The sequence below is a fragment of the Periplaneta americana genome, chromosome 16 (assembly GCF_040183065.1).
Source record: "Periplaneta americana isolate PAMFEO1 chromosome 16, P.americana_PAMFEO1_priV1, whole genome shotgun sequence".
NCBI classification, from domain to species: Eukaryota; Metazoa; Arthropoda; class Insecta; order Blattodea; family Blattidae; genus Periplaneta; species Periplaneta americana.
Window position 1 is genome coordinate 16373549 of NC_091132.1, and position 144179 is coordinate 16517727.

General features: G+C 33.4%; 1 protein-coding gene across 1 annotated transcript; it reads right to left on the reverse strand.

Moving 5' to 3' along the window:
• Positions 1-22932: 22932 nt before the first annotated feature.
• LOC138691576 (transcriptional repressor scratch 1-like) lies at positions 22933-73761 on the reverse strand. Its single transcript, XM_069813677.1, has 2 exons — positions 73627-73761; positions 22933-24552 (listed from the first exon to the last, which is right to left on the reverse strand). Exon 2 carries the CDS (start codon positions 24278-24280, stop codon positions 23321-23323), a length of 960 nt encoding a protein of 319 aa, XP_069669778.1. The 5' UTR covers positions 24281-24552; positions 73627-73761; the 3' UTR covers positions 22933-23320.
• Between the last annotated feature and the right edge of the window lie 70418 nt (positions 73762-144179).

Genomic DNA, 144179 nt, shown 5'->3' on the forward strand with positions numbered 1-144179 from the left:
TAGAGCTGATTGATGAAATCAAGTTCTAGTGAAAGTGCACATGTGGTTTAATTATAAATATTTCTGTCTCGAAAATTTTAATGCACTAGTTTCCGAAATAAATGACTCATGGGTGGTCTGAATCACCCTGTACATTTCTACTTGATCTTTAGTCTACTGGACGGGCGAGACTAAATAGTTATTGTTAGATTTATGAAATATCCGTGTATATGAGAAATGCTTTTGTTAGTATTTGTTAACATGAAAATATTTAAAATAAATTAAATTGAAAACATTGCAAGATTGATACTACTTGACACCTAATTTCTGTTAAAAAATCTATGGTGTATTGTAAATTTATCATTAGTTACCAAAAGATATTTCTCTTACTTTTGTACGTGATAGTTTGAAGCTAAATTACAGCTCTATTTTCTGTCACTTATTTTCTCAAGACATTTTCATGTGATTCATTTGTAACAAGAGATAAAATTAGAAGCATAAAATCAAATTATACATTTCCTAACTTATTCGGTGTTCATGTTTGTTTATAGCTGTAGTAACATAACCATTGATTAATGCAATACATTCATGAACTTTAAAGAGATATCGAAACCACATAATAGAAAAGTGGAATTATGTGTATTTTTAATATGTCAAAGTAAATACTTAAGTTATACTACTGTTTCGATAAAAAATGAATATTTCGATACTAATTTGTTGATTTGCAACACACAAATGATTCACTTTTTTTATTTATACATACCGTGTGTTCCAGAAATACTTTGACAAACCTTGGGGAATATTCCTCACAAAAAAAAAAAACAAGAAAAAAAGTTCATACAAACATATGTCAGAAAATCCTTATTTTTTAAGTTATTAATGAAAGATCATAATGAAACATCTGCTAGTTATTGTCAGCTTGGTAGAAAATCCTGCAAATTTAATCAATTCAGAAACTCGTAACAATGAAAGTTTACGTTCAACGCGTTTCGAGGTACAATCCAACAACTTAACTTAAGTTTGTAACAGATAATAATATTCATTTTGTTAGATAACCGAAGGATGTTATTGGTACAAATCTGCTGAAGCACCCATTGTATCTTAGATGGCTATATGACACTTGTTTAATACAGAAGAACATTTTGAACATTTGTTATGAGTTTCTGAATTGATTAAAGTTACAACACTTGCTATCAAACTGACAATATCTAACAGATGTTTCATTATGTTCTTTCATTAATAACTAAAAAAACTAAGGATTTTCGGACATATGTCTATATGAACTGTTTTTCTTGTTTTGGTGTGAGGAACATGCCACCAAGGTTTGTCAAAGTATTTCTGAAGCACCCTGTATAAAACGATTGAAAACATTGCTTAATAAAATAGTATTTTCTTTTCTAATTAACAAAACAAATGAAGCAATTTTAACTCTGTTTAGTAGTACGTAATGAAGAAACTAAAACTTTTAATAAGTAAACATTTTTTCATACAATTATTTTTCATTATTCCTATGAGACGTTTTCAGATGATAATATTTTGTGACATAGAACTTCATTAGAAATACAAGGCGTTTATTTAATTGTATTTAGTACTTAATTAAGGCTCTAAATTGTTTAGCAACTCCATCGTCACAGTAAGAATTGCATTGTTTCGGATTTCTATATGTACACTACTATTTGGTGCTATACAGATTAGGCGTTTTGATAAAAATTCTACAGACATTAGCGCCCGTATTACGTTTGGCTCTATATAATGTTGCTAGCGAAGGAAAATGTAGTACCGATCAGAAAACTGCTTGCTTGTAAGACACCACGCAGAAAATCTTGACAAGGTCCGGAGCATACAGTAAAAAGAATATTGTAATCGTATACGAGGCACTGCCAGACCAAAGGTCCCACGTTCCAAACCCGAGCAGCTTCTACCAAAGCGAAGCTTGCTACAAACGGAATACTTTGCCACTATCTATAATATTTCTTCCTTTGTTCTTCGACCATCGATGCTGTTGAAACTCTGTGAGGTAATATGAAAAGAAAATGGAGATAAACTGATGTGATCTGAGGGAACTTTCTGACAGATGTTACAGAACTGATTACTGTCTCGTTTTGGCAGCTGACAGTTTGATTGAACATTGATAATTTTGTTGACAGGAACAAATTCATTTATAGTTCTGGTAGATTTTGTGAAATATATATTTTTTTAAATGTCGTATATGTAAATTAAAGAAGATATTTCTATTTTCATGACGAAATAAGTTCATACAACGATATTTTATTATTGACGTTGTGCTTAATTTATGAATAAAGTTATTTTAAAAATTAATTTCTTTCAATTCGTAATTGATGAAACTTTATCAGTGTTTTAATTTGAGTCAATTGCTGAATGAATAAATGAGAATTTTGAATATTAGCAATTCTATTTTGAAATATATTTACGTGACGTTGTGCTTAATTTGTGAATAAATTTATTTTAAAAATTAATTTCTTTCAATTCGCAATTGATGAAACTTTATCAGTGTTTTAATTTGAGTCAATTGCTGAATGAATAAATGAGAATTTTGAATATTAACAATGATATTTTGAAATATATTTACGTAAATGAAATGAATTTTGAAGAATGATCTTACAGTTTCCGTGAACTTAAAATTTTTACACAAGAAATATTTAGTTCTGCCGAACGTTGATGAGAGAAATCTGAAATCTGTAATAATGTATGAGAATGGAGTTTGTGAAAATCTTTATATTATAAAATACAACATCTGAGGTGACATTTCATACTCCTTTCCACGGATGTTAAAAAACAATAAATCCAATCGTAATTTTTTTCTGCATTATTTTCATTTTCTGCTCGCATTGTCTTCTTCTTTTGTTTCTCCATGACTATCATTTTGATGATGTGTGTTATTAATTAGATAAATGAATATCGGACAATATAATAATATTATATTAAACATTAAGGAAGAGAAACGCATGATTTTCCGCGATATAGACACAATATTCTATGTTAAGATCTTGTTCAATGGTAAATGATAACATTGATATTAGTAAGTATGGAAAACTTATTGCATTGCTAAAGAGGAATTCAGTTGGATGTCGTGCAAAGAAATGTAAAGTATTGCCCAGGGATTATGTTCAAACTTTCTTGTCGAAAGCGGATGATACTGTATATTATAAATTGAAGTTAGATCGCTGTAAAACATATATAGAACGTATATTGGGGAGAGAAGTACTACATTATCTCCCTAGGAAGAAAATGTTACAGTTATCTCCCGCATTTGGTAACCTAGAAATCGACATTTAGTCACGGCCTTGGAAAAAATTATGAACCAACTCGTTATAAACACTATTTTCCCTCAGACTTCACGCTAGTCACATGTATTTCTGCGATCTTAGATCAGCACTAAACCATTGTCACATGAATTAAGATCACTCTTATACAACATAAATAGAGAAAGATCTTCAATCAAAAGTGAACTCCAGTTAGTGCATTAGGGTCTTAAAGAACTGTGCTGAATATTGAAGCATATTCCGAAGTAAAGTAATCAATTTTATCAGAGATAAAAGTGGAAATACTGCATTGTTGAATTCAAGCGAAATATATAAATGTATGCTTTTTTTGTGTTGATTTTAAATATACTTCGAAGGTCAACAAAGCATCAAATAATGGTAAAGTATTCCGTTCAAAGTTTCCTTAATGAAACTTCTCGTGATGTTATATTTCAGTAAGCAATTTTCATACCGGTAACATTATCTATGTATATTGCTTTAAAGTATATTGCTGAACTTTCTAACACGTCATTATCAAAGCTTCCTTATAGATTCCTTCTCATGATTTTTTTTATACTTTATATTATTTTCCTGCTTTTTCTATTGTTTATATAAGTTAGAATAATAATAATATATATCTTCTATATTGCTCTATGTTACTGGGCCGTTGCATCGAGGCATTTCGTTTTGTAGAATAACTATGTATAACCCTTGTAAAGGCCCGACTACTTGATTATTGCTTATGAATACCCGGCATTTTCCTGGGATCGTGTTACTCAGGACCGTTCACAGTTAAAACAAAATATTATAACGCAACGCGACGGCGTCCTGTGCAAAAGATAACGAGATCTCAGGACTGGCTTCATAAAAAAGAAATAACCATTATTTTGGCTTAGCTTTCGAAAAAATCTCGTCTCTTTGGAAAAATCAGTACTCTCGAATTCTTACATAATATTAATTACAGCATATCCCATCATTATGACCAGTTTCTATCACAGAAAGTGTTCACGAAGCTTTCAATTCAAATATAGTTAATATAGTAATAGATTTGAAAGCTTCGTACAACAATAATAAATATATTAATAAATACAAAATTTTAAAATTATACATGTAGGTTTGTTGACGTCTGAAAATATACACAGAGAACCTTAGAAATATACTGAAAAGTTTCAATACAATATTTGTTTTCTCACATTAAAAAATAGATACCTACGTTGTAATATATTTCTATTACACAGGGTGATTCAAAATAGTAGTTACAAATTTACATATAATTTTCATAACAATAAATGTCCATGAAATTAACACAATAAATATAATTTCATCTGATGTGAAAACTACTGAAACGGCATTAGTTTTGAAAATTAGAGGTATAAGAATGTGCACATATTTTATATGCTGACTAGAACCTCATTATTTTATGACATCATGAATACAGTTCAGATTTAAAATTTTTCTATTTAATATTTCCATAGATATTTGTGCCTGACATTGTATTTAAATTTTGAATTTTACTAAATTTGTCCCACTTATAATGTAAAAATAAAGAAATGTTATAAATATAAGTGCATCTTCTTTTGTACTTAGAATATGTACCGAATTCAGTAACGTCATATAGACATTTAAATTACAATTTTATTAAACTTACAAAGCTTTGAAAATGCTAATTTTAATAGCTGTCCACTTAATGATTATCGGTTGCGCCTGAAACTAGTAGATCTCTCTTCTACGCTTTGCCACATAACTCGTGATGGCACGTCGGAATAGGCATAATTTTAATAAAAAAATACGCAACAATACGTGACGTTCATACGGCAATACGGCTTATATATATTTTATTGTGTGGAAAGAATCATGCATCCCAGACACAACAATAATGTTTCAGTGACGTTATGCTTCCCCAACTAAATTCACTTTTTTTATTAACAATATTTTATAAATGTGTAACGGTAATTTTGAATCACACTGTATAGTTAGAGAAACTATGTTACAAGAACAATTATTTTCAATTTATTGTTATATAAAATTGCATTTTAGTTGTTTTATTCGTACAAGTACCTATTGCTTTCATAGTACTTAACGTACAGTGTATCAATTTTTTTATTGGTTCCATATTCACGGATATGGTAACTACAGAGCGTCTTAGTATTGTAATGATTATTTTATTACTAAGGAGCTTAGTCTAGTATGATTCCGATTAAATTGTCAGAGCTATCTTAATACTGCAGAATCATAACGTGGACTGACCTTCTTAGTGACCAAATAGAAAATTTAATTCATATAGATATTTGTCCCTGAATATGGAAACAATGACAAGTTAAGATAATTAATTTTTACCTTAATTTTACCTTAAGTTTTCCAAATCTATGACACAACTAAATCGCTGTAAATCTTAACATCACATCAGAATCTTTGTCAAGAGTTAATAGTAATATTGTCGAGAAATTAAAAACAGGCGTTCCTTGAAAGAACTATTGAATATGGGATGTTGAAACGAAGATTGCGTGAATTGTAATTGAGTCTCATAGCTAACAAGAGTGAGTTATGTTTACAAAATTTCTTGTGCATGTTTCAAGATAAAACACAGAAAAGAATATTCCTACGAACGTGGAATCACAAAATATATTTGTTTAAACACATTAGAAGGGGAATCAAAAAGTAACCTTAATAATTGTTTTATTATTGAATATGTACAATAAGACTACGAACACTTCATGACTTTTCAACATAGACTTCACTACGTTCAATGCAAGTGTTTCTGTTATACTATGTTGAAAAGTGATGAAGTGTTAGTAGTCTTATTGTACATATTCAATTAATAAAACAGCTATTAAGGTTACTTTTTGACTCTCCGTCGTAATATTTATTCTGAAAAATAAATACTTGTGACCTCATGTTAATAGGAACATTTATTCTCATTCTTTATCCAGGAACACGCACATGGCATTTTAAAATATATTTATCACTTCATTTTCCATATCAAGAAGGTTTACTTATGATACTGTAGTATCAAAACTATCGCAACTGGATATCTTTTTTTAATAGGAGACATACTACTTGAAACTGTTCATGTCTTTGTGAAACTCTTATGAAAGTTATATCGGAGTCTATTCTAGAGGGAAATGGACGTAATCGATGTTAATTTTCGATACACAACAAACATAAAGAAATAATAATAATAATAATAATAATAATAATAATAATAATAATAGTGGTTTGGAATGACTGCGAAAATATTATTATAATACTAATTCCATTTGGTAAAATTATGAATCTGTGTCATATTTTGTAAACGGAATATTTTCTGCAACATTTTCGACACTAAAATTCTTTTTTACTTGGTCTTCGAGATCCCGTGTACCTTTTATTTAAACAAGTGTCCGACCCAGTTATTGCCAGTGGAATGTTATAAAACAGATTTTGTAAACAATGCTCTAGCTACAGTGCTTTCATTAACGTACACACACACACAATACAATGCTCACTCATTCAAACGGACTGCAGCCTACATCAATTAATTAGCAGATTGACAGAATTCAACAAGAGTTTTATTGTTGTTATTGCAAATATTATTGCTCAAATATTTAGAATCAAACCAGTTACAAAACAACAGCACACAATTGAATTACAGCACAGTTTCTAAACATAAATGAGGACGTACTGTACCTCACTGTTGTTTGCTCAGGCCTGTTTCGATTTGTAAATTCGTTGCTTCATTATTAGTCACACAAAAGTCGTAATTTTCGTTGACTGAAATATGAATAATCGATACAAAATTAAACGTCATGAATGCAAAGTCTTTCATGGAAACGACGTTTGTATAATGCATTCAATAACGAGTCGTAAATGTTTCATATTTAAAATGCAACATATCAGTTAATATTTTCTGACATTTATAACGACATACATTTTGACGTTTTAGAGGTTTTAGAGTTCTTTATTTTGCACATTACAAATTCCAATCTTTTCTGAAAAGATAGTGTAATAGGTTTATAATGAAATTTCATAGATTATTAACAGCTACATTTAATTTAGTTCGCTTATTTTTCACAAATAATTTCTTTAAAACATTATTGAAATTTCTCTCAAGTATTTTAAACTTTTCGTTGTCACATTATGAAGCAAATATTGTTGACTTCAAATTTGAAATTAGGTAATTGAATTCTGCAGAAAGGAAATAACTCAGTAAGTTCTAGAAACTGATCCAGTCATAATGAAGTATTTGTACACAATTCTATAATTGAGGACCGTTTTTGCAAAACTTGCTAACTGCAAAATTTGCAAAATTGAGATTTTGATGGATTCGTTAACATAAGGCAGGCCTCTACATGATGTTCAAGACGTCTTAGTAAAATTGGATTATTTCTCTTCATTGTAGTGTGTCAAAGTGTGATCGTTTTTTCAAAACTTGCTTCCTGCTATAAGTCAGAGTTACAGCAAAACTTGCTTACTATAGTGTTTTGTCTCTCCTGTAAAATTTCGTTTTTTCAGTTAGCAATTTTTGCAAGAACGGTCCTCAATTATTTCATAATTTTAACACAGTTTTCTTCGTATATTTGATTCTTTTCGTAAGGGTACTTTTTATCTGTGAGAAAGTGTTTATTTCTCAAGTTTCAAATTAACTGCTGCCTTTCCGAGTGCACTGTTCTAATAAAAATTTGGTGGTCGTATAGTTTAATCGATATAATTAATTTTAATACATGTTATATATTATATGCTACATGTTGACTATATTTCTTATATCTTTTTGAATATGTCGATTATATTTCTTATATCTTTTTGAATATTTATCTACATAATTTTGCTACATTCATGGTGTTAAATCTTGTTTACTTCCAAATGTTAAAAATTAAGTAAAATTATTTCAGAAGATATAACAAGAACACGAAACAAATTATTATGCTTTAATATAAATTTCATGTCTACATTAGACACTTTGATTTCAGCATCCGTCACAAATCATTTAGCATTTTTTTTTTCTTGAAAATTGTTGTTTAATATTTTGTTTTTCAGTCACAAATAAAGCAGTTTTTATCGCTTGAAATAGATTACTTTTGAATTCAAATACTATAATAGTCACAATCATGCCATGGTATGAAAGAAAAATTTCACAACCTCGAGCGGGAATCGAACCTGCGACTTCTTGTTCTCCGGTCAGGCGCTCTACCAAAGGCTTGGAATTATCCTTTCACACTGGCGACTCTGTTATAGAGTACTGTCCATAGCGTCTGATCTAGTCAGCACTGCTTATGGCTTGAAAGAAACTTTACAAATGTAATCTTCATCTTACGATGTTTGGTGACGTATACACGTCCTTTGATGTGACATATTAATGAATTCATTAATATGTCACATCAACGGACGTGTATACGTCACCAAACATCGTAAGATGAAGATTAGATTACTTTTGTCAAAAAAAGCAAAACCTTTGATTTTCTGCATTCGGTTGGAACTCACTTTCTTTGCAGATTTTGGTTAAATTATGAAGATGTTTGTTATGAAAAGCATGAAGAATATTCTCAATTCAGTAATGTACAACAATTGTTATGAAAGGCATGAAGAATATTCTGAGTTAAGTAATGTACAACAATTGTTATGAAAAACATGAAGAATATTCTGAGTTCAGTAATGTACAACAAGCTTTGTTTCTGTTTGTAAACTGACATGAAAATAAATTTAGCTTCTTGTTTCATAATGTGTAATTATTAAAGAGAAAAATGTGAGTTCTTTTCGCAATGTATTAAAGAATAGTAAAATTATCTTTAATATGAAATGTCGAAGATATCATTAAATTGATTTTCTCACTGTAGGAAAACGGTTTATTATACGAGACGTAATTTGTTTAAATACTCATGAATAACGCAAAGATCAATGTTTCCAATTATAGGGGGAAAATTGAGAATTTTTATGCTTGAAACTTTAAGATAATTTTAATTCAAGTGAAATGTTTAGCATTAAAGAAATGAAATGTAAATTTTCAATCCATTACTTTACAATCCACTATGATTGTTAAATATTGACAACAATTGATATTTATGAAAGAGCAAAAATATAATATGAGTTCTTATATTGTGTATTAAGAATTTTAAGACATTGAAAAAAATCAGAATATATTATTGTTTTGAAGTATAGAATTATTACAGAAAATAGTTTTTTAGCATAGAATTATTACATCGACAGGCTTCCTATGACTTCAGAAAGTTACAGATACGGAGAAATAAGTTAGTTTCTTTCTGCAGAATGATATCAAAATACGTTTAGCAATTTTTATAATGATCATTATCCGCAGGAAGAATAATGTAAGTTACATTATTCGTGGTTGAATGCACAAAAAGGACTTATTTCATGTAAGAAATGTTAAGTCATTTTTATTAATTTATTTCCTTGAGAAAGGAAAACTATTCGCAGGTAAAATCAATACATATTATTTTTATGTATCATTAAATAATATAACAATAAATATTGTTTTGTAAAAGTTTCAATTTTCTAGAAAGAACGACAGTCTAGTTTAGCATAAAATTTCAGAAATACTTCTACGAAGTAAAATGTTTATTGCTGAATGAATAAAATGTAAATGTTTGCTAAAAAGTATTTCAGATTAATATATCCATTACATGTTGACAACAATCAACATTCAGAAAAGTTAAGAAAGAATAAATGTGTTTGTAAATATATCAAGAATTTAAATGGGTTATGAAAGATGTTTCAGAATTTACAGTATATTATTGCTTTATAGTTTTATTGCTACGCGAAATTATATTGCATCATCTTTGTAAGATGGAATTATTGCTTTGACAGATTTTGTAAATTTCAAAACGTTATAAACACATAGAAAACTACGAAATTTTAGCTTTACAAAGACACTTATAAGCAAATCCAACATCAAATTTCTTATTATATAAAATTTATTGCTGAAGATCAGAGTTGTAAAATATTGCATACATTTAATAAAACGTTGCTTTAAAGTTAATCGTTGTAATATATTGCTACTTTTGTTGAATTAAGTACTTACAAATTCAATTTGAAACTCTTGTTGAATGTCACACACACATGTACACATATGTTACACAACCAACAAATAATCTCAGCATCTTATATCTACAAATGGTGCACTTAGAGACTAGATATAATACTTTATACTGCAATGTCTTGTAGCATAAGTAACTACCTGAAAGTCCACAATTTCATTTACAAAAGCATATCTGAATCTAGACTCATATCACTGGAAGCATAGCTCACGTCGTTAGACACACAGTGAGTACACTTGTGTCAGGGTTACTCGTACATTGATGGACTTTGTAAGCAGCGTTTGCTGCAGGAATGTCAGTTTGACTAGATGTACACTCGAACTTCGCTAGTTCCTACAACAGTATTGAATTCTAACTCTTGAATTGTTTTCACTTTAGACAACATTTGAACTGAACTCAGTTAAGGAATATCCGATTAAAATAAGTACATTTTATCGTAGTAGAGAAATAAGTTCTCTTATGTACATTTTAATTTTAATTTAGCATTTACAGTACTTTAAATATCTGGTCATTTTCGTTTCTTGACTTAGTTACAGAAAAATCCAGTGATTCCATGTTACTATTTTCATAAGAGACATCAGTTTCCATTAATATTGGAAAACCGTTGGCATGTTTTAAAGAAATGAGGTTCCCGAATAAAAATTGGATTATGGTTTTATGTCGCATTTTTGTCAAATGTCATTGAAGGTTTCAAATAAATTTCCATCACATATTTCAAATTTAAGCAGAGCTGCTCTCATATTTTACACCTCTAGTTGGTTAATTTTAAATCCTTTTCATAACCTTGACAAATTTTTTGATTGTACAATCTCCTTATAATTGTTCCATATTAACTGACTTTGTCCTATACATATTGTTCTTAGACATGTAATTTAAACTATTAAACTATTATTTTTTGTATAAGTTTTAAAAGCAAGATAATATTTTCATTCCTTCTTGGCTGATTTTCTTGTCATGGTGTCAGTTCTAAAGAATGTAAAAATTCCAATACTACTTCATGAAACACAACGATTTTCATTTTGTGAATCTTGAACTAATATTGGCAGCCTGTTGACGTGATCGGAAAAATGAAAGTTCTCTACAGAGAACATTTTTAAATATGGTTTTATCTTTTATGAATTCCATTTCATTTTACTGAAGTCCAAAGTTGCCATTCCTCATTTTGGCAAGATTAATTAATTTAATTTTCCCCTGCTTATCAAAATTAAAAATATATTTCAAACGCTTCTTCAGATGGCAGTCATAATTCCAACGATTTCAGAAAACCTTTGCTGTTATTTTAACACGAAATTAAAAAAAAAAAATCATTTGAACTTTAATCAGTAACGTAAAACTGTTTTCATAGCTGGAAAATGACAAATTTTCAAAGAAATCATTACTGAACACTGATCTATCCATTACAAATTCCACCATATATTATTCGAGATAAAATTCTGGTTCCTTATTATGTTAAACATATTGGAATGGATCTTCTTATAAATTTATTATAGTTAAAATTTATTTTGCGTTTCTTTGGTGATTCCCCAACATTGATATCCCATGTTATTACTATTTTTTGTAGGAGTCTATTAATCTCTGTTGCTTAGGAATTGCTAATAGGATTGTATTAGAATGACTGTTCGGAGACCAGGAGTTCAACAGAAGCTTCCTCAACACAACTTTGTCTATAGAGGAGAAAGACAATATTTCATTAGCTATATAATGTCGCTCTTTACATGTCTCGAATTTTTTTTTCGGATTATGTAATAAAGTTTACATGCCTAGGAACTTAATAATCTAATTCTAAAAGTGTATTTTTATCAGGATGAAAATTTAGTAATAACGAATTAGAACTTTGGATGTGGTATTGAAACCTATCTAGAGGAAGGAGTACAAAATATAGAAAATATACAGAGTGTCCTAAATTAGTGTTACAAATTCTGAAGAATTTTATAGGAGACAAAGGACACATCTTCCTTACATATATATATATATATATATTTTTTAAAACGTTATCTTTAGAAAGCAGTACTTTCCGCATATACACTGATCGAAATAATGAGTGCACAATAACGTAACTCAAATTAACATAGAGCTGTTAGATTTTTTTATTTTAGTAGGTTATTTTACGACGTTTTATCAACATCTTAGTAGAGCTGTTAAATAAGTATAACTCTGCCTGAGGATGCCTGAATAGGCGAAAACGTTCGCAATTTTGTAATTCATGTATATAAACTTAATGACTATAAAATAAGTCATTATTTTACATTGATTTGTCATTGACTGAGTAATAAAATATTATATTGTATTCATTTATAGAAATTGACAATCTGAATATTCCATCATGCTTTCTAAGTTATTTTTATATCGCCTAATTTTATTAACATAGGAAAAAAATTTCTTGGAGTGACTGCTACAGATACTAACGCCAATAGTGTATTGCTGTGGCCACCATTTCCAACAGCCTTAATGTAACAAAATTGTAAGATGTAAGAAATAATGCACGATAGTTACAACGCTAAAAGTATTTAACTTTAACTGATATACAGTAGGACCAAAATTTGATATTGTGATTATACTGTAATTTAATTAAACGGTGTTTTTATTCGAAAAAAATTGTTTCACACCATATACAGTATAATGAAAGTGTTATTTTTTGTCTCTCTTACAATACTATAGGCTGTAAATGTTGTTTAGTTGCACCTGTACATGCGTGGAATCAATTCCAAAATTACATAGTTGAATTATAAATTCAGATATGTACGCTACATTCGGGTTATTTATTTGAACCCAATTGTAGCTCACTATAAAGGAGATGTCTCGAAGGAAAGTAGTTGGTTTATCTACCAGAGCATAAGAGATACAAAACTGTAGACGAATCTTTAACAAATAGATGAAGGAACCTGCAAGTATTTTGAAACGTTAGACATGTTAAGTCTCGAGAAATGGCTGAAATCCCAAAATAATTGTTCTGAACACACCATGAAAGTCTGAAACATTGTATTGTTGTACAGAAGTATCAGCAAAGCAATACTAGCAGGAAAACTCGTTTATATTGATAAGTTTCAAAGTAAAATTGGAAGAAGAAGAACAAGAAAGGAAGTTTAGGTTAAAATATCTTTGATTAAAATCCATTTTGTCCTCCGTTACATTAAAAATGATGCTAACCATGTTTGTTTATACTTTACGAACGTTATACCAATTCACTAATTAGATAGGCTACATCTGCGACTTCATACTGAGTTGTACAAATATTTATCGATAATATTTATGTAGGACTGAAATTGAATAATTACGAAGGCCACTATATCTGCATAGGGCAGAGCGAACTTTCCGCAGTGATACCTCGGCAGTGGTGTATGTGTGTATTCCACTAAACTGATTAATTACACACGGATGATGAATAATTAACTAATTTCGAATTAATTGGTGCAGAATTTTAAACAAACATTTTACACGCCGTATATCTCCGGTGAAATTAAATAAATGACCACGCTGTTTTCTGTCACATATGAATATTGCTCTGTCTGTGTCGTCACTTGTTTCAGTCCAGCAAGACATGAATATCGCTCATCATATTATTCCAGCTATATAACCAAAAATTTCTCAATTAGGAAATTTCATAATAATGTTTTTCTTTTATAACCTTTTCGTGGCAGACACACGAATTCTATACTTTCGATATGAAGTGAAATATATACAGTCATGCGATTGGAAAGAAAGGAAGACAAAGAATGCGACAATAGTAATACGCGTTACAAGAGCGGTATGTTGACGTTTTCATGTTCGAGGAAAATATTGAAAAAGCGAAACGTAGTTGAGCCTTTTTAATTTCCGAGAACATGAAAACAAACATACCGCTCGTGTATCGTACATTATTTTGTGCGAAGATCGTTTATTACATACCCTGAAAGACGAATTTCTAATTAGTTGCAATGAAATCTCCATGTTGGTTCTGTTTAATGACGGCAACTTCGAAAAACCAAAATATCTTTCTTCAACATTGTTGCTATAAAATGTTTTCTGTGTTTAATATACTCCAGCAGGCCGTGATATACGTCTGTCTTTTTTTTTCCCCCAGTCTATAAATGCTAACTTAAAAAAAACGTTAAGGTTATGTATTGATTTATTTTTCATTTTAATATTTTAACAATATTATTTATATAACATATTGCAGTAATAACATCGGCATCTGGAATCTTGTTAATTTTTTCACGGCTTCCTTAATGTTACTTGTATCAGGAATGCAATAAGTTTCGTGGAGTAGTAGACTTTACTTAATTTTTGCAAATATTTAAAAACAATAATTAACATTGCAATTTAGGTGAAATTGCAGTGGTAAGTTTCCAATTTATAATTATTACTATGTTAAACGTCTCTAAAAATAATATGTTAAAAGCCTAAAGCAGTAAAATGAATGTCGCGCTTAAGCGGTAAGAAGAGGGAAACTGTTGTGTGTGTTACGTTGGGAATACTAAATGTGGTATTTCACATTTACCGCGTATTGGTTCTGTGCGGAAAACAAGCAAATACGCACGATCTCGCACAAAAGCTATTTTCTTATCTGCAGCAAAGAGTTTTCTTTCCACTTCAAGATATATCTGCGTTCTTTAGCTCGTATTGCCTTCATGAGATGAGCTGCAGGAAGATGTTAGATATTTATCGGTTTAACAGATTTGAAGTCGTAGACATACAAATTGATGTGAAATATTAAATGTGAAAGAAGGCGAAAGACAAATTACAAAATCAATAAGACAAAGCGAGGAAAGATATAAGCCGATAGCCGGCTTATAAACCGTACAAAGCATTTCAGAAAAGCTTCCTTCTTTTTAGAACACTGAGGAGAACTTTGCAGAAAACTCTGCTAAATTGCTGCGTTTCATACTCTTATAGCATTTTGGAGGGAAGATTTTCAGTATCTTAACACAATATGCATGTTGAGTTTCACTTTTGATGTAATTTAGTAGACTTTGTTACAATTATTATAAATTGAAGCAGAGGAAAAACTATCTATTATACGAATTCCTATGGATTTTTCACAGCGTCATAGCGTAGACATAACTTTTCAGAGGTATTTATTCCTCTATCTTCAGTGGAAACAAGGGAGGGACCAGACATCGGCAAAGCGGACAATACTCACGCCCGTAACTGTCTGCCGTCAGGCTTGGGTTCCGGTGCAGCTAGAGAGCAGGTTAAAATTTAGGACTGGCCCATTCAGCCCGGGTTTTATAAGCCCAGTCCAGGCGGGACCCGAGAAAGCCTGCCTGTGTGCTTGTATTGTAGAGAAACTTGCATTCAGATATCATGGTTTTCATGAAACAGTACTAGTTTGAAATTTAAGTTCGTTGGCTATTTAGTCACTTCAAAAAATCTGTATTTTCTGGTAAAATACGGCAGAAAATTCTTGATTAAAGTACCGTAACATAGTTTTAAAATTTATTGCACTACAGAATTTAATAAAATAATAAGATAAATATTATAGATTTCAATTTCCTGCAAAATCTGACTCCACAAAATAGTAACATTTTTTACCTTGTGACTAGTTAAAAAAAGGAAAGAAAAGGAGAAGAGAGTAGGATAGGTGACGGGACAGGAAGGGAAGGGAAAGGGAAAAGGAAGGGAAAGGGGAAAGAAAAGAAAAGGGGAAAGAAAAGAAAAGGGGAAAGTAAAGGTAAGGGGAGAGAAAAGTAAAGGAAAGGGGAAAGGAAAGAGGAAGAGAAGGGAAAGGAAAGGAAAGGACAGAAAAGGAAAGAAAAGGAAAGAGGAAGAGAAGGGAAAGGAAAGAAAAGGAAAGAGGAAGAGAAGGGAAAGGAAAGAAAAGAAAAGGAAAGAGGAAGAGAAGGAAAAGGAAAGGAAAGAGGAAGAGAAGGAAAAGGAAAGGAAAGAGGAAGAGAAGAGAAAGGAAAGGAAAGAGGAAGAGAAGGGAAATGAAAGGAAAGAGGAAGAGAAGAGAAAGGAAAGGAAAGAGGAAGAGAAGGGAAAGGAAAGAAAAGAAAAGGAAAGAGGAAGAGAAGGGAAAGGAAAGGAAAGAGGAAGAGAAGAGAAAGGAAAGGAAAGAGAAAGAGAAGGGAAAGGAAAGGAAAGAGGAAGAGAAGGGAAAGGAAAGAAAAGAAAAGGAAAGAGGAAGAGAAGGGAAAGAAAAAAAAGGATAGGAAAGAGGAAGAGAAGGTAAAGGAAAGGAAAGAGGAAGAGAAGGGAAAGGAAAGAGGAAGAAGGAAAAGGAAAGGAAAGGGGAAAGGAACGGAAAGGAAAGGGGAATGGAAAGGAAAGAAAAGGAAAGATACATTGGTAACAATTATTATGAATATCAAGAACTATTACAGGGAAAAATTCCATTTTAACGTTTTCCTTATCAACAATTAAAAGCCTCATGAAGGCTTGTAAAATGTAAAAAAGTTTTTCGTTCTTCGGAATATTGATTTGCTATTTAACGTCTGACGGATAGATTTTTTTTTCATTTATGAAGTTTAAAGTTTGAAAAGTATGCACTACATTTATATTACTATGATGAAAACGAAAGTGTAACTAATTTATAATAACTGTTGGTATTTAATGGATATTATGCTGACGAGAAATAGTTTTCTTTGTATTTATTACATTTCAGAAGACGGTAAATTAAGTTTTCAGTAGTTTGTCTATATCTGTATGCTTCCTGTCGGGTTTGGATGAGACTTGGTTGATATTTATCATACACCTGAAAGCAGCACAGTCTGGCGCAGGTCGGCGGAACAAAACAGTCCTTTCTGGTCACTATTAGGACTGTTTGGTAGTCACGTGCAACCACACTGCTGCCTGCTTGTGAGGAAAGATTGACGCCAGACGAGCGATACCGTGCGTTAGCCCACTCACGAAGGTAAACAGTTATGGACAGGCCTGAATGAGGTTTTGCCTGTCTCTGGGAAGAACCTATCTACAGTTCTATGTTTTTTTACCACATTATTACTCATCATGGACATCTATTCTCATTCCATTCCAAGATAACCAAGCAAAGAGAATCTATCTTATGGTTTCGCTATCAAGATCCATTTTTCAGACACATAGATAGACGAAATGATCAATTTCCGATGCCTAAATAAGCTGTAACATCTAATCCCTGTGGTAGATGTTGATGATGATAATGATCATGAATATGAACATTTTTTTGGCATTGCCCAAAAGTGCCACGTAATTTTCCCACAGAAAGTGCTACAGTATCTCATGAACTGGTAGAAGTTCAGCTCAGAACTGTGTAAGTGAACTGAGTCCTTTAATTTTCTTCACAGTTTTACTTATTGTTGAATCACCGGCACTTGCTAAAGCATTCCCCCTTTTTTTTTGTGGTCTTCCGAAGTGAAAACAATTCAGATGCTGCCTGAAGTCACAGTTCACTTTCTCAAATATCATTACGTTGGGAACTAGCTTGAAGATTACAATAGTTCATAAACATAACCAAAATACACATAAATCAAATCAGCTGTACATTAAAAATATTGCACTATCTCCCTAGCTACTACATTCACTTGCTGCATTAGACCTGCGTCATTTCGACGGTCACATACGAATAGATATCACTATCTATCGTATAACCAAGAAAAAAAAAACTCTATTTCATCTACATATATACAAATTTCTTGACAAAATAATGCATAACCTATACCAAGTTAATGCATGATAATATCCAGTGCTCTGACTTCTATAATTTCTTAAAGTCATGTACACCATGAAACATATTCCAGTGTTAAAACTTACTTCATCATTAATTTACAACTTGTCACATAACCCTAAGAAAACTGGCTCTTGTCCCTTTGCCGGCGGTATATGTCATACTCTGAAGCAGCGGTTTTCAAACTGTGGGTTGCTGCTTCCTCGGACATCTGGAATTTTGTCAGGAACGACATCGAAGATTTATTTTTTGGCAGTATTACAAGCTACGCTCTAGTTAATGTGTTTTATAATTTCAGATTGTTTTTCCAACATACTTTAAGCTTTCAGTGGTTCGTGGATAGCATACGAGGTTCCCAATCAAACGGTCTATGGTTAGATTCTCTCCTGTCTTATACTTGTGTTCTTACGTCACCATGCTGACAACACAGTCAAGGAGACACCTACTGCTAGTGTAAATATATAAAGTGAACCTTAAGTAATGTCTTTAATTTCAGCGGGTTATTCTTTGAGATATTTCAAATAAAAATGTAATGAAATTTTGCTCGTTTTTGCTTCCTTTTCGAGATAAAAATTGTTTTCTTATGAAACATTTCATAGATTTTATAGCGTGTTTTGGGAAAGGCATTTATTTATTTCCGAATATGCTCGGTCAATTTAAGAGAGCAGTGTATTATGATAATAATCAATGATTGAAAGAATTTTAGGTTTGTTCTTTAAATGTACAGAAATTTGATCTGAACAAATGTAACAAATGTTACATTGTATGTGTATCTAATGCCTACCCACTTCACTTGCGTGATTCGGTTTCCGCATACTGCGGATAGATGGCAGGACTGTGACCCATTTTCAAGTTGCACACAATTTCGGCGGGGCACGTTATGCATGATGTTTATCTGTGAAGAGTTATGTCGTGTACTAAGATGGGTGTATGTTAAGTGTTCGTGTAGTGTAGGGAATGGGTGAGGATGATTATGATGGCGAGAAAGGGAGAAGGGAAAACCTGGTGCCGGCACGTAGCCTACTCCTGTAGAATACCACCAAGGAAGCCGCCAAGCTTTACGTTCCCATCCGACGGATGAATCACTATAAAAAGTGACTTATGCTTTCTCTTCAGATGCATTGCGGAGAGATTTAGGATTTAACCCAGCCATATTTGTGCACAATTTAGTGATTAGAAGTTGTGTACCACCATCTCTCCTAGTCCCGAAGTAGAAATTTTACATGAACATTTCTGACCCCGCCGGGAATCGAACCCGGGTCGACTAGTCTGGAGGCAGACACGCTACCATACAGCTAACTCAGCGGACAATGTTACATTTGTTGGGATCAAATTTCTGTACATTTAAAGGATAAAACTAAAATTCTTTCATTCATTATCATTATCATAATACACTGTCATCTTAAATTAAATTGGGAATTAAATCAGTGGCTTTCCCAAAACACGCTGTGAAATGTTTCATACAAAACAACGGTTTTTTTCTCGAAGAGAAAGAAAAAACAAGGAAAATTGTAGTAAACTTTTTTATTTGAAATATTTCAAAGAATAACCTTCTGAAATTAATGACATTAATTTCGGTTCACCCTATATAGCGTATTGATTTGTAACTCGATGTAAAAGTAAGAGGTGATTCGGAAAATGACAGAGTCCTTATGAATTTAAATATGAAGACAAAATATTATCGTACTTTTTTTTTTGTAAAAAACACATAAGTAAATATGAAACATTACGTTTTATTGTAGAACTCTTCTGTAAACAGGAGTTACGGAAATTTGTGTTAGAGATCAAGGAAGCCAAAGACCCAAAAAAGTTTGAAAATCACTGCTTTAAAATGTATTATTACATCAAGTAACGCCGTATGTTTCTGATCTACTAAATGGCACATTAATACTACATTGAAGTTCAGTATGACAAAATATATGGTGTACACACTTCAGAGCTTAAATATATACATTACATATGACAAAAAAAAACTTTTATATTACTCCTAATTCTGACGAGAGTGGAATGTTTTGAGTATGGAGATGATGTAATCGTTTTATTTGAAACATCCTGAACTCTAACATGGATTTAAATTATAAATTAAATGTCCTTATATAAAGAGTATATTAATATACAAACTCGATTTTTTTTAACATTCTGTAAAATAGTTTTTATATATTACAAACCACTGTGGTCAGGAATCAATGTGCCGAATAACAATGCATGTTAGTCTTGTATTCGGTTAGAAATACTCCTATCATAAATAGCATTATGTTATAAAGTAGTGAATGGTCGGACTTGTCTCAGTATATGCAATTTTACTAAAGATTTTTATATTAATTTTCTTTCATATAAACTTATGTCACTGCTTCAACTTGAGTTATTGACAAAGGTATACATTTCACTACTCATTCTACGATCAGTGTTGCCTACTTTCTTATATATTAGGATGTAATATACCTGTAATCAGCTAACCATTAAAATGACTAGAATCTCTCACTGACTAAATCAAGTAATGCAAAATTGCTACACTAGAAACTATGCCCAATACCTTTACAGATTCGTTGTTTATGAAACTCTTCGCTTTTTCGATAAAAGAAAGGTCAAATAAATACACAAATAACGACAGATATATGAGTGCTAGCTTAAAGCGTGTTTAAGTTATTTATTCTAAGGACTAGAATAGAGCATTTGCTGCTTTGGGTAACTACATTCAAGTAGGTTTCTGTAAAAAACTATGTGGTGTAGATTATATACGCTTTTATGGCTATTTTTTAATTTAAAATTTATAGGAAAATTAATGTAAAAAGTTTGTCTTTTTTTTTTAATTGTTTGCTCATTCTGTAAATTTCCCCGCCTCAAGAATGAAAACTTCCAATATAAAATATATCTACAAATGGTATCTTACGGAAAATGCGTACTTGTTTGAAAAATATCGAATTTTCACTTCTTTTAAAAAATGTGTACGTATTTTTGTTTACAACCATTTATCGTATTCAAATCGTAAGAATCACAAAGGTCCGAACTGCTTGAGCTAAAAAATGTATTTGAAGTGGGTGGATGAGTCCAATGAATTAACACACAGTTCGCCTCGAAGAGGAGACGCTCAGGTAGGAGCAGGTACATTTCGATACCATTTCGTAATGCCACGTTATGTATTTTCAAAACAAAGGATCGAATTGATGTGTGGAAAATGTTAACATGCCAGTTGTCCACTTCTAATATGCACGTCTCTCAGAATGATTGCAAGTTCTGTGTTGTTGCTATAGTAACGGTAATTTCTCTGCGCAAATGTTTCATTTGACTTTATTGTCTTTAGTTTAGTATGAAATATAATTTAGTAAGTATTGGATCAATTGAATAAAAATAAGTGAACTCTTTTACTTGCAGAAATTTCAGTGATTGCTTGGTGACAGTTGAATAAGACTTAACTAACAATTTGCAGTTTAGAATTTATGCTACTAAATACTGATGTTATTTCTTTTTTAATTCGGTGAATACTTATTCTTCCAGTGAACACTTCAAATGTATTGAATGCAGTTCAGGAGTAATTTGTCTATTCCAGTAATCGCTTACACACTTTTAAGTTTCCTAAAAAGTTGACTTCAATGTTTGTTGTTAGGTTGTAAAGAAAATGACAACTTTTCTACCTATAGGTAAGGGGGGGGGGAGTGCAAAAAACAGAAGAGATATCAGTCTCAGTAATTCAGATAAATTTCTAAGATCTGAAAGAGAAGTATATTTTACCTGATACCGATGAAAAAAGAGCTCGAGAATTAAGCAAAAATATTTTTGTTGACTATTTCACTTCTTTAAGCTGTAGCCTATATTTTCATACCCCAAATGAATTTAGTTGAATTCTGATTACAAGTATGTTTAAGAAAATTAATTAAGGAAGAAGAGCTGGCAAAATTATTTTTTCATTAAAGAATTATTTTTTACAAATTTCTGTTTACAAATCTAGTAACTTTTGTTCTAAAGTTGGCTCCCTGAAGTTACTAGATGAATGTAGCGGAGAAGAATTTTAATAGGTATGTGTTACATAAATATTCATTTTACTTTCAAATTCATTTTTCCGTAAGTTTATTTTTCTTCATTCATCACCAACATTTTAATGCCAAATATTATTAAATCTTGATGAAAATTTTACTGCAAGTATTTATGAGATAGCTGCATGTTTCTATGCATTAATTTGGACGAAATGCTGCTTGTTTATTTTATTAATATTTCTTTCGTGAGTTACAGGAAAAAAAAATTCAAAATATTGAGTTTTTTAAAAAATGAATAAATGAGATATTTCATGAAATGAATGCATAGAAATGCTTCCCTATGTCTTCTGAATGTAACCAAAAAATGGAACCTTAAAAATTCAGATCTTCTACTCGAAAGTTGAATTTGAAAATATTTCTAAAAGAAAAATAAAAAAAAAAGCAAAACCCAAAATGTAGATTATGTTAGTCCTTTAAATAGTAAACATGCTCTCGAAAATTTGGTGGAAAAAAGGGTTAGGAAAAAAGTTGTCATTTTTAGTGGAGTGTCTGTTTAATTTCTAAATCTTTTTTTACTTTCTAGAGCAAGGCCATCTGTAAGATATCAGGTCTAAATATGTGTTCATTTGTTTATTCAGTAAACACTTAAAATTTTCGAGATATTACATTTTGTTAAGAGTCAACTTCTATTGGATTGAAAATCAGTGATTGCTTTTACTGATCAATAATAACTTCCACAAGATTTTACTGATATTTATTCAACTGATCCATTGTCTACCTGATACCAAAACGTTAATTTCACTTTAACTTCCAACGAGTGACGCACACTTTGCGAAAATGAGACACTGCCATGTTCAATAATTTATTCAATATTTGTTGTCTTTATTTTTAAGTCCATAAAAAATTTGACTTGCATTCCAAATGTGCATAATAATTTTATTTTAATGTTAATTCCACAGCGTATGTTAACTTTAGAGTTGTGCCTTTAATTTCCAGAAATAAAATCGAAAGCTTTGTGCAGTCTGACTTTTTAAAAGCAGCAAACTTGCAAGGAATGTGTAGCTGTACTTTGGTGCATTAAATGATAGCATTCACACGTGTACATTGGTGTGCTCGTGTACGTATGTATAAATATGAACATAGGGTATCGACTATATATGTATTCCTAATATATTTAACATTAGATAAATATCTTCTCTGTTGTTTTCATATCTAGGCTTTGTTTTTTTTTTGTTATAAAACGTGAAATCTAGAAAGATCAGACGTGTGTAAGGGATCAGACCCCTGCGTCACATGAATTCTCCCAGGGCTTTGGGATTCACGTCACTCATAAATATATGATAAAGTACCTGTACAAAAGACCAGCCGTTGTAAAATCCTTGTGGATAAACCGGCTTTTAGAAACAGAATTTTTAAACAGTGCGTGGACGTAGTATTTATACTATATATATTCTTTTTTTAACATGAATATCCGATGCTTAGAGGCGCGGGTGAGGGCGTCATGAGATGCGTCGTAGGGGAAGATGGGGACATGGATGGGCACGCCGCCATGACGGGCGACGACGCCTCGTCAGGTCCGGGGATGCCGGTGGCGCCATCCTTGAAGCACGCGGACTCGAGGTGCTTGTTGAGGTAGGACTTGAGAGCGAAGGACTTGTGGCAGCGCGTGCACGTGAAGTTCTTGTCCGCGGAGTGCGTCTGCATGTGCGCGCGCAGGTTGGAGCGGTCCGCGAACGCCTTGCCGCAGTGTGCGCAGCCGAAGGGCTTCTCGCCGGTGTGGGAGCGGAGGTGTCCCTGCAGCAGCCAGGGCCGCGAGAACAGCTTCCCGCACACGCCGCACGCGTGCGACAGCTTGTGAGTCAGCAGATGCATCGCGAGCGCCGGCATGCTGACGTAGGCCTTCCCGCACGTGATACACTTCTTGGCGGACTGCGAGTCTAGACTCCGGTGCGTCTGCTTGTGCCGCGATAGGTTCGAGGATGTGGCGTACTGCTTCCCGCACTCGGTGCACGTGTAGCGCGGACGGTTCTCCGTCTGCGGCGCCGTAGAGATCCCCGGCAACGCTGTCACTCCGGGAGAGCTCAGAGACTTCCTCTTAGAGCGTCCGTCACTCACAAAGAATGCCTCGTATGTGTACGCCACCGTCTTGCCGGCGGGCTGGCCGCCCAGCCTGAACACCGCGTGCTTGTGCTCCTCCTGGCTCGGCTCCTGCAGCGCGGGCTGGACGGGGTTACTGGCAGTCGTCGACGCGCTCAGGTCCAGGATGGCGTGCGCCGCGGTGAGGTCCTCCTCCGCCGGTCGTCGAACTTGCGCGGGCTCCAGCGCCTTGGCGGGTCTGTCGTCCAGCGAGTAGGGTCGATAGATATCCTTCTTCTTGGGCGGCAGCGATAAGGCGGCTCCAGTGCTGGTGAAGCACATCGCTAGGGACTTCTTGCTCCTCGGAGGCGGCGGCGGAGGCGGACTCGGGATGTGGGAGACTGGGGAGGAGGGAGGCAGAGGCAGTGGCAGTGGCTCGCCCCACGCCCGGCCCACCTCCACGTGGTGGTGGTGCTGCTGCGCCTCTGCTGCGGTCTGCAGCGTCGCGTACGAGGGCTGCGGAGAATGAGGGTAGGCCAGGCGCTCATCGTGTTCTCTCTCCACTCTGGGCAGGTAGGCTGTGAAGTGCAGGGAGGACAGGTCCTGGACGTAACCTGCAACGAGAGACCAGTCACGGGCTTCACAAAATTTACATTTTATGGTATGAGTAGTCAAGTACACATTGCAACACTTTTTCATAGAAGTTCATAGCTTTGAAAAATGTTAACGTGGAATGTTTTTCTGCGCACCATTCGGCAAAAGTTACAACATTGCCCCATAACCTCCTGAGTCCTGAGAGTATAGTAGACTATACCATACTTCATACTTCTTGCTGTCCACGCCTGTGGAGTAACGGTCAGTGCGTCTGGCCGCGAAACCCGGTGGCCCCGGTTCGAATCCCGGTCGGGGCAAGTTACCTGTTTGAGAATTTTTCTGGAGTTTTCCTTCAACCCAATACGAGCAAATGCTGGGTAACTTTCGGTGCTGGACCCTGGACTCATTTCACCGGTATTATCACTTTCATTTCATTCAGACCCTAAATAACCTGAGATGTTGATACAGCGTCGTAAAATAACCCAATAAAATACTTCTTGCTTAAAAAAGTCCCTTGTGCAAACGCTTGCATTGCCCTTTTTTTACAATGCCGACATTTTACTGACTGACCAACAACGCCAACAAAACGAAACTTGAACGTGCTCATAATTTGTGTGTGCGATTTGTGAGCAATGTTCGCAAATGTGATCATATTACCCCATCCCTAGAAGCAATAGGTTGGCTTAAACTAGATAAAAAAAAAACAAATTTACATTCAATTCTCCTTCTCTTCGAAATATTGAACTCTCCTATTCTTTCGTACCTGTCGTCTCGCTTCACTTACGTTTCTTCCCACCATAATCTGAACACACGCTCTCGCCATGAAACAATACTAACAATAACATCCCATCGCACTTCCTCATACTCATCCTCTTTCACAATAGCCCTGCCAAGACTCTAGAATTCACTACCTGCTAGCATCAGAGACTGCCGAAATAAAATTGAATTCAAACGCAAACTTACTAGGCACTTGGTCAGTAATTGAGACTCGTTCAGACATGGCTTATAATTTAAATTTGCAACATCTCCCATTAGGGCATGCTATAAGCATAGAAAAAGGGAATGATGATGTGGAGCTCCTTGGGAAGCAATTTGACGAGGAATGGCTGCAGGATGATTTCTTTTCATGGTACATGGAATGTCTTTTCAATAAGTATGAATGCATTATTGGTATAGAAAGACTATGTGACTGTAGAGAACTTGATACAGATTTGTGTGTGTATAAATTATGAAGATAAAGTATGAGATTAAATCATATATTGTTACATTAATGACTAATGACTATTTATCTGTACTGCCTATTGTAAAATTTATATTTTTAATTATTTACAATAATGTAACGAATTTCACTTTTATTGTGTATCTTGTAAAAGATAATGAAGACCGGAAAGCCCTAGATACATGTTGAATGAATAGTTCAATAAAATTATGAATAGTTGAGACAAACTTGTATTCCATAAATTAGAAATGTTTATTTTTAACCAAAAATGAACATATCCAAACTATTTCTAATCAATGCTGAACAAGTCCACCTCTGTCAACCAAAACTGAACAAGTCCTACAGATTTTTCAAACAGAATATGATTTACAATATTAATTTGTAGGTGAATCCTCAGTGTCTTCGCAAAATATTACATTCATAGTGTCAATGTCAAGGTCGATTTCAGTTTTTTTCACTTCTTGAAAAATTAGCATTAATGGACTTGTCTAGTTTGGACCCAAGCTACACCAAGTAAAGAAGCTTTTCTCTGAAACCTCTGCAACTTTTTAATACTAATTTGATTTTGCATAATGTCCACATCTGTGGAATAACGGTCAGCGCGTCTGGCCGCGAAACCAGGTGGCCCGGGTTCGATTCCCGGTCGGGGCGAGTTACCTGGTTGAGGTTTTCCCTCAACCCAATACGAGCAAATGCTGGGTAACTTTCGGTGCTGGACCCCGGACTCATTTCACCGGCATTATCACCTTTATCTCATTCAGACGCTAAATAACCTAAGATGTTGATAAAGCGTCGTAAAATAACCTACTAAAAAAAAGATTTTGCATAATAACTTTAATTTTGATGTATCTTCCAGATTTCTTACTGACATGATTATTGTTTTCGCTGCATAGTTTGAAATGCGAAAGCAACAAATTAGATAATATGTTAATAATAATTTTCTTTTACATTGAAATTTCCAATTTCTTAATATCCTATACGTATATTTAACTGTAGGATAGTATTTCTGCCTTTTTTTTTTCCCCCCATTTCAAATTTCACTTTATATTCTTACGGCTGTCTATATCTTGCACATATGAATTGGTTTCAAACATAGACACATTTTTTAATGTCTCTGGGGTCTACTTATTTTTATAAAATGTTTCCATTATCAATTTTTAAATCATTGAATTGTGTCAGTAATGTAGAATTTATTATGAATGTAAAGCTAAATTTAAATAAAATTAATGTCACAAACATATTTTATTTTATTTGTAAGAAAAGTTACCTTTAACATGTACTCCTGATATCTGAGCTTCTTTGGAAACACCCTGTAACTCATAAAACGCAGTGTGCGTGCATTCCTCCAAGTTCATATATTTCTTCCTTAGGTATACTCACTGCCGTCAATATGATTTCGCTTCCTGTGTGGAGATGGGCTTCCCATCTTGTGTCTTCGCTTGTTTGCCGAGAGCTTTCACTCCCCCCCCCCCGAACTCCCGTTCATAACAGGAGGTTGCAGTAGATTTCTATAGTTCCAGTAATACTCCTACATAACGCTGTATTCTCCTGAAGTCCACAGAAAATCAATTCTTTTCATAAGAAGTGCCTATTGGGATATGAGTTTCTTCTGCAAAAAAAGGCGGAAATTGTCGTCTGGTGCAAAATAGCCAGCGCAATACTTCTATTAATATAATATTATACTGTCTGATAAAAATAAGGAATATATAGGCCTTTATTTATTTCATAATTTACTTTATTCTATGCGCAGTATGTAGATATTTATAAAGTTGTTAGAATTTTTATCATCATCATTAGGGGCCATACTTTGCTCCAGAAGGCTACAAGATTAAGTATTAGCTAATGGAGTATTTAAGTGGACGACGCACCTGCACCTAGCAAGCGAAGTTCATGACTGACAGCTCACGCGACTCTTGTTTCGTAAAGTAGGACAGAACAAAACTTGAACCACTTTAACATTCACACTAATAATTTCTAATTTCATGAAACTGATTTCACGAAAGTAATTACGTAGGAAGTTTTTACATGGAGACCCTTGTGTATACTGTAGTTTCATGACAGCTTTTGTCTTTTCTTCAGTGCTATTCATTTAAATATTTTAAATGCTAGAGTAGTAGCATACATGTTACTACTGATCTTAAAAATGAGGATAGAAAGAAAAAAGTCTGAACTATGGCACGAATAAAGAAAAAATCACATTTAGGATGTTCTGCAGCCTTATTGAAAAAGACACTTGTAGAAGATCCCAAAAGTTATCATAATCATTTAAGAATGACTTTGTAGCAGTTCAATTTTTTTTTGTAAAGTTTGAGTCATTTAAATCCCACAAACTTGTATGCACTTCATATAAATAAAAAAACTTAAAGGCAAGGGCGTAGCTCAACCGGCTAAAGGCTAATTCACAATAAACCGGGAACGGAAACGAGAACGAGAACGGAAATAATGTTAAAATATGTATATTTAAATGTGAGTATTCACAATTAACTATTGTGAATGCTCACATTTAAATACATTTATTTTAACATTATTTCCGTTCTCGTTCTTGTTGTCGTTTCCGTTCCGGTTTATTGTGAACCAGCCTTAAGGCGTTTGTCTTCCGATCTGGAGTTGCACTCGGGCGCTATTCGATCCCCGCTTGGGCCGATTACCTGGTTGGGTTTTTCCCGAGGTTTTCCCCAACCATAAGGCGAATGTTAGGTAATCAATGGCGAATCCTCGGTCTCATCTCGCCAAATACCATCTATTACCAATCCCATCGACGCTAAATAACCTCGTAGTTGATACAGCGTCTTTAAATAACCAAGTAAAAAAAAAAAGAAAAAGAAACTTAATAATTTCTTTACTTCCGTACTTTATATTGTAAAGCAATGCACAGATCAGAACGTATTTAACCTCTAAATGTCTCGAAACTACAAGTTTCGTGTCACGAAAAGTTGAAAACAGCTAAAACTTTTTAGTGTCGTAACTCTGTGTCACAAGTCACAACTACATTTCACTCACGCGCATTCAAATAACCAGTTCCGAAACTTAGTTGCGAAACCTAGTGTCGTCGTGAAAACTAGCCTTAAGAATTATGCAAGTGTAGTTTTTCAGGTAAGGCTTCCTGTGAACCAGACTTGAATAATTTACTGTAGGTACAGTAGTGGCAAAAAACCGGACCGACCCTTGTAGCTGATTTCAGAGCCTTGTTCACTCCAGAGCACGATAGACAGGAACTAAGACTGCCTGGGAAGGAATTTTTTTTTCTTTTTTTCCCCAATACTTTTCGATAGCTGGTAAAATTCATGCTCTGGGAATAATAAGTTAATTAAGTCGTAAAATATCGCTGCAATCGAAAAGTATTGGGAATAAATTTGAATAAGGAACAAAAAAAAGTTTCCTTCCCAGGCAGGATTCGAACCACGAAAGTCTTAGTTACCAGTCTATCGTCCTCTGGAATGAACAAGGATCCGAAATCAGCTACAAGAGTCGGTCCGGTTTTTTTTTGTCACTACTGTACATTGACAGAAAACCACAATTCTAAGTCACACAGAGTTTGTGTGCACTCGATGTGGGTCTCTGGCGTCTCGTCAGCCCACTCGAGTTGTCTGGATATAAAGGGAAAAATTGGGACGGTGTCGGATGGAGTTCCAGGGTAACTCAGTTGGTGGAGAGCTGGTACGTTCAACTAGAGGTCCCGGGCTCGATACTCAGCCCCGGAATAATTTTTCCCTTGAAATTATACTAGCATTAAGACGTCGGAGAAAATGAAACAAAGTAATCGGTGGAAACGAGACTACAACCCACATCCGAGAGTATCATAGGATCATGAATTCAGCTAGATATCCCTCAGTTAAGGGGAGAGGATGGCATTTTTTTTTTAACTTTTTTCCTATTTGGTGTAAAATATTAATTTTTTGTATGTAGAGAGCTCATGGCTGTGGCACCTCAACCAAATAAAAATATTTTGAAAAAAAAAAAAAAATTATTTGGGGGCCCAAATTTGAAAAAAAATATACCCAATGCAGGATTGTACTAAAACCGATATATCTAAACCGTTTTTAAAGATAGATTCAAACAGTTTTTTGCAATGTATTTGCAAAAGCATGTTCCATAAACTGTTTGTAACAGAATTTTGATATTGGTCCCTACGTTTGTAAAATAAACAATTAAAATTTAATGACAATTTTCTGATTTCCTTTCTTGCAAACCGACGTATTTTTAAAATGAAATCAATTAACAAAATTTTGTTACAGAGAAAAGTTTCCTAATAGTCTAAGGAATGTGTGTTCTAAATTTCATGCATGTATCTTTAATAGTTCAGAAATTATATCCATTTTTGTCTGGCAATGTAGCAAAAAAAAAAAAAATGAAGTTACTGGAAACCGATAAAAGCGGGAGTGTGATTTAAAAATCCATAGCGCAGGAAATTTAAAAATGACGTCTCAACATCCGATAAGGGCACAAATACCCACAAAATGTTATGCAATGCATTCCACACATATCAAAGGGTATTTTAAAGGCAAAAAAATGTTTTGAAAATTTAATTTACCGGAAACAACAATAAAAGTGGGCAAGTGATTTAAAAATCCATAACGCAGGAAGTTTAAAAATGGCGACTCAACATCCGATAAGGGCACAAATACCCACAAAATGTTATGCTATGCATTCCACACATCTCAAAGGGTATTTTAAAGGCAAAAAAATGTTTTGAAAATTTAATATACCGGAAACAACAATAAAAGTGGGCAAGTGATTTAAAAATCCATAACGCAGGAAGTTTAAAAATGGCGACTCAGCATCCGATAAGGGCACAAATACCCACAAAATGTTATGCTATGCATTCCACACATATTACAGAGTGTTTTAAAGATTTTTTTTTTTTAAATTTACTCATTTTTTACCAAAAATTACCATCCTCTCCCCTCAAACAAGGGGTAAACCTACCGTGAAATATGCGCAGTGTTGCCAATTAGTGACTTGAGTGTACGGGGGCAAACTTTGAATGTCCTGCATAAAATAAGAGAACCGGATTTTGTACTTGAAACTTTTAACGTAAAATACGATAAATCAAGTCATTGTTAATGCAGAGTCTGAATTAGAACTCACTTGAAATCCGGCGAGAGGCTGCAGGGAGCATGCGAGTGCTGTTTGCAGAATGTGTAGGAACTTGAGAACAAAGTTGTAATTATAAAGAAGCGCGGCGGGGGATGACTTCATTTGAGAAGTCCGCGAGATTAAGCAGGGAGCCGTGCTTCTTGTAAGTGAGCTAATTCAGGCGTAAGATATTAAAACTTTATCCATTGCACTGCGAGAATATGCTCACTTTAAAATGAAATACAGTTCTCTCTCTCTCAAGGAATGTTAAATCTCCTGAATTCGTATTTTAATTCTTAAACCTGTTTTAGAATTCTAGAAGGAAATGCATTACAATTTCTTTCTCTTTTAAGCAACTTTCTGCAGAAGTACACAGCCTGAAATTATGTCTCTCTTATATAGTGTGGAATACAGAGCGGAAACCCTTTCAAAAATAGTAAACATAGATTTCCTAGAAATAATTATTTTACATAATAGTATATTATGAAACAAGTTCATAATGTACGAGTCAATTTTTAGAGAACAAGTAATAAAGAAATAACATCAGATTTGTAATGATAAGTAGTTTGATATCATGATCTGTGAAGAAAGAGGTTGCTATGACAACAAAGATATCTATACCAATAATAAATCTGTAGCCGAAATTTTTCTGGTAATTTTCGATCTTCCAAAAATAATTGGTCCTAACATATATAATTAATCACCCTGAAACCGAAAATCGCTTTTTTCAAATTTTTGTTTGTATGTCTGTCTGTCTGTCTGTATGTTTGTTACCTTTTCACGCGATAATGGCTGAACGGATTTCGATGAAAATTGGAATAAAAAATTAAGTTCGTTGTAACTTAGATTTTAGGCTATATGGCATTCAAAATACATTATTTAAAAGGGGGGTTATAAGGGGGCCTGAATTAAATAAATCGAAATATCTCGCTTATTATTGATTTTTTGAAAAATGTTACATAACAAAAGTTTCTTTAAAAATAATTTCCGATAAGTTGTATTCCTTGAAAAATTTTGATAGGACTGATATTTAATGAGATAAATGAGTTTTAAAATTAAAATAACTGCCATCTAAGGCCGTGTAATGAATTAAAAAACAAATGACTTCGTCTATAAGGGGCCTTGGACAGCAACAATCGGAAGCTATGAAAGATAGCCTACAGAGAATGTTTCTGTGTTTGTATGAAGTAATATCGGAAGCTAAATTAACCGATTTGTATAATTAATTATTATTTCACCATTGGAAAGTGTAGTTTCTTTAGATGGACATAATGCTATAATGTTATTACAGTAACTTCTGATATAATATAATATAATATAATATAATATAATATAATATAATATAATATAATATAATATAATATAATATAATATAATATAATATAATTTAAGTTATTTGAAGGGTTCAGAACCATAGTGGGCCAAGCGCCATTTACTGAATACGTAGAAAACAAGGTTTAAAATTAAGTTATTACCATAATTCAATGGAAACCTATAACAAGTAAAATGAAATATACACATTAAATGTAAATGATGTCAATCTTCATAAAACTATGGTTGCATGTAATAAAAATTAAGAAACATGTTAAAGGAATTGTCATTACACCAAATGAGTGTCTCTGGACCAAAATGATCGCATTTTAATTATTTGGATGCAATTTAAATTAAGTAACATATTAAACGATTTATCCTTCTATCAAACACGAATGTTCCCTAGATCAAATGTCCTATTTTAATTATGTAATTACTTTATATTTGTTTCTAACGGGTGCAGCGGAGCGCACGGGTACGGCTAGTATTAAATAATATTATATCATGACAAATCGCTTCATAATGTTAACTTTGCGGCACAAGTTATGTCATTATAATAGAATTCTTGAGGTTTTAGTTGGCATGGTAATATTTTACGTCTCTGGTAAAGTAATGTGGGATTTAATGAACGATTTTCACTAACGATAAAGCCTGTTTATAATGCTGGAGTGCATAAATACATGTTTCTTTTGAATGTATTTCGAAATTCACATTTTATAAACGCCTTTGCATTGGAGTTGTAAGTTCCAACAAATAATTTTGCATAATGTTTCTCCAACGTTTACGGTTTAAGAGTATTTTAATAATTAAATAATTGACGGGCTCAATGGAAAAGGGACCATAAAAACTAAATTTTATATCAGCATTTATTTCACTGAGATTCTCTCTCTTCAAGTGAAGAAGAACCATTTATAAATTCTTACCATGTCCGGTAGACATATGGCACAAGACTAGAAGTTCAATAAAAGATTTGGCAAGATCTGTCGGATTATCGAAGAAATTAAAAATCAACAGGAATGTAACATGGACCACTTTTCCACTGGGCCCTTCCATTATTAATAATTCCGAGCCGTGGCATTGTTGTCCAAGGGATCCTGCCTAGGACTCGCGTTACGTAATGCGCTCTGGTTCGAGTCCTCATGGCGGAAGAAATTTTCTCATGAAATTTCGACCAGTACATGGGACCGGTACCCACCCAGCATCGTGATTCACTATGGGGAGCTACGATAGGTAGCGAAATCCGATTACGAAAGCCAGCTGTAACGGCTGGGGGATTATCGTGCTAATCAAACGATATATTCATTCTGGTTGGATGATCGTACACCTCTGCTCCGACATGTGGACATGAGGCCAGTAACCGGCTGGTCGGTCTGGGCCCTTAAAAGGCTGTAGCGCCACGAATTAAAAGTATGCGATAGCTTTTGATTTGAAGCATACTGAAAGTAGTCGAAAATTCTTAATTGGTTAATTAATTGTTAAACTTATCATTATATCTGACACACTATTACAACAAAGAAGTGTTTTTTTTACATAAAAAAGAACTGTTTAATGAAGAACGTTAAAATGTATTCAGAACTGTTTCAGTCAAGAATTTAAAAATGTAATCAGAACTGTTTCAGTCAAGAATTTTAAAATGTAATCAAAACTGTTTCAATCAGGAATGTTAAAATGTAACCAGAATTGTTTCAATCAAGAATTTTGAAATGTAATCAGAATTGTTTCAATCAGGAGTGTTAAAATGTAATCAGAACTGTTTCAATCAAGAATTTAAAAATGTAATCAGAACTGTTTCAGTCAATAAATTTAAAATGTAATCAGAACTGTTTCAATCAAAGATTTTGAAATGTAATCAGAACTGTTTCAATCAAGAATGTTAAAATGTAATCAGAACTGTTTAAATGAAGAATGTTAAAATATAATCGGAACTGTTTTAATCAGGATTTTTCAAATGTAATCAAAACTTGTTTCAATCAGGAATGTTAAAATGTAATTAGAACTGTTTCAATCAGGAGTGTTAAAATGTAATCAGAACTGCTTCAAACAAGAATTTTTAAATGTAATCAGAACTGTTTCAATCAAGAATATTAAAATGCAATCAGAACTGTTTCAATCAAAAATATTAAAATGTAATCAGAACTGTTTCAATCAAAAATATTAAAATGTAATCAGAACTGTTTCAGTCAATAATTTTGAAATGTAATCAGAACTGTTTTAATCAACAATGTTAAAATGTACTCAGTTCTATTTCAATCAAGAATGTTAAAATGTAATCAGAACTGTTTTAATCAACAATGTTAAAATGTACTCAGTTCTATTTCAATCAAGAATGTTAAAATGTAATCAGAACTGTTCAATCAAGAATATTAAAATGTAATCAGAACTGCTTCAAACAAGAATTTTTAAATGTAATCAGAACTGTTTGAATCAAGAATATTAAAATGTAATCAGAACTGTTTCAATCAAAAATATTAAAATGTAATCAGAACTGTTTCAATCAAAAATATTAAAATGTAATCAGAACTGTTTCAGTCAATAATTTTGAAATGTAATCAGAACTGTTTTAATCAACAATGTTAAAATGTACTCAGTTCTGTTTCAATCAAGAATGTTAAAATGTAATCAGAACTGTTTTTTTAAGTAGCTATTGAAGTCGGTGAACTTTTTTCGTACAAGGGCATTGAAAATCGTCTATGTACATACATCTGAGTAAACAAAAGGCATATAAATATAACTTCACGTTACATTTTAATGCGTGGTTTAACGACATTTATAAAGTTAGCTATTATTTGGAGAAGTTATTCTATTTCGTTGCAGTTCTCGTTTGTTACGACCGCATGAACTTTGTCTGTGTGTTAAAGTAATTTAATAACAAAAGAACCAAACACACGTAGCCTACATATAACTGAAAGTTACGACAATGTTGCACCTGGTTATGCGATTAAAGTTGCACTGAATTCTTTTAGTGTAGATAAAAGTTGGGGCGACACACCTAGAAGAAGTAAGACGGTCACACTTCGACGGGCCATGAACAATGCATAATGACTAATTTTTTAATATTGAAAAGACGCCTGTGGGTATTTCCTTATAACAATTTTATAGGCAAGTTTGCTTTTAATAACAGGTCCAAGTTTCATATCCTGGAACTTTTAATTCATTCTATAATTCAGATCCGTCTGTAGAGAGTTATCTCTGGCAATAAAAAATTAAATTCCTCGTCACATGAATTACCAACGACGAAGTAACAGCCCCCAACAATTTATATAATTAGTATCCGGAAACTGAAGGATTAATAATTTGCAATTCGTATCAATCATTCAGGAGATGATTGATTGTTAGTTAGATTCCCAACTTAATTGTACAGACTGCTTGATACAGTTAGCATATTGTAAATTTTATGCTGATTACGTAACACGGTGTTCATTCTAAACTATAATTCATGTGGTGGACTTCTTTCCACGTGTATGGTAATGGCTAAAATTCCGAACAAAATGAGATACGTTTCACAAATATTTTAAATTATGTATCTAATTACTTTATTTTTTCTGTATATTAATGTTAATGCGTAGATCAGTGTTGCTTAACAGGCCACTATTATTTGAAATACTTACTTACTTACTGGCTTTTAAGGAACCCGGAGGTTCATTGCCGCCCTCACATAAGCCCGCCATCGGTCCCTACCCTGTGCAAGATTAATCCAGTCTATCATCATATCCCACCTCCCTCAAATCCATTTTAATATTATCTTCCCATCTACGTCTCGGCCTCCCCAAAGGTATTTTTCCCCTCCGGCCTCCCAACTAACACTCTATATGCATTTCTGGATTCGCCCATACGTGCTACATGTCCTTCTCATCTCAAACGTCTGGATTTAATGTTCCTAATTACGTCAAGTGAAGAATACAATGCGTGCAGTTCTGTGTTGTGTAACTTACTCCATTCTCCTGTAACTTCATCCCTCTTAGCCTCAAATAATTTCCTAAGAACCTTATTCTCAAACACCCTTATTGTCTGTTCCTCTCTCAAAGTGAGAGTCCAAGTTTCACAACCTTGCAGAACAACTGGTAAAATAACTGTTTTATAAATTCTGACTTTCAGATTTTTTGACAGCAGACTAGATGACAAAAGCTTCTCAACTGAATAATAACAGGCATTTCCCATATTTATTCTGCGTTTAATTTCCTCCCGAGTGTCATTTATATTTGTTACTGTTGCTCCAAGATATTCTATTTCTCCACCTCTTCGAAAGATAAATCTCCAGTTTTTATATTTCAATTTCGTACAATATTCTCGTCACAAGACGTAATCATATAGACCTACTTTGTCTTTTCGGGATTTACTTCCAAACCTATCGCTTTACTTGCATCAAGTAAAATTTCTGTGTTTTCCCTAATCGTTTGTGGATTTTCTCCTAACATATTCATGTCATCCGCATAGACAGTGTTACTGGTTTTAACAGGAGTATTATCTCCATGCACAGCCATAGGTTCACTCACACACTTCACTCACTTGTAGGAAGAATTACCTCCCTCCATGAAAATCTCGTATTCCACATCACCTAGATTTAAACAATCAAGATGGTATCTAAGGCCACAAGGCCCTGCGCACTATAAAATCAATGCACTCCTGCGCTATTTCTAACAACAAAGAGGCATATTTATCTTTCTCATTAAAACTTCTGTTCCTGATTTCTCTCTGGTTCGTACTAGTCTAAATTTATTGCAAATTTTGACAACAATAAAAGCAATGTTTCACATCAGTCTAGCAGCCAATGTTCATTTTTTATTCATTCACGTACTATTGCATAACTTGTGAAATCCAAAAATGCTTGGTTAACGATCCAATAACTAACTAGTTGACCGTTAAATTTCTTTTATGCTCGACCATGCCGAAATGTAGTAATTATACACCTGGTAGCAGTCCTTTAATGCATGTCATTAAAATACACCTATTCGTTAAAGTTCAGGTTTTCGATTATTCTCGGATATGCAATCGAAAGACAACTAGCGAAACGTCACGCAGGCTGGAAATCCAATACTGTCGCAGAAGGTTATGTTCTGTTACTATAATAATTAGCGTTAATTGTAAGTAATATTCAAATAAATTCAATTTGTCATCTCGTTTTTCAATGTCGATTTCAATTTCAAGGTTATATCAAGTTTAACGTTTATCTTACTCTCGAATTTATATCAAGGTCGTCGACATTCGTTGCCCGGAAAAAATCAATACATTCGCGTCTGCGCACATCTCACAATTTACGAGATTGCACAAGGTAAGTTCGCTCCCCAGTCACATAAGAGTAACATGAATACTTATGAATAATTTCAAGTTAGAAATATGGTCGAGCATAAAAAGTCGTATGAAACTTGCCTATAATGATAATGAAGACGCTCGTATGAAAATTATGAAACTCGCTCGCGCTCGCTTCATAAACATCCTCGCGTCTTAATTACTATCATTATAGGCTCGCTGCATAATGTACTATTCTGCAATCCGAAAATCCACTAAATTTAAAGGTCCACTAACTAATGGAGGAATACATTATTTTATAGGTCTGTTTTCTTGCAACCCAGCATAAATCTGTAATATTCTTTTACCTTTAAAACTAAAAAATAATTGTATTTTACAAACGACTTCAAATTAGTGTAATTCTGAAAATATTGAGATGATGACATATGTTTATATGACCTTCTTTTTTGCTTAGAACGTCTTCGGAAATAAGCTCCATAAGGGACGGTAAATCCTCGTGAAACGCCCTGCATATGTTGAATATAACACGCTCTTTCATATTCCGGTATATCACTTTAACCGTTTTTCGATTTTAAGACAAAATGAGTTGCAGCCACAGAGAAACATAAGACATGTGAAGTGTAGGACTAATTCTAGAGGCCCTTATTCCACTTGGATACACTTCCACATTGTGCAGCAAGACAAGTTGGATTGTGGGAGTTCCTTGGTTGCCTTTGATTTGCCTTCACTCCCCAGAGTCCAGTCTGCAAACATTCTAGATCCGCCAAGAAGGAGCCAAGAATAGAACTATCTCGCTTTCTGCCAGAAAGGCGCGGAGAGCGGGGGAGAAGGGCGAGTATTTACTCAGAAAACTCACCCTCTCTTTCATCTAACCCCATCCCAAAACTCCTATAACTTAGCTTGAGTTGCCTGTTCCTTTATTCTGGAGTCCCTTTTTATCCACGTTTCTTATTCTATACTCCAGACAAATAGTTGGGGAGTGGGAGGGGAAGTCCCGCGTGGGAAATTCTTTTCGTCTAGCTTTCTTGCATACACGTGCGTTCGCGTTCTAAATATTTCCTAGAAGTCTTAAGTTTAGTGTTCTCGTCTGTATTTCAATATGGTATAATAATAATAATAATAATAATAATAATAATAATAATAATAATATAATAATAATAATATATTTTATTTTACCTGGCAGAGTTAACGTCTTAAAGCCTTCTCTTCCACTAAACCAGATCTATAATTAATACAAATGCATAAGTAATAATAATAAATAATAGTCTAATAATAATAATAATAATAATAATAATAATAATTTATTTTATTTTACCTGGCAGAGTTAAGGTCTTACAGCCTTCTCTTCCACTCATCCAGATCTACAATTAATACAAATGTGTAAATATAATAATAAATAATACTTACTTACTGGCTTTTAAGGAACCCGGAGGTTCATTTTGTTGTAATATTTTGAGTCGTTTCGTTGAGTCAAATTTTATATCAAGGAGAACATTTTATAGAAAATAAAGTGTAATACTTTGAGTTATTTCGTTGAGTCAAATTTTATATGAGGAAGGACATTTTGTAGAAAATAAAGTGTAATATTTTGAGTAGTTTCGTTGAGTCAAATTTTATGTCAGGGAGGACATTTTGTAGAGAATGAAGTGTACTATTTTGAGTCGTTTCGTTAAGTCAAATTTTATATCATGGAGGACATTTTGTAGAGAATAAAGTGTAATATTTTGAGTAGTTTCGTTGAGTCAAATTTTACATCAGGGAGGACATTTTGTAGAGAATGAAGTGTACTATTTTGAGTCGTTTCGTTGAGTCAGATTTTATATGAGGAAGGATATTTTGTAGAGAATAAAGTGTAATATTTTGAGTAGTTTCGTTGAGTCAAATTTTACATCAGGGAGGACATTTTGTAGAGAATGAAGTGTACTATTTTGAGTCGTTTCGTTGAGTCAGATTTTATATGAGGAAGGATATTTTGTAGAAAATAAAGTGTAATATTTTGAGTCGTTTCGTTGAGTCAAATTTTATATCAGAGAGGACATTTTGTAGAGAATAAAGTGTACTATTTTGAGTCGTTTCGTTAAGTCAAATTTTATATCATGGAGGACATTTTGTAGAGAATAAAGTGTAATATTTTGAGTCGTTTCGTTGAATCAAATTTTACATCAGGGAGGGCATTTTGTAGAGAATAAAGTGTAATATTTTGAGTCGTTTCGTTAAGTCAAATTTTATATCAGAGAGGACATTTTGTAGAGAATAAAGTGTAATATTTTGAGTAGTTTCGTTGAGTCAAATTTTACATCAGGGAGGACATTTTGTAGAGAATGAAGTGTACTATTTTGAGTCGTTTCGTTGAGTCAGATTTTATATGAGGAAGGACATTTTGTAGAAAATAAAGTGTAATATTTTGAGTTGTTTCGTTGAGTCAGATTTTATATGAGGAAGGACATTTTGTAGAAAATAAAGTGTAATATTTTGAGTCGTTTCGTTGAGTCAGATTTTATATGAAGAAGGACATTTTGTAGAAAATAAAGTGTAATATTTTGAGTCGTTTCGTTGAGTCAAATTTTATATCAGAGAGGACATTTTGTAGAGAATGAAGTGTAATATTTTGAGTAGTTTCGTTGAGTCAAATTTTACATCAGGGAGGACATTTTGTAGAGAATGAAGTGTACTATTTTGAGTTGTTTCGTTGAGTAAGATTTTATATGAGGAAGGACATTTTGTAGAAAATAAAGTGTAATATTTTGAGTCGTTTCGTTGAGTCAGATTTTATATGAGGAAGGACATTTTGTAGAAAATAAAGTGTAATATTTTGAGTCGTTTCGTTGAGTCAAATTTTATATCAGAGAGGACATTTTGTAGAGAATAAAGTGTAATATTTTGAGTCGTTCCCTATGTTGATTAATTGAATATGAAACCATGGATTTAAAACATATAAAGGCGACGATTTCTTATTTTCAACTTAAGACTCTGACGCTGAATGTATCCTGTTTGTTTACTTATATTCATGAAGGTCAGACATACAACACTGCATAGTACAAGACAACGCTCTACTACTGCACTTCGTTGCGAAAGTCTGATGTAGCCTAGTGTGATCAAACACCCTTTTAAAATCAGCCAGCAGCCCAACGAAGGTTTATATATGAACATATTTCATGCTGGTAGTAATGGATTTCGTATTAGCTTTAGATCGATAAGGAATTATCCTAATCTACAGAAGTGAGATTTCTCTTATAACATGAGCTTGTTATGCAGCACGCTTAACAAGACGTGAGCGCTGGCTTACATCCATTCTATGTTTTCAATTCATTTAACGCAACATCACATTAGAGCTCCCCGAATGTCTCTCTAAAAAGTAGTTCTCTAGCTCTCTGGTCTTGAATGTAATCAGCACATCTGGAGCTAGTTGCAGAATATAGGAGGGCCCAGAACCTCCGGGTGGGCGGCCCGTCTAATGAAAACCCCTGCCGTTTAATTAGTCCAAGGCAACCCAAACAATCGAGATTAAGTCTAGCAGGCTGGAGAGGTTGTAAATTAGAGGGGACGAGTAAAATGTAAATGACTGGCATAACTAGACTCACTCCCCTTCGGAGGGGGGAATACATTCGGTATTGTAAGAGGTCTGCACCACGCGCCAACCAAACGAGTTTCCAACTTCAGTTATAGATCTGGGCGTGTTATTGTCACTAATTAAAATTATCTTCACCAAATAAGGGATGTACAGCGAATACAGTGGCGCCGATATTGCGCCCGTCTTGACGAATTCCGTTCGTTATCAGCTATGTGTTGGTTTTATTCCACAGCAAGATTGTAAGCTTCTATTGATTTTTCATTTCTACATCACAAAGTGAAAAGATATCTATCTTTACAAGCTGTCCGGTATTTCATATTTCTATGAATATCTAAATAACTTTTAAATCAAAACTAAAAATACTGATATTGTTGTGAAATTTGCACCAGATATTTGTTATCTAAATAACATGTTGATACGGTTGCGTAAATTCCATCATTGTTTATTGTTAAAATATTTATAATATTGCGAAACTTTCGTCTTTGATTATTATCCAAAATAAAATGTTGGTACTATTTTGAAACTTCTGTTATTGATTATTATTGAAAGTAAAATGCTGGTACTGTTGTAAAACTTCTGTCATCAATTATTGTTAGTTAACAGAAATAAAATTTTGATACGATTGGAAATCATTTGTAACTGATTATTATACAAAATAAAATGTTGATACTATTTTAAAACTTCTGTTATTGATTATTATTGAAACTGAAATGCTGGTACTGCTGTAAAACTTCTTCCATCAATAATTATTTATTACCAAAAATAAGATTTTGGTACGATTGGGAATCATTTTCATTGATTATTACCCAAAATAAAATGTTGGTACTATTTTGAAACTTCTGTTATTTATTATTGAAACTGAAATGCTGGTACTGTTGTAAAACGTCTTCCATAAATTATTATTAGTTACCAAAAATAAAATTTTCGTACGATTGGGAATCATTTGTCATTTATTGTCGAAAATAAAATGTTGGTACTATTTTGAAACTTCTGTTATTAATCATTATTCAAACAAAAATACTGGTATTGTTGTAAAACATCTGCCATCACTTATTATTTGTTACTAAAAATAAAATTTTTTGGTACGATTTGGAATCATTTTTCTTTGATTATTATCCAAAATAAATGTTGGTAATATTTTGAAACTTATGTTATAGATTATTATTCAAACTAAAATGCTGATACTGTTGTAAAACTTCTATCATCAATTACTATTAGTTACTAAAAATAAAATTTTGGGACGATTGGGCATCATTTGTCATTCGTTATTATCCAAAGTAAAATGTTGGTAGGCCTACTACTGTGAAATTTCTATTCATAATTCTCCAAAATTAAATGTTGTTTCGATTGTAAAGTTTTTGTCGTTGGTTATTATCCCAAATAAAATATCGGTACGATTGTGAAACTTCCGCTATCGATTATTATCTCAGAATGTTGGTACGATTGTGAAAATTCCATCAATGATTATTTTCCAAAATAAAATTTTATACGATGTCGTCACTGATTATAATCAAAATGATATGTTAATATTATTGTGAAATTTCTGTTATTGGTACAACTGTAAAACTTCCATTTCTTATTCAGAATAGAATGTTCGTATAATTGTGACACTTCCGTCATTGATTATTATGCAAAATGGAATACTGTGTTAATATTATGACAGTAAAACTCACGATATTTATTATCCAAAATAGAATGTAGATAAGATTGTAAAACTTCCACAATTGGTTATTAACTTATTTCCAAGTATAAACTACTGTTTAGTGATTATACTTACGTTAGTTGTTTATTTATTATTCGAAATAAAATATTAGTACGACCGAGGAACTTCCATCATTGATTATTGTCCGAAATAAAGTATTGGTGCGATAGGGAAAATTCCGTTATTTTTTTGTCTCTTAAAACAAAATTAAAATACGCCTACTGGATTTAATTTTGAAGTTTTTCGTTATTTATGCCTTTGATTTGTTGTCCAGATTTGAAATATTTGTACGATCGCCAAGGTTCAGTCAGCTATTTAATTATTATTGCAAAGAAATGTATTGTTGGGGTTGTAAAACTTCTGTCGTTTATTATTATTTTTGTAACTTAGTAAATTATTATAATTATGAAGATTTTTGGTAATTTATTTGTTCTAAAAAAGGAAAAATAATAATTATTTTTGTTATGGTAAATTATTATAATTGTGAAGATTTTTGGTAATTCATTTGTTCTAAAAAAGTAAAAATAACTTACTATTTTTGTTACAGTAAATTATTGTTATAATTATGCAGATTTTTTGGTAATTTATTTGTTTATTTTTTTTATTGGGTTATTTTACGACGCTGTATCAACATCTAGGTTATTTAGCGTCTGAATGAAATGAAGGTGATAATGCCGGTGAAATGAGTCCGGGGTCCAGCACCGAAAGTTACCCAGCATTTGCTCGTATTGGGTTGAGGGAAAACCCCGGAAAAAACCTCAACCAGGTAACTTGCCCCGACCGGGAATCGAACCCGGGCCATCTGGTAATTTATTTGTTCTAAAAATGAAAAGTAACTATTATTATTTTTTTTGTTATAGTAAATTATTGTTATAATTATGAATTTTTTGGGAATTTATTTGTTCTAAAAAGGGAAAAATAACTATTATTATTGTTTGTTATAGTAAATTATTGTTATAATTATGAAGATTTTTGGTAATTTATTTGTTCTAAAAAAGGAAAAATAATAATTATTTTTGTTATGGTAAATTAATATAATTGTGAAGATTTTGGTAATTCATTTGTTCTAAAAAAGTAAAAATAACTTACTATTTTTGTTACAGTAAATTATTGTTATAATTATGAAGATTTTTTGGTAATTTATGTGTTTATTTTTTTATTGGGTTATTTTACGACGCTGTATCAACATCTAGGTTATTTAGCGTCTGAATGAAATGAAGGTGATAATGCCGGTGAAATGAGTCCGGGGTCCAGCACCGAAAGTTACCCAGCATTTGCTCGTATTGGGTTGAGGGAAAACCCCGGAAAAAACCTCAACCAGGTAACTTGCCCCGACCGGGAATCGAACCCGGGCCATCTGGTAATTTATTTGTTCTAAAAATGAAAAGTAACTATTATTATTTTTTTTTGTTATAGTAAATTATTGTTATAATTATGAATTTTTTGGGGAATTTATTTGTTCTAAAAAGGGAAAAATAACTATTATTATTTTTTGTTATAGTAAATTATTGTTATAATTATGAAGATTTTTGGTAATTTATTTGTTCTAAAAAAAATGAAAAATAACATCTGATATTTATACAGGAGTGAAATATTGGTACAGTTCAGAATATTTCATTTATATCTTCGTTATCTAAACTAAAACCTTCATACGATAATTATATTAGTTGTTTCAAAAAGTACATGCCCTTTGACATGCTTTAAATGAACCCGTTTGCCAGTACCTACGAACGAGGAACACGCGCTTTTCGATTGTGTGCGTTGTTAATCCCTAGACATTCGAGCCAACACTATCGAGATGCAGTGTAGCGGAACAAATATCAATCAAGGTCACTGGAAGGGTCCAAACCTATTGCGAGGGGTTAGATCCTGTTTCACATTGTTGAAGGGATTTACATACAAAATTTAAAGACAAACTTAAAATAAACTGCAGTTTTATACACAAAAGTTTAGGGCCATTAGCACACTGTGGAATGTAATATTCATTTTCTTAAATTATAATTTCTTAATGCAAGTGTTTCAGGAACTATATTTCAATCTACTTATTTATGTACCAATTTATGTTCAGAAATTCGCTTGTATTTGTGGGTAATACTCTTTAGTGTTTATTTTGACTCACTCCAGACTGCTAAAACTCCATTGTTTCCAAAAATAATTCAATTCTCCCAAGGAAGAAGCCCCGCCTGACAAACACTCCCTGTTTTCTCACACTCGGTTCGCAAGGCTGGGAGGTTGCTCTTAATTGCATTGCCACTGTACGTATTTATTCTGCGGTGCAGTTCCATTATAAAGGAGAGCTTAGTGAACTAGAATACTTCACAACGAGAAGTTAACGAGATGCTTTATTCATAGAAAACTTTCCTAGTTTTCAATGTCTGTGTACAAAAATTGAGATCTTGATTCTAATATTGGTTTATGAAATACGAAGGAGTTCGATATTTACCGAACAAATGTATGGTGAGACCTGGTAACGTTGATGGAATTGATGATAGCGAGGTGAAGCCGAGGATCCCCCATGGATTACCTGACTTTTACTTTACAGTTGGGAAAAACCTTAGAAAAAACCCAACCAGATAATCAGACCAAACGGGAATCGAACCCACCCGCGAGCCTAACTTAGGAAAATATTGTTCGCGTAGGCTTCCGCGGCTGGTGTACAGGGTGTGTGGATAAGCTTCAGGGCTTCTACCGCGTTGTCTCGGTGTTATTGGCTGACGTTTCGACCGCTGTGTTGTGGCCATCTTCAGAGCAGTTGTTGGATAAGGAAATAGTCTGCCAGCTCTTATATATATACTGTATATAACGCGGTAGAAGCCCTGAAGCTTATCCACACACCACTTAGGAAAATATTGTTTATAATGACTTATTTTCTTCGTACTTCATGTATTTGCTATGTAAAAAAATTGTTACACTGGTATAAGGAGAGATTTTGTGGTTAGTGTTATTTGTATTATGTTGCAGATCAATCTAGGGGTCTGAGGAATTGAGGTAGCGAAGGTTTTCTTACAGATTGTAATGAGAACCGGATAAGCGTTGACAAGTCTCGTTTAATTAGTCCTTCTAGAGCATTCTGATGGTAATGGGAAGTTCTAAAACCTTTATCTATAAATCTGGGACTTAAACGTGACATTTGATCTCATGCTGTCAGTCTCTCGATTGTATGATAAGTTCGTAATTTCCAGTCCGGATATAGCATTATAGTTTTATTTCTGTATAATGAATATTTTATTCATTGCACTGCCCTGGATGGAATGATAAATGAATTCCGTCCTTATCTAGACTATGTACAAAATACACGCTGACATATTTAATAATTGTTGATGAATTGTCGTATTGTCTGAGACGTGGTTCCTGGTTTTTGAAAGACAGAATAAAAGTGGTGCCTAAATTCTCACGTAACATAATGTGGCATGTAAATGAGGGTCGGATGTAATTCTCTAGCGGATCGGTTATCATAGGATGTGCCGCAAGATTTTGGTCTTTGTTTTATTGAAAGTAAATATAAGTTATTAATAACGTCAATGGGGTAGGTCTAAAGAAACACGGAAACAAATTCTGTAGCCGGGAGGAAAAAGGTCTTAAGCAAAATTTTATACTTTTCAGGATAACAGTAGAAAGATTGAAGTTGGTGTCAGTTATAGAGTTATTTTAATTAAGAGGTTTTTCTTGGATATTATTTGTTTATATTTTTTCTAAAATAGGTAATGTTGCTCACTTAACAATTTTCTTGATTATTTCCAAAAATAGCTGCACTTAAACTCTCTTAAGACTACAACCCAAACTGAGAAAAAGGGACATGTCAAAATAAATAGGAAATGTAAATGATTACAAATGCAAAATAAGTCTTAAACAATATACGACTTTTACCTGGTGCTTAAAGTTTTAAAAGGAAAGGGCATCAGTATGTTATAAAATAGCTAAAATACAAGTTAGGCCTTTTTAAAAGGGAAGCATGGAAAGTAAACATGTGATGTTTGTATGGAATAAAGTATTAAATATTCTTAAGTTCTTTATTCTGTGTGCGCTCGATTCAAAAAGTACTTAGGACATTTGGTAACGCTCTATAAATCCAGTCAGGAGTCTTATTTGACTTTAGCCGTTTTACCAGATTGTAGAGAATTGTTTCCGCTTTCAGAATAGCTATATAAAAATCTTACTTTTACAAAAAATTGACTGAAGACTTAATATAAAAACTTATAACAAAATAAATAAATAAATAAATAAATAAATAAATTGATTAATAGAAGAAAATTTAGGAACGTGATATTGATATTATGCCAGAAAATAAATTTCGATAATTGGAGAAACAAGTGATTAATAACAACAGATATAAAACTTGCATTTGTCTTCTTATCTACTGAATAGTCTAGAATAATAATTACACTTGAATGGAAGGAGTGCAACTGTCTTTACCGGTGTATTTTATTGCATTTGAAAATAATGAAATCGTGGCATAAGTAAACGAAGAATTGTGGGTTACCTCCTGTTAAATGACAAACTCAAAAAACACCAACACACGAAAGTACATCAATATGTTGCATCTATACGTCAAATTCCCAATCTTATTAGAGATGTGAAATGCCGCAATATCTTTTTAAAATTTGCTTTCATAATTCAATGATTCTATATCGGTAATAACATTCATATTTGAGCTCCCATTACTTCTGAAACATTACTATTTTGTATTGATATAAGAGCTTTAAAAATGACGAAAATAGATAAAAATGTAAACAAATGACTTGTGTGTTTTGGTTGTTGCGACTCCACGCTTTGATGCTATCGGTCAGTTTTATTTGACCACTTTTATGAGCGTCACGTGACAATTTAAAAGGCCGTGTTTGCGTGCTTCATGAGGGCGTGTCGGTATTTCCAGATATTCTGCATTTTTAACATTTTCCAGGGTTCTAAACGCTTCACGCACCAAAGTTTTATCTGAACCCTTTGACACTCTGCGTACCTTTTGGAAAATACATGGAAAATAAAACTGGTACATGATTTTTGTAAAATCGTATCGTTGCTACTGTAATATTTATAGGGCTTTGTATTGAATGTTTCATAGGCCTACATGCTTATTAACAACACTTTCAAAGTATTGTTTATAAATTTGTATGTGTCTTTAAAGCGAACTTGATAACTTTATTTGATTTGTAATAAAACTTTAGTTCAGAAAAAAAATTCGTGATCCGTTATTCTTAATCTTTACATTTTTATATTTCTTTAAATTAAATAGAGAACGAGTCAATGAAACGGACGTTTTTAAAACATTAATAATTATGAAACTGATCGATTTTAGGAAGAAACATTTATTCGAAGTTTAATACCGACCTAACAGTCCTTAACTGTACATACATCATAACACCCATGAATTTGCTCAGTCAAAATTAAATATTCAATGTGTAGTACCTCAGAATTGTATTTTGGGACCACTGTTTTACGTTCTAAATATCTGATTTTCAATTTAAAAATTACCTAAGTGGAATTATTTCAGGTTTCTCCGTAATTTATTGAGACAAAATTTTCACAGTAAAGGGGAAGAAGTTGTGGAAAATTATTAAAGAAGAATTTGCCTTACCGACAAATTTACTAAAAGCAATAAAATAAATACATCAAAATACAAAAATAGCTATTTGGAATAACAAATATAAGGCATTAACTGAAATATCGGAAGTAAACATGGGCCTGAGACAGGACGTGTAACTTATTATCTCCCGTACTCTTCGATCTCTACATTAATAAGCCTACATAGAAAATTGGAGGATTGGAAAATATTAAGAAGCAAAGTGATACTGAAATGGGACATGTTAAGTAATAACATACAGTTCGCTAATGATCAGGTCATTATTGCAACAACGGAAGATAGCCTAAGTTAAAAAAAAATTACAATTTTAAACAACATAGGCTGCTACAAGATTATATTTAAAAAGGTGGAAAAATCCAAATTATACCATTGAATGTTTTGTACGCATTTATTAACAGTTCGGACATACTCAATAAATTAAAAAAAAATGTTAAATGAATATTTTCCCTTGCTATACAAAGCCACCTTATATAATCGCATAGTCATTTGTTTTCATTTTATTATTTCATTCTGATTGAGACGGCACGGATATAAAGCGCATTGCTATTTTAAAACTCGTGTATCTCGTTAAATTTGACTACCTCCGTGGTCTGTTGGTCAGCATGCTGGCTTGCAGATCCGGAGGTCCCGGGTTCGATTCCCGGGCTCGGCTCCCGGTGAATTTTTCTTGAAGAAGAAAAATTACCTGGGTGTCTAGAGTCTGGAAATTTGTATGAATGTGAGTGTGATTGTGAGTGTGCCGGGTTAATATTAATTAACCAATCATCAAAATATAAAATACATCAGGACTGTCGCTGTTCAGTAACCTGAACATACGTTTCAGCGTCACATTGTTGACAAGTGACTCAATCTGTTAGCACAACCATAAAGCATTATAGAGTTACCAACAACGAAAAAAAAAATGTTGTTAAATATCGTCTTATAAAAATTTTCCTCAGAATGAAACTTGTCGGAAACGTATTAAAACAACCAATGTAATGTAATATCCTAAAAATCAATAATAAGAGAGATTTCGATTTATTTAGTTCAGTCCGCTTAATAATAATAATAATAATAATAATAATAATAATAATAATAATAATAATAATAATAATGATAATAATAATAATAATAATAATAATAATAATAATAATTCTTTATTTGTACTGGCAGAGTTAAGGCCATAGGGCCTTCTCTTACACTGTACCAGGTCACAAAGTATACAAGTCTTTTAAAGAAAGTAGCCTATTTTGAATGCCACATTGTCTAAAATCTAAATGGGACTTATTTTACATAGTAGGCCTACTGATTTTCGTGGAAATCGGTTCAGCCATTATCGAGTAGAAAGGCAACAAACATATAGATAAACAAACAAAAATTTAATGAGTGCGATTATCGTTCTCAGGACAGTTTATTATACATGATAACATCAATTATTTTGTGAAAGAGAAAATTACGAGAAACATTTAGGTTACAGTTTTATTATTAGTATTGATAAGTTCCTACTCACAATGTGGAGTTCTGAAAGATGAATTTCATTTTAAATCACACACTAAATTGAGAAGTTAGCCTACTACCTGCTCTTTCATTTCAGTAACTTAAGTTGGTTTCATTCTAAAAAGTATTATAGCCTAGTTTTCTTTTTCCAGGAGAGAAAGAAGTTCTACAGGACAGCAACCCGAAGCACGACGAGGGGATGTGGTGATATTTGGTGTTGGTGAGTGAATTTTTTCTTGTACATCAGCTTGAGTTTGTTGTCTGATAATGCACGTTTTACAGAATATTATTATACTGTTATGAATGTGTGAAATAACATGCGAGGAAACGTAATAACATAGGCGTAATGTTGGTACGCCTTAACTGAGTAATGTGACGAAGAAAACTGGGGAACGAACATCGTGATATTTGCTGCTCGTGGGTAAATTGAAATGATATTTTAACTTTTGTAGTATTTTGAAAATTTTGTCATCAGCCTGCATTCTTTATGTTGAAATTCACATTACATTATGGAATTTTATTATTACGAATATTGTGCAGAATAATATCCAAGAAAACTACAGAAGAAAGCTATCGGCTGGTTCGTATTTTCTTAGCTCTGGCATATGAAGCGGGATGTTATACTTAATATGACTACAGCCCGTGGTGATAGTGTATATACTCATATCCCCATTAATCTCCCTAATTACTTAAATTAATCAACTAATTACATCTCTCCCCCACTTCGTAATTGAGCCATCATTTAGCCAAATGGCTTGTCTCAAAATTGAGACGATTCAACAAGGCTCATGACAACAATCACCTCCTACATAATAGCCAAATTGGCTAGTCTCTTATACATGAGACAACTCATCTCGCCTAAGGTATTCCGTGGTTTTCCTCAGGCGTAAGACAAATGTCGGGATGAGCCCTATAAGAAATGGGCCACGGACCTATATGCCCTTCCCCATACATATTCCACCCTTATTATAAACGATGTATGTCCTAGTTCAGATAATATAAATAGTCTATTAAATATACGAGGTCACTTAATAAGTCGCAAATTGAAAGGACAGGGACATCTCAAATTGCAGATTAGATTTCACGGCGCTTCTTCCGACGGCCTTCACATGCTTTGTTATCGAACAACAGATGACGGCGTCTTGCCATTCTAACGGCAAACACCAGCCAACTCCTCCTCGCCCCGTTCCGTGATCAATTGATCAATGTCAGCCCCCTCGCGTATGTGGTACCTAAGAGGTTACGTCCAATTTCGGCTTCCCCTTCAAAATTTTCTAGAGCTCCTTCAGGGGAGCAGCGTAACCCGGAGTGAGACTAGTGGCCAACAGGCTTGGAGCTCACATATTTAGTTTTGTACAGCCCCCAACCCACTTGCAAGGACGCGTTTTGCGTACCTTTTAAATTTTCCTCCCAATTCTCCTTCGATTTTTCGATTTTCGAATAGTATATAATTACCCACAATTTGGAAATAATTGAATATTTGTTATGCATTTAGTGCAATTTTCTAATAAATTTTGAGAATATTTACATTTTTAGATTATGAAGTGTTGTTTATACATAATAGGGCACCTTATAACAATACCAAAAGACTGAAAATATTTCTGTCAGAAAAAGACATCCCACTTTTTCCTCGGCCCGAGCCCAGAAATTCTCCGGCTTTGAGCCCAGTCGAGATTTTGGGCACTGGTGAAAAAGGAAAAGTCTGAACTAGTTATTACAACCAAAGTGACAGCGTTGCCAGACTTCCATTACTTAAAGTGATTTATTAAAGATTAAAGTATTAAAATACTCTTAAACCGTGAACGTGACTGCAACAGTACGCAAAATATTTGTTTGATCCGAAAACTATAAACGTTTATAAAATATGTGTTTCTGAAGATGTGTTTATGAGATAACGGGATAAAAATAATCATGCAAAATAATTGTTTCTTGGAACTCTAAATGCAAAGGATCAAAATGCTAAGGATTCATCAGGAGTTAGAGTATGCCTACCGGTAGAGATTAACACCTTAAGAAAAATGATTTTTCAAAATAATTTTTAAAATATGCACCGATTATTCAAATTTACTTTAGTGAAAGAATTATTTTAATACCTTTATTAATTTAAAAGTTATAAATTTTAATGCAAGACACCGTACCACATTGCTTATTATATCTTTAACGCTCTTTTCCCGCTAACTAGCCCTGCATTTTGAAAATTCATATCAATGATAATTGAATCGGGTTTTTCAGAAACCCTAGTCAAATTTTAAGAAAATTGAGTTTATTGCTAATTCCTGTTCTATTGGGATAGACATACCAATTTGTAGAAAAAAGCACAAATCAAACATTATTTTTGTGTTGTAAGATGTGCGCTTGAAAATTAGGTTTCGTGGGGAAGGCCCATAAATCAGTGACAAGCCTGACACAGAATGAACAAGCCTAAGCTATTGTGTTTGTAAAATTAATTATTTTTTGGCTGAATATTGGATTTGTTAGAATAATGCTGTTGTCTTTTGTGTAATGCATTATTATAATTAGATTATTTCATACAGAACTTTGTTATTTATGTCCTTAGTGATATTTCGTACAGGTTAGAGTAAAATTTGTTCATATGAAGCAAAGATTATGAAGTCAGCTTCTAAATAGTGGTTTTGAGAATCAAATTCGTATTTTCTGAAGCAAATTTTCAATTATTTTATTAAATAAAGAGATTGTTTTGTTAAATCTTTACCAGATTTTGAGAAACCCCGTAAGTCAAAGATATTCAAACTTGAATATTGAGTAATACTCCAAATCTTAGGTCTTCTTTATGGTTCCCCAAAACTTTGTATTTTGTGATTTAAGGGGTTTCTAAAAAAACCGATTCAATTATGATACTACTGAGTAAAATTGAAATTCTTTGTGCATGTTTACATTTACATTATCTAGAAAAATTACCAGAATCAAGCCTTTCTTTTAGATACTTTGTCTATAAAAAATAATTTTGAAGTTAAATACCTTGAAAATTCTTATATAAATTTAAACGAAAAAAAAAAAAGAAAAATATTAATTTACCTAGAAATATGATTATGGTCAGCCTCGTAGCTATATTTTAGCTTTAAATTGAAAATAATAGAACATGGAACTGTTTAAAATTAGTTACAATAAAAGCAAAATTTTGGTTTCTGACAAAGCAAGTAGACGTCATTTTTAATAATTATTAAATTATGTCAGAAAATTTAAAATTATTTTAACATATTGGAGAAATACAAGGATTTCTGTGTATTAATTTGCAGCTATGTATCAACTACAGTATGTTGTAAGTTACGCTGAGAAAAAAAATCTTGTGGTCAATTTTTCAGTGCCCGCTGTACCTCATTGCTAGGGGCCAGATTTGTAGGTTTTTACGTATTTTTTTCTTTGTTTCTGAACTCCTAATTTCTTCAATACTTTTCCGAATCATGATCGTAGGAGTCGTATATGCGAATTATGTTGGACCTAAAAAAAACCTAAATTGGACCTTAGTACCTAAATAAAACCTAAATCTTTATTGATAAGCGTTATCCTGTACTTACTGCGTTATATATTGATTTTTTTTTATTTTGAAAGAAATATCAATAGGGTAAACTAGAGTCTGTTGGACACTCGGGCATGTTGGACACTTTGTACTTTAACGTGTTACCTCGCCACTTGTGGGCACCACATTCTGCTAGAAGTCAATGACGGAAGTAGCCACGAGTGGGGCTACTTCCGTCATTAACTTCTAGCAGAATGTGGTGCCCACAAGTGGCGAGGTAACACGTTAAAGTACAAAGTGTCCAACATGCCCGACTGTCCAACAGACCCTAGTTTACCCTACATTTCGAGAGAGAGAAAAGAACACACTCCACGTGGAGGAGGCTGCCTCATTCCCTAAGGCAAAATCTGTACTCAGCTGTGACAACATCAATGGCTCCCTTGCTTTCCTCAAGGCACATTTCAGTGACCTTCCAAAATATATTGAGTACTTGGAATCTTCGTCGCTACAACTGAAAGATGAAATTGGTGTCTTTGACTCGCTTCTGCAGAAACAAGTACCGGGATCCGTGGGTGAAGCCATCACATTAATACTGAAGAAAGTATTGCAGAGGAATCCGGGTTTAAAAAATGAAAATGTGTGCTCCATTCTCCAGGGGAGAAAGCTTCAATTGTCAGTTACCTTTGGTACCTGCTGCAGTGGCAGCGATGAAATTTGCAACTATGACGTCATATGCTGTCAAAATAACCTTTTCGTCCTTCAAATGTATTTTGAGAGGTAATAGAAAAAATTTCTCAGTCGAGAATTTTGCAATCTTGAAAAGTATTTAGTCATATATTGCAACCAGGAACAGTATCAGTAAATAATGTTGTTTTTGTTTGTTTATTACTTTTTAAAATAATTCTTGATCGAGTTAGAACAAATTCAATTCAAACGTTGTGTGTGAACTGCACCTTTTATCTATTGAAAATTGAAATTTGTGTTGTTATATCAAGGCAAATTATATTAGATAAAATGTTAATTGTTACAATAATTTATTGAAACTAGAAATAATGTTAAAGGGGAAGGAAAAAAAATTCGAATCTTAAAAATTTTGGTAAATAGTTTGGTTCTTGAAAAGGTCAGTTTCGTGGTCCATGTTGCCTTTAAATATATATATTATTTTATTTTTAAGAATAACTGTAAAGATACATTTTTAACGATCTGGCAGTTTTTGCGAACCCTTTCACAGACCCTAAAAAAAATTATTTCACCTATTTCAAAAACCTAAAACGGTCTTTTTAAAAACCTAAAAATCCGGTCCCTACTTATTACTTAAAAGAACAGTCACTGGACACTTGAATCTGTATAGCCTATTAGATATTGTCATACCTTGAAATTACTTAAAATAAGGTGAGAGTTTATTGAGCTGATCAATGTGACACATCATAATAATGGAGGTAAAGTCGTGGCCACAACATGAACTGCTGTTCTTTGCAATTTAGCCGCATTCCTGCACGACAGGCTCACGCGAAAATATTACGCAACACCGCACACGCAAATGTCTGTCGTCTTTGGAAATAAAAGTAAAACGGGAACATGAAACAGGTGTAGATAAGCGAGCGCCGTTCTTTTAGCAGCCTAATCTGACCATTTAATAGCAGAAGTACTCAATTAAGTTGATATATCGTGTGTTCATGTTTTGCTCGCTGTTCCGTTAATGTATGCTTTATTAAGCACGGCCGTGATAGCATCGCCTTTGCTGTAATGTACGAGGCAACTTGTAAGATTTCCGTTCTACCGCCTCCTTGCAAAAGGAAATTAGGATATTTTCTTAGAGCGGTGTAACTAATTTGATCTGTAGAAGATTCAGCTAATATTTTGTTTTTCTGAAATCACAGTTATGGTAGGTCTAATAAATTTATTTTATATTAAATCAGTTGTTTAATGTCACTGTATAAACTCCACTGCCGCCCTCACATAAGCCCGCCATTGGTCCCTGTCCTGAGCAAGATTAATCCAGTCTCTATCATCATATCTCACCTCCCTCAAATCCATTTTAATATTATCTTCCCATGTACGTCTCGGCCTCCCTAAAGGTCTTTTTCCCTCCGGTCTCCCAACTAACACTCTATATGCATTTCTGGATTCGCCCTTACGTGCTACATGCCCTGCCCATCTCAAACGTCTGGATTTAATTTTCCTAATTATGTCAGGTGAAGAATACAATGCGTGCAGTTCTGCGTTGTGTAACTTTCTCCATTCTCCTGTAACTTCATCCCTCTTAGCCCCAAATATTTTCCTAAGCACCTTATTCTCAAACACCCTTAACCTATGTTCCTCCCTCAAAGTGAGAGTCCAAGTTTCACAACCATAAAGAACAACCGGTAATATAACTGTTTTATAAATTCTAACTTTCAGATTTTTTGACAGCAGCCTGGATGATAAAAGTTTCTCAACCGAATAATAACAGGCATTTCCCATATTTATTCCGTGTTTAATTTCTTTCCGAGTATCATTTATATTATTTGTTACTGTTGCTCCCAGATATTTGAATTTCTCCACTTCTTCAAAAGATAAATTTCCAATTTTTATATTTCCATTTTGTACAATACTCTCGTCACGAGACATAATCATATACTTAGTCTTTTCGGGATTTACTTCCAAACCTATCGCTTTACTTGCTTCAAGTAAAATTTCCGTGTTTCCCTAATCGTTTGTGGATTTTCTCCTAACATATTCACGTCATCCGCATAGACAAGCAGCTGATGTTACCCGTTCAATTCCAAACCCTCTCTGTTATCTTGGACTTTCCTAATGGCATACTCTAGAGCAAAGTTAAAAAGTAAAGGAGATAGTGCATCTCCTTGCTTCAGCCCACCGTGAATTGGAAACGCATCTGACAGAAACTGACTTATACGAACTCTACTGTACGTTTCACTGAGACACATTTTAATTAATCGAACTAGTTTCTTGGGAATACCAAATTCCATAAGAATATCATATAAAACTTCTCTCTTAACCGAGTCATATGCCTTTTTGAAATCTACCACTGCTATTTACAGTCGAATAAATTGTTGACAAGGATGCTATTTTTTTTTTTTAGCGAAATGAGGGCAATAATTTACTGTGGGATAATATTTTGCAAGCTTCCTTGTACAGAATATGCTACATAATCATTTCTAATTGTAAGCCTACTTAGGGTTTTTTGTTCTGTTTTTTTTTTTAATTTTATTTCTCAGGTTTTAGATTTTCTTTTATTATTGTTTTTTTTTTTAATTGTAGGTTTCAAATTTTGTTACCTAGATATTATTTTTCCATTATTTATAGTGATATTTTTCTGTTGTACATTTTTTTTTTGGGATATCAGGTAAACGACTTTTAAGTATTTCTATCTTACCTAACAATTCGGGAAATTCTCAGAAAAACTATATGAGAGTAATTGAAGAAAGTATAATTGAAAGTGAAGGGACATGAAAGACATATGTAGTTAAGAGCATGTATTAAGGTCACGATTCGTCTGTGTTTTAAGCGGTAAATAGTGCAAGTAAGGGAATGCTAGCCCCAATTCAGAAATGTGAAACGTCAGCAGGACCGAATAACTTATATATTGCGAGGTTCAAAAAGAATTCATGCTAACTCAAAATCATTTTCTGTCACTATACATAAGTCTAAAATTATATGAAGTCACAGAATAGAAATAGGTACTATTTTGATATTTATTATATTATAATTCACAGATTAAGTACATACATATAATCATTTAAAACCTTACATATAAATAGGTAACATATGGGTAATATTGACTTTTAGATTTGGATAATTTTAGAACTGAACGTAATATATTAACCATGTCAATTCAAGAGCGTAAGAATTCATGCGTACAATACGATAATTACTACTAATGACATGCGTAGGCTGTTTATTATTTTCGTTTCTATGCAACAATATGTGAAAAGCTGGCTGGATGCACTTACTGCATCTTAGAATTTATTCCATAAGAACGAGTGAAAGGAAATATTATTAACTTCAAGGTATAAAAGAGCGTAGAACAGGTTAAATTCGGATTAAAGTGTTATGTTTTTCGAGTATGGAGTTCATCCTCAATGTGTGGTATGAAATAGTCCTTTTATAAATAAAACTATTGAACACCATCTTGATGGGTTTTGCGAGAAAAGATAACTTACAGCAATATAAAAATGTGCTGATAGGTTGAAATTTACGTTTGAATCAACTGAAGATGTAGGTTTTGGGATTTCACTTCACGGTTTCTAGAAAAAAAATTAATAAAATATAATATTAAATTAATATAATAAATTAATAAAGTACGCCTACTTTTAGGATCTCTATTTTACATGAGCAAAATGTACATAATAAAAGTGTATTGAATGCGACATTATTTTGTTTCATAACGTTGCTATGGATGTTGTTACATTATATATGTGTAGTGTTTTGTTTTGTTTTGTTTGGGAGAGCAAAACTCAGTGAATTAACAATAATTTGTTAATCTATTTCTATTTCGCGAATCTAAAAACGTGTAATATGCGAAATATTGTAGACAGAAAAGATAATACAAGCTTCTAATAATAATTTTGTGTTATTATATTTAAGCAAAGTTGTACGATGCACTTATTTCCTCATTCTACACGAAAACAGCAATTTCGAGTGAATACGCTTTGTAAAAGGGAAGGTTCTGAAATTGCTTCCCTTTTACATTCCAGCCTGTGCAAGAAATCCAATAAAGACCCAATACGTTGAATACTCAACCTATCCGTTTATTTTCCGTTGTTTCGTGCCTTAATATAAACACCGTGTAGCCGTTGAGCGATACCGCAGAATTTGAGAAGTATTTACATCAGTTCAGAGACTCCTTGCTGTGAACACCTATTGAGATGCGTTACTAACCCTTCAATTTTTATTAAATTGGTCCGTATAATGTTCAGCACGATTGCTAGAATATGAAAATTCGTCTCAACGTTTAACAATATCAATATATATTTATATTCACGGTACGTGGAGAAATATATCGATGTTGTTGAACAGCTTTCTCGTATATCGAAAAACTCAATATTACAGGAGCGCGAAAAAAAATCTTGAAAACGAACAAACGTCTGACATAAATAGTTATTTATGGTACTTGTGAGGTAAGTGCATCTTTATTGCACGAGTGGAAAGATTTAAGCACGAGGCGTCAGCCGAGTGCTTAAATTACACGAGTGCAATAAAGATCACGCTCACAAGTACCATACATAATTTTATCCATGACCATAACGAAAAATTATGTTTTATAAAAGAAAATATGTTGAAAATAAGTCCTCATGTAATCACATACCATGACATGGATTTTAGAATCAACACGTTACTAGGTAGGTCATGATGTAGGAGGCCATGATTAGTAAAGAATGGTATCTAAGGCGTTGGATAAATAACAAATTATAATTAATTATATAATTTTAATATATATTTTTTCACTTTAAACGTGTATTTTCGTCTTTTTGAAGTTTCAGGGATTATTTAGAAGTGTTCACGGAAATAATGTGATTAAAATAATTTCACATTTTACTTCTGTAAACTTAAGAGGAATATTAAAACTTCATTGATCATCGTGTCTGTTTAGCTCAGTTGGCTAACGCGTGTTGTTTTAAAATCCTATAAACCCAACTTCGTAGGTTCAAGTCTCCTCGTATCCCAAAAGGTAAATTATTACAAAATTTTAAAAAGATGCATATTAGATATGGATGTAATGTACAAATTACGACGTAGCAGATAGAGAAAAGAGAAGGATTGAGTGTATGTATATTTAAGAAATGGTAATAAAGAAGTAGAGGTAGTGACATCTAGTAACTAATATATTAACTTCTTGAGTAATAGTTCAATGGAAATGTATACGTGTGTACCCGGGTACTAGGAAAATAGCCTACTAATGAACTGTGAGATAAAGTCTTTATCTCACTAGTGAAATAAAGTAATGTTGAATAATAGCCTACTTTACACACGCAAAAGTATTTAGTAAAGGCATGTTTTTCGTTATGGTCATGGATAAATTATATTTAAATCCCTTCTTATGAAGTTTTTATTTAAAAATTGATCTAAGATGTGTTTACAGAATAATTCGAGAAAATTTCCTTGAATGGAATCAAGTGAAATGTTATTTCGTTCACATTTTTTGACATACGACGTTGCTGTTCAATAACATCGATATTCTTATTTAAACAAGACACTCGATTTCAGATCTAAAAATAATACATTTTAAAATATTAGAAAAATAGATAAGGAATCAAAGAGGCAGTGATTGAAAGTTGTCTGAATATGTACCTATAGTTACGATGTAGTCATTTGTTTTAGCGGGAAATTGTATTTTATTATTGTGGATGTATTAGACACTATTATAATTATTGAAAATCGAGGAAAAATTGTAAGATGCAATAATTTCACCTCAAATGAGAAACATATTTTAGTAGACCTAACAACTAATTTATAAAAATGTAGTTGACAAACGTAGTGATGCAACTTCCAAATTGGAAAAGGAATAAACATGATTTTCTTTAACTCAAGATCTCAATTGTCATTTGGATGTGAAAACAAATGAACTATGAAACAAATGAAATAATGTTATGAAAATATTAAGAGGAATGCTAAGAAGAATCATGCATAAGATACGGTGAAAGGTCTGAAAACATTATAAAACACAAATTGTAGGCAACAGGAAAGTATATCTCATTTTCTAATATCATATTCATAAATCAGCCCCAATGTAGTTAGAAAATGACTCATTCTGTTCTTTTATATCCCCATCAATTACGAATCACATGAACGATATGTTATATTCATATTAGAAGCTTAAAAATAAATTTCTATTTTAAACGAACTATTTTCTTTAACAAAAAGTAATGATGTCAGGGAAAAAGGAAGTAAATTAAATAACAATTTGAATTATAAATTAAACTTTTCTATTTCAAGAAATCTTTTGATCATCTAAGAGAGATTAAAAATTTCATGAAAGAAATCAACTTGAAAGCACTTCTTTGAGAGTAACCTATTTGCATTTCTTTTTCATTGAATATGGGCTATTTATCCACTTTTATCTTTGTATTTTCTTATTCCTTTGCTACCTAGGAAAACTTTCCTTCGCAAACTATGAAATATTTATACATCTTCGTCATTATGTTTGGAAGCTAACATGTAGGATCTATTTTAATCCTACTCACTAAGGGCAATAATTTAGTTTACTGAAAATGTATATTTTACATGCACTTGTTACGTAAAGCAACATATTTTTGTTTCTCAAAATATTTGGTTTTACGTCTAAGCTCAAACCAGTGTTTATATTTTGATTCACATGTATACAGAGTAATATTAATATATATATTGGAAATGATTGCATTAGAATACAGACGTTACCGTTTGGTGTGATTTATGCTATGCTTCTGCGAGCCACGTACTTTATTGCATGCACACATAAAACCCCGGAACGGCTATGTTTGCAAGGATAAATGGTAGATGGACGAAATTTCGAAAGTGAGTTGTAAGTAATCCTCCATGGAAGAATGAATCATAAAAAATCCTAATAATTCAGCTTCTAGAAATGTACAGGAAGGAATAATCTTTTTGTATAAGAGTTATAATTATTCAAATGTACAAAGATTTTATTTTCAGTACTAACACAGATGCACTATATGTTACGTTTTATTTAACGACGCTCGCAACTGCAGAGGTTATATCAGCGTCGCCGGATGTGCCGAAATTTTGTCCCGCAGGAGTTCTTTTACATGCCAGTAAATCTACTGACATGAGCCTGTCGCATTTAAGCACACTTAAATGCCATCGACCTGGCCCGGGACCGAACCCGCAACCTTGGGCATAGAAGGCCAGCGCTATACCAACTCGCCAACGAGGATGCACTATATGAAAAATTATAGGACCTATACTTGTGATTGGTGGTGGTGGTGGTGGTGGTGGTGGTGGTGGTGACGAAGAGGAGGAGGAGAAGCAGTACGATTAGGAAGAGAATGAGGAAAAAAGAGAAGAACGATGACAAATATCGACAACGACGAAGGAAAAAATTAAGGAAGTTTTCTTATGTAAGAATGTAGACAAGATTGTGGATAATCTCAAGATGACAGTAGAGAGAGGATCATCTATATATATATATATATATATATATATATATATAATTTGAACTGGTAATGAAAATTACGGGAAAACGGCTGAACGGATTTTAATGAATGACCCGTCATTTTGAAGCTTACCATCCAAGGATTTTCAGAAAAAATAGCAACTTTCAGTGAAACGTTAGTTTTCCTACATAATTGTCCTATTTTCCAAAATCCATCTTTCGTCAATTTTGAGAACTAATTATTGTATTTCAGAATAAAACAAAGCACACACTGCAATAAACAATAGGCTATTACACGAAGGACATGACCTGCAGGATTGCTGACATTTTGTTTAGAGTTCAAATTCAATTGATTATTAAAAACTTCAAGACTTACTAAATTAATTTAAAGGTCCGATTTTGCGGTGTGTAATTTTCTGAGTAAAGCTGTGTATTGGATATTAAAATCTACAAAACTTGAGGTGGCTTGATGACATTATTACCATTATAAATGAAATATTATTATAGTTAATGCCATGATGTGAGTATTTTTCATTAATTATACATATTAATCCTATACTAATGATATGAAAGTGAAACTTTTGGGGTTATGTAAGTAGATGTAGAGAATATCTTAAATTAGATCTTGATATTTTCTATAATTTACAGTGTGGCGGCTACAAAACTTACGTAAGATAATATTGTTAATATAAATCAAATATTTTTATAGTTATTGATCAAGTGGGGTTGGATCTTTTTCATACATTTAATGACAGTGTGGTATAGATATTTATATGCGTCATTCTCTTCAGTATTGGCTCGAGAGAACGCAAAAATTACAGTTCCTAAGGAAAGACCAAAAGGTGTTACTTACTGATAAAATAAGAGGCCTACAAACCTACAATCCACAATAACCTGAAATAGCTATTGCTTTACTCCCACATGAAAAACCCACTGATCGTCCTGACATTGTTACTTGCGTTTTCGCGTTGAAACTCAAAAAACTAAGGTGGATATGTTCAAGAAAAAGTATTTGGCATAAAAAAACTATTCAGAAGGAGTATGTTTCATTATTATGGAAGCAAATAACTTCCAAAATGTCTGGTTTCCTTCATTGAAAATAAATCTGGAAAATTTTTATTTGAACGTCTAATGAACTTAGTTTGCAGCGTTTGCTGCACAAGCCACTAGTTTATAAAAGCTAATTAAGTAACTATAAGTCCTCTTTTGTACATGATGGTGATGTTAGCAATGGTTATCGTCTTCTCAAGTAAGCTCAGTATACTAGGGTGCTTCAAAAAGTACGGTAACTAAGCTCTCATGGACAAACTTTATTTCACAGGCAGATATACTGATACACACCAGTAGGCAACTGGTACGCGTTACTTTTCAACATAGTCACTATGCTTGTACAAACCTTGTTCCAACGGTAGACCAAAGCACAGAAATCTCGCATAGAATAATATAAACTTAGCAACCACAAACGCATCCCTCAATGGCTCAGTGCTTTGTTTACTACATTCCTCCCAGGATGTACAGAAATCGAATCCCAGCCATTTGGTTGAGAGCCATTAGGTAAGTGACAGCTATTAGTGAGTCGATGCCAATATGTTTGCTTCTCTGTTCAACAGTAATTAATGTGGACTGTTATTATCACCATCACCATCATAATAATCATCATCATCATTAACATCATCATCATTAGAATATTTATTTATTGATTGGGTATTGTATTGTAAGTTATTGTATTTAGCCTATAGACTACATGCACGTTCCATGGTATTTGTTCATCGCTTCACAGCTGGAATATGGAGCATGAAAAAAAAAATTATGGGTGCTATTCATAGACATTTCGCTAGCCCGCGCTACGAGCGTGCTAAACTAGCCCCGGCTATCGAGTGATTACTTGTACAGGATTCATATATCATATCATATCATATCATATCATATCATATCATATCATATCATATCATATCATATCATATCATATCATATCATATCATATCATATCATATCATATATCGCTAACACTGGTTTATGAATACGAAAAATGTTAGTTCGCTGATCATCCACCGGAAGCCCGCGCTAAGAATATCTATTAATATGGCCCTATATATAAATATAAATTTAGGTTCCCTTATGAAAAGGTTGCCTGATTTGACAAAGCGTATTACATATAATTTGGAAACACACCTAAAAGGTAAAAGGATATACATTTGAAACGGTTAGGGAATCGAATATACAAAATATCAGAAAAATTTACACCTAAATAGCGTTTGTGCTCATTTACAGTTAAGAAAGGGGGGCAAAATATATCATCAGATAGGTTAGAATAATTTGAATGCTATATATCGCGAGAAAAATAATAGCACGGATTTATTGGCATTGATATCTAAACCAATCAACAGCCATCGGTTAAGATAACTTGAAATTTCCATTATCACTCCCATAGAAATGATTTCTCAATATCTGAACCGATCCTTTGAGGGCACTAACGGCTATTTCCTTCACAATGCTGTGTGTTAGCCCCAGGTTTTTACATTTGTTGGCAAAGAAGGCGGGTATGATACCTCGTGCTCCCACCATCAGACCTATTACATCAATGTGGAACAGGCTATATTTATCTTTATAGAACGGGATTGTTGGTTCATAGATCCGTTTCTTTTCACTGTAAAGTCTTAATTATAGTCACAGTCTAGTTGAAATATATACAGAAGGGTTTTACAATATACTATTAAAGCACAAAGGGTTAGTGTTGATACTTAATACAAGACAGAAATATTCATGAAGCGTTGTTGAAAGTATATAAATTCACCTACTCATATAATTACAAAATCGTCATATTGAGAAGAATTAAATTTGTATTGTGTCCTTTAACGAGTAAACGTGAATCGTTTTGTGTTTTATTTTACATTTCCATAAACTTACGGATTATTACGCTTTCTTTCCTTGTTAATATCAATCGTCATTTTGAACAAGGAATATAATTCCCATATATTGTAAGCCAAGATAAAAAATGACTGTTGAGTGAGGTGTAATTAATGTAGATTGTACATTCACGTAATGAGAACGTGGCTCGTAATTCATGGTAATTACAGGTTGTCAATCCATGTCCATATATCTCGGGAGAGCTTCCACACAGCCAGAACTAATGGACAATAAAAACTTCACCTAAAGTAAATTACATTTTAATTATGAACATTCGAAATAAGGAAAGTGCAGACTTCATATGGGAAGTCTTATTTCGAAATTTATTCGTCCCAGAAGATCCCAATTTGTATTATAAACGCTAGACGTGAGAACGTTTCTCTTGTAGTCTAGTTTAGCTTGAAATATACATTCTGTTTAAAACGAAAACAACTTTCAGATGTGTTACAATAATTTATTAAAAAGAAAAACAATTATGTGTCGTTCGTTAGACATTCTTCGTAACAAATACAGACTGGAGGAAAGTTCAAGAACACGCTCTCCACCTGAGTTCTTCAGAGAAAATAAAGCCAGGATATTTAAGAGAAAATAGCCACATTCCAACGCGCCTGCAGGACCAGAAGAAGAAATTTGCGTAATAAAACAATATAATATGCAATGATCATTTACATTTGTGTTATTGATTTTAAACTGTAATATGTCAATTAGACTGAATTCTAAATAAAATATTATTAGATTATATTACGTAATAAAACAAGATAAGAATAATACCGAAATAAAATTATATAGAATTGTGACGATTCCACCGTTATTAAGTCTATGTAGATCAGAAATACGAACTATCAAGAAATTTCATAATATACAGAAAATACAGGCATAAATAGAAGTTCAAAAAACAGTGCTAGACAAAAGAGAAATGGGGATAGAAGAAAATAATCATCTACACCTATATTAAGTATTAAATTACATAACTCTGATTGTTGCATTATACAGTGTAAATGTCCAATTATTAAGGAGTCCTCTGAAGTTAATATTTCCCTGTTCCACTCATCCATCATCATAAATGATGACGCAGAATTTCTGCACGGAAATATAATTGTACTTCGGTGCATCGTAATAATATAATGATATGCGATTAACAATCACTTAGTGATTTAAGACAGCGCTTACTCCGTCGGATCCCGGCCACTTAGTCACTCATAACGAGAGCACCTCTGCACATGTGTGGACATTGTGCCACTGTCATACATCTATGACGCAGTGCATGAGGGTAGGCCACTAGAGGGAATCCGAGAGGTGGAACTTAAACTGAGAGGATTCAATCCGATATCTGGATGGGAATCCGGTGTGGCTTAGTGGATAAAGCGTCAGCACGTAGAGCTGAAAACCCGGGTTCAAATCCCTGTGCCGGAGAGAATTTTTCTCTGTTCCACTCATCCATAATCATAATTATGATGACGCAAAATTTCTGCATGGAAATATCATTGCACTTTGGTACATCGTAATAATATGGCCTATAGACGGACAAAACGCAAAAATCGATCAATATAGAATACGGTGATCACAGCTTCTACTACGGATGGGCGACAATAAAAAGAATAGAATGCATGAACTTAAAATAGAGTTGAACTTTTTTCATAATTATTTAACATATTTGTAATTTAATTCTCTAAAAAATATGACTGACACTTGGAATTGAACCTGCAACCCCTTCTCCATAAGCCAAAACTCTAGCCGTCATTCACCAAACCTGCTGAACTGAGAGAAAATCATCCGAGTGTAATTTCAGAGTTGCAACATTGTACGAGATTTCAATTTTTTATTTTGTGTAAAAAATACATAAGATTGTTACGTAAATTGTACAGATTTATACATCAACACACCAATGCGCAATATCACTTTTTAGAGATATTGAAGTATTTAGTTTAATATACTAATTATAAATTCAGGAATATTAATTTTGTTCATGTCCAATTAACTGTGAGCATGGAAAATAAATTGCAATACCAAACACATTATTTTTTACCATTATAATAAACATGATGTAAATTTTACAGTAACAAATTGTCTGTTGGCCTGTTGTCGCAGAATACAAAATGGAGGAAAAGCAAGCGAGCAAGAACTAAAACTCATTGTTGAGAGTAGACATTAAGGGACCATGTATTCAGCTATTTCTTGAGATAGTTTAAACTATTTGCTTACACAAGGCACCAAAATCTCATGTTTACAAACTTGCTGGTTGGACTGTTGTTGCATAGGGCTATCTTCGTTCAGTTGTAGAATGTTCTCGTTTTCGCCAAAGAATCGCATGGTGGAGTGCGTATCGACCAATTTTTCTTCACCCCGTAGGCCTATATATAGCCTGCATATGGATTGTTGGAGACCCAGTCGACCTTTCAAAACGCTGAACTTTTGTTAAAAATAAAACCGCTCTTTCAGTAAAAGAGAAGGGGGTTTATTTGTATAAAATTGATTAGCATTAAATTCTAGGCATAATAAGACCGTCATTTTGTTCCACAGTCATTAGTATCCTCCGGAGTGAAGATTAATTGTAGATAGGCCTACCCATTCCTTAAATTATTTACAGTTGTAAATCTTCGCAGAGGTTCACAAATTCTATGAGTAGGCCTAATTTACGTCAATAACATTTCGGAGTAATAGGGCCTATAAGCTTAATTCTGCAATTACAGAGACAAAACTGGTTGAATGGAAGAGAAGGCTTAATGGCCTTAACACTAAAAGCAATGTTATTCCTAGGATTCAATTTGCTAAAAACAGTAGGCCTAATCATTTCGTGAAAGCACAGTTTCAAGAGCGTTTATTAGTTTGCTTTTGGAAATGAACTATGCCAAAGTAATCTAAATTAAACATTTGAAAATAAGTATCATGAATATAAATGTTATTTTGTAATGCAAAAAAATTCTTTAAGTTTAATTTAACATTATTTTAACGAAGTTTCGATAAAAAAAACCTTTCCATCTTTTTTAGATGTATGGCTCACAAAATGATTACGATTCTTTCAGATCTTCGAAGAGATTTGCAAAAAAACTTACATTCATTCATTCATTTAGTGTTCTGACCAAGGGTAGGTCTTTCACAGCAAACCCAGCTTTCTCCAATCTTTCCTATTTTCTGCCTTCCTCTTTGTCTCCTCATATGATCCATATATCTTATTGTCGTCTATCATCTGATATTTTCTTCTGCCTCGAACTCTTCTCCCGTTCTCCATTCCTTCCATTGCATCCTTCAGTAGACAGTTTCTTCCCAATCAGTGACCCAACCAATTGCTTATCCTCTTCCTGATCAGTTTCAGCATCATTCTTTCTTCACCTACTCTTTCCAGCAGAACTTCATTTCTTATTCTGTCTGTCCACTTCACACGTTCCATTCTGTTCCAAATCCACATTTCAAATGCTTCTATTCGCTTCGTCGTAATGTCCACTTTTCTGCCCCATACAATGTCCCAATGTGTAAAACTGAGTTTGAAATTCCTGTACTTCGCCTTTGTTAAAAGACATTGACTCACTATGTAATTGAAAATATGAATCTGTTCTTTTATTTCATTATTCAATACTACTTTGGATTTTTCTCGATAGTTCCTGATATAGACTATTTATGTTGTAGTTCTCAGTTATTTCTTGTAACAGCAGGTTTGAAATTAACTTTGGAATATGAGAGATCAACTTGATCTTCAGTCAGAAATATAGTACTTAAAGTCATTGACCGTAATTTAAAATTATTTCTTACCTACCCAAGCCATTCTTAGATCGCCTAGCTGTATCTATAGGCCTATTAATTTTCAATAGAGTAGAAGGTAAAGGGCAAATTATTTTGTCTCGATTTTTTTTTTGTTAATTGTTACAATAATTTATATGACTTCATTCATAGACTTATATATTGTTCCAGTCAAAAAAAAAAAACTGAGACAACAATTTTCGGTTCGTCAGTCATTATGTTCAAAATTGAATAGCCCTAATTTAGAACGAGTCAGTTACCAAATTCTAAATGAATGTAGTGGATGTTGTTCTACTCTCAGGAACTAAATACTGTGAAGAATTTTTAGTAGATTAGATTAGTGTTACCATCCAAAAAAATTATTCTTCTAGAATTTTTCTGTGTTTTTGAAACTAGTAAGACATATGTAAACTCAGGCCTATAAGGAATGTTGTCCTGTTCCCAAAAATCGATTTTTTTTTTCGTTTTATTAGGCCTAATATCATCATGTATGAAATTTTAGCCTTGGATAATTCATCCACATTCATAAAAAGCTATAGAGCGTATGTACGGATATGTAATGCTAAACTATGTACTTCTGAACACTCAATTTCAGATTATTCGATACGCTTGGGCTACAATTATTGTCTCATCTAATTTCAGGCTTCAATCATAATGAAATGTTAATAAATTTAGGTCTAGTAATTTTATTGTGATTTTTGATAGTATTTTTTTTCGTTGATCGGAGTATGTTCCATGAATGAGAGATAGAAATTCCTGAGATTTTTTATGAAAATTTCAAGTAGGTCTGTAGGCTAATTAATTGATGATTTGGCCTACCCTAAGATTGGTTTCAATTTCTTTTTTCTTAATCTGATATTGAACGTCTAGTAAAACTTCCACCCTCGTAACCACAATATCGATACACTGAAAACGGACAAGCATTACTGTTCTAGGCTGGGCTCAAACCGTGTTATATTAGCGCAAAGTTCAAGCTGAACGCTTTACACACTTCTTATATCGCTGCAGTGCTTTTAGTATTTGTGACAAATAAATCCACAATATACAATAGGCCTTACATTACTTGCTTACAAATGACTTTTAAGGAACCCGCAGGTTCATTGCCTCCCTCACATAAGCCCACTTTCGGTCCTTATCCTGTGCAAGATTAATCCAGTTTTTATAATCATATATCACCTCCCTCAAATCCATTTTAATATTATCCTCCCATCTACGTCTCGGCCTCCCCAAAGGTCTTTTTTATATAATAGTTTTATACTTTTTAAGTTTCAATTATGTTTAGGACTTACGTTTTAAAGAATAATGGCGGAATAAATGAAGTTGGACGAAAATAAATCTAAATGAACATCTATATTCAAGAGTGTTGCAATAACAGCAGAGTACCTACACGAAAAGAAAAGATAATAGTGATAGGCCCTAATAATCGTGATTGCTGTCACTGATGTGACAAAATCCCCTTCGCTAAGCCGTAAATGAGGCGTAGCATGATGCACGGCCATTGAAATAGGCTGATGCCACTGTACAAAGACTGCCGGGATGAAAATGCGTGTGTGATAAATTTTCATTGTATTTGCTAGTCAATTCTGTGATCATAAATTTAAGTAACAATTATTTTCTTTTTATAGATGAAGACAATTATTTTGTATTTTATAGACTAAGCGTTATAATTATTTGCAAAAGCAACTAAGGTCACTAACTTTATCAAATCCCATAAATCAGTGGTTCCCAAAGTGCGGGTCGTGTAAAAAGCTGAGGGAGGTCGAGAGATGATTTACAAAACAAAACAAATACGCCTTAGAAACATAAACAATGTTGAACATAAAAATAAATATGTTCAATAGTAATAAAGTAAAAGACTAAAATGCTGTAATTGCGCTGTTTAAAAAAAGAAGTAACTTCTTAAATCTGAACTCAATATTCACAAACTGTTTTCATTTTCAATTTCTCGCGTTTTTTTTTTTGAGAGCAGCGGTAGATTTTTTTTTTATTAAAATTGTTTTGCGTTTATTCCAGAAAATATTCAAAGGCTGTTAGGCCTATTTAAAATTGTGCAAACTAAATTGCACTGTCTCAGTATTTGTATTTGTCTTATCATACAGTACATAGCTAAATTGTCAATGAATTTTTAATGCACTAAAATGAATCAAATTTCTTTTTGTCGCGTGTCGACCAGAAATCAAGTTTCCTTATAAATCCGTCGATTTTATCTCTAGCTCTTACTATGTTAACATCTTCGCATTTCAAGCTGCTATTCGAAGTGTTTATGGGTATATGTATGTGAAGGACCACAAATATTATCAGAAAATATAGGCTCTAAATTTTTAAAATTTTATAAGGAAATGGCATCACAATTGGACAAAAATTACATGGTACCGCAAGACTTATTAGAACTTAAATATCCGATAAAAGTATAAAAATGATTACTACTAATATTTTTAAGAATTCACTTTTTACTTTAAATTAAATTTTACAAAATTTGAAAATTTTCACACATATTATTTCATAACTCCACAACCATTAGAGACAGAATTCTGAAATTTTGTACACTGATTTAACATGCATTTATGCAAAAGGTAGACTACAATAATGCCCATTTCTTTGAAAATAGAAAAATTAGGTCACAAAACATTATGTAAATTTTAATATATTTTATATATTAGTTGTATTAAAATAAACAACTCTACTTATCTGAGAATAGTCTACTTTTCAGAAATAAGTGTTTATTACATTCAGGAAAAATATTGAAGATGTCAGAGAGACTATAACAATGTTATGCAGAATTTTTTTTTCATGCTTTGATAAAACTGGTTTGAAAAATATTATTAGTAATCTTTTTCATACTTTTATCAGATATTTAAGCTCTAATAAGTCTTGTTCTGGTACCTTGTAATTTTTGTTCACTTGTAAATTCATTTCCTTATAAAATTTTATAAATTTGGAGCCTGCGTTTTCTGATAATATTTGTGGTCGTTCACACGAAAACTATAAACAAGGTGGGTCAGTCTACGAAGTCAAAGAGAATTGGAAAATAGGTTTGCATAACCCGATTTCTTGTCTTGCAAGTACTGTTACATTAGAAGTTGGGTGGTATCCAATGGTTTTGAGTAAATTTATCGTTGTTATCGGATTTTACAGAGATTTGTATTTTTTTAATGTGGTTAAGTACCGATACGGTAGTGGGGGGTCACAAACAAATTCCTCGCCCAAAAGTGGGTCGCACCCAAAAAAAATTTTGGAAACCACTGCCATAAATAAGCCTATTTGAACAGAACTGCCGACAGCACAATAAGAAGAAATTATCATATTCCCATAGAATCGTCAAAAGCTAACAAGGAAATTAAAAATTACACTGTGTTGGAACTTTACGTATTCGCGCCTTCTAATTTTTTTCTTATTCTAAGGGAAATATTTTTTCGCATGTTAGCAGTTTTGTTTCGTCGTTAGTGAAGCTTTGTTTAGCCTTAGTGAACTAGCATTTGAAGAAAGTCAATTTTATGTAGGTCTTAATAGAAACAGAAAGGGTGAGAAATCAGTAAAATTCAAATATTACAACAAAAATGTTTCACAGGAGATGAGCAAGTCGCTAATAACGTAGGATATTTGTTCAAGTAGGCCTAAATAAGCCGTACAAAATTGAAACCTATTGTTCAAAATTCCAAAAATACTATTTGCATGTAAGTGTCTTTGTGCTGATGTTTTGTAAACAGTTTCATCTTTCCTAAGCAGTTACATAAAATTCATATGCAGTTTATTCTTCATTTTAAAATTTATATTTTAAGCCAAAACTATTACTTTCATTTTTGTTGTTACTAGAGATTTACTTTAGGACCTACTGCTGTCAGAATGTAGCCTACTTTTCTTTGGCAAAAGGGCTTAACAATGAAAATTTTTCGTTCAATTGGTTATAGACACAATATTTACTTACATTATGCCACACTTAAAAAATTATATATTTTTAATTAATGCTGTAAGGACAGAATTTATAGTGGTTTAAAGAAAATTTTGGTTATTTGTAAGAAATGCAGTTGCTTGCCGTATGAAAGTAGACGTAGGCCTACTCTTTATCAATAAATATAATTTTGAAGTTCTTTGCTTCTACCGTCAATAAATAATTAAATTATTCTGTCACATCGGTGTGTGGAACACCATGAGTTCATAGTATATTTACATTAATGATCGAGTCCGACACAATAAAAACTTCATTTAGTAAAAGTTAATAAATAATTAAACTTTTAACTTCAATGTGTTTCATAATTTCAACTTTCATACCAGTTTATACAGAAAATTAAGCTTGTTTTTTGTCTTACATTTATTTATGGCTAAAGTAATGATTTAAGTACACGCTACGTTAAGAGTCACTCAACAATATTTCTTTAATTTATTTGATTAGTAATAGATATCTGATCAACTGAGTAAATTATTATGGGAATGATATGTGGTTATAACATTTTAGTATAGGCCTATAAACAGTAAGGTTAAGAACTTCACAATGTAGTCTAGTTGAATATTATTATTACTTACTCCATTTTAAATTAAATTTTAATCCTAATGTTATCAATTTTGAAGTCAAAATAGTTTAAATTAACATAAACAATGTGATTACATCAACGTGGATCATGAAAGATACGGACAATGCTCACTAGAATTGCATTTTAATTAAATTATAATATAATTAAATATTATTAATTCTGCACATATTTGAACGTTTATCACAATTGAGAAAGTTCCAGTGACTTACCTTCACAAACTAAATACGTTGAAACCCTTTTATTACGTCTCATTACGTTTATTCTCGAATAACACTACAACCTATTTATATAATTCACGCAAAATATGACTGCATTAACGGAAAAACAAAACACGGTAGAAGAGCGGAACAACAATCAATCACCTCCAAAACAAGATAAATTAGTATGAAAATACTTCTTAATCGTAAAATATGAGAAGAATTACGTTCATAAACTGCATTATGAAGTCCTGTTTAATGCTGATATATTTTTATTTTTAATTTTACAATTAAAAACTTCATTATTTTTCGAGTATTTGTTGTATTAAATTTAACTTTTATGGCTTTAACTTATGTATTACTCTGTGACTTTAATAGGTCCCGATCTTTGTATTTTTACAGAATATTATTTTCTTTAAAAGCAATGAATCACGATTTTACATTGTTGTAAAGCAATATTATTTATATAACTGCTGTTGTAGCTAATGTATAAAATATTGCATAAATTAACATTCAGAACAAAGTTTTAAGTAGCGTAGATGTTTATAAAAATGATATTTTGTGTTTATTAGGAATACATAAATCATAATTCTATAGTTTTTATGTCAAGTGTAACAATGGCGAGGTCCGTGAATTTTCGCTCTGAGAAATATCACCGCGCAAGTTGCCCGCGCATCTCTTGCAAGCTGTACGTCCCTGAGAAATTTCCTTCACTGTTTCGTATAGCCTATGTTATAACTTACCACAAGCTGTTAATAATACGAAATTGTCGCTGTTAGAGACTGAATTAGTGCGTCCTCTGGGATAGATTTCAAATGTAGGTCACACATAGGCTATATATACGAGCTGCTAGTGTTCAGCTCGATATTGTAGCCACTTTTTTTTACTTCTTCGTCAGATGGCGCATCTATTGACTTTTCCGAATATGGGTATCGCATGCATTTCCTGTCAAAGTTGACGTAAAGAACCTTACCAGCTGACGTCGTGGCGGCGTCTGCAGCCTACGCAGAGGTGGACATCTGCCTCCATCTTACTTGTTGGCAAGTTCGGCGGAAGTTGGAAGCGGGCCTTCGCGGCAGAGGGCCTGGCCTCTTCTCTTGGGCTGGGGTCTGGAACCGACTGCAGAGATTCCTCGGGCATGCGGCCAACCCCGGGTGTAGGCGGGGGTGGCAGAGAGGAGGGTTAGGGGGTTCTGCCGTTCGGGGGGGTTCAAATGGTTCCACTGCAGCTATGACGTCACGAAGGGGATACCAAAACCGAATGTTCCGCGCGCATCAAGCGACAAAATGGCGGACCCGGCGCGATCGTTATAGAGGGGGGCCTGTTGCTCTTCTGTTAATCTTATTTTAGATCCTCATGTCATGAATTTGTGGATTTTGCACCCCTCTTTCCGTATTAAAATGGTCTCTGGGGTGTAATGAAAAGAAATTGAGGGAAGTTGTATAAGTACATGTAACTTAAATCAACAATAGACCTATATTGGCTGTAAAGTTCGGCCCTTTCGCCGATCTAATTTGTAAATGCATACAAGATGAAAATTACCACCCCGCTGGGCTTTCCGTGTCAACAAGAAATGAAGCCAGAGATGCATAACGAGTAGCTACCGAATTCTGGTTTACCAATGTGGCGTACAAGAAGCAAGGAGCTATAAGAACACTCTAATAGCTTTGCAAGATGAGATGACGCAAGAAACAATATGCAGGATTAAGACCACAATTCAGTGCTGCAGCACAACAAACAACACGACAGAAAGGAAGCACTTGAATGTAGTTTATTTGAGGGGTCTACAAACGTAGCTACAAAATCGTGTTTTTCGAGAAAATGCGAAAACATTCTACTACTTTGTATTTAAATATTTTCAGTTTGATTTTTTTCTTTGTTAATAGATTTCAGTGATATAAATGATAAGATCTATGTCGTTACTTTTGAAAATAATTTATTTACAGAATTACTGAAACTTTCAATTTACATTTTCACTTTGTACGTTTTGTCATCCAGTCTGCTCTCAAAAAAGCTGAAATTTGGAATTTATGAAACAGTTATATTACCGGTTCTTCTCTATTGTATTGTATGGTATTGTATTTATTAACATTCCATGGTACCGTAGAAGAGGGTAAAGTCGATCAAAATTTTGCAATTTTTTTAAATGATATTGAGGTTATGCAATGGAGTGAAGTTCCTCAGAAAATAGCATTTTGTCGTCATATCCTTCACTTATGAAGACACGTTACAAGAATTGAATTACAATCTATAAAAAACTGTTTTTTTATTTGACTTGTGATCGAAGTTACCTGCTTAAATAGGGTAAAGTCGATCACCATTTAATTTTTAGTTTAAGATCGATTTTAAAATATTGCGGAGTGAGGTCGATCAATGTTTATGTTTCTAAAATTCAAATTAAGTGCATTACATATATTTTATTTGTTATAAGAGGTATAAAAACAATAATAATCTTCAATATATGCCTATAGCATTATATAGTGTATCTTTTATTACTGTGACCATATTATTCGATACAACTAGGCCTATAGGTCTCCACTGTACATACAATCGTGACTATGATTGCCAACTTATAAAACATAAAATCACATTTTAATACTTCACATAGGCCTACCAACAAACAAAGATTTAAGAATTCAATATTTACATTGAAATACCACCCTTCAATTATAATCTAAAATACAATTCAACATTGCTTAGGTTTATATCAGATGTTATTTGAAATCTTCCCCTCCTCATGTCACTTTAGAAACTACATTGTTCCCATAGTCAGGTACAGAGGGGTGTACAAAATATGTTCCTTTGGCAGTGCTGCTCTTACGCAAGAAATTCACCATAATTTCGTATTCCTCTTTCCCCACTATCCCATCAATGTAAGCTATACTATGACACTTTTCTGTTTATAAGTGCTAGTTGGCTGTATTTCGGTGAACAATTTATTCTTCCTGCTGGACCTATCTGTTTCGAGTAGGTCGATGGCATGATCGACTTAACCCTACAAAGGTACAAGTTTTTTTTTTAAATAATAAGTTTCAATACTAACATTTACGAACTGCAAAACTATTATTTCAGGATACAATCTCAACGAAAAGTACTTACGTAGCCTATATCAATTTTCACTTCAACGGTAATTACACAGTGTTCCCATTGTTGGCATTCGCAGGCTTTTTGTTGTCCCTCTCGCTTACATTTACAATGTAAGGCAATAAAGTCAGCATAACAACATTTTAACAAGTAATATAACTGAGAAAATATATAATTTTCAATAAAAATCGCAAATAATCGATTTTACACCCACTTACCCACTTTACAGTATTCATACATTGCTTCACAGCTAGAATATGGAACAAGTCAAAAAACTTAATACTCTTATAAAGTCTTAATTTATAGTCACGGTCTAGATGAAATATATATATAGACGAGGTTTACAATATAGTCTACTAGTACAACACATAGGCAAGTTTTAGTATCAATGTCATGAAGCGTTGTTGAATGTTATGAATTCACCTACAGAATAGAAGGCGTGAGAAATTAGGTACTTCTTTAATTTGGCCCTAAATAATCTTATGTTTTGAGTTTAATTTTTTTTATATCTATAGGGAGGCTATTAAAATTTTTTACTGCTTATAACGCACTCCTTTTTGATAGCACGATAGATTTGCCGATGGAGTAAGTTATGAAAGTCATTTTTTGACGTGTATTTATGCTATGAACTGTTGAATTAGTTACAAAGTTTTCACGATTACATAAGAGGAAAATTATTAATGAATCTTGTCTTCTGCAACTGGTACTGATGATTTAAATTTACTTCTTTTGCGGTTTATGGATGGACAGTATAGAAGAATGTGTTCTGTGAATTTTTTTAAAGTAAATTTATTATCAAGTTATTGTTATTATTTTTTATTTTTAGTTGCGAATAAGCCTGTTTAGGACTACGCAAAGTACTTAGAGACGTTTCTTTACCTTTCCTATTGCACGTAGTTCTCTCATTCTTTGGCTGTGGGCTTCTTTTCTCTCTTCAGTCCACTTTATTCCAATCTTTTTCTTCGATTTTTTCTCTCTGTCAACTTGCCGTTTGTGAACTTTGATTCTAAAGTCTCTCTGTTTAAGTTGATTTCTTGTGTGATTCCTGCGATTTTAAGTCATTTTTTATTTCGCCAATCAATTTTACAGTAGACCTATCTTTTTTAATTTTTAATTTATTTTTTATTGCTAGTAAGTTTGAAATGAATACACGTTAGGCCTAATGCAATGTAAGATAAACTAGCCCACTCTTGAATGATTAGGACTCGTGCTCAGGAGGGGATTCCAATACAGACAAAGGAACAACTGGATAATACCCACGGCAGACCAATATCGATAGTCGACGCTACTCGCTGGCCACTAGTCACCGGGCCGTACCGAGCCGTATCAAACTAAATATAATCGAAATGGTGGTAGTCAAATTCGCGACTATATTCTTAAATAATTCATTAGTCAAGTTCAAGGTTTTATGTAGTACAATGGCGGTTTTTTTGAATGCATTAAAAGAAAATGAAGATGTAATAAGATCATAAACTAGGTTATCACAAGGAAATTAACAGGAAAAAAGGTGTATTTCACGGAATACCATTAAAATGACGGAAAGTAAATTTTCGGATAATGTTCGACAAAGCGTAAAGTACGTAATTATGACGGCGTTGCTGTTTTATTTCTGGCTTATAGAAAAATACCTAGCCTTTTAAGAAAAAAAAATTTAGGGACCATGAAATTATTCACCGCTTTCATTATAGGCCTATTATTTTTTTTATCAATATTACGAATCAAAAACTGTCATATTATATAATTTTAACTACTACATGGACGAATGAAATCAAGCTAACCTAACCAAAGCTAACCTAATCTAACCAAAGCTAACCTAACCTAACCTAAACTAACCTAACCTAACCAAAACTAACCTAACCTAACCAAAGCTAAGCTAAGCTAACGAAAGCTAACCTAAGCTAACCTAACCAAAGCTAACCTAACCAAAGCTAACCTAACCTAACCAAAACTAACCTAACCAAACCAAAGCTAAGCTAACCTAAGCTAACCTAACCTATTCGCAATATTTACGCAAATACACATTGTCGCTAACAGTGGTGCTATCTCTCAATAATGTTCAGAACGAAGGAGGCAGAGAGAGAAAAAAAAAATTCTCCCGGCAACTACGCCACACTCCAACGTCATGTTCTTATGTTGGTGACATTGTGTATTTACTTAAATTTGGTGGTAAACGTAATGGCACGGTTCAAATTGACCGTGTAATTCTCCAGTATAGCGCAGACAAAAATAAAATTAAAATTGAGAGTGAATACAAATTAAAAAGTGTTTGATACGTTTAAACCCAAACTATAAATCCAATACAAATTGTTATATATTTTGTTATTAATTTGCAAAGTATTCGTGGTTAAAATAATATTAGAATAAAATTTGTTCAATAATCTGGGATCTTGACTCATGCTATGATAAAAAGCTGCGTTGGTTTTATATTTAGGTTCAAATAAACGCAGAGAATTCATATTTTTAGTTCTATATTTATGTAGGATACCTTTCAAAGTTATTAAGATTTCTGTGAAAATATTTTAATAAAATAAAATAAAATAATAAATTTGTTTAATGTTGAAAACTTTTAAATGTTTAAACAACAATTCAGTTGAGTAATCTTTTTGCTTTTTTAAACAAATTTTTAATATTTTTTCTGTAGTATAATTAACGGATATAGGTTGGATTTATAAGTTCCACCCCAAACTATAGTACCATACATAAATATAGATTGAAATAATGCTAAATAGTTTGTATATCAACAGTTAATTGACACAATCTTTCTTAGAACAACAGGCGAAAACGTAATACGGCGAACGCCAGTAGGGGAAGTTATCCCTACCCACATGAAATGTGCATTCGACACAACACTAGCCTATCACGTAGAGTGTGTGGTGAGCTTGTAGGGGAAAAGTGGAAAGGGGTCGTGGGCGGAGCTTAGCGTTCGCCGTATTACGTTTTTTTCCCGATTATCAATATAATTATACCTAAGTATTTAACCTCCTTAACTTCATCAATAACTGAACAATTGCAATTTATATGGAAACAATCAAAATTATGCATACGGTATCTATTTGTGCAATTTTGACAAAATTCAACTATTTGTTTTGTGAGTGTATTGGGGTTCATTCTTTTGATATGTCCGTAAAATAATAATAATAATAATAATAATAATTTATTATAATTATTATTGTATTATTATTGTTATTATTTGCTGCCGTTGCTCATGCGATCATAGTGAACTAGCATTCGACATAGGCCTAAGCAAATAGCGAGACTCAGGTTAGCAGCTTGCCTTAAGGTCACCCCATAGAACAATACACGACAAACACACGGTAAGGAACATACGTCAAGTTCCCATGAGAGGGGGATAAATCTCTGTTTCCCTACTGAGAATTGAACCCAAGTACGTTTGGTCTGTACCTCGAAACGCTATTGCTTGAAACACAGCAGAAGCCCTCAAGGTAGGAAACGATGTTAAATTACTGTAGAATTATAATGGGGTTATCGAAGTACTGTAGTGTCACAGCGAAAACAGACTTTCTCAAAATGGCCTAATCGATTAAAAATGTAACTATGTCATTGTGACGGCACTTCTAATTACTCGTTTTGCTCACAGTGACTACTTCGGGTTATGTTCTGTGCTAAAATATATTTTCCATTGCAAGTTGAAGATGTTTCAGTGCAGTTTTTGTATTTTTGGAAACTGACAGGGTTCCCAGACGTCCCGTAAAATACGGGATCGTCCCGTTTTTCGCTAATGCGTCCCGTTGTCCCGAGAAAAGTATTTGGCACAGCTTTCTGTCCCGTATTTTCTAAACTGAGAAAAAACGGAAAAGTTACAATGTCTATTCCATATCTATACTAATAATAAATCTGTAGCCGAAATTTTTCTGGTAATTTTCGATTTTCCAAAAATAATTGGTCCTAACATTTACAATTAACCACCCTGAAACCGAAAATAGCTTTTTTTGAAATTTTTGTTTGTATGTCTGTCTGTATGTTTGTTACCTTTTCACGCGATAATGGCTGAACGGATTTCGATGAAAATTGGAATATAAATTAAGTTCGTTGTAACTTAGATTTTAGGCTATATGGCATTCAAAATACATTATTTAAAAGAGGGGTTATAAGGGGGCCTGAATTAAATAAATCGAAATATCTCGCTTATTATTGATTTTTGTGAAAACTATGACATAACAAACGTTTTTTTAAATAATTTGCGATAAGTTTTATTCCTTGAAAAATTTTGATAGGACTGATATTTAATGAGATAAATGAGATTTAAAATTAAAATAACTGCCATCTAAGGCCGTGTAATGAATTAAAAAACAAATAACTTCGTCTATAAGGGGCCTTGGACAGCAACAATCGAAAGCTATGAAAGATAGCCTACAGACAATGTTTCTGTGTTTGTATGAAGTAATATCAGAAGCTAAATTAACCGATTTGTATAATTAATTATTAATTCACCATTGGAAAGTGTAGTTTCTCTAGATGGACATAATGCTATAATGTTATTACAGTAACTTCTGAGTGAATCGAGGACAGGTAAGATTAAAATAGCTTCTTATGCACAGAAAACTTGATAGGCTATTCTGTACATTCGTTTCCTGTATTTCCTAAAATAATTTTTATGGCCAAATGAGTGGTCTCTGGATCAAAATGATCGCATTTTAATTATGCAAATACAATTTAAATTAAGTAACATAATAAACGATTTATCCTTATATCAAACACGAATGTTCCCTGGATCAAATGTCCTATTTTAATTATGTAATTACTTTATATTTATTTCTAACGGGTGCAGCGGAGCGCACGGGTACGGCTAGTTACAAATAAAATTACAAACATCGCACTTCATCATTGCAGGTGACTGTAGATGGCTATTATGAAACAATATTATTTCTCAAGGCGAGTGATGGCAACACCAAACGTTTATATAAAGTCTGGGTGGATCTTTTTAAAAGTACTGAATTTGAAAAGTGTGGTGGAGTTCATTATGTATATCCCTGGAACAAATGCGTGTGGCGAAAGAGTTTCTCTCATGAACGCTCTATGGACTGATGAGAAAAACAAATTGTCTGTAAAAACAGTAAAATCAATGCTTGTTGTAAAATCATTCTTCAGTGAGGACTGTGTTGCTTTTCATGGCATGATTCTTCAAAATAAATAATTATTAAGTGACATTAATTCTTCAGAGAAATATTGCAAGACGAAGGCGGATTAATTTATAAGAATATTGTCACGTGAGTAGTGTATTTTGTAGCTATTCTGTAACAACTTGGTAAAAACAAGTTGAAGGAACTTGCATAAAGAAGCTTAAACTTAATGCAAATATGCTCTCTAACAATTTTGTTTACTATTTATTTACTTACCCTAGTTACAGTAGTTAGTAAAGTGTTTGTGTAGTAAACTTTACTCAGTGATAACTGATAAATGTCCCGTATTTTTTTCCATATGTCTGGAAACCCTATACCCTTCCGACCCGCTAAAAAATCGACATCCTTAAAATTTTACACTATACGTGTCAAAGCTTTTCTGAACATTTCAGTTATTTACCATTCTACTAATGATATCCCCGATTATTTTTTTTCTATAGCTACAATTTGACCGATAATATTCCCGTTTATAATGATTTTCTTTATACTTTATAATGATATTCCTGTTTATAGTTACATTACAATGATATTCACGCATTTAGGCCTTAGTAATTTTCTTCATCATACTATAGGGATATTTCCTAATAAGTTATAGTTAGGCCTATTTGGTTTATGATTTTATGATCTCATTAGAGGTTTTAAATTATCTAGAGAAAATCGAAAATACATTGGAATTTGATTGAGTACTACACGATTAGAAGAAAGTATATAAAGGTAAGAAGAAACAAAGTCTGTATCGAAATGAACGGTCACCATTTTCAAAAATGTGTTTAAATATCCATATTATGATTATTTTTCAATTTAACTTCATTCTCTATATTGTACGCTAATGTGATGTAGACGGTATAAAATACACTGTATAATGAATAGGCCTACATCCGAATGAATAGCTCAGTTCGTGAGTAAAAGCATTCATTGTTAATACAGTACTGTATTTTGATTAAACAAAAAACTAATGAAAATTATCAAACTCAGAATTGCGATATTTCCTAGTTTACGTAAATGGATGAACTACTTTTCTTCCTTCATATACCTAGTAAAGTGATTTGTTTGTATTTTACGCCAGTATCATCGAACTCCAGTCGTGGAAGGAGGGTAGCAAACGGTGTTTCCGGTTCTCAACCGTTAATCCAACGGTTTAGCCAGGTTAATATTAAACATATTATTAAAAAATAAAATGATGTTCCTATACAAGTTTGCATGAAATACTGTAATAGTTCTCACTTAATTTATTCACAAGAAAACTTTTGGAACTAAATAATTTCTGCTGATTGTATAGAAACACTAGTTATTAACTTTCTTCTCCCACAGAGAAGAAAAAAACACACATCATACGCCCTGCACATTACTTTTGTTTTAAGAGAAATATCATATTCATTATCAGAAAGTAGGTCTCTTTTATACGTTCGTTAATATGATGGAACTTAATTTTATTTTGAATAACAACAATAGAAATCTAAACAGGAACAAAATCAAAGAACATACTAGAAAGATTATAAATTTAATTTTATTTTTCGGAAAACAGAATTATGTAGGCCTAAATTTGAGAACCAAATTTTCAGATATAATAAGGACATAACCGCAGAAACCTGTGTAAGTTAGACACAGTCTTGACTTATTGTGGCGCATTACAGTAAGATGTTCTTTCCCCGGGTTGTAGGACACAAAAGGATATAATCCAACATAGTCCGTGTCCTTTGTGTTCACTCTAAACCTTCCATTTCAAGAGCCAAGTTTCTACAGAGTCTGCATCTCGCGTGCGAGCATTGAATAATACGAAACATTTCAGATTGTAACGTGCGTCATTTTACTCTGAATTGCATATATTAAGCGTCTTAATAATACAGTAACTTACATTACTTAGAACTATAAAATACTTTATGCTCTACCATGCCGAAACGTAGTAATTATACACCTGGTAGTAGCCCTTTAATGCACCTCATTAAAGTACACCTATTCATTAAAGTTCAGGTGTTCCACCAATCAGAAAACACCATTGTAGCGCAAGTATCGATTATTCTCGGATATGCAATCGAAAGACAACTAGCGAAAAGTCACGGAGGCTGGAAATTCAATACTGTCGCAGAAGGTTATGTTCTGTTACCATAATAATTAGCGTTAATTGTAAATAATATTCAAATAAATTCAATTTGTCATCACGTTTTTCAATTCTAAATCAATTTCTAGGCCATATCAAGCCTAATGTTCATATTATTCTCTAGATTATATCAAGGTCAATGACATTCGTGCCTCGGAAAAAATCAATACTTTCGCGTCTGCGCACATCTCACAATTCAGGTCAGTTCCGCTCCTCACTTACATAACCATAACATGAATACTTATGAATAATTTCAAGTTAGAAATATGGTCGAGCATAAACAGTCGTATGAAACTTGCCTATAATGGTAATTAAGACGCTCGTATGAAAATTATGAAACTCGCTTGCGCTCGTTTAATAAACAAACATACTCGCGTCTTAATTACTACCATTATAGGCTCGTTGCATAATGTACTATTATACACGTGTGTATTTAATTAAAAATTGGCTTGAAATAAAAGAAACAGAACAGAAGTAACTATTTTACTCAGGGACATAAATATGTCTTTCATTATTTAAAAATTATTTGACCAGCCTCATGGGCTAGTGGTCAGAGCTTCTGACTACAGTTTATGAGGTCCCAGGTTCGATTCCTGTGTTCGTTCATGATCTGAAAATTAGGTTAGGCTTAGGTTTAAGACCTCTCCTGGCACTTCATAATCATCCTATCATAATATCACCGGGGTAGCGTAACTCCGCCTTCAATGCTCCCCAACCTCAGAAGTGGGTTACAAATAAGCCATTGCCGGGAGAGACCAGAAATGTCAAATGACAGCCTCATATTTATGAAGCCGTGAAAACTTGAAAAGTACAAAAAAGAGAGATATTTCAGTCAGTTCAGACGGTGCCCCTGCATCTTATTACAAGTGTTCGTGTTAAATCTGATTATTTAGGAGTCTTTTTATATTTAAAATATGGATTTTGTTCGAAAACTTCATAACACATTCAGTCATTTTATCTCAAAACTTCATACATGAAAAATAATCCTTTTGATTCAAAACTTCATACGTTCCTATTTATCTAGATGACCCAATTTGCTTGGTTTGTTCTAGAATTTCATACGTTCATACTTCAACCAGAAACTATATGCCTACAATATCAGTATGCAATTTTAAAGAAAACAGCACCTTATTTCAATTTTCAAGTAATTTTAAGGTAAATTTATATATTTTTTTTCCTGAGGTCTAATTTTTTACACTTCCTCCTAGCGGCAAAACTCAAATATGTTGATGCACTACTGAAAAAAACACTTCTGTGACGAGTGACGTGAAAATGTGGCTCTCACTTCTACAAGGACATTATTGATGGTGAAATTGACATTATCGAAGAAAGTGTTGTGGAAACTGATCTTGATGAATAATAGGTTATGGAAAGCAAGATGATCTTGATATGTTAACAGAAATTTCAACTACATCTATTTTCATTAATACCTAATTACTGTTAATTTTAATAATCATATGTAAGAGTAAAACATATATTATTTCAGGTTTTAAGTAAATAATAAAACTGTTATTTTGTTGCAGTCCTTTTTTATGACTGAATAAATTTTCTGTTATTTTTATGTTGCTACTAAACTTCATATTTGCAAATAATTTCGTATCAAAACTTGATACAATACATTCGGACTTTTGCATCAAAACTTGATACAAACATATTTCAGTATGTTATTGTGTTAAAGCATATAAGTCTTAAGTAAGGAAATAATGAACTTCTTTTTCTCAACTTGCTCTTATCAACTGTTTTTTTTATTTTGGTGGTACACAATTCAACAATTGAAATTAGGTTTAAAAAATTAAGTTTTTATTGCGTCCGAAAAAATGATGTCAGGTGTACTTTTAAAATTTTGGATCTCACCGCCCCATATTAATTTTAAAATGGAGGAATTCCAAGCCTTCATTTTAATTGTACTTCCCCTTAAACATTTTCAAAAAATCTCTTTATTTTACAAAATTGAATTTATATCTTAAATTAGACTTGTTACGTTTCTATAAATTACTTACGAGTTACGCAATTTTTTTTTTTCATAAATTCATACTTCTTAGAAAAGATTTTGAGTTAAAGACCTATAAAGATTCTGTACATTTTATAACTAATACCATGAATTCATTACTTTCTACGGCCCTTTTACTGACATTTATAGGAGTTTTCTTTTTGAACGTTAACTCAACATAGGTCAATTTTGTGAGGTCTCATTAAAATAAGAAACGTTTGTTCAAGAAACAACTGACTATCCGGGAATTTAACGATTCCTTAGATTAAACATTTAAGGAGGTCATGCTTATTATTGGAAGTAAAAAATTGTCCTGATTTGTCAGTCAAACTGAGAATCGTATTGCCTGCACAAAAAAGGTATAGGCCTTTGTTGGAATTTGAATTCATTGACCATGTATGAACACAACAAATGCGATCAACGTAGGCTAGTTCAAATACATAAGAAAATTATACATAAGAGCAACATAAAAGAACAAACACAAACTCATAATACCAATGTAAGAAAATGAAAGCAAATGCAAAAGAATAACCAAATAAAAGCAAAGCTATCTAAGAAAACTTTAAAGAAAATTTAACACTAAAAATTCATTTGGAAATAAATACATGGTCTTAAGTAGAAAATAACATATTAGTACCAATCAAGAATAGGATTACATAAAGAAGGGACATAATACCATGCCTGATAGGCAAAAATTGATTAAATTAATTATTATAGAGTGTACATATGATTTAAAATAAAAGATCTCATAGAAAATGGATGAAGGATAATCAACAAGAACAAGAAATAATGGCGAATGCCAGAGAGAATCATCTACCACCAATTCTAAAAATACCAGATAATTAAATGAACATTTTATTTTTTAAATACATTGTAGTTGAACACAAACCGAGAACTTAGGGGTTAAAGTCATCTAGTCTAAGCAATTATTATTATTATTATTATTATTATTATTATTATTATTATTATTATTATTATTATTATTTACTTACTTACAAATGGCTTTTAAGGAACCCGAAGGTCCATTGCCGCCCTCATATAAGCCCGCCATCGGTCCCTATCCTGTGCAAGATTAATCCAGTCTCTATCATCATATCCCACCTCCCTCAAATCCATTTTAATATTATCCTCCCATCTACGTCTCGGCCTCACTAAAGGTCTTTTTCCCTACGGTCTTCCAACTAACACTCTATATGCATTTCTGGATTCGCCCATACGTGCTACATGCCCTGCCCATCTCAAACGTCTGGATTTAATGTTCCTAATTATGCCAGGTGAAGAATACAATGCGTGCAGTTCTGCGTTGTGTAACTTTCTCCATTCTCCTGTACTTCATCCCGCTTAGCCCCAAATATTTTCCTAAGCACCTTATTCTCAAACACCCTTAACCTAGGTTCCTCTCTCAGAGTGAGAGTCCAAGTTTCATAACCATACAGAAGAACCGGTAATATAACTGTTTTATAAATTCTAACTTTCAGATTTTTTCACAGCAGACTGGATGATAAGAGCTTCTCAACCGAATAATAACACGCATTTCCCATATTTATTCTGCGTTTAATTTCCTCCCAAGTGTCATTTATATTTGTTACTGTTGCTCCAAGATATTTGAATTTTTCCACCTCTTTGAAGGATATTATTATTATTATTATTATTATTATTATTATTATTATTATTATTATTATTATTATTATTGTTGTTGTTGTTGTTGTTGTTGTTGTTGTTGGAATTTGACTGTTTGATGTAGGCCTAGATTGAGGTCTGTGTGCTAATATTTGGTCGGCTGCTACACACAGCAAATCTCATTCATAGCTCGCGCTTTAACATTAAAAGCTCCGCCAAGCCATCCAGATTTGCGTGCGAGGGGGTCCGCGCCAATGATAAATTAGTTTTGGGTGCTGATTAAAAGTGAGCGAATCGTTTATGAATAATGAATAATACCAACTTTAAACAGAGTGCTTTGCAAATCCTGTGATAGTGTACGTGACTAAGCTATATATCAACAACTGCGCACTCATATCGCTAACACGGGTAACAGCACGTACGACTCACATGCACGGGTCCCTGGATACAATCTCGTCGTCAGACGGCACGATCAGATGTTGCTAATTCCTCAGTGCAGCCTTCTCAATTAAATTAAATCAAGGATCCCAACCTTCAATCATGGGGGAGGACCGCAACGAAAACCATTCTTTGAACGATTTAAACTTACGATAAATTGACAAGGTAATTTGATGTAGATATTCAAAATATGATTAGAATCAGATAATTAATTGAACTATAAAATAAATTGTCGTAGGTAGCCTAAAAGGTCTATCACGAAAGATTTTGATTGTATCATAAGTTTTTGGGTTGCAAGGGATGGTGAAGTGCATTCCACAACCTCTCCTATCCAAATCCCACCCTCAACCTGCCCGTGGTACAACCTGCTTTTACAGATGAGGTTCTTTCATTTTACTCCTTTTAAAATAGTATATTTCAGTATGATTACACTAAAACAAAGTATACATCTCAATTTTTTGTTTCGTATGGAGTGGGCCTATGATATACAGAGTGAATGAAAAGTCTGGAACCATATAAATATCTTCCATATGTTTGAATTTCGATTACCAAATGCTCTACCAGTGACACATTTGATCAGAGCCCTCAGCTATCTCAAAAGCCGCCATTTTGGATGCAGCTTGGAAATTTTAAATGGAAAGGGGGTCATGTAGGTACTCAAAATCATGTGAAATTTTCTGAAAAAAAAAAAAAAAAAACAATCCTGCAATCTGTTTTGAGATATGTCTAATCATTTTCAAGTTATTTAAAGATAACTGTCATAATGACACAAACATTAGTTACTGCATCTACAGATATTTTGTAACGTGGTACAGTACTAAGGCTTTGGAAAAAAGTATTTTTATTCAATTCTGATAATTAACGTTTCCTTTTTTACTGCTTGGTTAACCTGTAACAGTTTCAATGCATTAACAATGGTGCAATCTGTTTTCAGATATCTCTAATCGTTTTCAAGTTATTTAAATATAACTGTCATAATGACACAAACATTAGTCACTGCATCTAGGCCTACAGATATTTTGTAACACGATACAGTACTAAGGAGGCTTTGGAAAATGTATTTTTTATCCAATTCTGGTAATTAACTTTTCCTACTTTACTGTTTGGTTAACCTGTGACAGTTTCAATGCATTAACAATGGTGCATCAGTTTTGAGATATCTCTAATCATTTTCAAGTTATTTAAAGATAACTATCATAATGATACAAACATTAGTTACTGCATCTACAGATATTTTGTAACGTGGTACAATATTAATGTGGCTTTGGAAAGGTATTTTTATGCAATTCTGGTAATTAACTTTTCCTACTTTACTGTTTGGTTAAGCTGTGACAGTTTCAATGCATTAACAATGGTGCAATCTGTTTTCAGATATCTCTAATCGTGTTCAAGTTATTTAAAGATAACTGTCATAGTGACACAAACATTAGTTACTGCATCTACAGATATTTTGTAACGTGGTACAGTACTAAGGCTTTGGAAAAAAGTATTTTTATTCAATTCTGGTAATTAACTTTTCCTACTTTACTGTTTGGTTAAGCTGTGACAGTTTCAATACATTAACAATGGTGCAATCTGTTTTGAGATATCTCTAATCATTTTCAAGTTATTTAAAGATAACTATCATAAAGACAGAAACATTAGTTACTGCATCTACAGATATTTTGTAACGTGGTACAGTACTAAGGCTTTGGAAAAAAGTATTTTTATTCAATTCTGGTAATTAACTTTTCCTACTTTACTGTTAGGTTAAGCTGTGACAGTTTCAATGCATTAACAATGGTGCAATCTGTTTTCAGATATCTCTAATCATTTTCAAGTTATTTAAAGATAACTGTAATAATGACACAAACATTAGTCACTGCGTCTAGGCCTACATATATTTTGTAATATGATACAGTACTAAGGAGACTTTGGAAAATGTATTTTTTATCCAATTCTGGTAATTAACTTTTCCTACTTTACTGTTTGGTTAACCTGTGACAGTTTCAATGCATTAACAATGGCGCAATCTTGTTTTGAAATATCTCTAATCGTTTTCAATTCATTATATGATAACTGTCACAATGACAGAAAAAGAAAATTCTACAAAATGTGCTCAGAATGTTGTCCATTTTCGACGATGCACCTTAAATTTTCAATCAGAGCAAAAACTTAGGCATCTTCCCCCGCTCCACTGTAAGGGCTTCTTACAAATCTTCATAATTTATAGAGTATTGCTAGGAGAAAAGACGCACATCTCAGTCAGGCATCTAAATATAGGAAATATAGGCCTACAATGTAATAAGTGAAAGGCAATATTTACAGTAATAATTTTGTTTTTGAACAATCTAATCCAATCTAAAATAGGCGTACTGAATTTCATATCTGAAGAGTTTTATTCCCTTATTTATTTTGCAATACATAATGAACTTGCTTTTTCAGACGTGTACACATATCCGTCCTAACATTTCACTTTGCAACGGCGTCAAAGAGGTTGTACTGAAAGAACTCACACAATTACGAGTTAGATATATTTTTTTCCAGGTCTGACGTTTCTCTTAATTACAAGCACGTTTCTGGCCCAACAAAAAACCTTTGTTGCTCTAAGAACTGTTGTATTGCTCTGTTAATGTTTTCGTCAGCAGATAACGAACGAACAAGATTAGAGATCTGCTTGTCGTTTTGTGACAAAGTGTCGCGACTAATTGACTGTAGTAACCTTCTCCCTCTGGTTATTAACAGAAACAAGGGCTGCCCTATGTACAATTACGAATGTCGTATGCACGTGTAGACACCGTACTCGGCACATGCACACGAGGCAGAGATAATCTGTCATGTAGACATGCCCCCCCCCCATAAACATAAATTACAAACCCCTTCGTTTACCGTCAGATAGAAGAGCAATATTGGATTAGCATTATAGAGAATATATCGCAAATAACTGGACTTCTGTATTTTTGTACAGCAGGAGTTAAGTCCTTCTTCTGCGGAGGGCTTAATTAGAACTTCCAACGATGACCTATTTGTCAGAGAACAGTGAGGGGGAAAATAGAAAAAGGTTCAATTGTTATTATTTCATTTTTTCATGATGATGACATCTTCTCTCAAAGTAAGAGTCCAAGTTTCACAACCATACAGAACAACCGGTAGGCTAATATAACTGTTATATAAATTCTAAGGCCCGATTGTATAAACCATTTAATCTTAGATCAGAGGTTAAATTGATCCTTGTTTCAGCTGAACTTGGAATTTTGTGTTGTATAAAGTCTAATCTGAGATTAATTTGTCTCAAACTAAAGTCAACTTTGACTGAAGAAATTTCTCCGATTAAGTTAGACGATCCAAGTGACAGATTGTGCAAATAAAATATCCATTATTATTAATACTAATAGCTATGTTAGGTATATATATATATATATATATATATATATATATCTCTTTCAATTTCTTGCCTTAATACACTTCTTATATTTTATAAGGCTCTATCGTGTTCAGCAGTATCAAATAACATAACCTATAATTATATTATGTTTATAACAACCATTAATTATTAATGGATATGATAGGTACATTCATAAATGTTCAATTAACTGTATTACTAAACGAAAATTGTCGTTTTATAAAGCTTTATTATGTTTAGCAGTATCAAACACAATAACATGATAACAACTTGGAGAACAGTCAACCTTCTTCTTATTGTCCGCCATTATTTACATTGCAAAAAAAAAAACAGTGTCTCCAACAGAGTGGAATACGGAAAGTTGCGAAAAAGTAGTTGTAAAGTCGCTAGATTTCTCATTATCAACAAAGAAAGATTAAATTTTGTCACTATGGGGTTCTAAAAAGGTCACTAAATCCCTATTTAAGCAATATAAAAGTTAAAAGAAATTGTTGTTGAAAAAGAGTTAAAATCGCTAGATTGGCAACACTGAACAAACCTGCATAACATGGTCCGCGCATCACGTATTTCACCTGTTTATGCGATGTTGCCAAATCCTTTTCACGTGAACTTAGATTGCATTTGAACCAAGGTAATTTGATCGCAGAAAAGTTTTATACAATAGAAGAAGTGTCTGAACTCGGTTTACTTTTCGATCTTCGATCAAAGTTGATCTTTAGACAGGGAGTTTTATACAATTGGGCCTAACTTTAAGATTTTTTGACAGCAGACTAGATGACAAAAGCTTCTCAACCGAATAATAACAGGCATTACTTACTTACTGGCTTTTAAAGAACCCGGAGGTTCATTGCCGCCCTCACATAAGCCCGCCGTTGGTCCCTATCCTGAGTAAGATTAATCCAGTCTCTATCATCATATCCCACCTCCCTCAAATCCATTTTAATATTATCTTTCCATCTACTTCTCGGCCTCCCCAAAGGTCTTTTTCCCTCCGGCCTCCCAACTAACACTCTATATGCATTTCTGGATTCGCCCATACGTGCTACATGCCCTGTCCATCTCAAACGTCTGGAATAAGAAGCATTTCCTATATTTATTCTGCGTTTAATTTCCTCCCGAGTGTCATTTATATTTGTTACTGTTACTCCAAGATATTTGATTTTTTCCACCTCTTCGAAGTAAAAATCTCCAATTTTTATATTTCCATTTTGTACATTATTCTCGTCACGAGACATATCATATACTTAGTCTTTTCGCGACACCTATTCCTTTACTTCCTTCAAGTAAAATTTCCGTGCTTTCCCTAATGATTTGTGGATTTCTTCCTAATATATTCACATCATCCGCATAGACAAGAAGCTGATGTAATCCGTTCAATTCCAAGCCCTCTCTGTTATCCTGAACTTTCCTAATGGCATATTCTAGAGCGAAGTTAAAAAGTAAAGGTGATAGTGCATCTCCTTGCTTTAGCCCACAGTGAATTGGAAAAGTATCAGTCTGATGCTGGCCTATACGGACTCTGCTATACGTTTCACTGAGACACATTTTGATTAATATAGTTTCTTGTGAATACCAAATTCAATAAGACTATTATATAAAACTTCTCTCTTAACCGAGTCATATGCCTTTTTGAAATCTATGAATATCTGATGTACTGTACCCTTATATTCCCATTTTTCTCCATTATCTGTCGAATACAAAAAATCTGATCAATAGTCGATCTATTACGCCTGAAACCGCACTGATGATTCCCAATAATTTCTTCTACATATGGAGTTAATCTTTTCAAAATAATATTGGACAACATTTTGTACGACGTCAACAAAAGCGATATTTCTCGAAAGTTACTACAGTTAGTATTAAATGAAGTTTTATCAACAGTAATTTCACTAGAGGTTTTGATTTATCTAGAGAAAATCAAAACTCGAGTGGGATTTAATTGACTATTACACGATTAGAAGAAAGTATATAAAGATTATAAATAACAAAGTGCTCCAATACAATAAAATATTAATTGACTTACGAAAATAAACCTGTCTTCAAATATATTATTGCACCATTACGCTAGATGGCAGTTGTGCCAACTATGGAATCTTCATTGAACTCTGTAGACGGTTACTAGTCAAGAAAGCTTTGTTGATTCAGTTTCATTTTTATTAAGACAGTTGCTTTCCACTTCAATTATCCGAATCCCAGTAATCAACGTCACTTGACAGATGATTTTCAATAAATCTTAATATTAAACAATCTCTGATACGTGACTATCCATAATATCATATAGCAGAAGCTGTAACATAACCTAACTAATATACACAAGTGTTAGAAAAGTTTTAATTAACGACGATGACATAAAAAATAAACATGAATAATTTTAAAAGGAATAATTATTGAATGTACAATTTTCAAATTTGAATGTGGTTGGTGGTTCAATTGATGTTATATTGGACGTGTGCGTAATAGAAGTGGAACTCGTTGATTTAGGCCTACATGGTGTATTCAACTTGTTCAGGATTTCAGAATGAATAATTTTAAAAGGAATAATTATTAAATGTACAATTTTCAAATTTGAATGTGGTTGGTGGTTCAATTGATGTTATATTGGACGTGTGCGTAATAGAAGTGGAACTCGTTGATTTAGGCCTACATGGTGTATTCAACGTATTCAGGATTTCCGAATGGTGCTCTTCATTTATTTGTAAATAGGATTTCAGAAGATGCATAGGTATGATCAGTGATTTTTATTAATTCTTGTTCTTGAATGCCAATGCGAGTCATATTTGAAACTGCTGTGCATCGACTGGAGTGGTTTTTAATTTATATATATATATATATATATATATATATATAAATATATATATTTGACGTCCAGACCAGCGCAATTGCAAATGTTGGCAAACAAAGAAACAAATGCTAGGGACGCGATAAAATGAAACAAATGCTAGGGACGCGATAAAATTAAACAAATGCTAGGGACGCGATAAAATTGTGCGATAAGCAGCCATGATTGGTCGAAATACGTCCTTTCGTACCGTTTTATTGGTCAAAAGTAGTATGACGTAGTAAGAGTGTAATAGTCATTAATAAATTATGACAAGATTAAGAATTTTAGTATTCTTTTTCTTATAAAAATGTCTGAGATATCACTAGTTGAAATACTAAAATTGAAATGTAATCAGGTATTTAAACTGACACTGTTTAAAATGAAATCACAGAAGCAACAATAAATGAACCTAAGTTGGCCATGGAAGAAGATGCAAATTTGCCTGTCAACTCTCGTCCTAGTCAAAATTTTAAGATAGGACAGTGGACCCATATGACAGATCTAACTGAGCTTTGTCTTGCCTAATCCTCCACATGTAATCCGTAATAATAAAAGGCGATTTATTAATATGGACGTAAAATAGTATTCCATGACACACCACTCTTGATCTTGAATATTTCAAAATGAAATTTGTAAGTAAAGTCACATGGCTCGGCACTTTATTTGCTTCCAACTTTTTCTCTCTAATATTTTATGGGTTATTGAATCCTATATAGTAGTAGTATTGTTTCAACTTTTGCTCTCTAATATTTTATGGATTATCGAATCGTATATTGTAGACGCTATGTCATACGTCCATAATTTCAGAGACAAAAGCTAGACAAATTACTGATATTAAGAAAGCTTCTTAGATGAATGTTACCTTAAGAAAATACAAGGCCATACGCTTGTGGGAGTTGTGTTTGTCTTCCCCATTAAGAACTGAATTCGCATTGGATACTTGCTATCATGTTGATTTATTTATTTGATATTAAACTTCCTCGAATCAAGCTGTAGATATATACACGAACTACCATGCAAGGGACCAGAAGAAAATCACATAATTACAAAAATTTGAATGGCACAAACATTTTCACATATCACTTAAGACTAACTAAAACTGAACATTTTTAATATTGTGCAAAAAAACTTAAATATAACACTTCGGAATATAAAGTATGTATATTCTTTCATTTGTTAATTAACTAGATTACGTTATTGACTAGTTTTGGCCTGGAAGCCATCATCAGAACTGGGTGGTCTTCGCGTTTTCTGATTGCGTTTCCTGGGGGGGGGTGTTTGTGTAGTGTAATGTGGAGTCAAAAAGTGTGTGTGTTCTGAAACTGAGTTGTGTGTTGAGGAGTAAGTGCGCCAACTAAGGCCATGCTAAGGTTTGCTTCGCTGGCATTTGGTTCTTTCTCAATGAATCTTTTTTCAAATCTAACACAATTACAAATTTATTCATGAGGAAACCTAACTAACCTTACTATCACATTGTATTATTTGTTATTAAAAATTTCGATAATTCAACAAAGGGATAATCGGCCTTATTAGGAACAGTTGTTCTAAACAAGGCCAGCTCTGAATTTCCAAATTTTAAAAGTAAACAGAGTTGATAAACTTTTCAGTTGATGGACAAACGATTGATTAAAAATATATTTTATTTAATATAATAAACTGTAAGTCACTGAGAAAATGGTCTTTATGCTATGAATAACATAAAACTTTCAAATTATATCAGAATTCAATCATTTTTACACTCTAGGCCAGGCCTGCACAAGGTTTGCGCTCTCCGAGCCGGCTCACAGCTCATGAGCGGAATGCAGATATTAGCTGCGCTCTGTATAAGGGTGGACTGGAAGAAGGGGTGATCTCGTACAAAATACACATAAAAGGAAGTACTATTACGAGTGTTTATGAAATGAATTCCCGTTCAGTGTTTGCAAAACTATCTTGGACTATTATTAATTAATAAAGAAATATTTATTTACAGAAGTAATAGAAATTCTATAGCTACTTAAATGTATAATATCATTTTGTTATATTTTTATTTATGAGTACATCAAAACTAGGTTTAATGCTGTTGGCAGCGGAAAGGAACAGTAGCCTACTGATCGTAATGAAACATCAGTTACAGATGTTCGATGTCTGCCTTTATTAAAGTTGATTATAGAAAACAGTTGCTTACAAATATAAATGTTGAGCCAAACATAGCAATCATTTTCACAGCCAGCCTGTGTAGTCGTGGATATTATTGCTAATGTTTAGTCTTGTAAAACTCAACCACGCTAGTAGTATTATTCAAACGATCTTTAGCCCTTAGGTCACATTGAAGATCAATAAGTTCGAGCTGTAAATCGTTAAATGTTAAATGTTATGTTCCGTCTTTTAGATTCCTCCATACTGTACTGTAGCAGTAGGTAAGAAACGTGAAACAGTTACTGAGAATAGGCCTACACACTGCACTCCATTAGATAGCTGAGTGGTCGTTTCCCTCTCCTCTACCTATAGCAAGTCTATGTCATTCTGACGTATCTTCCTCTCCGTTTCGGCGAGCGGTAAACACGGCTCTCCCGCTCCTAAGGAGCGCTGTTTGTGCAGGCCTGCTCTAGGCACTCAAAATGTAGCACAATTTTCTGTTGTTTTGTGATCCCAACACAATGTCCATGCACATATCTGCGACAAGTGTTACACAAAATCATATATCTGATTACGTTCTCCTTACAAATAAAACAGGACCAGCTTAAATAAATGAAATGAATGAATTAATAATTAAATAAATGATTAAGTAAATAAACAGAAACAAAAAATTAAAATAATTAATACAAAGAATTCAATTAATCGTGTGGTTCTAATAAGGCCATCGCATCGTCTTAAAGGGCTACATTCGTTTTGTTTTTATTTTGTTACGTAAAACAATCCTAATTTAAATTATATTATAAAACTATTTTTTAGATCTTGGAAATAGATAAAATATACTATAATGATATACATAACACACTACATTTTCATAAAATGAGCCGTTCAGAGCAGAAATGGTGTAAGTCAAAATTGGGTAATGAGGTTTAAAGTAAAAATTCTGTAAAATACAGCGCAAAGTAGCAATTAATATGTCCTTCGTGCTATCCACTGACTACTAATAGTTTAAATAAAATGAATATTAATTGCTACTTTGTGCTGTAATTTACAGAATGTTTACTTTAACCGTCATTACCCATTTTTGACTTACACCACCTTTGCTCCAAACGGCTCAAATATATACGAAAGAATTATAGATGACAACCAACTAGAGGGCACAAGAATCTAAAATGTGGACGAGTCGGGCTTCACGACAGTACAAAACGGTAGATAGATACAATTTTTATTACGAATATCATAAGAATGAAAGTCACTATTTTGGTATGAAGAAAATTGTTGGACAGAAAGGTAAAAAACAGATTGGTGGCTTAAAAAGTTGTTCCATTCAACACAACCCAAGAAATTCCTCCCATTACTGGTAAGAAAACCTAAAAAAGGCTTTAAGGGGAGTGGGTAGTGATGCCATTGTGATTAAAGGATTTCAGTACAAAAGTTGAGTTCAATATTTCTAGGTTTTTAGTGTTTAGAGCGAAATAAAAATTTCTATGGTTATACAACCAATCATTCTGAATTCGGTGGTACAAAAGGTAGCTAATTAGTTTCGTATCCAAATGCAAAAGAAAGGCCCTGACTGTTAACCTGTTTTCCCACTTTCCTAAATGTACCACAATCTTCAGGTGCACATTACTTGCTACAATCTTCACTCATATAGCTTGTATTTTTTTAAGTTATCAAGTAATGTATATTGTAAATTCTAGAGCAAAATTCTAGTTAAGTTTTTCACTCTTAGTGAAACCGGAAAAATATTGAAATTTGATTAACAATTTTTGCCATTTTTTCAATGCATATATATATTTTTTCCTTCGTGTTATCTGTGTGATATTCTTAAACCTGTAGGTCTACTTTTTAGAATACAGGCTGCAGAAAACACTATAAAAATTATATGTAAATTGATTCAGTAGTTTCAGAGAAAAATGCACTCAAGTTTGAAAAATATTAACTTACAGAAAACTGCATTAAAAAAAAAAGGATCTATGAATTACATGCAGCGCCAGAGATACCCCTCCCAACAATACATTGTTTTAAAGAGCGAGTTTTATACTTTTTTAAATATAAAATAAAATATCGGATTTTTGACCCCTAATCACTACCCGCTTCCCTTAACAGGCAGTTGAATTGACTTCCTCGCCTTACAAAAATGAACTTGCACTTAAAAAATTATACATGACATGGAAATACAAAGAGCCACTGTTTTCATCACAGCCCTCAACATCGACGACAAGCAAATCCAAGAAAATGAAGAAATCGGCAGTTTCAGGAAACTAGTCACAATCAGTTGAGGCCGATACAAGTGCAATTTTCGAAAACAAGTACAGTGATTGGTTCTGTTCCGTGTGTGAAACTTTCAAAATATAAAACATAACACAGTGCACAAATTGCAGCTCCTGGGTTCATGATTCTTGTGCCGGTATCAAGAGAAATGCTAAATATTACATTTGTTATTCATGTCCCATGTCTTGTGAATAGGCCTAAGTGAAAGTGAAGGAAAATAACTAACTTCAACTTCATTAATGTGTTACATTTTCTAACATTAAAAATAATGTCCATGCATTTTCGTGTTCCGACTGATAACATTTTATAATTATTTTTACCCTTATTTTATCGAGTCTTACTCATTCAGGAGTGGGCTAGTTTATCTTTCATTGTTTTTATTAACTTGTATTCATTTCAAACTTATTAGCAATAAAAATAAATAAATAATAAATGTATGATTTTAAAATGGATTTCAGGGAGGTCGGATATGATGATAGAGAATGTATTAATCTTGCTCAGGATAGGGACCAATGGCGGGCTTATGTGAGGGCGGCAATGAACCTCCGGGTTCCTTAAAAGCCAGTAAGTAAGTAAGTATCTAAAGCAGAATAGTCATTAGTGAATAGTGATAATATAAATCAGTTTTCATCTTATTAATGCATTATCTTGCAACTATGCATAGAAAAATCCTTATTTAAGTAGGGATGGTACAAATTAGGAAACTGGTTGCCTATATTATACCAGTGACAAATATTTACAAAATTAAGTTTTTTTTAGTACATTAGAGTATAGGCTAATAATATGGCTGTTAGCTAATGGTTTTAAGAGCAAAGATATCCAATGTTGTTTAACTGAAGTCAGACTGAATCCGGAATTACTAACTTCGTCTCAAAAATGAATTTTCTGAAAGAATGGCATAATATAGGAAACCTTCCCTTATTTGACAGTACTTTAACTTTGTTAATAATTAAATTTGTATAACAAATACAAATACAGTTTTATTCATAAAAGGGTAATGGTTTATTAGTGTACAAACCAAAATTTCTGAGAACACGCCACATTGTTGAGCAGCACACTGTCGCCTAGAAACTTAAATTTACACTGCATGTTATCCATTCTGAATTTTGTCCAATTTCCTGGACTTTTTCTAAAAGCATTGCAGCATTTATATTGTTTTCTATGGCCTTTGGTCTACTTCGACGTTTTCTATCTGACACGGAACCGGTCTCTTAAATTATTTATAAACTTCCACATTGACGGCAAAATTGTAGCATCAATACCATGATTCGATTTAGAGTTCTGAATTTTCTTAGCGTCTTGGAACAAATACATTAATACCAACTCTGAATAAGGCCAATTCATATTTGTAGAGACAAACTCATTGTTTTATAATATGAATTTGTAAAGAGCTTGAATTGTTTTTCATTTATTTCATTTGTCATAGCAACAAGACTGAATCAATTGAGAAGCAAGTTTGTGTGAAAATGAACTCCATTCTTTTATGATAAAATCTAGGCCTATATTATTTTCATACAAACTTGCTTTTTAACTAATCTTTCGTGACATTATATGTCTATAATTTAGAAAAAATTTGCTGTTCATAGATATGAGGACAAAGCGACAGATAGACACACAAATTTCATGCTCATAACCACTTTCTTGTAATTTCGGGTGAAAAAAAAAACTCGAATTAAGTTTTCGGAAGAATTTTAATGTTCTCTCTAATAAGAAATCATAATTAAATCTCTGTTTCATTTTAAATGACTGACATTTGATGAGCAATTTAAAGATGCCATGTCTGAATTCATATCATTGTCGATTCTCCAGGCCAGTATAACTTACTTTCAGAGCTATATCCTGTAGAATAACAATTCCCCATATTATCTGTAAGGATGAACATTTAGATATTTAATTTGTGGTGTTGGTATTACAGGAAAACTATCTATTTGCAAACGATTTCACAGAATGAAGTACAAAATTTTACAAACAAATTTTCTGTAGAGAGAAAATTGGTCCGAATTTCTTCATGAGAAGGATATTTTATGCGTAAATAAGCCGAAGATCAAAATACTTCATTATCTGCTTGTAGGCTAATTGTGTATTGTAATCGAAATTGCCAGGAAGTTCCATTTATATGACCGCACCTCATAAGAAATGTCGGGAAAACGAGGAGGGTATTACGTAGTTCGATTTTGAGTATTTTATGATGAATTTCCTCCCCACAGAGATTAATGATATGAGAATTGAGGCTTTTAACGCGGTTGTTTTGTGGTACAGCTTTTGGTTATTGTCAAATGGAAAGTTTCCGCAACCAAACCGCCACAAAACCTCAAATTTCGTGCTAGGTTTCCTCATTTTAGTGATGTGAATTGTCAGTAAGTAAAAATCTACACATTTCTTCTGTAGATCTGTGATAAATTGAGGTATGGCCATGAAAAATCTGGATACTTCTCTAAAACAAATATTTGAAAACCATAAAGAATGAAACCAAAAATTTGGGGTTGAAATTATTTGGTATTTATGACACTGATATTTCTGATTTACACTTTAACGATTTAGTTACTAAATAAAACTAAGCAAAGAGAGCTGAAAAGAGCAGATGTTTTAAAAATCGTGACAGGAGTGCTGAGTACTATTTGATTAGGAAGCAAAAGTTATGCAAATAATTGTGGATGTACAGAATAATAGAAACAAAAGTTGGGAAACTTTTCATATGCTTATTATGAACTAACTATTAATGGTAATGTAGGTGTCCCTGATATGGCCATGCTAAGGTTTGAGAATTTTTCTAGCCGCCATTTTGAAAAAAAAATGTAAACCACCTTTTTCTTACTCGTTCTCAGTCTAATGGACTTTCTTAAAACAATTTCCTTTCCCCATAAAAATAGCTTTAATTGTCCAAAAAGTCCTAAATTCCAAAATACTACCTAGTGGCCATTATCAGGAACATGTGCACATGATATGGCCACCCTTGTTCCATGTTCTACAAATTGTGATTGTTTTCAGTTTAATAGCGCAGTTGTGCTAAAATTACAGAGGTGTGAAATTTATTAGAATAATCTTAATTTTAAAGGTTTTTAAATAGTTCCTTCACAAATATTAATTGAATTGATGAATATTGGTATATATTACTATACTGATGTAGGATATATTTACTACTAACAATGCCGGAAAGCATTGTTGTACATTGGTATGTTTCTTATTTTACAATTGTTATGAGAATTCAGAAATTATTATATTATGTTGGCGGAATTGGAAACATAAAAAATTATATGCACAAAACAGATGTATACGTTCATTTGAACCTTCACAACAATGTAAACGCAAAGAACAATTTGTTTATAGCCTTTCCTAATTAATTTTTGATGTTTCCAATTCCGCCAACATAATATAATAATTTCTGAATTCCCATAATAATTGTAAAATAAGAAAAATACCAATGTACAACAATGCTTTCCGGCATTGTTAGTAGTAAATATATCCTACATCAGTATAGTAATATTATATATATATATATATATATATATATATATATATATTCATCAATTCAATGAATATTTGTGAAGGAACTATTAAAAAACCTTTAAAATTAAGATTATTCTAATAATTTTCACACCTCTGTAAATAATGTTGGTGTAAAATGAATAAACATTACACTTACTAATCTTTTTTTATAATTCAGAAGTGTAGTCAAAACAGGTTTTCCATAAAAAATTAAGTTGTTTTTCTTAAAATACAAAATTTTTGCGTAATCCCAGCTATAAGGCATGTAAATTTGTCAGGTGAAAAAAATAAAAGTGAATTGAACTTGATATGACCATGGTGCATTTGATATGGCCATATCAGGAGGAGGTAAGCTTTCACGATAATCGTTTGATTATGAACAACTCGTAAAAGATACGCCATCAACGCCAACTCCAATCAACAGAACATTAAAAACTGAATGGAGTACGATGGTTTTCATGAAACAAGTCTTTGAAAAACATGCATAAAACAAAGGAGACTTACCAGTGAAAAATAAAAAGAGGTGACATGAAAACCGCAAAACAAGCAACTGACGCCATATTGCTCAACCTGACTGGATGAAAAACGATCAAGTGACATACCAGGATGCCCTTTCACTGGATGCTGCTGCTATTTAACGGATTTTTTGGTTAACTAACTCACAATAGGGGGGTGGCCATATCAGGAACATGGCCATAACAGGAGCACCCACCTTACAACAACTTGGTGTACGTGAGTTCTTAGCAAAACTCTCAAAGGTTTTAGTTGTCACCTTACAAACATTCTTTATAACTCCGTATCGATTCTAAACTAATCTCTCTGACATAGGCCTATCCTTGTTTATGGATAGAATCGTAGCAATGTGCCTTAGTCTTCATTTTTGAAGTAGAACATAGGCAACGTCCTTCACATACCCCCAAAAAAAGAAATCGCATGAAGTCAAATCTGGATGCCTGGGAGGTCAAGCGCGATAAGTCAGATCAGTGTGCACTTCTTGGTGTTTTGCTGTAGCTCTCTTGAATATCCTCAGAGAGTGCTGCCTCCTTCGCAAGTTGATATGCTAATTAATTCCTCACGCGTCCTGCATGGGCCTAAATCCAGTTGAATTCTATTTTCCAGTTCTTCCTGTCCGCTTTCTTTGCTTCTCTTTTGATTTCTTCTATGAGATGTGTATGATTTGTTTGGTTTCTAAGGGAGTCTAATGTTATCCTGCTGTCTGTAAATATTGAAATTGTTTGCTGTTGACTTTCCATGGTTTGTACATGTTGAATAGCTTTTAATATAGCCAGTTGTTCAGCATTTGCCATTCAGCCTATATTTTAGCGCTTCCTCCAGGTTGCCTTCTTTGAATATAGCTATGCCTGCTCCAACACCGAGTTGACCCTTGCTCCCATCTGTGGAGATTTCAATTATATTATGTTTGTTCTTCTCTTTTCCTTCTTTGATTGCTACGTGGTCAGCTGGATGCTGCCATATCATGGTCAATGTGATTCCTGTTCTCGTGGTCATCTTGGATTCTGCTTCTTTTGACAACTTGATAAAACTCTATTTCCTCTATTTGGATGTTTATTGGGATTATTCCCGTTATCACGCACAATGCATCATTGGATACCGTTCCGTAAGACTTTGCTATTCTTATATTTATGAGCCTTTGTATTCGAATAATCTTGGTTTTATAGAATTTATTGCCCATTATGCTTTTCTTACTTAGGCCTATGTCTCGTGACGAGAATATTGTACGAAATGGAAATATAAAAATTGGAAATTTATCCTTTGAAGAGGTGGAAAAATTCAAATACCTGGGAGCAACAGTAACAAATATGAATGATACTCGGGAGGAAATTAAACGCAGAATAAATATGGGAAATGTCTGTTATTATTCGGTTGAGAAGCTTTTATCATCCAGTCTGCTGTCAAAAAATCTGAAAGTTAGAATTTATAAAACAGTTATATTACCGGTTGTTCTTTATGGTTGTGAAACTTGGACTCTCACTTTGAGAGAGGAACATAGGTTAAGGGTGTTTGAGAATAAGGTGCTTAGGGAAATATTTGGAGCTAAGAGGGATGAAGTTACAGGAGAATGGAGAAAGTTACGCAACACAGAACTGCACGCATTGTATTCTTCACCTGACATAATTAGGGACATTAAATCCAGACGTTTGAGATGGGCAGGACATGTAGCACGTATGGGTGAATCCAGAAATGCATAATTATAGAGTGTTAGTTGGGAGGCCGGAGGAAAAAGACCTTTAGGGAGGCCGAGATGTAAATGGGAAGATAATATTAAAATGGATGTGAGAGAGGTGGGATATGATGATAGAGACTGGATTGATCTTGCTGAGGATAGGGATCGATGGCGGGCTTATGTGAGGGCGGCAATGAACCTCCGGGTTCCTTAAAAGCCAGTAAGTAAGTATTCTTTTCTACACTGGGGCTACATATAAAATTAGTGGCAATATTCCTCCTTTGTATATAGTTTTTAGAGCTTCGTGCTTTAAATCCCATGTTAGTTTTGCTATCTTTTAGAGTGTGAATATTAACTTTTCTGCTACATAATTGATGTGGTCTCTGAAGGTTAGTTTCATGTCATATATATTATTCCGAGATATTTTATGACGTTGACTTGCTCTAGAGGTTTGTAATTAAGATAAATCTGTGTATCCTTACCTTAATTTCAGCTGTATTGTTTTCTACGTAATGATCACAGAATTTTATAGAAGAGTTGTGTTACTTGGCGAAGTTATGGTGGCAATTATGGTGATGAAGATATACATAAGTGGTAGACAGTAACCAAAAAAAAAAATATATATATTTCTTGGCATAATAATTTTCCCCCTTTCAAAATTATGACCATAATGAGGCCCTGAACAGCGATCTCCGGCGTCGAAAGCCGATGCACTATGCATTGAGATAACGGTACGTTGATTCAGTGATTTTTAAAGCTCTATTAGCTAGGTTTATACATCTGTCGAGTACCGGCAGCTGTCCGCACATTGTGCCTAACCTGTTAAAACAACCCCGAGCCTACGGACGGGGGGTAACTGGATGCGGCCCGTCTACCGACCGACCTCTTACTTCAATCTGCTCCATATTTTAACACCTGTCTTATAAAAAATAGAAACGGAAAGCTCGGAACACTATTTTATAGCCCTATGAATTATATCGCACCCCAAGCCCCTTTGCAAGAAACATGATGGAATGGACGCTTCTGTTTGCCCACGTAATGATATCCTGCTCTGACGTCAAGTTCTAGGGTCAAACACTCTTGTATTGACTCCAGAAACCACGCCTGCAACCTTTCATTACTTTTATAACAAGAGGACTTACAGGGATTTGCGGAGATACATTCAGGAATGGGTTTTAGTTTTAAGAGTAAGAACACATCAGGCTAAAAGTCTCAGATTATCCGGCGTTTTGGATTTCTTCGTGATGTAATCATTGTATTGGTGACATTGAATAAAGGATGATTCAGTAAAAGCGTGCAAAAATTACATAGGAAATAAGGAATCCTCTATTGAACATTTTGAGATAGGGATCTTGGGGTTTACGAAGGCAGATTAACCCTTAGTGAGCCGCGAGTCGGTATTTTTCCCGCCTTTTGCTTTGACTCTTTGGTAACACTGTTCAAAGCATCCCAGAACATTAATACCTTCAGTAACTTTTGTTCAGTCATCAAGTTATAACGTTGTGTTGCTACTACTCATTTTTGTTGTGTTTTTTTTTTTTTTTTGTTTGAAGAGTCCAACAATTGAAAGTCGGTAAATTCAATAACTTATTATTGCAATTTCGAAATATTACAACATAACTTTTCTTTATAGATATTTGATATATTTTATCTTACCAATCCTCAACACATCAAGTAACTTAATTGCTAAACATGAAATTAGTAGAGATGAAATGGTAGATGATCTTTATGTTTTATCATATCTTGCCTCAATTAAGCAATGTGTTTTGAAAGGAACATCCAATATAGGTTTGACAAATAAAATTAAGTGATTTTTTTAAGGAAGATAATATAAAGTGTAGGTATGCTTATAATTGTATTAGTAAACAATAATAAATAAAGTTGCAATTGCTGCTCAAAAGAATATTTATTTATTTCGTTGTAGGCCTACTTAGTACAATTTTCGTTATAACGCAGGTGTAAAGCATTTCCTCAGCGTTGTAATGTCGTTTTTCTATAGGTATTTATACTGACTATTAGCTTATACTTTTACTACGTCATACTACTTTTGACCAATAAAACAGTACGGAATGACGTGTTTCAATCTATCATGGCTGCTAATATTACAATTTTATCACCTCCCTAGCATTTATTTGTTTCCGTCACCTCCCTAGCATTTGTTTCTTTGTTTGCCAATATTGTACTTTAAATAATTATACCTTTTAAAATGATTCATGTTTATTATATCATCCTAATTATAATTTTTCTGTCATTTATCTTGTTTACATTATTTAGGTTATGTTAGGCCTATAGCGTTTACTATATGAGATTATGCATAGTCACGTATCAGAGATTGTTTAATGTATATTGATAATTGAAGTGGAATGCAACTGTTTTAATAAAAATGAAACTGAATCAACAAAACCTTCTTGGCTAGTAATCCTAGATAGAGTTCAATGAAAATTGTATAGTTGGCACAACTGATAACAAGAGAACAGCTGATCATAACACACTACTGCCATCTAGCGGAATATTTGTAATGATGAGATGGTACAATAATACATTTGAAGACAGGTTAGTAATTTCGTAAGTCAATTAATGTTTTATTGTATTAGAGTACTTTTTTCTTCTAATCTTTATATACTTTCTTCTAATCATGTAATAGTCAATTAAATCCTATTCGAGTTTTGATTTTCTCTAGATAAATCAAAATCTCTAGTGATATTACTGTTGATAATCTGCCTGAATGACCCTGACAATAAGACATATTTATTGTTAACCCAAAGTTATTGTGCAGTTCCACGTCCTTGCCTCCTTATATAAGCCAAGAGCTTCGTCCACTTATTTCAATGCTTGTCCGTGGCCATAAAGTTATTCTGGATGTGGCAGCTGTTCTGATGGCAATCGTACGTAGCCCAAAGCTAGTACCCCCCCCCCCCAGACGAGAGGGGATCTGACGTCTATGATCGAGCGGCGTTGTCGTAGGTCGCCGAACAAATTATTGCGATCACGCAAGCCCAGGATAGGCCGATTTTGGAACTTTAGCGTGTCTTGTAAAATTGTCCCGGCGAAGGATTGACACGGCAGTGGCCCTATTATTTACACTCCATCATTTCACAAATTACTTCTCCTCATTAGCCTACTGTGTATTTTATACGAGTATTAACAAAGATTGTCGTAAATTGCATCGTAATCAGGCCTAAGATAATGGGACACATTTGGTTATAAATTGGAACTCCAAATTATAGAATAAGTTAGCGTATACTCTCTATTTTCGTCGTAGTATAGGTTAAGTACGTGGATAGCTGCTTCAGTTCCTATGACCGTTCGGAATTGAAATGCTACTCAAGATCAGTGAAATTATATGCTTTTAATAGAGTAATACAACAGCGTTCACGGAAAAATTAATATAATAAACTACATTACTTACTTATTTACAAATGGCTTTTAAGGAACCCGGAGGTTCATTGCCACCCTCACATAAGCCCGCCATCGGTCCCTATCCTGTGCAAGATTAAATCCAGTCTCTATCATCATATACCACCTCCCTCAAATCCATTTTAATATTATCCTCCCATCTACATATCGGCCTCATCAAAGGTCTTTTTTCCCTCCGGTCTCCCAACTAACACACTATATGCATTTCTGGTATAAATTCGGATTTTCATATAGGTACCATGAGATAATTATAGGCTAATCGATGTTATTTATTAACCGTCTCTTGAACTATTCTGAGGTCATGTGATAAAATCTTCCCGCTACTTATGGATGTTCAGAGTATGTTCAGAATGCTGTTATTTGAGCAGGGAATTAATTAAAATGTTCAGTCCTTGAAATGTACTTTGAAGATACTGATAGGCATATTCGTTTTTGTAGAATTAATTAGTTCTGTTGATCGATCAAAATATTTAATCGATAAACTATTTGAATTTAATAGATTAATCGAATTTTGATCGATTTGGTAAATGTTTTAATATAGACTACTGTAATACAAAATTATCGCTAAATTTAACTTCTGTTCGGTGATAAGCATAAGTATTAAATGTTGTATATATCTGTATATATTGTGTCGTTATATTACAAAACAACTATTTTAATTACTTACTAACATATTTATTATGAGGCTTATAATTTATTGTGTCAATTTCTCCGGAAATTTTTTGGACAAATATAAATAACAAAAAGTATGAAAATTCACATAGTTTTTTTTTGTAGGTTATTTTACGACGCTTTATCAACATCTAGGTTATTTAGCTTCTGAATGAGATGAAGGTGATAATGCCGGTGAAATGAGTCCGGGGTCCAATACCGAAAGTTACCCAGCATTTGCTCATATTGGGTTGAGGGAAAACCCCGGAAAAACCTCAACAAGGTAACTTGCCCCGACCGGGAATCGAACCCGGGCCACCTGGTTTCGCGGCCTCACCTAGTTAATACTGCTTCATCCATGATTTTAAACATGTGAATGCATTCACATGCTACGAATTAAGTGCCGCTCTATGTTTAGTAACAATGTTCCCTGCACCACTAAACACGAAGAAAATTTTTTCTGTCAAGCACTTCTCCACGATCGTTCAATTTAAATCCAAACATTTAACCGAGTTTCCTCTCAAATTCTCATATGACATAATGGAGTTTACACTTTTCACAAACCACAGGACACTGATTTTTTTCTTTATCGAACTAAACTCACAACCTTCATATACAAACTCAGTACAGAAACTGCAACTGCAAATCTACAGCGGTCGAAACAGAAGACTGTCCCCTATTGTAATCGAATTACCAGATTTTAGAAAGAGAAGAAGGTCGTTACACTCTCACTTGCACACAGTGTAGACTTGGCTATTTTATAAGGGATGAGGGGGACGAATCCGAGAAAAATATGTACAGTATTTCATATGCTAGGAAGATGAGCTGACAAAAAGGTGGAAGTTTTCTTGGAAAACCATAAAACTTAATAAGGGTTTCGCATCGTGTTTCAACTTTCAATAGAGGTAGACTAGGTCAATGTCCTCATATCTCCATCTCTTTCTGAAGTGATTGTGCAAAGATTTTTCCCTACGCTTGTGCAAAGATTTTTCCCTACGCTATCTGGTTTACAGTTAGAAAATAACAGTACTAATGTGGTTTTAAGTAAGCAATTTCCGAGAGAGAAATATTGTCGGAATTGTTAGTATGAGTTTGTATTAACAAAATAATAATTAATATCAACTACAACCGATTAATTTTAATCGACTCGATTATTCGATTAAATATTTTTGATCGATTAATCTTACAACAGAAGTTGATCGATTAATCGATTAAATCCCACAACACTAGTATTAGTCTATTTCAATACTTTTGATGACAATTTTTGAGTCGACGTTACTCTATAACAGCTTCTTCGTTCATCACAGTCCCACGAGATGTGTAAATAAGTTAATACTTATTATTTTGAGTAGTATTACTTCATTACACGAAGGCTTGTCCACCCATCAGTGTGACGTCATTTACGTTTCTTAATCTTTATTCACAATTATGGGATTCCGGATGTCTGATCTGGGACTTCGCTATCACAAGGTCTTTTCGCTCTTTGAATAGGCCTACTGCCAATACTACCAGGTAATATATTAGTGTTGAATTCTGGTAAAATGAACACACTTGTAGCTCAGCAAATATTCGACCCTGCACCAGGTGCTGCATGGCAAAACTGAATTGATGACAACGGCAGTGAACGGTATATTACGCTGACTGGGTAACTGCGCCTGGAAGCGAAGTTCATGCCAGTTCAACAATGAACCATGACGCAGGTGTTGCAGTACACGGTTTTAATTAATTTTGTCGATAAATATTCGTAAAATATAACGATCTATAAACACATACAAGTGGTACGAAGTGTGCTTTTTTCTGTGCTTATTCCACACTGGTAGGGTGACCAACTTTGGAGATTAAAAGAAAGGATAGAAAAGCTAAAAGAGAAGGGCATTGAACACAGTTCTGGTTCGCAGTAACGCCCCCCCCCCCCAATAATATCAATATCAGTAAAGTATGGGATTTTATTGACGAACAGAGAATCTGAGATGGGCATATTTGCTAACCTCATAAGTAGAAAATACAGATGGGAAATTGAAACTTCAGAAATAAGGTCTCTTAACTCTTTGCCACTAGCAGGTATAGACTGTTACGTCAGAAAAGGAATATTATAGACATAGGATAAGAATTGCAAGTTTGCAGTTTTTATCAAAACGTATAAAACTATTTTAGCAATAGTGGTACCAACATATAAAAAGAATGCCAGATTACAGATGGACTAAAATGTTATTTAATTATAAACCTGAAGAGATAGAGGTCGACTACTCTACAGATTTCAAATATCAAATTAAAATTCAAATTTATTTACAATTTACATTTGAAATGAATACACATGAATAGATACCCGAAATGAGCATATGCTCGTGCTCGGGTACAGTCCAGTAGTCCACATAAATTTTACAGGGATCAAATAATAATGCTGATGATAGAAATAATAATAATAATAATAATAATAATAATAATAATCGTGATGGAGATGATACAAAGATAGTAATACAAAATAATTAATAATAATAATAATAATAATAATAATATTAGTCATAAAACAAAAATATTTACAATAATAAAATAAATACTAAGACGGATAAAATAAAATATAAAACCTCTAGCTAGAGTTAACACAACTTAAATAAGCATATAATAACCGGAAAAAAAAATGACGAACTCAAAAATCAACAGAAAATGTCGTTGTATCGCAGACGACAGCAACCGCCATATTGACATTGTGTTATGCATTAATGGTAGTAGGGGGGAGCCGAAAGTCTACGTACTGTAACTGCCGTTCTCTTCGAATCTTCTCGTACAATCTTGGGATATCGATGATATCAATTAATTATTTGAGCCGTTTGAGATGTGAAAATGACTGAGGGTCTAAACTTTGAAGTAGAAGAATAATATGAAATATTAAGTTAGGCCTATATTGAATACTGACATCTGGTAGGTTTGGCATGCAGCAAGACGAGTCATTGTACTGAGGCCGATCCAATTTTCATTTTCCATAAGAGATTATAGGTCCTACCATTGTTTTTGTAAAGTTTTAATACAGTAGTTCGTTTTGTCTTTGTGCACTTCTTATTTTTTCTAAGAGTTCTGTACATTCTTTGAATATTATTTAAGAAACATTATAACCTTTTGAATTTGTTCAATATTTATAATATTGCTAAGCTATGTGTTATATCTTGCATTGTTTTTCCCTGGGATGCCATAGTGTTTTATATTGTATGTGAAAGTCTTATTTTAACTTTAATTTTGCGTAAGTTTAGTTTTTCCATACAGAAATTTTCAGAAGTTGTTTCTTTGGATGCCTTACTTTTACTGAAACAATTTTTTTTTTAATTTGTTAAATTTTGGAGATGTTACAGGAGGTAATGTTACTGAAAATCTTTGGAAAAAAAAATACATGAGAGAAGAATATATAGTTCTTAACAGGGAAATAAATTGGATAAAATCTATTATTTCAGCATAAAATCAAGTGCACACGAGCTGTAAAAAAACAATTTCAAGTTTCAATGTTTCTTATGCAAGACATAATTAATTGAAGTTATGTGCGTTAAAAACAGTTAATATTCAATTTTGAAACCAGGAAAAAATTGAGTTTTCAAAGTGCTACAAGACCAGAGCATTAAACCCAAGATCTTTGATGGGATATACAGAATATTCGGGTGAGTGTGTGACAAACTTTGAGGTGTGATATGTGCTGTCAAATGGAACAACTTTTATTTATAAACCCATATCCTCCAATGCCCCAGTACAAAGCTACATAACCTCGAAAACAGTTTCACCCATGACTATTATTCAATTAGTTTTTTTCTCGTTTGAAGGGTGGGATGCTTGGAACAAGGAAATAACTACTGTTTTGTTGAGGTGACTCTTTTCATCTCTCCTTTATTTAGAACTCAGGTGCATACGTGTTTTCACATAACAAATGTACCACATAAATTACAAATGTTTACATGTCAGTGCATCTTTACAAAATTAATGTACGTACTTTAAATTTAAGAGCTACGTAGTACAGTAAACGAATGAATGAATGAATGAATGAATGAATGAATGAATGAATGAATGAATGTCTACACAAAAATATATACGTATTGCATTTTCTTAGCGTAACCTAATAGTACGTGAAAGAACTAATTAGTGAATAATGTTTACACAAATTACTGAAACTCCTTAATATTACGCAACCAAAGATGGAGATACGTTCAACAAGTTATTGCAGTTCCAGGCATTTAATACAGAAAAGGGATGAGTCAAAATTTTCATGGGAAAAACTCGCTACTTTCAAGTACAGTGGACTCTCCTAAGTTCGACAAAACAGAATTGAAAGTTCAGTGGGTGTGGGAGGTGAAATGAATACAAATTCTTATTGGTTATCCATCAACGAATACAGTACTGTACTTGCATTTCCTGCCCGCCCCGAGACTTGTGTATGCGCTTCTAGTACCACAGTGGGTTTCTACATTTCCGTCTCTCAAACGGCACAATTCTCAAATAGAAAAAGAAGAATTCATTAATTTAAAATCAGTGATCAATATGGATGTCCTAATCAATAAAATATTCTGTTTTCCTTTAACAAAAGTATCACTACAAGACACAACCAATTCCAATTCAAATGGCAAACCCGTTTCTTAGTGCCCGTATAGGGGCGTGTATAATTCCCCTACGTAAGCAGTCGAACTATAGGATGTCGAACTTGATTTCTGTCGAACTTAAGAGCTTCCACTGTATTTAACTTCGTACTGGAGTGTCGCCGGATATGGGTTTACTATAAGCAAAAGCTATTCCATTTGACACCACCTATCACATCTCAAAATTTGTCACATACTAACCCGAACCTCCTGTATATAATCTCCACTATCCTTCCTGATGTTAGATCTCTAAGAAATAATTAGTATGCGTTAGTCAATAGATGACATAACTTATATACAAATTTTACATTTTGAGTAATACACTGTTTTTACGCATGATGTCTTCAATTTTACATTGTCAAATAGGCAATTCCATATCCTGAGAGAGAGAGAGAGAGAGAGAGAGAGAGAGAGAGAGAGAGATAGAGATCGTCCGGCCTTAGTTAAGGATGACCACGAGGATCCGGAAATTAATAGCAAACAAATATAATCAGTTAAACATGAATATTGTTATAGAAATAAAATGTAATAATTAAGCACCATTAATTATCAATTATAAAATAAAATCTTAGAAGATGACTATAGAATTTTACTTATAAATAAAAGATTTTATTTAAAATTAGCATATCCTTAATTAAGGCCTTCCGAGTGGTATAAATGAAACTGTATAATCTGCAGGGAATCTTTAATAATTTGCGAGATAATTTTTTGAATTTCAAAAGATGATATTGATAATAATTGTTAAAAAAATTATATGTAAATTTTGGTAAAGAACTCCGAGCACCAAAAAATAGACCTGTCACTGAGCAGTTGAAGGGAGGGATGTTATACTTGGCACTATGGTAGAGAATACAAGGTTCATAAATGGCCCTCTTTTCCTGATCAACCTGATGAGCTTGGTTTAGATCTCTCTCCATGCGTATAGTTGGACCTTTGATAATAGCCTTTTGTTGTTGCCTGTTTATTGCTATTATATCCGCTCTTCTGTGAAAGTCGTCTTCAGAAATAGAGTGGACCTCTTCATGAACTTCCCAACCCTTGTTTCGAAGAAGACAGGCGATAGCTCCACGGACTCTATGATGCCTGTTGTTACGCAATAACTCTCCTTTCCGACAAAAGCCCAACACGTGGCCAAGAGTTTCTGTCTCGTTGCAGTCTGGTTGACGGTCTGTGAAATCTCTAATGGTTAGGTAATATTTCTCTTTTGTTGATCGTAGAGCTTTCTCTTTATTAATCATATTTATTGTTTTCATTACGATACGTGCCGGTACTGTGTTTTTTGTAATATAGCATTTTGCGGTAACTATCTTTGTGCGAGATCGTTGCATATTTGCTTGTTTTCCGCACAGAACCAATACGCGGTAAATGTGAAATACCACATTCAGTATTCCCAACGTAACACACATAACAATTTCCCTCTTCTTACCGCTTAAGCGCGACATTCATTTTACTGCTTTAGGCTTTTAACATATTATTTTTAGAGACGTTTAACATAGTAATAATTATAAATTGGAAACTTACCACTACAATTTCACCTAAATTGCAATGTTAATTATTGTTTTTAAATATTTGCAAAAATTAAGTAAAGTCTACTACTCCACGAAACTTATTGCATTCCTGATACAAGTAACATTAAGGAAGCCGTGAAAAAATCAACAAGATTCCAGATGCGGATGTTATTACTGCAATATGTTATATAAATAATATTGTTAAAATATTAAAATGAAAAATAAATCGTTACATAACCTTACCGTTTGTTTTAAGTTCGCATTTATAGACTGGGGGGAAAAAAAGACAGACGTATATCACGGCCTGCTGGAGTATAGTAAACACAGAAAACATTTTATAGCAACAATGTTGAAGAAAGATATTTTGGTTTTCCGAAGTTGCCATCATTAAACAGAAAGCAACATGGAGATTTCATTGCAACTAATTAGAAATTCGTCTTTCAGGTATGTAATAAACGATCTTCGCACAAAATAATGTACATTACACGAGCGGTATGTTTGTTTTCATGTTCTCGGAAATTAAAAAAGCTCAACTACGTTTCGCTTTTTCAATCTTTTCCTCGAACATGAAAACGTCAACATACCGCTCTTGTAACGCATATTACTATTGTAATATATTGTTCTCTTGACTAATCTTATTTATTGTTTTCATTACGGTTCGTGCCGGTACTGTGTTTTTTTTTTTGTAATATAGCTTTTTGTGGTAGCTATCTTTGTAATATATTGACCCACAAATATTTGTTCCCTTTGGTATTCCAGTTCAATATAGTACTGAAACTCGTACTGTGGGCACAACTTCGAAATATTTGTTTTATTTAAGGCTCATGAAAACTGCAGCATATCGGATCTGCATGTTCGTTGAACATATGTTGGAACCGCAGCCCCATCTCTGCTGAAGAATTATATTGACCGCGTCTGAAGTTGGCGCGTACCACAACAGTGGGATTGCTGCTCGTTAATGTAATGCACTGCATCTTTAATCTCTGGTTGTGGTGTGCACATAACTGCTCTAAATAAACGCAGAGACGCAACCGCATTTCCAACAGAGCAGGAGGCGGAAGGTTGGCAGAACCAGCAGCTTTTAATATTGGAGTTTTTAATTACAAACATCATCTCCAGATCCTGCTGGAGTGTTTTAGTAAAATGAATTCAGTGTATCGTGTTTTCCAGAAGTGGTAGTGCTGTATTATGATTAACATACTTGGAATATTACACTCGATTTTAAATACGGTACAAGTGTAATATGTGTAATGAAATTTCTGGAAAGAATGAACATTGGCGAGAGTAACATAGGAGATGAGGGAACAACAGTTTCTCTACGTATTTATTTATTTATTTATTTATAGTGAATATGAAACTTTACCACGTGTGCTTGGGAGTTGCCCACAGATAGACAGACAGATAGACAGACAGACAGACAGTCAGACAGACAGACAGACAGACAGATAGATAGATAGATGTCATTCAGCGATTTAAGCTTACAGCCATAGACAACGTCAGAGTAGATTTTACTTTATTGGGTTATTTTACGACGCAGTATCAACATCTCAGGTTATTTAGCGTACTCAGATTAAAACGTCACAACATCATACGTTCCATGATCGCAGATGCACTTCGATCCAAAAATCTAGACGTTCACGAGGAAGTTCATTGTAGATAGATAGATAGGTAGGTAGGTAGATAGGTAGGTAGATAAACAGACAGACAGACAGATAGATACAGTAGATAGATAAATAGATAGATAGATAGATAGATAGATAGATAGATAGATAGATAGATAGATAGATAGATAGGTAGGTAGGTAGGTAGGTAGGTAGGTAGGTAGGTAGGTAGGTAGGTAGGTAGATAGATAGATAGATAGATAGATAGATAGATAGATAGATAGATAGATAGATAGATAGATAGATAGATAGATAGATAGATAGATAGATAGATAGATAGATAGATAGATAGATAGATAGATATACAGATGGATGGATGGATGGATGGATGGATGGATAGATGGATAGATGGATAGATAGATAGATAGATAGATAGATAGATAGATAGATAGATAGATAGATAGATAGATAGATAGATAGATAGATAGATAGATAGATGTCATTCAGCGATTTAAGCTTACAGCCATAGACAACGTCAGAGTAGATTTTATTTTATTGGGTTATTTTACGACGCTGTATCAACATCTCAGGTTATTTAGCGTCTGAATGATATGAAGGTGATAATGCCGGTGAAATGAGTGCGGGGACCAGCACCAATAGTTATCCAGCATTTGCTCATATTGGGTTGAGGGAAAACCCCGGAAAAAACCTCAACCAGGTAACTTGCCCCGACCGGGTTTCGAACCCGGGCCACCTGGTTTCGCGCCCAGACGCGCTGTCTACAGGCGTGGACGTCAGAGCATATATATATATACACACACACACACACACACACACACACACACACACACACACACACACATGGCTACTACAATATGAATAAAAGTAAAAATAAAATAAAAAATTAATATAGGGCCTACAATCACCAGATAATCACAAAAACGGGTTAAAAGTTTTAAAAGAAGTAGTATAAAATCAGGTTTAAATGTACAGATTTGTCAATTACATGAGGTTAAAACAAATAGAATCTAAAACGTAATATTGCTAAAATCGTTGACGCTGTAGATTGGATTTGCATCAATGTCCTCCTCACCATCCTTCTGAAAGTAAAATAGGCTATGACGTGTTTCTTATATGCAGTGGTAAAGAGTTATGAAGTTTATAACATATGGAAATAAAACTATTGCTTGTAGTACTATATTTGTACTTGGTGAAATATATGTCAAGTCTGGAACGGGTAGAATAATTATGAATGGATGAACAAGTAGGAAGATTATGCACATTACGCTTAACATACAGAAGGCAATCGAGAATAAACATTGACGGCAACGTAAGTATTCCTAGTTTACAATGAGTTCTAGAAGAGACACCACAAATAATTCTCACTGCTCTCTTTTGAAGAATAAACAACTTAGAAACCGACGTATGGTTACCCCACAAAAGCTTCCCGTAACTTAAGTATTGCTGATGGTGGGAGCAATCGTAGGATCGATATCATAGCTATAAATAGGAATAAACAGACAGCCGAAATAATTAATCAGATTTGAAATCTCAGCCACTCAACCATCTGAAGTTAACGAAGAGAAAAAGAAAATCTATGAGTCCACAATTCAGTACCTATCAGCGAAATACAACATAGAAAAAATCACAGTTACCGGTCTCTTCTTCGGAGCGAGAGGCACCATTCCGGAAACCCTTGTAAAGTGGAGGGAAAAATACAAGCTGACGAGAGATCTTCAAGATGCCATCGTCACCACCATAATAAAATTTTCTGTAGCGATATTTCATGAGCATCTTTTTGGTGTGCATTCAATTTAAATTATACTAGGTTCTATTTTTTTTTCTTATGTCTTAATCACTTTTGTTTGAAACTTGTTTAGGCCTATATATTTTTTCATTTTAAATTTTATTGTGAGGTATTCTGTGTCGCAGGGCAAACCCAAAATTTGTACAAGATTAAATGACGTTGAATAATTATTAACAATTTGTGAGCGAATTTGAGATATACATTATTTACATTTTTATTTTATTCATGAAATAGTCCTAATAAATGTCACTCGAGTTCTGACATTACTATAGATAAAAAAATATAATATTTATAATATTATTATGGAAATAAATTATTGAAAGATAGGTCAATATTATTGTGTTAATATTTTATTTGCATTGTCTACAAGTTTTGTTTTGTTTTCTTTTCTTCTCTTTAAGACAATGTTTCTGAGCTTATTCTTGGTGTCTAAAACGCAAGACACCTTTAATCAATAAATATCTATTAAACACTGGTAACCATATACATCACGTCTTAACTGATGATGAATAAATTATTTCTTATCGCCTTACTTAGCGTGTTGTAGACTAGTTCAAAGTTTAGGAAGTGTAATTCGATTCCAAGAAGTTATTTTTTATCTCTCAGTTAACTTTCACTTAGAAACAGAGACATGATGTCCACTTGGTAATGTCCATAAATTATATGCTAATTAATTTTTACCCACTGCTTGAATGTCCATGAAATGAGGTCTATGATGAAGATGTCCAAATAATAGAATGTCCATAATTTCTGAAATCCTCAGAAGAAATTGGCAATTGTGGAAAATCCAAATTTCAGTAATGACATCGATAAGAAAATTAAAAAATATGACATTTCGTGAAATAAAAAATAGATTTAGGTATACTTTAAGGATATTATATAATTTTACCGATTTCTTTGTAGCTCTGTACCTCTGTTTTATGAATAAAACTGTAGCCTATTATTACTTTCATATGAGCTTTCATCTTAACAAAGTTAGAGAACTTTAGATTGTTTCGTAACTTTTGATAACTTCATATAAGAATCACCTTCTTATCTAAACTTAGTTTTTTTTTTTCAAATTGCTACTATGTTGTTTGTCGGCCACTAAATTGTTGCAACAAAATCAGAAAATTAATTACATATTTCAACTTCTTGTCTTCAAGTATGTATGGGGAAATATAATAAAAAAATTTCAGCAATGAAACTAAAATAATGACATTTTTAGACTAGGAAAATGTAAAGTGAAAAATTCTAATTGATGGAAAGATCATAGAGTAATTTTTTTTTTTCATTTTAACTCTTAAGGTTTCAATTTCTTATGCTTGATATAGACAGCAATATAACTAGATTTCAAAAGATGTAAGGAATTATTCAACGGATAGGCCTATATGCATAACGAATTCTACGAAAACAGACATAGTCATGGAGTTAGAGGGCCATGAAATATTGGTACTTTTGGAAAAACGAACAATGTCAGTTAGCTTTCCCGTGATAACAACCATAGTCAGATGACAGTGTTTGTTTCTGCTTGCAAGCAATGTCCGACATTTTATGTTCGAACACCGCTCTTCCACCAGCAAAGCTGCACAAAGGGATTAAGTGCATTCCTTCAGAAGCCAGAAAGTAGACTCTTCTACAGACAGATGGAGAAGAGTCCACACGACTCTGAAGATGTACGATGAAAAGGGCAATTGTGATGGATGCAGTGAGTGAAAACATAACGTGAACTATGAAAAATGTATTATTTGGAATTTAATTGCTCAGTCCTACATGAAGGCTAGGGAAGACCACCGCGAAATAAATAATAATAATAATAATAATAATAATAATAATAATAATAATAATTCTTTATTTATACTGACAGAGTTAAGGCCATAGGGCCTTCTCTTACACTTTACCAGGTCACAAAGTATACAAGCAGTTAAAATTTAACAAAAAGTTAAAGAACAGAATACTAACATATTACAAAAAAAATAGTAATAGCATAATAAAATCGACACTAAACAACATGAAAATAATACCATGATAGAAAAAATAGTAAAATACATTGGAATATAGTGAAAGCAACTCATTTAGTACAAATGGTTAATATGGAAGAATTTAAGGAAGAATATAACAAAATGGAATGTAATAAAATAATAACAAAAAAGAAAAGAAATACGAAAATTAAATAAAAGTCACGATAAAAGAGCTATCATAATAAATTCATCGGCTGATAAAGAGAACAAAAAGGGGAAAGGAAGGAAAAATAAATATATAAACCTATATTTTTACAAAACTATGGCAGAGAAAAGGACTTATAACTGAAAGGAATCTAATTAAGAAAGTCACTATTAAAGATAGTTGCCTAAAATGTAAGTTTAGTAGAGAAATACATAAAAGTGGAAGGATAAATCGCATATGTTTACAGAGTATAAGGATACATTTTGTTTCGTGAAGTAAATATACAAGATTTTTTGTAAGTAATTATTTCACGCGAAAAGAACCATTGTCAAGATATTTTTATTTTTTAAGGGCATAGTATTTAATTTTCAGTAACAAACGCTACTACAATATTGTTTCTGTCTTATGAATGAAGAAAATATATGAACATATTAGCAGGCTTCATTATACCTTACAATTACACTAGGCTGACCAGATATTTTATGGTCCAGCAAGGGACATCGGCAATTTCAAGGAAAACCCCAAAGGCTTACCTAGTCACTCTCCGTTGAAATGTTGCAGAAGATACAATGATAGGACTTTGCACACTAAATTTGTAGAGTATCTTAACTTTCTGAATTAAATGCATAAATGCACGTAACTTACTTACTGGCTTTAAGGAACCCGGAGGTTCATTGCCGCCCTCACATAAGCCCGCCATCGATCCCTATCCTCAGCAAGATCAATCCAGTCTCTATCATCATATCCCACCTCTCTCACATCCATTTTAATATTATCTTCCCATTTACATCTCGGCCTCCCTAAAGGTCTTTTTCCTCCGGCCTCCCAACTAACACTCTATAATTATGCATTTCTGGATTCACCCATACGTGCTACATGTCCTGCCCATCTCAAACGTCTGGATTTAATGTCCCTAATTATGTCAGGTGAAGAATACAATGCGTGCAGTTCTGTGTTGCGTAACTTTCTCCATTCTCCTGTAACTTCATCCCTCTTAGCTCCAAATATTTCCCTAAGCACCTTATTCTCAAACACCCTTAACCTATGTTCCTCTCTCAAAGTGAGAGTCCAAGTTTCACAACCATATAGAACAACCGGTAATATAACTGGTTTATAAATTCTAACTTTCAGATTTTTAAAATGCACGTAATTCCTATACATAATTATAGCCTCTAAGAATTCAATTTCAGTACTGACACATGCATGAAAGTCTTTCACATAACATTGTACACACTAAACTCTAACACACACATTTTACAAGTACTTGTTTGGAGAATATATATTTTTAAGAATCTGTTAATTCCAACACAGCTTCACACTAAGTTCTTCACATGAGAAATGAAAGTTTGTTTTCACTTGTAACAGAGCTTTAAGTTTTCAACTTTCATTCTTGCCTTTTCATTAGTCCAGATTGAGTTCATTGTAGAGAAAAGTCTTTCAACTGATGAATTACTGACACGTGATTAATGACACTATTTTGAGAAGATTTTCAAACGTGATGGATTTTTTTTTAATGTTGAAAAACATCCTACCATTTTTCACCTGTTGGTTTGTCATAAAACTTCTCATTTTTTTAAAACTACTTAGAAATGGACGCTGCGGCAATTCTAACGATTCCGCGCAACGCGAATACTAAGATGACCAAAGACAAAGATGCTCTTTTCTTCTCAAAGAGTGCAGAATATCTCATACTGTGCTCGTTGGTTCTTCTGCCTCGTAAGTACTGTTCAGAAATGTGCATGAATCACAGCAGCTCCAATAAAATGTTATTGAAACAAAATCAAAGCTTCTGGGGACAAAAACGAGGAAATTTGCTCCCCGGGGGCAGCAACTTAAAACCGGGGACTGTCCCCGGAAATTGGGGACGTCTGGTCAGCCTAAATTACACTGTTTTTTGTTCCTCCTGAAAATTGTACTATTTTGACATTGGTGTTGTTTCTGCCAGAAAGCCTTCAAGTGCTCTTATATTCTCAAAACAGAATTTTTTGTATTGAAATATTTTCTAATTCCTTTCCAAACTCGGATTGAACTTCAATTATGACTTATGCCTTCTGATTTATCATTTTCTGTGGTGCCAATATAGCCCAAAATTATTTCCGAGAACTAAGTAACATCAGTGAAATTTCTCCTGTTTATTTTTAGACCCATAATAATGTTAACATTTATGAAATGGCGCGAAAGGAATGTGTGTTATTAGCGTCAGGTATTCTTCAATTTTTTATGAAATGTTGCCCTAGTGGTGTCATGTTGCGTCATTCTCATTACGTAAGTTGAACTAATTTATAGAGACGAAATAGCTGTCAGTCCGTTAGATGTCATAGTTTCATCTGCCGATAATTCGACCCTCCCAAGTACTAACATTGTAACTCAATTTTTATGGTTTTGAGTTGTCCTAGTTAATATGATCTTAAATTGTTTCTTTTTCTCCCAGTACTATCATTGTAACTCTAAACCTCCCCAATTGTATGTGAAATATTATTGTTTCTCTACATATCTGTATACACTAATTTACACGATCATTTTAAAACGTCATTTTCATTTCCTGAAAAGTGTAAGAAAGTGAGTTACAATGTTAGTACTTGTGAGGGTCGAATTTAGAGATAAGACAACTTTAAGAAATGGAGGAGTAACTTATTAACAATTCGTCTTCTTGCAGTTATTATGACCGAGCGAATTCGCTCAGACGGTAGCGTTTTAGACTTGTGTTCGGGAGGTCTCGGGTTTAAACCCCGTGGCCGGTCAATCTGACTGGGGTTTTTCATGGTTTCTCTCAGTCACAAAGGAAAATGCCGGATTGGAAATTTACATGTCATGATTCATCACCGCCTCAGTCACCAATATCATAATCATTTTTCATACGAATACAAGCCATCTACAACACACAATAGAAACTACAGATTCTAAACACGCGATGTGACCACAGATGTTATGGGGATCAGGTAGGGTTGAATTGGGTTGAAATTTGATATTATAATTTCTGGCATTTCAAAATTAATATTCCGAAACTTCAACTTCGACTTCCATCGGGACGTAATATTTTTTTTTAATAGTTTTTTTAATTAATTTATTTTATGTCTCTTTAATTTAGGAAGTCATATCGCGACAATACATTAACAATTCTTACAGTTTACATAGAGTTTACTGTATTAGGCCTACAATAATCATTTTAGATATATTTGTAAATGTTGATAGCTTTCAGAAATTTGTTTAAGTTTGAACTGAATTATGGGTTGTGTAGAACTGTCGATATGTCTGTTGATATATGGAATTGATCTCGATGAAAGTGATATAGTGGACATTCAGAAATTAAATGGCGTATAGAGATCCTACTATGGCAATTGGTGCATGTTGGAGGAGGAGTTCTGTCTAGAAGATAAGAATGTGTAGTTTTGGTGTGGCCAACTCGCAATCTGGTGATTATAACTTGATCTTGACGTTTAAAATTCTGTAGTGGATATTTCATTCTGGAATGCTGTACTATTGCGTGAAGTTTGCTGGATGATGATTCTGTCCATGATGTTTGCCAATGGTTGTACAGTTTTCTGGTTATGTATTTATACGTAATTATGTTGTGGAAGTATCTCTGTAGATAAATCCTTGAAATTACTTCTATAAATTTGGCGGTGTATGTAAGTCATACATCCTTCTTCTTCCTCTTCTTTCTTTAATGCAGTTTTCCGTCAGTTGATATTTTTCAAACTTAAGTACATTTTTCTCTGTAACTACTGAATCAATTTACATGAAATTTTTACAGTATTTTCTGCAGCCTATGTTTTAAAACGTAAAGCTAGAATATCACACACATAAAAAGAGGAAAACAAATAAGGCCTATATGTATTAAAAAAAATGGCAAAACATGTTAGAGTTTAATATTTTTTCTGCTTCACTTAGGGTAAAATATTTAACTAAATTTTTGTTTAGAATTTATATTACACATTGCTTGATAACTAAAAAAAATACAAGGCATATGAGTAGAGATTGTAGCAAGTAGGCCTAATGTACACCTGAAGACTGAGGTACATTTAGCAAAGTGGGAAAACAGATTATCACTTAGGACCTTTCTTTTACACTTGGATAAGACACTAATTAGTTGTCTTTTATATCACTGAATTCAGAATGATTTATTGTGTAACCATGGCAATTTTTATGCCACTCTGAACACTAAAAGCCTAGAAATATCGAACTAAACTTTGTGCTGAAATTCTTTAATCACAAATGCATCACTATCCACTCCACATTGTTTAATTACAGCATAGGCCCCTAATGTTAAATGTCTATTCCAAGGTAAATATTGTAAAACTGAGTTAACGAGAGCAATTTATTTTTTGATTTATACTCAGATTCAAATGTGTTTATGGATTAAGTATCAAAATGTTTAAAACAATAATTTTTTTTAAGATCTTCATAGTAAAAAAACACGAGACAGCCAGTGGTTTTGTTAGTTATGATTATCACAAAATAACAGAAATTCTCCCACAGTAAGTGGTAATATTTTCATGACAAAGCAATAAAAAATTAATGATGTTCGTTTGCTTTATGGAAACAATAACAAAGCGGTTTCTATTCTGAAGCGTGTAGTCTGTGTAGAGATTCAGAAAAAGATAAAGTTATTCAGCTTGGTACGGTAAACACGCGAGGTGACGGAAGTTATCGTTTGTAAGTTTATACAAGATTCCAAGTGAAATATATTCCTAGCGATACGGATTTCCATCCTTTCTTCATAACCGATTTCTCTAAAATCTCTGTAACATTTTCTTTTCATAGTTCGTAACGTAATTTTGCTTACAATGTTGTGTCCTTAAAAGTTTAAATAATTTAGTTTCTCTTTATAAACTATTAACAGAGACCGGAAGTTTAGGCATTATGAATCATTAAAATGGGCAGGCAAAAAGGCATCATAAATAGCTAAAATAGGCAGGCAAAAAGGCATTATAAATAGTTAAAATACGCAATAAAAGGCAATTACAAAAACCTTGCACTAGACCCACAACCTTGCACTTTCCACAAAGGGATTTCGGCAGCAAGAAAAGCTTTACATAAGTCGAATGCAAATTGAGATTTTCGACTCGATGTTGCAATTACTGTTGGAAGCAAAGAAATCTTCTTCCCAGTAGCCTTGGAAAGTGCATTTTTGTGTTTGGTTGTACTGATGTGTTGCGATATGAAATATTTAGCTAACTACAACGTCGCAATGAAAACTGAAAGAAAAATAACCGTTAGACCGCTCTCATTGTTGCCTTGTCAAATAAACACAAGCGATAATTAAAACGCTTACTGTTATACATTTTTGCACGGCAACACTCATTGTTGCAAAGAGAATATGAACTGACTGAAAGACAATAATATACATTCGGTGAAGTCACTTTCATTGTAGGGGTTATAGAAATAAATTAAAATATACCTTAGGTAATTTTTAATAATACATTAATAAATAATAGATAAATAATCAAATAAAGGCAAAAAAAAGCATTTATTTAGTAAATTAGGCATTTATATTTAAAAGGGCAGAAAAGGGCAACATAAAACTGTGACGTTTCAATCACAAAGTGTAATTCGTACAGATTTACTTTCAAAATGAAGATAGATTTAATACAATTGAAAAGGCATTCTGCCAAAGTTCCGGTCTCTGCCTATTAGTAACATAGCTTAAGATCTTCATTTCAGTTGTAATTTATTTATGGAGTATTTTTGTATGTTTTATTTATTGTGCACACCGAGTGTGTAAAAAAATACACTCGACTTTAAATGCAGGAAGTAAGATTTGTTTGTTTCAACCATAGGTAGGCCTACAGTACAATGAATGATAATCATAGTCATAAACATAACACAGTAATTCCACTCATGCTTATCAAGGGTTCCACAAAATAATAACAATAATACTAATGAAATTAATGCTTACACACGGGGTATGCTTGCATGAATATAAATCGGGCGTTACTTTGTACACACCCGGTATATTAGCATCAAAATTCGTACAGAAAGAACACGTGTACACAATACTTAAACATTTCTTGTTGCATTACAAGCATCTTAAGTTATAGGCTTATATTCACTTTTACGCATGCGTACTTTATTGCTAATTATTAGTAGTACTTTGAGTTTTGAATTTAATACTTCAAGAAACACAAATTTAAGACTCCTGAAACGTCATTTAAGAGCGAAAATGGTTATAGTAATAATATACCTATTAACGAAACGAATTAACAATTTTTGGAAACTTTGTCAATATAACGCAGAAATTTTATACTTGTAGACCCTATATTTTCACAAGACATTTTTGATAATTTGTCATAGGGTAAACTAGGGTCTGTTGGACAGTGGGGCTACTTCCGTCATTGACTTCTAGCAGAATGTGGTGCCCACAAGTGGTGTGGTAACACGTTAAAGTACGGAGTGTCCAACATGCCCGACTGTCCAACAGACCCTAGTTTACCCTATTATTGCTGTTAACATAAAAAATTTGTGTTACTAATATTTAAAGCTTAAATTACACTAAGAAGCAAATAAAATAATTATAAATCGAAGAATAGTGCAAAAATCAAGTTTGCTTGTTACAAGCATCTTAATTGTGTCTTAAGCAGAAAATTTCGTAAATAAATTATTCAATTTAACTCCTTCCATCGTACTCCTACGATTACTTAAAAATAAATATAAACTTCGACACAGTAATGATAGATTTTCTCATTAAGGTTTGTGGCTTTGTTCCAAAGGTTTTCGAAGATTTCAAGGAGAGATTTGGGTTACCAAAAACTTTCTATGAAGATATTGTGACCACTGTTCTGAAAAGATCGTGTCAATTTTTTTCTTTTAAATAAAGTTTATGACTAATGACTCTATCGTAAATACATTTTTATTTTATTTACTTAAATAGTCTACTTCGGAAATGTTACTTCCATTTTATTTGCATATTTGTTACGTACCTACGTTTATTTAAAAAAAAAAGTACCGAGAACACCAATAAAATATGAACGATTTTAATAATAGAATTCATAACCTTGAACTAATTTCATATATATCTCAATTATTGTTGCACACATTTAAAGACAGGACATGGGAGATTCATGCACGATCAATAACATTTTCGAAATAACCACCGCGAATGACAATAGTATGATTCAAACGTCTTTTAAAATTGTCAATAACTCTGTCACATGCCTGATACAGACTAAATGAGTTCTCCACGTTTCTCTTCCACCCACAGATGGTTCTAAAACTATTAAAACCATATTTTTAACATAAACTCCCAAGTTTGCTTAATAGCTTTTCAATCTGAACAAAATATAATCGTTTGTTTTATTGGCTCTCTCTGTATGTGGGTTTACCGAATACTATAGTGCTATCTCCAATGGGACGCAGTTTGTTTAATAAATAAATTTCCTGAGTACTCAATTGTTTTGTCACACTATCACCTAAATAACCATAGACCTAACTTTTTTTTTCTGTTGAACAAAGCGGAAATTTTAGCGAAAGTCAATTTAACTTGCTTTATGAATTGCTGTACTATTTCCTTGAGTGTTAAATTGTTTTGTCGCACTATCTCCTAAATAAACATAGACCTAACTTTTTTTTTATTTTGAACAAAGTGGAAATTCTAGCGAAAGTCAATTTAGCTTGCTTTATGAGTAAATTGGTGTACTAAGTCATTGAGTAGCTACTCAATTGTTTTGTCGCACTATCTCCTAAGTAACCATAGACGTAACTTCTTTTTTTTCTCTTGAAGAAAGCGGAAATTCTAGTGAAAGTCAATTTAGATTGCTTTATGAATTGCTGCACTAATTCCTTGAGTGTTAAATTGTTTTGTCGCACTATCACCTAACTAACCATAGATCTAACTTCTTTTTTTTCTGTTTAACAAAGCGAAAATTCTAGAAAAAGTCCATTTAACTTGCTTTATGAATTAAAGTAGCTACTCAATTGTTTTGTCGCACTATCACCTAAGTAACCATAGACCTAACTTCTTTTTTTTTCTGTTGAACAAAGCGGACATTCTAGCGAAAGTCAATTTAGCTTGCTTTATGAATAAATTGCTGTACTAATTCTTTGAGTAGCTACTCAATTGTTTTGTCACACTATCACCTAAGTAACCACAGACCTAACTTCTTTTTTTTTTTTCTGTTGAACAAAGCGAAAATTCTAGTGAAAGTCTTTTTTTTTTTCTGTTGAACAAAGCGAAAATTCTAGTGAAAGTCAATTTAACTTGCTTTATGAATAAATTGCTGTCCTAATTCTTTGAATAGCTATTCACATGTTTTGTCGCACTATCTCCTAAGTAACCATAGACCTAACTTCTTTTTTTTTTTTTTTTTTCTGTTGAACAAAGCGAAAATTCTTAGACTAGCGACAGTCAATTTAGCCTACTTTAGGCCTATGAATTGCTGTGCAGTCTCATTCAACACTCAGACTAATTTTTGGCGCTTTATCATTTAAGTGATTATAGCCTACGAGACGAGGCCCGCCTGGCACTAGATGGTCGGACTTATTGCTATGTGTGTAATTATTGAGATAAACTCACCGTTGTAGAGCACAGTCACTCTGCTGTTGGCACCACTGCTATAGTCCGGCGTGGCAGCAGTGGCGGTGGCGTGCGGAGGCGGCGGCGGGGGCGGACTGGGGGCGGTGGCGCCCGCCGTAGGGCTGGACGGACCCCAGCACGGGGGAGGATTCCCTGGGGGCGGCAGGACGCCCGCCGCCGGCGATTCTCCCACGACGTCTATCTCCTCTTCTTCGTCGTCCTCCGCCGTCGCAGCCGTCGTCGGGGGCGGAGGCGCCTTGTCCTCGCCGCCGCGGTCCGCCCACGGGTAGGCCTTCCACTTCTTGGCCATGAGGCACCTCGGCATCTTGGTTCGAGTCCCGGGTCACTTGTTATCACGTGGGGCGGCGCCGCCCCTTTCGCCTGGACCTCAGCACGGCTGCGGGCCGCGCGCGGTGGTAGAACCAGAGCGCTGTTAACAGTCGTGGTTGAGGTGCAGACGGCATCCGGAGAACGGAGAGGCTGTGGTGAGGGTGCTTTCAAATCCGCTGCTCCCGGCGTTGTGGGAAACTCCGCTGGCGCCAGGCGGCGTCGTGCCGTTGCGTTGGAGACGGGAGCACGGACAACAAAACGGAACGCTTGTCTGTGGAGAGGACCATGCCAGGGCAGCACGTGGAGCGGATTGCAGCGTAGTGGGGACAGAACGAGCCGGCTCCGAAAATACCCCCCCAAGAACAAACCCAGCAAAACTAAAACCAAACCAACCCCTTGGCCTGCTGCTTTTTGGATCTCCCCAAACCCTCGCGTCGCCTTTTATATTTCCCGTGGCGGTGGTGGTGGCAGGAAAAAAAAAAAACAACACGGACAGGGGCTTTCGCAAGGGGAGGGGGTGCATTGGAACCCTTATGTCTGCCTCATCCCCGTGCACTACCCCTACTACGCGTTCCCTCCCTCTCACATGCGCGCATCGATTCCGGAGTGTTGTAACTCTGGAGGGAGAGGCAGGGGTTGCGTGGTGGGGAGGGAAGGTAGGGTTGGGGAGGGGAGTAGTACCTCCCGAAAAATGAAGAGCGCCCAGTTCCGACGGAGGCTCCACCCACCTACCCCGCTCCTGTTCCCACACCCCACTTGGACGACCACCACCCCCCGGTCGGGCGCCTCCCAGAGTCTTGAGTCGGCCCTCACCTCGGTCACACCTCACCGCGCCACGTGGTGACTTGAGCACGTCGTAACAAGCTCCCACCCTGCTTCAGATAAATTGGAGTAGCACACACAATCTTGTTTGTCCGCGAGGGGCCATTCACCAACCCTTCATATGTGCACATCCGCGCGCTAATTGTCAGCCACGGCGGACGTGCGCTATCGATAGGAGCTCTAATCCACTTCATTTCACTCCTGTAAACCTGCTAGATGATGATTCATAACTTCAGAATCTTATTCTCGATGCAATCTCTCCATCTCTTCTCTTGACACTTATTTTCAGTTACTTTAATTACGAAGCACAAAGCTTAATCCTTTCGTATGTAGTTTACACTTCAGAATGCAGTAGCTTACGCAGTATGTTATGGTTAGCCCTTAAATTGACAAAGTATCCTATAGGATACAACAGGTTAATAGGCTATATGATATAATTTTAATAGAACAATAGAAAAAAAAATTGGTAGGAAAATTAAAAACATATAAACATTTGGACATTGCAATAGTTGTTTTCTTTACGGTCCGACAAGGTTTAATAAACTAACGTGAGAAATGAAGCTTTGATAAGTTAAGGGTTAGACCAGCGAATAGGGATTACAAAAAGAATGGACACTGAGCGAATTTTCCAGTGTTTTGTTTCTCTGTGCGCAGCGTTTAGTTCCACTTTCAAGCGCTAGAGGTTAGTGTAATCTAGCATACACTAAGATAATAATTGAGAATAGAATTAAGACACAGGATCCAAACATCGCCTACCTTATTGCATAATCCAGTAACGCTTTGCTTCAAATAAATTCAAGTTAACAGCTTTTCCTTATTTCTCAGTGATAAACTAGTTGTAATAATAATATTTTGTATTTCAGATATAATAAATTATATTATAAAATAATATAATACATTATTAGTATTAGTATTAGTATTTATTTATTTAACCTGGTAGAGATAAGGCCGTCAGGCCTTCTCTGCCCCTCTATAAAATTAAGTATCGAATTCGTTTAATATTTGTATATAATATAATATAGGTATATGGTTTTACTTCTCGTAAGAGTTTTGTTTTTCCATTTTCAGCGCTATCAAATCATTACATATTTTAATTATTGTTGGAGTCAACGTCTCAACTCTCATTATAAAGGAACTCTAGAGTCCAGACATTACAGTTAATGACGGATTTTTTTATTTTATGGATCCAATTCATTTTATTTGAGTACATAATGCACCTAAATGTATTAATTATATGTGTTATATTTCCGCTGTATCGACTGCTAGCTGGTGTGATGTCAGCGCCAACTCTAGGGAGAAAGCAGAATCTCACGCTCTAGCTGGCTTGAAGGTCATTGAAATCAGCCCGGCTACATCAAAGGTACCGACGCGAAGTGTCCATTCTTTATAATCCCTATTCGCTGGTTAGACATCGGATGTTTAGGAAAAAGTCTATTTTATTTGAATGTTCATATTTAAAGACTTTAACATATTGGTTAATTATAAAAAAGTTTCTGATGATGTCGCATGTGCGATGAAAAGTTCATACAAACAGTAAAATATGTAATATAAAGGAATTACTTCTTAAATATTAGCTATATGATAACTCATTGGCTGAAAAATAATAAACTTATTCAATTGAATTCATTGGGACTTATCTGAAAAAAATCTTCAAAATTAATTGTAAAATTATGCAAGCCAGTCAGACAAAAATATACAAACAATAACTGAACCTCAAAATACACGCATTGATAAAATTGAGGTTAACATATTGGTTAATTATAAAAAAAAAAAAATGTATCTGATGGTGCATGCACGATAGAAACGTTGATACAAACAGTAAAATATGTAAGATATAAGGAAATGAGTCCTTAAATATTATATGATACTCATTGACTGAAAAATAATAAATTTATTCAATGGAACTCTTTAGGACTTATCTGAATAATCTTCAAAATGAATTTTAAAATTATGCAAGTCAGTCACAGCAAAAATATACAAACAGTAACTTAACCTCAAAATACACGCAATGATAAAATTGAGGTTAACATAGGCCTATTGGTTAATTATAAATATGTACCTGATGATGTATGTGCGATGAAAAAGTTGATACTAACAGTAAAATATGTAGACTTAATATAAAGGAATCACTCCTTAAATATTATACGATGTCATTAACTGAAAAATATTAAACTTATTAAATTGAACTCATTAGGACTTATTTGAAAAAATCTTCAAAATGAATTGTAAAATAATATTCTGAAGCTAAAACTGTGTTGTGAATTCCATAGTTGCTTTGTACAGATTTCTTTTTCGATTTTTAACTACAAAATTGCATTTCCTTACGCATTTATCACAACAATTGTTACAAATCACGCCACTCTTGTAAATTCTTCAAGACTGTACATTAAGATGCATACTGTAAAGAATCAAGTTCCTAAAGTCGTATGATTTGTAACAATTTTTGTGGTTGGGAAATCTCAGACCTCGAGTGACATTTATTAGGACTATTTCGTGAATAAAATAAAAATATAAATAATATATCCCTAAAATTCGCTCATAAAATTTTAATAATTGTATATTTATGAATACTTAACTTATTCAGACATTGTGAAGTCGAAATAGATGAATAACGATTACTGCAATAAAAAAATTGGGCGTTATTCAGTAATGCCAATTGAGAAAAGTGAAATACAGGTTTAAAAATGTTAATTACATGTACTGCGCTTTTCTCTTGTTATTATAACAGAAATACGTTTTCATTATCTGCTGAAATCATAATTTAATTTAAACATTTTATAGTATAATTACGAATAACCTGACTAATACATTAACTAAATGAACAATTGTTATCAAGGAGTGACATTTTCTTTAGATATAATGGACATGGAATTAGGGGATAAAGATAATACCTTAATAATAATAATAATAATAATAATAATAATAATAATAATGATTTATTTAATCTGACAGAGTTAAGGCCATACGGCCTTCTCTAACACTCAACCAGAAGTAAAACTGCGTTACAAAAAATACTAGAAATTTACAAATTACACTACAATTTTACACACAAAACTGAATAAGATAATAATAATAATAAAATGTAAACAAAAAGTGAGTAGAAATCAGACATAATATTTAACATAAAGAAAGAAGGAAAAATGCATACTAAATGTGAACAGCAGGTCAAAATAAATTAGACATACAAAGTATTAAAAATAAGACAATTATTGATAATAATAATAATAATAATAATAATAATAATAATAATAAGAATAGTAATAGTAATAATAATAATAATAATAATAATAGTAGTAATAAAATAGTGCAGTACAAAGCATACAATGAATATAATATTTTTAGGTACACTCAGTAAGGAAAATTATTAAGATTATATATAGCTCAACTTATCACATTATAAATATATCATTATCGGAAAATATGAAAACAAAAATATAAAATAAGTTAAATATCACTAGAACATAAAAAAATGTGAATATGTGGAAACATGCAATACAACACTTGTCATAATAGTAAGTTAGTTTGGCAACTCGTCATAAGATAATTTTCTAATTTGGATTTGAAAGATTTCAAGATGTGGATGTGGAAGTAGGATTTCGCACTTTACTTAGTACAATTAATACTGAATATATAAATGTGGTATTAACACGTTCGATTAGCAAGAATGAACCAAATGTTCCATATTTCGTTCCCAAATTTTTCTCTGAATGTGAGTACGAGTTTCAGTTTTTCTTATTTCCTGAAACAAAATTGGACGCAAGGTCCTCAGTTTTACTCTTGGTTTAGGACCTTACTTACTTACTTACTGGCTTTTAAGGAACCCGGAGGTTCATTGCTGCCCCCACATAAGCCCGCCATTGGTCCCTATCCTGAGTAAGATTAATCCAGTCTCTATTATCATATCCCACCTCCCTCAAATACATTTTAATATTATCTTCCCATCTACGTCTCGGCCTCCCCAAAGAAAGCCTTACGGTCTTAAATCTGTCGTGTTAAATAAAACATGTATTATTATTATTATTATTATTATTATTATTATTATTATTATTATTACTATTATTATTATTATTATTATGCTTTATAATATGGCCGATATTATTTATAATGTTGTAGGCTTAAAAAAATATACGAGGATCTGATTATAGCTATCCTTCATTTGTCATTATTCAAAATTAAGTGTTGAATCTCCTCACGAACTATTACCAGTTTCATTTTGGTGCAGTAATTACTGTTCACTCTATATATCTGTAGTAAAATAGTTACCTAATAGTGTAACTTATTTCAGATAGCGATAAAATCTTAGCATGGTTTTCTTGACAGGGAAGTGAAGCTGCTGTGAGTCCCGTGTCGTAGATTTAGGGCATATAATAGAATTCTGCACCTGATACAGGACTCCAAGCACAAAATGTCAGCCACACCGTTTCTTGCCAACGTTGAATTTTGACTTTGAATAACTTCTCTTCAGTTGAAACCGTCTTTATAAAAATACTGTTAACTTAGGGCCTACTGTTTGTCGAGATTCGAAAACTCATCCCTTGTGCGACACCATTACACAGGAAAAGAACACGTTAAAATATAATTTTTAACAAAAATAAAGTCAATATCTCAGCAGTTCGAATTCCATGCCTTCGAGAATGAAGCCAGAATGACTATCTGCACATTAAATTAATTGTATATGAATTGATGTTTGATGCTCGTACTTGCATTGAAATCTCTGACATTTCGTCTCTTTTTCAAGCTGTAATAATTCCCTAAAATTGTTTCTGCATTATAATACGTCACTATCATCTCCAAATGGTAACAAGTGCATCTCAGCATACGTTCTTGCTGTTTAACAAACTTGTTTGAGGACTCTTGCACTTGTCCATTGTTAGGATTGATGCCTCGGGGTATACGTTGAAAGTCCAAGGAAATACATTTATTTGAAAATATTTCAGTTATATAACTCAGTTGGCTGATGAAAATGTGTACATTCAAAGGGACAGCAATTCGATTCCCAGCAGAACGTTAGAAATTTATAGTGCACGAAAAGTTCGCACGGCAGGCTTTTTGCGATATTTATATTTCGCTATTGCTCCACTATCAGCATACCTAGGCCTATTAGCTCCTCTATTCTGGATGGATTCCGTAATTTAAAAGAAATTTCAAGTAAACAATTGAAGGATGTTTTTCTTCCATCATGAATTTCTTCTTTAGGCCTAGTTGTTCTGTATCAAACCATCAGGAAATAAGAAGGTAGAAGAATGTTTCTCAAAATGTGGTCCAAAGGCTACCGGCGAGGCGGTCTTCGGCAGTATGCTATATTATCCGTGGAATAAGTAATAATTTATTAATTCCTCATTAAACACTTTTAACGCTTGTATATCACTAAAGATATGGTTACACCACTTAAATTAACAATTTGTATAACTTCACTATGTTAAATAATGCAATTATTAGGGTACTTTACTTGGTGAATATTTTCGGTGGGAAATTTACGCCATTATCAAACTTCTAGTGAGATCTTGAGCTTCCTTTTGTGCTTGTCTTAGGTAAACATCAAGGAAGAAAAATCAGAGGAAAATTCAAGACCTCACTAGTAATTTTATAATGGCACAAAGTTCCCGCGAAGACTATTCACAAATGTAAGACACCTTAATAGTATCATTATTTAAAACAATGAAGTTATAAAAATTTTTAATTTTACAACTGTAACCAAATCGTTATTATTAATAGAGTTTATGTATTTAAATAATAAAAATAGACAAATATTTGGGCCTAAATGAATGAAAGAATAAATAAACAATAATGAAATAAACAAATTAACTAATAAATGAATAAGCAAGTAAGCGAATAAATAAATAAATACATAAATAAATAAATAAATAAGCGAGTGATTAAGTAAATTAGTAAATAAAAAAATAAAGAAGAACTAACAAGCTAACATATTAACTAGTGCTGTCGATCGATCAAAATATTTAATCGATTAACTATTTGAATTTAATCGATTAATCGATTATTGTTAAATTTAACTTCTGTTCGGTGATAAGCATAAGTATTAAATGTTGTATATCCGTATATATTGTATCGTTATATTACAAAACAACTATTTTATTTACTTACTAACATATTTATTATGAGGCTTATAATTTATTGTGACAATTTCTCCGCGAATTTTTGAGACAAACATAAATTATAACAAAAAGTATGAACACTCACCTAGTTAATACTGCTTCATCCATGATTTTAAACATGTGAGTGCATTCACATGCTCCGAATTAAGTGCCGCTCTACGTTTAGTAAAAATGTTTCCTGCATCACTAAACATGAAAAATTGTTTTTTTTTCTGTCAAGCACTTCTCCACGATCGTTCAATTTAAATCCAAACGTTTCACCGAGTTTACCTCTCAAATTCTCTTATCATATAATGGAGTTTACACTTTTCACAGACCACAGAAAACTGTTTTTTTTTTTCTTTATCAAACCGAACACACAACTGTCATGTACAAACTCAATACAGAAACTGCAAGCACCTGCAAAAGTACAGCACTCGAAACAGAAGAATTGTAATCCGAATTACCAGATTTTAGAAAAACAAGGTAGTTGCGCTCTCACTTACACATAGTATAGACATGGCTATTTTATAAGGAATGAGGGGTACGAATCCCAGAATAGTACTGTATGTATTTCATATGCTCGGAAGATGAGCTGAAAAAAAAAGGTGGAAGTTTTCTTGGAAAACCATAAAAATTAATAAATGTTTCACATTGTGTTTCAACTTTCAATAGAGGTAGTCTAGGTCATATCTCCATGTCTTTCTGAAGTGTTTGTGCAAAGATTTTCCTTACGCTACCTGGTTTACAGTTAGAAAATAATAGTAGGGGAGAGTCGGGTAGTATCGGACATCGGGTAATATCGAACAGTGAGTTTATTTCATCTACCATACGATGATAGTACCTGATTGACATGGTTACGTTTCTGTGATGTCGCATAGAGAAACGTAACCATGTCATTCAGGTACTACCATATGGTTGTAGATGAAAAAAACGCACTGTCCGATACTACCCGATGTCCGATATTACCCGACTCTCCCCTACTATTATGCTTTTAAGTAAGCAATTTTCGAGAGAGAAATATTGTCCAAATTTTTAGTATGAGTTTGTATTAACAAAATACTAATCAATATGAACTACAACCTATTAGTTTTAATCGACTCGATTATTCGATTAAATATTTTGATCGATTAATCTTACAACAGAAATTGATCGATTAAGGACTGGTAGTCTCCTATAAATTTATCAATCCAACATTTTCTCGTACTTTCAAAGTTTTGCTTTATAGACGATCCATAACAATTTTTAAAAGTTAATCTGGCAGTCCATTTCCACTACAGATCAATTTGGACTGATATGTTTTAATTCTTTGTATTGACGATCCTTTTGATTTCAATTGTGAGTCTATATATATCACCGTCCTTCGCAAGTCTTTCATGGCTCCGACTTAAAGAACTCAGAACTTTACACTCTTTGTCTTTACTCTTTCGAATTCTGCACACCTTAACACCAAATTACCTTTCGTCTCGTTTCTCTTATCTATACTCTAACCACGACTTAAATACCAGATCACTTATCTGTGGCACGCTAAGTATACCTCTTCATAGAACATCTTGTTATTCATAATCTTTTACAGTATCCACCTCGCGTCAATGGAATTCCTTGTCACAAAGTATTAGGGGCTGCAAGACAATAAACACCTTTAAGAACAGCTTGAAAGATAACCTTATTAGCATTTCACTCCAATCATACTGATTTAAACTATCACTGACTACATTGTTACTTCTTTCTTTTAGACATCATCCTGATTGTGCTGTATTTTCAAAATTGTCTCATAATAATCTCTTTCTATTATCTAATATTATTTGAAATATATAACATTCTATGTATTTTAGCTTAATTCTGCTACACAGTTTATTTCAGTGTTTAATTAATAGTTCATAGTATTTTGTTGTTTAATTCGGAAATAACTATTGTATACATGTAACTCTAAATCAAATTGTTGAATTCTTGTAAGTTCATGCATATGTAGGCCTATATACTCTTTTTGCTGGTTGAGTGGAAGAGAAGGCCTTACGGCCTTAACTCTGCCAGCTAAAATTAATCATTATTATTATTATTATTATTATTATTATTATTATTATTATTATTATTATTATTATATCATGCAATGTTAGTTTTAGGCTTACAGTATGTTAAGGAAAAATTTGACCCGTAATTACTAAACAACGCGAAACTTGAGAATAGAATACCAGAAACAAAAATAATATGAGGCTTAATTTCTCTACAAGTATCTCAACTAAAAACATCTTTTAGGGAATAAGAATCAAATTTTCAGTGCATTGTTTCATCATATCAAAAATCTTGAAACCAATAATTTTAAAATATTTGTAAATTCTTATTAATTAATAATTATTTTTACGATATTAATGAATTGAATAATTACCTGTCTCCATGAAATAGCTGTAGTTTAGTTCTAGCAGTAGAAATATATGTAAGCGCTCCGGTGTCGCATTACTCAGTCAACTCATCATCTTCACGTGACACTTGCCGATGTTCTTTGAGTATCGATCTCACGAGCCTTAATCAGAAGATATATTTCCCCACATTAGAAGTGTTATCCGGCACTTTCTTGCACTCAGGCCCTTCCTTCCGGTGGATTCCCATTTCCTCCCATCACGACTTGTCAGCGCACATTAATCGCGCGTCTTGTCACCACCTTCCTTTGCTGCGCCACTCTGTCAACCTGCTGCAGCATCGTCATCTTCTTCCTTCCTTACTTTGTTTGTTTGTTTCTTTCTTCCTTCCTTTCTTTCCTCCTTTCTTCCATTGTTTCTTCCTTTTTCATTGTTTATTATTCTTTTATTCCTTTCTTTCACTGTTTCTTTCTTTGTTCTTTTCTTTCACTGTTTCTTCCATTGTTTCTTTCTTTGTTCTTTTCTTCCACTGTTTCTTCCATTGTTTCTTTCTTTGTTCTTTTCTTCCACTGTTTCTTCCATTGTTTCTTTCTTTGTTCTTTTCTTCCACTGTTTCTTCCATTGTTTCTTTCTTTGTTCTTTTCTTCCACTGTTTCTTCCATTGTTTCTTTCTTTGTTCTTTTCTTCCACTGTTTCTTCCATTGTTTCTTTCTTTGTTCTTTTCTTCCACTGTTTCTTCCATTGTTTCTTTCTTTGTTCTTTTCTTCCACTGTTTCTTCCATTGTTTCTTTCTTTGTTCTTTTCTTCCACTGTTTCTTCCATTGTTTCTTTCTTTGTTCTTTTCTTCCACTGTTTCTTCCATTGTTTCTTTCTTTGTTCTTTTCTTCCACTGTTTCTTCCATTGTTTCTTTCTTTGTTCTTTTCTTCCACTGTTTCTTCCCTTATTCTTTCTTCCTTTCTTCCACTGTTTCTTTCTTTGTTCTTTTCTTCCACTATTTCTTTCCTTGTTCTTTTCTTCCTTTCTTCCACTGTTTCTTTCTTTGTTCTTTTCTTCCACTGTTTCTTCCATTGTTTCTTTCTTTGTTTTTTCTTCCACTGTTTCTTCCATTGTTTCTTTCTTTGTTCTTTTCTTCCACTGTTTCTTCCCTTGTTCTTTCTTCCTTTCTTCCTCTGTTTCTTTCTTTGTTCTTTTCTTCCACTATTTCTTCCTTGCTCTTTTCTTCCTTTCTTCCACTGTTTCTTTCTTTGTTCTTTTCTTCCACTGTTTCTTCCATTGCTTCTTTCTTTGTTCTTTTCTTCCACTGTTTCTTCTATTGTTTCTTTCTCTGTTTTTTTCTTCCACTGTTTCTTCCATTGTTTCTTTCTTTGTTCTTTTCTTCCACTGTTTCTTCCCTTGTTCTTTCTTCCTTTCTTCCACTGTTTCTTTCTTTGTTCTTTTCTTCCACTGTTTCTTCCCTTGTTCTTTCTTCCTTTCTTCCACTGTTTCTTTGTTCTTTTCTTCCACTATTTCTTTCCTTGCTCTTTTCTTCCTTTCTTCCACTGTTTCTTTCTTTGTTCTTTACTTCCACTGTTTCTTCCATTGTTTCTTTCTTGGTTTTTTCCTTCCACTGTTTCTTCCATTGTTTCTTTCTTTGTTCTTTTCTTCCACTGTTTCTTCCCTTGTTCTTTCTCCCTTTCTTCCACTGTTTCTTTCTTTGTTCTTTTCTTCCACTGTTTCTTCCCTTCTTCTTTCTTCCTTTCTTCCACTGTTTCTTCCATTGTTTCTTTCCTTGTTCTTTTCTTCCACTGTTTCTTCCCTTGTTCTTTCTTCCTTTCTTCCACTGTTTCTTTCTTTGTTCTTTTCTTCCACTATTTCTTTCCTTGCTCTTTTCTTCCTTCTTCCACTGTTTCTTTCTTTGTTCTTTTCTTCCACTGTTTCTTCCATTGTTTCTTTTTGTTCTTTTCTTCCACTGTTTCTTCTATTGTTTCTTTCTTTGTTTTTTTTCTTCCACTGTTTCTTCCATTGTTTCTTTCTTTGTTCTTTTCTTCCACTATTTCTTCCCTTATTCTTTCTTCCTTTCTTCCACTGTTTCTTTCTTTGTTCTTTTCTTCCACTATTTCTTTCCTTGTTCTTTTCTTCCTTTCTTCCACTGTTTCTTTCTTTGTTCTTTTCTTCCACTGTTTCTTCCCTTATTCTTTCTTCCTTTCTTCCACTGTTTCTTTCTTTGTTCTTTTCTTCCACTGTTTCTTCCATTGTTTCTTTCTTTGTTCTTTTCTTCCACTGTTTCTTCTATTGTTTCTTTCTTTGTTTTTTCTTCCACTGTTTCTTCCATTGTTTCTTTCTTTGTTCTTTTCTTCCACTGTTTCTTCCCTTATTCTTTCTTCCTTTCTTCCACTCTTTCTTTCTTTGTTCTTTTCTTCCACTATTTCTTTCCTTGTTCTTTTCTTCCTTTCTTCCACTGTTTCTTTCTTTGTTCTTTTCTTCCACTGTTTCTTCCATTGTTTCTTTCCTTGTTCTTTTTTCCTTTCTTCCACTGTTTCTTTCTTTGTTATTTTCTTCCACTGTTTCTTCCATTGTTTCTTTCTTTTTTTTTCTTCCTTTCTTTCTTCCACTGTTTCTTTATTCTTTTCTTCCTCTCTTTCTTCCATTGTTTCTTTCTTTATTCTTTTCTTGCTTTCTTTCTTCCATTGTTTCTTTATTCTTTTCTTCCTTTCTTTCTTCCACTTTATTTCTTTATTATTTTCTTCCCTTCTTTCTTCCATTGTTTCTTTATTCTTTTCTTCCTTTCTTTCTTCCATTGTTTCTTTGTTCTTTTCTTCCTTTCTTTCTTCCACTGTTTCTTTCTTTCTTCTTTTCTTCCTTTCTTTCTTCCACTGTTTCTTTCTTTATTCTTTTCTTCCTTTCTTTCTTCCACTGTTTCTTTCTTTATTCTTTTCTTCCTTTCTTTCTTCCATTGTTTCTTTCTTTATTCTTTTCTTCCTTTCTTTCTTCCATTGTTTCTTTATTCTTTTCTTCCTTTCTTTCTTCCACTGTTTATTTCTTTATTATTTTCTTCCCTTCTTTCTTCCATTGTTTCTTTATTCTTTTCTTCCTTTCTTTCTTCCACTGTTTCTATCTTTATTCTTTTCTTCCTTTCTTTTTTCCACTGTTTCTTTCTTTATTCTTTTCTTCCTTTCTTTCTTCCACTGTTTCTTTCTTTATTCTTTTCTTCCTTTCTTTCTTCCATTGTTTCTTTCTTTATTCTTTTCTTCCTTTCTTTCTTCCATTGTTTCTTTCTTTATTCTTTTCTTACGTTCTTTCTTCCATTGTTTCTTTATTCTTTTCTTCCTTTCTTTCTTCCACTGTTTCTTTTCTTCCTTTCTTTCTTCCACTGTTTCTTTCTTTATTCTTTTCTTCCTTTCTTTTTTTTCCACTGTTTCTTTCTTTATTCTTTTCTTCCTTTCTTTCTTCCACTGTTTCCTTATTCTTTTCTACCTTTATTTCTTCCACTGTTTCTTTCTTTATTCTTTTCTTCCTTTCTTTCTTCCACTGTTTCTTTCTTTATTCTTTTCTTCCTTTCTTCCACTGTTTCTTTGTTATTTTCTTCCTTTCTTTCTTTCTTCCATTGTTTATTTCTTTGATTCTTTCTTCCTTTTTCATTTGTTTCTTTGTTCTTTTCTTCGTTTCTTCCATTTTCTTCCTTTCTTCTTTTATTCTTCCTTTCTCTATTGTTTCTTTCTTTGATTCTTTCTTGTGGCCTATTTGAAGTGAAGGGTCTACTATGATCGACTAAGAGATCCGGAAGAGTTAAAACTAAGAATTTTGGATGAGGTATGATACAGCGTTTCTTTCATAAAATAAAAAAAAATATGAAAGCTACAGTTTACAAACCTTGTATAAAAGCAGCATTATTTTCTGATTATCACCGTTGTCATGGTTGCACGAACAATCTTAACACAACCTTAGCTTCTGACTTCCCGCAGTCGATGATGACACAAGTTCTGATAGAGGAAGGCGCACCCTGGTTAAGTTCTTTTGTTTTACTTCCCCTCAAAGCGTTATTCTTTGACAAGGTTTCGAATTGTGACCAACCCATGCTTCATCCGCCGTCAGTGCTTGGGGGGAGGAAATGAAAAGAATGTTGCATAATGCATTTCATAATACATAATCTATGGAGAGGATGTTGGAGGGAGGATAGAGGTGTCGGGTTTCGGCTTTCTTTCCGGAGAGCGCACGATCACTTCCACTTCCTGTAACTGACACCGTTGGGCTTAGTGCGTATTGATGGCCCCGTCTTGTTTCGTCCTGATTAAATTTTACATCTCTCCAGAAATCGATGTGCGACCTAATTCTGCCATGCTAGGCGCAACATCGGTCCACTCGCTAGATTTATACGCCGAAGACCCGACTTTAAATCTCTTTCGACCCAGAATTAAATTAGGCCTACGTATGGACAGAGAAACCCTTTTTTTCTTCGTTGTTGGTAACTCTATAGCATCTGTTAGATGCTTTATGGTTGTGCTAACAGATGGAGTTACTTGTCAACAATGTGACTCTGAAACGTGTGTTCAGGTTACTGCCCAGCGACAGTCCTGATGTAGCCTATTTTTATATTTGTGATGATTGGTTAATTAATATTAACCCGGCACACTCACAACCACACTCACATTCATACAAATTTCCAGACTCTAGACACCTAGGGAATTCTCCTTCTTCTTCTTCTTCTTCTTCTTCTTCTTCTTCTTCTTCTTCTTCTTCTTCTTCAAGAAAAATAAAGAAACACTTGCAAGTAGACTTCTCAGATTTTGTCTCTCTTGTAAGCTCCTTTATAGCTAAACCTCAACACAGATCCATCTCTCCCATAAGTGTAACCTTGTAGAGTTATTTCATCACCATGGCAACAATATTTATTTCCATCATAATCGTCCATCACGAATTAGGCCTTTGTATACTCCTTCAACCCCATCAAAGTAACAGTTTGAGAGGTCATTTTTGTCTTGTATGTCCTCTTTTAGGCTGTAGTAGAATACATCTTAAACAGTGTTGCCAACTTATGAGATAGGTTCCGGTTAACTATTAGTCGCGACACTGTTATTCCCGCGTGACTCCTCCTCTTTGCTTACGTCTTAGGAAGTGAAGGCTCTATAAAGTCTAGGTAGGTAGCATCGTTCGCCATTTTTGTTCTTTCGTTGCCGAGTTATGGCACGAGGAATCTATTTGCCACACCGTTAAACATTATCATGTCGTAGCTCCTATGATAATAAATCAAACGCACTGTAATTCAGCAAATAATTGAGCGGCAAATAACGTCTTCGTGTGCTTTCTGCGAACGCCAACGAAAGAGCCAAAATGGCCGGCGATTATATTAAGTATTTATCGAGTCTTAGGAAATGCATAATGTCTTCATCAGCGAATCACAAGACTCACACTTTTAAATGTAGTCGACCTGCAACGTGATTGGCTGCCGGAAATTAGAGCAACGGGACTTAGGGGAGAGTCGGGTAGTATCGGGCATCGGATAATATCGGAAAGTGAGTTTCTTTCATCTACCACACGATGATAGTACCTGATTGACTTGGTTACGTTTCTGTGATGTCGCATAGAGAAACGTAACCATGTCATTCGGGTACTACCAGATGGTGGTAGATGAAAGAAACGCACTGTCCGATACTACCCGATGTCCGATACTACCCGACTCTCCCCTATAGCTTTTAGAATCTGCTACATTGGCAGGAAAATCTGTCAAAAAATATATGATGGAAGTGAAATAACATTGGAGATTGAAAGGGATGATAGGGTACACATAAATTAATAGGAAACCTATGTTACGTTTTGTGATTAAATGCACGGTTAATTAGAAAGTTAAGTTGGAAGTTTCAGAAGTCCGGCAACATCGCCGCTAACACACTCTTCTCGTGATACAGATGTAAGTGGTCGACGAACTCGGTGTGTCTCGCTAGATGAGCTGTTCTCTGGCGCTGTGTTGAAACCAACTCGCCTCGAGCAGTGACTTGAAATTAGAGATTTTTAAAAATTAAATTTACACGAAAACCGTCCACACTATTGAAGTGCGCCAGGGGATGAATGATTATTTAGTTTTCTTGTTGATATGGACAAAAGTCACGATCCTACTGGCAATAGTTAGGCTACCGAATAAGAAAATCTGCAAGACTATTTTACTTCCACCCTGTATTTTGTAGTCTAACATTCTGTTTACTGTGACGAAATAATTTACTTCAGTATTAGGCTTAATATCTATTTTTTCAATCCAAATTTAATTATACATCTTGATTACACAACTTTTAACACTAGGTATATCGTTTTGGAAAACTCATTATATGTATTTCACGTGTTAAATTTTTTGTTATCTCGTTAACATGTTTCGGCCTGCTATTGGCCATCATCAGAACTGGTTGTTGCTGGTCTTGGCGCCTTTTGTTTTGTATCCTGTGGGTGTGTTTTGTGTAGTGTAATGTGGAGTCAAAGAGTGTGTGTTTTCTGAAATTGAGTTATGTGTTGAGAATTTCATTTGGATGTGTTTTTGTGTGTTTGTATATTTTCGTATTCTAATGTGTTTAGTTTCTGGCTTTTTGGTTGTATGTGTTGATGTGTCTGTATGTGCGGTTAGCATTTGTGGCTTGATCTGGTTATGTGGAAGAGTTTTGTAATTTTTTATGGCTGTGATGTGTTCTTTGTAACGTGTTTGAAATGATCTGCCTGTCTGTCCTACGTTAAAAAGAACACATCACAGCCATAACAAAATTACAAAACACTTCCACATATGCAGAACACATCACAAAAGCTAACCACACCTACAGAGACATCATCACAGGTATGAAAATTCTACACATTCAACCAAAAAGCCAGGAACTAAACACACTAGAACAATACGAAATATACAAACACACAAAAACACATCCAAATGTAATTCTCAAACAAAACTAAAATTCAGAACACACACACTCTTTGACTCCACATTACACTACACAAACACACCCCCACAGGGAACAAAACAAAAGGCGCCAAGACCAGCAACAAACAGTTCTGATGATGGTCAATAGCAGGCTGAAACTGTTAACAA

Coding starts and splice junctions, on each gene's coding strand:
- LOC138691576 (XM_069813677.1), bottom strand. CDS start 24,280: ATGTGCTTCACCAGCACTGGAGCCGCCTTATCGCTGCCGCCCAAGAAG.